The sequence below is a fragment of the Podarcis erhardii genome (assembly GCF_964252035.2).
Source record: "Podarcis erhardii genome assembly, chromosome: 1".
NCBI lineage: Eukaryota > Metazoa > Chordata > Lepidosauria > Squamata > Lacertidae > Podarcis > Podarcis erhardii.
In genome coordinates this window covers 39308240-39452418 of record NC_138497.1, presented here as the reverse complement: position 1 = coordinate 39452418, position 144179 = coordinate 39308240, and the positions used below count along the sequence as shown (strand labels likewise).

General features: G+C 42.3%; 3 protein-coding genes and 5 long non-coding RNA genes across 10 annotated transcripts; 6 read left to right on the top strand and 2 right to left on the bottom strand.

The window, feature by feature from the left end:
* The first annotated feature begins 4265 nt into the window (after positions 1-4265).
* On the top strand, positions 4266-14657 carry LOC309345277. 2 transcript variants are annotated; one of them, XR_014158149.1, is made up of 5 exons: positions 4266-4461; positions 4758-4917; positions 7008-7088; positions 11197-11279; positions 13292-14657. It is a non-coding gene; the product is annotated as an uncharacterized lncRNA (long non-coding RNA). The 2 variants fall into 2 exon arrangements; XR_014158150.1 differs by having other exon boundaries at positions 11197-11283.
* Positions 14658-23932: 9275 nt separating this feature from the next.
* On the top strand, positions 23933-27228 carry ZNF770 (zinc finger protein 770; the record flags this gene model as incomplete). Its single annotated transcript, XM_081877222.1, is given in 7 exon segments — positions 23933-24013; positions 25013-25165; positions 25169-25313; positions 26869-26948; positions 26952-26967; positions 26970-27104; positions 27107-27228. Coding segments are annotated over 7 exon segments (732 nt in total).
* Positions 27229-33665: 6437 nt separating this feature from the next.
* AQR (aquarius intron-binding spliceosomal factor) lies at positions 33666-90702 on the top strand. Its single transcript, XM_081858504.1, has 35 exons — positions 33666-33845; positions 36527-36583; positions 37083-37123; positions 38239-38274; positions 40663-40783; positions 42270-42410; positions 43523-43591; positions 43897-43997; positions 44463-44539; positions 46246-46310; positions 47937-48053; positions 49242-49355; positions 50310-50413; positions 51362-51464; positions 55367-55487; positions 55975-56116; positions 56493-56671; positions 58155-58322; positions 59260-59429; positions 65957-66198; positions 67078-67218; positions 68030-68099; positions 69554-69664; positions 73757-73866; positions 75458-75593; positions 76484-76693; positions 77911-78048; positions 78945-79016; positions 79559-79746; positions 81346-81517; positions 81998-82168; positions 83647-83732; positions 84435-84609; positions 85282-85395; positions 90235-90702. Exons 1-35 carry the CDS (start codon positions 33735-33737, stop codon positions 90499-90501), a joined length of 4440 nt encoding a protein of 1479 aa, XP_081714630.1. The 5' UTR covers positions 33666-33734; the 3' UTR covers positions 90502-90702.
* Positions 60016-106978, bottom strand: LOC309345700. Its single transcript, XR_014158350.1, has 2 exons — positions 106754-106978; positions 60016-60245 (listed from the first exon to the last, which is right to left on the bottom strand). It is a non-coding gene; the product is annotated as an uncharacterized lncRNA (long non-coding RNA).
* A 1373-nt stretch (positions 106979-108351) lies between these two features.
* On the top strand, positions 108352-113480 carry LOC309344808. The gene is made up of 3 exons (XR_014157886.1): positions 108352-108707; positions 109705-109772; positions 112743-113480. It is a non-coding gene; the product is annotated as an uncharacterized lncRNA (long non-coding RNA).
* LOC309344850 lies at positions 108990-116479 on the bottom strand. The gene is made up of 2 exons (XR_014157907.1): positions 116372-116479; positions 108990-109297 (listed from the first exon to the last, which is right to left on the bottom strand). It is a non-coding gene; the product is annotated as an uncharacterized lncRNA (long non-coding RNA).
* A 15-nt stretch (positions 116480-116494) lies between these two features.
* Positions 116495-125354, top strand: LOC309344812. 2 transcript variants are annotated; one of them, XR_014157888.1, is made up of 4 exons: positions 116495-116653; positions 118256-118398; positions 122382-122899; positions 123971-123985. It is a non-coding gene; the product is annotated as an uncharacterized lncRNA (long non-coding RNA). The 2 variants fall into 2 exon arrangements; XR_014157887.1 differs by lacking the exons at positions 122382-122899; positions 123971-123985 and adding an exon at positions 124989-125354 and having other exon boundaries at positions 116498-116653.
* A 6837-nt stretch (positions 125355-132191) lies between these two features.
* On the top strand, positions 132192-142359 carry ACTC1 (actin alpha cardiac muscle 1). The gene is made up of 7 exons (XM_081864608.1): positions 132192-132330; positions 133583-133731; positions 135778-136102; positions 137442-137603; positions 138333-138524; positions 141661-141842; positions 142015-142359. The coding sequence occupies exons 2-7, from the start codon at positions 133603-133605 to the stop codon at positions 142156-142158; spliced, it is 1134 nt and encodes a 377-aa protein (XP_081720734.1). The 5' UTR covers positions 132192-132330; positions 133583-133602; the 3' UTR covers positions 142159-142359.
* The last annotated feature ends 1820 nt before the right edge of the window (positions 142360-144179 follow it).

The window sequence follows — 144179 nt, the reverse complement described above, 5'->3', positions numbered from 1 at the left end:
GTTAAGAACAGTTTCAGGTTAAGAACAGACCTCTGGAATGAATTAAGTACTTAACCTGAGGTACCACTGTATAGCGGATAGGATTCTACAGGATGTGTTGCTAGTGTGTGAAAACAGTCAAGATCCAAGGATCCCCAGGCACTCACCTCCAGGTGATGGAGACGTCAAGCGCCATCCTGGCACCCAGGCATCTTCACTTGGTCACAAGTGGTCAATAGCCAGGTGAAAAATGTGCCTGGTGGATTTCGAACGTAGCCCTCCAAACGATGTTGGACTCCCATCAGCCCTAGCCAGCATGACCAATGGGAAAGGAGAATAAAATTGTCATCCCAAAACATCTGAAGGGCCAGTGTTTCACTGCTCCTGCTATACACACTTGGAAGTAAATCCTGTTGCAGGCATAGAATTGTGCTGTACATGAAACAACCTAGAATTACCTTTTGTGGGGGGGGGGGGAGAGAAAGCGACATAAAGAATTTTATTTGTATGTATAATGGATAAGTTGGAACTTTCCGGGTGGGGCCCCTTAAAATTAGCTCTTAATATGCATTGGGTTGAGATTGGAATTCCCTTTTACAATGGGGTATCTTGGCAAATGGCAGCCAGGATCCACAATAAGGCAGAAATTGAATTACCACATATGGTGTTCAAGCTAGGGTTGCCATACGCCCCATTAAGCAGGGTCTGGCCAGACATCACTGAAATGTCCAGGAAAATTGGTCGTCTAGATTTTGGTGATTTTCATTAAAAATAGCTCAAAAACTCATTTTTGTTGGTGAAATCAACAACTTTGGACAAAAAAAAAGCTCAACAATCATAATTCAAGCTTCTGAATCAACCCTAAGAGTAGGCAATCTTGTAGTCTAAAAACTGAAGGGAGGTCAGTTTGAGATAGGCTTGCCATACGTTAGGAAAATTCCTGACAGGTTTTTGGGTGTAAAAATGACGATGTGATGGAAAAAGAGTGAAAACAGCTCAAAAAGCTTAAAATCTTTTTTTTTTTTTTAAAGTTGAACGATTTTGCAGTCTTCCTAAAAAAAAAGCTCAATAACTTTGTGGGTGTCAGGAATGTTACTTTTTGAAATATATCAACCCTAGTTTGAGAGAGCAAGGCTCGCACAGACCTTGGGGCAAGAGACAGGAGAAGGAAGCACGGGAAATATAGCTGAATAAAGCCATACACACATGAGGCAAAGTAGCTTATTCCCTGTGGTGTTCTGGTAAAACATGGATGGAGGTGGCGAAATAAGCTCCCACTTAGTGGGCCATTCAACCACATTTCATTTTGACTGTTTCAAGTATGTAACAATATGTGCTAATACACATACACAGGACCTCCATATGTATATATGGAAAAAATACATGCATTCAGAATTTGAAGAACCATAAAGTTTAATGCACTGTGAACAGTGCTAAGGCACATTGGCTCCAATTCAGCTCCGATCTTCTGTAAGAACCGGGTGGGGAAATGCATATCCTGTTTTTCATCTAAATGTGTATATTCAGACTGTTCAGTAGGGGCTGCGTCTGCATTGTGGTTCAGATGTGAAACTGTGACTTTTGAAACCTGCTTCCAATACAGCTCTCCCTTTGCCTTACCACTCTTCTTGCAAGTTTGCTGGTTGTTAGGATGTACCCAAATGAGCCTTGGGGATTTAGAGGACAGTTCTTACAATTTCCTTTTCCTTTTGGCCAAGGGTGGTGGTAAGGATACATTCCAAATCATCACCAAAATCTGGAGTCACAATGGCACCATTCTTCTTCGTAAAATCTGATTGCATCCCTTTTTAACTGGAAACAATGAATCTGCAACATCACCCCTAGAGTGTATTCTGAACGCTTATGCTGCAGCAATTCTGTTGAAATTTGGGTCTGGCTGATGGGAGATGGTCTGGGAATCCTGTGTACAATCCACTGAGCTTGATGGAGAAAGGACCGGGCATAAATATAAATAAATAAAACCCCCATGAGTCCAACTTACCCAATATAAACACAAGAGATGGAATTCAGCTAAATATTACTCAGAGTAGACCCACTGAAATTAATGAACATGGCTAAGTTACATTGATATCCTATGTTTCCTAGAAGAAGCTCTGGGTGATGAACACCTGTGAGGCAAGTTAGGCTAGAAGTCAGTGCTGGCCCAAGGTCACCCAGTGAGATTCATGGCCGAGTGGGGATCTCAACCCTGATCTCCCAGGCCCTACTCCAACACTCTAACCCAGGGGTCCTCAAACTTTTTAAACTGGGGGCCAGTTCACTGTCCCTCAGACACTGCTGGGGGCTGGACTATATTTTGGAAAAAATATGAACGAATTCCTATGCAACCTGGCGCGGCGTTTCATTGGCAGAGCCGCCGCCGCTTGAGGTGCTTGTTCCCATTCAGCGCCTCAGTCAGTCCCCACGTCCTGAGGTAAACCCAGCGCAGCGTTTCAGCCGGATTTATGAGCCTGGCGGGCCGGATGTGGCCTGCAGATCATAGTTTGAGGACCCCTGCTCTAACCATTACGCTACACTGGGCCTCAAACTCTTTGAAATAGTTGGCCTTTATCTAGGTGTCAGAATTAGGAGCAAATAGGAGTTCTGCTCATGGAGAAGGAGTGCTACACAACTTGACATGTCTGACTAGGCAGTACTTCATAATGGAAATTTGACTGAGCTGCCACACTTGATAGCAGAAAGGAATGAAATTCCTCCCCCCCCCCATTCCCCCCCCCCCCATGGATTCTTATTTCTCTCTCAGGAGAAAAATCACAAGCCCCGCTCTGAAGACACATCAAGAATGGAAAAGATCAATCATAGAAACTGATCCTCACGGTGTATTCTTTTTACTCAAATAGAGCTACTGAAATTTCCATCGGTTCCTGTGCTTCGTATGCCTCATAATCTTGGCTTTATTTCCAAATCCTGGGTGTTCTGGTCGCTTTCTGAAGCATTCACTGGGCAATGCTGCCTCCAAGTGTTCAAGATGAAGAAGGCCACATTTAACAGTTGCTCAGAAAACTTTGCCACATGTCAGCATGCCGATTCGGAATGATTAAAATGCTTGTTTCTGGTGCCCGTGTTATTAAAAGTGCACTTTGTTTTTGCCCTAACAATGTACCACTCGTGTGACCTAGAATAAACCCATTTATGATCAGAAAATTTGGATTTTGTGAGGTAATGCAATTCATATTCTATGTACTTAATATACTCAGAAAAACAAGAGTTATAAACAACATTTACTGTCACAGGCACAACAGAGGAAGACCACCATCTACAACCCAATTATTTTAAAGAATTTCCTTCAATTTTAAGCCACTAGCTCTAGACCAACTGGATTTGGATTGCATTCTGAAAAAGGAACTAAGTCAGGGCTGGCTAACCTATGAACTTTCAGCTGTTGTTGAACTACAGCTTCCACCATCCCTAACAACTAACCATGATGCCTGGGGCTGATGCAGTTTGGAGACAAGCAAGATCTGAAGGGCCACCAGTTCCCCATTCCTCATCTAGGTCATTCTCTCATTGTTTTCAGTTGTTTCCTTCATCCTGTAGCTTCCTTCTATGAAGTTACATCAACTGCATTAGCTTATTCAACATGAGGTCAGATAGTTAGGTATACTGCCTGTGGTGCTAACTGCATCACTTGGAAGTCTCTCAGTTTTCTGGCTTTTTGTTTCTGTTTTGTTTTTGTTTAAAGGTAGCAGATGCAGGGGCCTGTGACAGCAATACATCGACACCATGTGCTTTTTCTTACCTGGCATAATCTCAAGAAAATGTATGATTTTGCACTGGGAACAATGGAAGGGCAGGTAGGGGTTAAACATTGTCTTTTCATACCCAGTGAAAATGCTCCTTCCTGGCACTTACCTACCTACTTACTTACTTACTTACTTACTTACTTACTTATTTTATTTGCTTGTTAAATGTGCAGCCCATCTTTCTGCCAAATGGTGCCATAAATAAATAAATAAATAACCAACCAGCTAACCAATGGGCTATCACATGATATGTGATTTGGCTCTACCTTGCATGCTCTCTTTCAAATAAAACAAAAGAAGAGTTTGGTTTTGCTTTTACAAACCCAACAACAGTTTCTTCCTTGGTAAGTCTTAGAACTGAAACACCCTGCAGAAGTTCTAATCGCTTTTCTTTGCATCTTTGATTTAGTTAGTTTTAGCAAGACTCAGAACAGCAGGAAAGGCTTATACATAAAATATAAAGAAATAAGTGCATGCTATACTGAATCTTTCAAAAAAGGAATTCCTAGTAGATTGCTTGGGCGTGGAATGGGAAGTTACCACAATGCTTTATATGGATAAGAACACATAATTCTTTGACAGCAATGTTTTGCAAGTTCTCTAAACACTGCTCTGATCTTACTGTTGATGGCGAGAGCGCACACACCAAACTGCAGTTATGAGAAGTGATGAAGGTGGAAGGAAACTTGGGGCTTAACTTCCATTGTGTGTGATTCTGGTAATTAAATTTAAGGAGAGAACAAATGAGAAAAACACAGACCAACTATTTGAAATCTTATCTGAAAGTAATTAAACTGGATGTGCAAAAAGGGTAGAAATACTTCTACTTGCAATGTTTCTAATGGTCTGAATCGTCATTCAGGCACTGTGTAATATTGTCTAGTAAGAGAACATTTCTGTCGGCCAGAACAGTCTGCTACTGATCTTAAGGTGATCAAGGAATTTCAATAGGAGGTTCAGAAGTGGAACTGCTGGAACCAAGAGGTTTCATTCTTTTCATTTTGGCCTGAATAGAGACAATCGGACTCAATGGGACTCACAGGCGGGCATAAAATTTGAAGTTCCCCTGGATTGCATTTGTGTTTGAAATGATGAAAAACGGCCACAGGACCACCTCTTTCGGATGTGAAAATGGCCAAGTGGTATTCAGTGACGTATTCAATAGCCAAGAATGGTAAGAATCATCTGGAGGAAAAGTGTGTGTGTGTGTGTGTGTGTGTGTGTGTGTAAACTCTTATGGAAAAGTAGAGAGAGGTGAGTAAGAAACTTGTGAACAAGGAAAACTCATTTTTGCACTTTCTGTTCAGAAACCACTGGAGAAATGCTGTTTGTGATCCAGGTTACTGAGGGGTAGCTTGTAAACAAGAGCTTCCCTGTCAGCTCACTCAAGGACAGAAAAGGGAAACCAGGCAGAGAAACAACCTGCCTTCTGGAACAATGAGAGGCATGGTTTGGCAGCCCCAGGGGCTCTGATAAGATGTGCTTCCTTCTAAATATTTTAATGAGCTAAGCAGCGGGCATTCCCCGTTGAACACTCTCTTCATGGCTGTTGCTAAGCAAAACCAGTGTAAACATTGTTTGTTTTTTTAAATTCTTCTAAATCTTAAAGGTACTCAGGTAGCTTTTCAGAAACCACCCCAAGCAGGTGTGCAGCTGAGGTGAAGCCATTTTTCAGCAAACACAAGGCCACCTCTTCACCCTGCGTCCTTTCTCATCTTCCATCCATGAGGATTTTAAAAACCAACATGGAGACATCACTATCCAGTCTGCTCCCTTCAGGGCAATCCTACATTTTTCAAACAAGTCCACCCTGTTTAGGGCCTGATCCACACACATTCAGCAAAACCCTGTGGTAAAATACTTCTGAGAGACCATCATTTCCGACTGCAGGCAGAAGCTCCAGGTCTGAATGTTTCCTCATAGGAATGGAACTCCATGCACACCGTAAAGGAGCACAGCAGGAAGAGGGCTAAACTGGAATCTTACTCCCCATAATCTTTGTTTTCTACATGCAAGGAAGGTGTCGTTAGTTACTTACTTACCACATTACTATCCTGCCTTTTCTCCATTTGTAGAAATGTTTTTATTGTTTCTAAGTTTCGTGGAAATTTTATTGTATTTTATTTCATACTGGGTAGAATGCTATGCCTTGCTCTTCCAGTTATTGCGTCTGAGCATTGCAGCTTGCCAGATGGAACAATGCTCCCCCCTCTCCAACCCCCATGTTCTGGAGCTTCTGCAAACGCCCTCCGCAAGCCCATTTTGCACAGTGCGAGGGGCACATGTTGGAGGAGAGAGGGGTAAAGCCTCATTGTGCAAGGAGACGTCCTCATTCAAGCCTTCCACTGATGGGGCTGGTTAAATGAGTCCCAGCACTTGTTTTTCAGGCTGGGAAGCAGTTTAAACCTTTGTAAAATAAATAAAACATTGACAGCAAATATTGGTCTCTCCTCCTCTTGTCTCTCCCCCCCCCCCATTTTATCCTCATAAAACAACCCTGCAAGGTATGTTGGGCTGAGAGAGCGACTGGCCCAAGGGCACCCAATAACTGTCATGGCCACCTGGAGCTTTGAACCTGGGATTTCCTGGCCCTAGCCTAACACCCTCACCCTACACAACTCTGGCTCTTTAACATGCAGAAGGCATTTCACAACGCAGTGCCTCAGCAATCCGAACTGGGTTCAACGCTTTCGTCACAGACATAAATGTGGGGAGGATGAGCTAAAAGAATACTTCTGATGTGTGATGATGTGGGTTTCAGGACACATGGTTAATAGGTTATGAAGTTCTTCCCCCACCCGCCACCCCAGTCCAGTCCCCATTTTTTCTTCAGCCACTTTCTCTCTGCTGGATTCCCACAGCATTTGGAGTGCAGTTAATCGCTTGCACAGGAAAGGGGCTTTCATAAATCACAGAGGCAAGCAGTCAAGGATTTTTCATGCATTCCTTTCCTATGTAAATGATCTGTAACTTTCTTGTGAATCAGGCCCATCGATTCTCACTGGCACACACGCTGCCCTTCCCCTCCTCCCCACCAACCTCCCTGCACGACTCCCCCCCCCTCTCCCCCCCACCCCACTTGCCGGATTCTCAGAATTGCAATCTAAATGGCCCTGAAACATTTGAAGACGATTAAAGTTTAGCTTTGCATATCAGTGACCTACCAGCAATTCCCACTAAAGCTCTGATGTATATACTGCATTTGATCTACAGCTAGATGATTCAGAAAGAAGTGATTCCAGAAGTGCTTTCTTCCCCCCACAGAGTACTGGAAAAATGCCCTCTGGAGACACAGCATAATAGCAGCTATTTCCTATGAGCATCCTACAGGCCAGGGACACTCCAGTAAGTTGCCAGCCATTTGGCTTCCTTCCTGTTTTGCACAACACATAAATCACCAGGACTGATTTCTTCTGTCTTATTAGCAAGATTTAAGAAGCTTAATAAAATACATTTGGCAGGTTATACCATTGCTCCTCTTATATGCAGCCACTATACATTTTTTTGTTCTTTAAGAAGAAACATAACCCCTATTTCCTGTGGCAGAAAGCAAAGGTTTATAACAGGATCTTTTTTTGCAAGTAATAATAATGTTATTTCCTTTGCTTAAAAAAAAAAATGGGAAGCAATACTGAAGGCAACGGAAACCAGCTTAAAATCTGTGGTGTCTCTATGGGAGCCAAATCAGGGCAGGGGAAGGGAAGCTGTGTGTTTCGTGGGGGTTCTCCGTGCTTGGACATGGTCAATCCTATCAGTGAAATGCTTGTGGTTGAAATAGCATGTGCATGTTGAATCCTTCATAAGAACATGGGAAGGACTTGCTGCACCAAGCTAGCACACCCTCCAATGAAAAATCCTATTATCATTATCATTATTATCATTATCATTATTATAATTAGAATTATATTTAGACCCCACCCTTCTGACAGGGTTGCCCCAGCCACTCTGGGCAGTTTCCAACATATATGAAAACATAATAAAACCATTCCAGAAGACCATTCGACTTCCGAAACATTCAACAACTGAGGCGCAATGGGCAGTTGGCACATTCTATTGAGAAAAATGGAGAAACATGCCTCGGAAGCTGTTTTGACTTCCGAGGTGCGTTCAAAAACGTAAGCACTCACTTCTGGGTTTTTGATGTTCAGGTTCCTAATTGTTCAGCTCCCAAGACGCTAGAAAACCGAGGTTCCACTGTAAAGGGCTGTCTTCAGATGGCTCGGGGGGTAGATAACTCAATAATAATAATAATAATAATAATAATAATAATAATAATATAATATTTATACCCTGCCCATCTGGCTGGGTTTCCCCAGCTACTCTCCAACGTTTTTGTGATGAAAATAGTGAAAATAGGGACATCCTGAGGAAAACTGGGACATTCTGGGATCAAATCAGAAACCGGGACATCTTCTATAAATCCAGGACTATCCCTGGAAAATAGGGACACTTGGAGGGTCTGAGCTAATGAGTCATCAAATTCAGCATGCTGTTATCACAGAAGTCAACCAGGTGCCTATGGAAAGCCCAAAAGCAGACCCAGAGCTCAGCAGCACTCTTCTGCCCTGCAGGTTCCCACAACTGGTATTCAAAAACATACTGCCTCTGACCAGACAGAGACTTTGGTATTTCAGATTTCAGTGGTGCCCTGTGGAAAGCCAACATTCAGTGCCTCCTCACCTGTTGCCTTCCATTCTGCTGAATTCACTATGTCATTGTTCTGACGTCCTGCCGCACCCCCTAGGTTAGGTGCCCGGTGTGGCAGAACTGGCTGTGCTGCCTTAAATCCACCTCTGCCTGGGCAGAAAAGGCAGAACATAACCTTCAGGGTTAGTCTTTTCCTCCACAAATTGGCCTGTTCCTCTTTTAAAGCCATCCACATTGGTGGCCATCAGAGCACCTTGTGGGAGCAAATTCCACAATGCACTCTATGACGAATTACTTTCCTTTGTCTTTCCTGAATCTGCCAACATTCAGCTTCATTGGAGACTAATATTATGAGAACGGGAGAAAAACTTTTCCCTATCCACTTTCTTCATGCCATGCATGGTCTACTATGTCACCTTTTCTCTAAATTGAAAAGCACCCAGGGTGGTATTAAACTAAAATTTAACTCAGATGAGACAAGGAGCGAATGGGATATCACCCTTTCTTAGATTTGGAACACCTTTTTTTTCAATATTTGGGTGAAATCTTGTTTCTTTTTCCACTGTGGAGAAAATTTATTATTGTTATTATTTAATTGCTTTAAAAACATTTCTAGGCAGGTTTTCATTTTAAAAAACCCCAAAGCAGTTTGCTACTGTGGATGAATACAATCATGGGGAAAATATATAAATACTATAAAGCAATAATGGTAAGACATATCAGCACAATAAAGCATCCACAAGACAGAAGGCAGTTTAAAATGGTCAGGGGACCACCAGGGGTCAAGAGGTATCTTTTTAATGAACGACAAACACACAGCAGTGCCACAGCAGTACCCACCTCTGTTTTGCCACGAGGTGGAATACTGCAAGTCATGGATCCTCTGAAGATCGTAGTGATCTGACAGGTCTACATTTTTTACCTATTTTAGTCTCCAAGAGAGATTCATGTGACCAAATATGGGTGCTCAAGTGGATGAAACTGGTTTATACTATTTAAAATTTACTTTGGGACTGTCCGATGAAAGAACCGCAAGGCCCAGTCCTGTTTTGGCTGGAATTGTTCATCTTTCCTAACCAGTCATTTATAATGATAAATGGTGAGTGGTGAACGAATCGCATTATATTCATTCCAAAGATAAAACCTCAGTGCAAATTAATTCTGCATTACTCAGCAATGTGTCCATTTGAAAACAGATGTAGGTAGTCCCAGCAATGGGAAGGTGAATCCAGACCTGCCCAGTTACCTTGTGGGTATGTTGTTGTTGTTGGCATCCATTTGTCTTGATAGACAATGGAGTATGCCTCTGGGGATGCAGTCAAACTGCTGCACTAGCAGCACCAAAATGATTTCCTTGGGGTGCAAGCCTGAGCCGTGTGTATGGATATGTGACATAATACAAAATGGCTGCAGCATATAAAGGAGCAAAAAAGAGACAAGACCACAAAATCAAACAAAAAGACAGGCAGACAGGAATACCCTCCACCCACCCATCGGGGGGGGGGGGCACCTAAATCAGCCACTGCCATACTCACTCACAGAGAGGAACTCCTAAGTGAGAACGATTTGAGTGATAGTTTTTCTGCTTTTTGTTGATTAGTGTTCCTAACATAGATCCAATGTGCTTGATTTGCATTTTGTGATTTTCCCTCCCCCTTGTTTTATATCATTTAAATCATTTCTTGTACTTTCATAATATTTATAGTTTGTTTTGTATTAGGAAGTGAATGTTGTCATGAGCCGTTTCGAGCTCAGCTGGGTTGCTGGGAAACTGACACACCAAATCAAACCTTTCCCCCATAGGCCTGTTTATGAGTAGGTGGTGTTCAATACAGGAGAGGCCAAGCCAGCGCGAAAGGGAACTGGGCAAGAAAAGAAAACAGTCTCTTGTGCACTGTGGATTTATGAGGGAACAGTGACCTTTTGTGGACACCCTAGAAAGTCCTGATGGGCACAGTGGCAACTGCAGGTGCTGCCATAGGCAACCCCTGCAAGTATCTTGATCCTTGACACCCTGAGCGGTTCCTCAGCCTTTCAGGTAAGGCAGAACTTTAAGCCATGAGGCAGGGGTAGAAGGACTGAGGCATGACTATCAGTGCTTATCATACCTTACATAGTCTGTCAAAGTGCCCATCAGAGGAAGGAAGCAAACAGGTGAGGGATGCAGAATAGTTGCTTATCAGTGCTTGTATTTCTTATAATTCTCAGCTTCGAAGCTTCACCTTGTACTCTTGCGAGTTCCTCCCCACCCCACCCCACCCAACCATCCCTGTTGGAGGAGGTATCAACATACAGTTGTCATTGGTCCTTTGGATTTTATTGCTTTGGACATTTTCCAATGCACAAGTTGCCGAAGCTTTCATGTCAGTCATGATTAACCATTCTCTCCCCCCCCTTTTTTTTTCTTTTTTGCTTTCTTGCATGCTGGTAGGTGTAGACAAGGCTCTGCCTGTCAGGATACTGCTGTGTATGATAGGTGAAGAGCCGCGGTAGCCTGACAAACAGAATTATCACAAAGTCATTTTCCACTCCTGAAGACTGGATTCCTCCTATCTCCTCAGGAGATGGAAGACGCTTTGTGATCTTGGGATCAGTTGCTTGATTAAAATGACAGAGCTGGTGCGAGCAGGTGGCATTCTCACCTTATATAAAGAACTTCATATGCCCCTCAGTTATGGGACTCAGCAGCAGTGAGTGTATTAACCTGGAGCTGCTCCATTTCATATGCTAGTATTTAGAAGAAGAAATTCTCCAGTGTAGTTTATCAATCAAGATAAAATGCTTTTGTCTCTTTATAACTCCATAGGGCATCATTGATACTGAAGACTCAGAAGGCTTGTCCACAACAAAGCAAAATGTGGATTCTCACCAGCCTGTCTCTTCATTACTGTATGTATGTATTCCACAGTATGTATTCCCTATCCCGGTGTTGTCCCATACATTTCTCCCTTCTAATGAGGAGCTTTTCAAACCTAGGGAATTTGCTGCCAAGGAGTGTGGTGGAGTCTCCTTCTTTGGAGGTCTTTAAGCAGAGGCTTGACAACCATATGTCAGGAGTGCTCTGATGGTGTTTCCTGCTTGGCAGGGGGTTAGACTCGATGGCCCTTGTGGTCTCTTCCAACTCTATGATTCTATGATTCTATGATTCTATAAAGTCTGAATAAGAAAAAAAACCCACACATTTAAAGTGAGAATGGAAAGATTCAGGTCAACACTGAGATGGGGTACGTATTATTCCAGTGTGGGCAATCCTGGGAGTTTATCCAGCAAAGTCTTGCAGAACTCCAGTGGCAGCCAGTGATAGGACAGCTCAAAATAATAATAATAATAATAATAATAATAATAATAATAATAATAATAATAATAATAATTACTATTATTATTATTATTATTATTATTATTATTATTACTACTACTACTACTCCGCCGATCTGGCTGGTTTCCCCAGCCAATCTGGGCGGCTCCCAACTGAATATTAAAAATATAATCAAACATTAAAAACTTCCCTAAACAGAGCTGCCTTCAGATGTCTTCTAAAAGTCAGATAGTTGCTTATTTCCCTGACATCTGATGGGAGGGCGTTCCACAGGGCAGGCGCCACAACCGAGAAGGCCCTCTGCTTGGTTCCCTGTCACCTCACTTCTTGCAGTGAGGGAACCGCCAGAAGGCCCTCGGATGCTCCTTCAGGTATACTGGGCCAAGGCCATTTAGGGCTTTAAAGGTCAGCACCAACACTTTGAATTGTGCTCAGAAGCATACTGGGAGCCAATGTAGGTATTTCAGGACCGGTGTTATATGGTCTCGGCATCCGTTCCCAGTGGATTCCTTCATTGACACTGAAGACTGAGGGTTCTAACTTGCATCCAACAAAGGCAATGGAACCTTCTGTCTGGAGGGTTTGGAACCTCCCAGAGTAGATTTAGGGGGAAGGGCACAGGAGAAAGAGAGGGAAGGAAACTTCCATTGCACAAACACAAGTCATTCTAGGATCACAACAACTTTGTTGGATGCAACCTATATGATCGTTGTTGTTCATTACAGAAGAAAGAGGAGAAGTAGGAAAAAAAGACAAATGGGGTCCTTTTTGGAAGAGCCGCTCAACGAAAGTTCTTGCAGGCTACACACACACACAGTATTCTTTTTACACCCTGCAGTCTGTCTGCACTGGTTAATATTGCCAAGGGATACCTTGCCTGACAGAATATAATTTAGGATCTATTAAATATGATTACTTGGCCTTGAAAATGATAGATATTGAACAGAATTAGAAGATCACTTTACAAAAGAAAGGTTCCTCTTGCAATCTTTCCTACGGGCATAAAATAAAGCTTGGGGAAAATCCCAACAGAATTGTGGCACTTATGGGTTACATTTATGAATACAGGGATTGATCTTCATATTTAAAAAAAACTGAGAGGGGGAACTCACAAAAAAATAAGTAGGATGATATAGCAAATACCTGGACAGCTCTGAGATGCTTGAGACTTGAGTTGCATGTTTGCCATGTTTCACTTGCTTTAATTACAATGGGGATGGAGGAAAGTGCAATTAATTTAAAAGTGAACCTTCACATTCTGCAATGGGAAATTAATCCCTAATGGCATTCGCAAGTTTTCTCTGTTTTCTATTATATTAGATTCTGAGGTTGATTGCACCTCTGTGAGCCATTTGCCTCTTTCCCAGGTGCCCTAATGGTTGCTGCTTCTATCTATTATGGTCCTTGATTAGTACATAAATGATTTCATCTGGGCAGCCCAGGTGGCATTCACACACCGCTTGCATAGGTTTTCTGCCATGTGCCCTTTGTGGGGAAGGGCCCATGCCAGCTTTGCCTTGGAGAGCATGGCTCTCAGCCTCCGCTTACACTGAATAAACACCCAAAAATCTTCTTTAATCCATAGGTTGTTTTGGGAGGAAGATTCACTTTCTCATTGGCTGGCTTCAGTGACTACGTGACTAAGAACAGGACGCAGTACTTTGCACATTGAAACCTATACAGACATTCTGATTGCAAGTGAAATCTAGACATGTGCAGGCAGCGTGTGGATGGGCTTATTAGGCTCTGTCCACCCCTCCAACCCTGCTCATGAAGGCCAAAAGCCTGATGTGGGGAATTTATTCCAGAGCTTGGAAAGGTCCTTTTTAAAAACATCTGTCCATCGTGTCCAAAAAGGAACTAATTATAGTTCATGTTCGTACAGTTGTACCTAGGCTCCTGAACGCCTTGGAAGTCAAATGTTCCAGCTCCCAAACGATCGAAAACCGGAAGTGAGTGTTCTGGTTGTTGAGCATTCTTTTGCAAGCCGAACATCCAGCGGGGCTTCCACAGCTTCCGATTGGCTGCAGGAGCTTCCTGCAGCCAATCAAAAGCCTCACTTTGGAAGCTGAACATTTCGGAAGTCAAACGGACTTCTGGAACGGATTCTGTTTGACTTCCGAGGTACGACAGTAGTTTGGTTCATGTTCGGATCATAGTTCAGTTCAAGTTCATCCAAATGGTCTTTGGCCAAAAAGTAAAAATCCAGCATTCAGAATACTATTAGCTGCTGTGCTGAAGTATGAAATACATACCTAAGAAAACTAAGAAAACATTAATATACACATACAATTCAATGTGAATTGCTGGAATTGTTTCCCTCAGCAATCATGATTTTTAAACTTAAAGGCCCAAAGAGTCTGAAGAGAGTGAGCAAGAGAGAGAAAGGTGTACAACACGGACATTGACGATGGATAAGAAATCGGTGAAAATTTTACCACAAACAATTCACATTCAGCCTGCCTAACAATTGTGATAACTACTTTCAGATGTAGTTCAGAGACCCTTGAACTAATTCAGTGACCTTCTAAATGTGGAAGCTCCACACACAGTTGACGACCCTTCACAGTGATTACAGGAGCCTCCTGCTTCGTCTCTTTTGCCCTCCATTATTTGGAGGGTGAGGACAACAGGGGCAACACCTAGTCCGATTGCCCCCACTCTACACTCTTGAATACTTCTGCAACTTTGTGTATGTGGGACCAAGACACCTCAGGGACTGTCTTCTCGCATATGAAACTTTCTACTCACTTAGATCAGGGGTCAGCAAAGCTTTTGGGTCCCAGAGGCAACATGGATTGGGCATTGCTGGAGCTGGACATATCTATTTTTTTTTGCTACTGGTGTGGATAGTTTATTTTAACACTATTTGGCTTTTGTTGCTGGATTTTGATGACATTGAAGAAAACTCCCTCTGTGCGTGTGTTTTTAAATGCAAGCGTCCAAGCTATCTTATGAGAAAACATTTCAGATAAGTAAGTATTAACACAATCTTTGTCACTCTGTTGTAAAGTTTAAGGGGATCAATTTTACTTGCATTAAAAACTGTATTTTAGTATCTATATTCCTATTGGTGGAGTTTCTATATTTCCCAGCAGTCTCCAGAAACTGTTGTTTGGATGAGATGCGGCACTACTGGATTTTCCTATCCTCCATCCTTGAAGCCTAGGTCAGTTAGGTAAGCTGCATACCTCTGAGCTGATTGTCAATTTCAGGAAGGTGTGCAGAGCAGAACTGGGCTCCCTACCTGTCTCCCAAAGCCAAGAATTAGCTAGAAGGGGTGAGGGGAGGAATTAGATTCCACACCTGCCTTATTGAAGCTGATGCTCAGCTGGAAAACATGTTCTGTTTCATAGCGAGTCTTTGAGTATGGGAAAGCCAGCAGGAATCCAGGTTGGTGGTATAATTATGCTCCCCACTGGTTTCCCTGAAAATTTCAGTACCACTCAGCTGAGCATCACTTCAAAGAGGGCTGCAGAAATCCAGATTTTGGTGAGAGCAACACATCCCTCTTTCTCCCCAAGCTACCTACCTGCCTTTGGTCTTAACTAAGCTGGAGGCATTATTTCAGTACAGAAGCAGACTTTTCACAAAGACAGCATCTTGTCACAGGGACCAACACTCCAATGGTCTTTTCCTTTGAATGAATCTTGCTTTGGAAAAGCTGATCTGAATATGGAGGAGTGGGGAGAAGTTATAGTGAAGACAAAGTGTCTTTTATGATTACAGTCACATTCCCAGTGCAAATCTGTCATGGGAATCTCCCATGCAGCCGTTGTTTCAGACAGCCTTCCTCTGATATACAAATATATATACTCAAACATAAGAAGCTTTATGGTAATGCAGACAGTGTCTAGCCAAGTTGGCAGCTTTGTAGGATATTTCTAACAGAAAAGACAAGACCATGCCATTTAAAAATTAGGTACCGTAAACGATACAGATCCTCAGTTTATGTAACCGCTGATAGAAAGCTCAGAGAGACTGATGAATGCTGCAACAGAAACATGTAAAATAGCCTATGTCACAAAGCTCACTAAAATATTTTTATATGCTAATGGTTTGTATGAGCAGTACAAAAGGGCATTCTGTCCATGCAAGAACCCTTTGCACAAGCAACACTAGATTGAGCGATATAACCACTACTAGAGAAATGGGCCTGTTGAGCGGGCCTCTCCATGTTTTGGCATGCCCAGCAAGAGGGACACTAGAGAAACAAAGGGATATCAGTGCCGTGTGCTCCAGTGAAGTCAATGATTTCCCTCCCATGCATTCTCTGGATAAGAAACCCTGTTTTAGCCTATACATCAGATTTTTATTGCTGACCTCAAACAGGACCTTCCTCAACAACAGCACCTAACCTGAAGTGAAATATCAACAGCCATGCAGCCAAGCACATGCGCAAGTGTTCTATCAGATTGATATACAGTGGTACCTTGGGTTAAGTACTTAATTCGTTCTGGAGGTCTGTTCTTAACCTGAAACTGTTCTTAACCTGAAGCACCACTTTAGCTAATGGGGCCTCCTGCTGCCGCCGCGCCGCCAGAGCACGATTTCTGTTCTCATCCTGAAGCAAAGTTCTTAACCTGAAGCACTATTTCTGGTTAGCGGAGTCTGTAACCTGAAGTGTATGTAACCTGAGGTACCACTGTACCTGAAGGCTGAGCATCTGCAGGACGAACCTGCATCTGTGCCAAAATGGGGTTTCTTCAATATTTGATAGATTTTGAGTGCTCTCATATCAAATACAATCACACAAGTGGAATGGGACGGTGTATGGTAATTTAAGTACAGCATCTCCTTAAAAAAAATACTTCCTTAGACAATGACCTTCAGTACCAAGACTGAGTTTTACACGAGTGACATAAACCTCTTTCAGTAGGAGCTTGTAATGGAAATGCCGGCGTAACCTTAGCACTTTAGGTATGAAGGGAGTAATTGAATTTTGTAACAATGTAACTCCCCCATTAAGTCATTAAGTGGATTGCTTCAGTCTGTCTGACACATTTGGTAAGTACTCCACGAGTGGTTAAGAATGTCGTGAAAATAAAATCTTTTTTCCCCTGTGATTAGCAGGTTTTATATTGTTTGCCAAGCTGCATAAAATTATTAAAGTTTCCTTCAATGTTGTGTCACTTTCTACATGCTTATCTAAACATGAAGCTAAATTTCTCTTATAAAATTTGATGGCCACTTACCAAACTTTGAAAGTTGTCCTAATTAAGAATCCTAAACATTTATTTTTTAGGTGGGGGGAGGTAACAAAGTAAAATCCAGCCCTTTGCTCTTATGATTTGCTACCACGAAGGACCACATATATTTTGCTGTTGCCTATAAAACCTCAATTGTGTCAGTATGAGGCTCTTTCTTCTCACCCCATAAATTTGGGGTCAGGGACCTGTCAAGGGTTGGATGCCAGCCATAGGTAGGGTCACATCCAGTATGGGGCAGGACAGCCCTTCTTTCACCCTTTATCTGCTCCCCTTTTTCCTCCCTCCTCCCCTCTTCTCCTAGGAGAGGGTCAGATCACCACTGAATTTCCCAGATGCTTGCCTGACCTGAGCACTGTTGGAGACAGAATGCTAGGCTAAATAAACTTTGGACCAATCCAAGAAGGCGGCTTTTATTTTTAGGTTCAAGTCATCTGTGCATATCTAATCCTTCCTTTGAAATTTAGTGAGGCAGCCCAAGCACCCAAAGTTGTTTGGACTGAAAGATGACATCACAAAACACCCCAAATTTCACAGCGGCACAGCACCCAGGACCCTTCATTGCAGATCCAGAGCCCTCTTGAATAGGAGAGTTTCTCCTTTTTACATACTACTTGAACAACCATGGGAAATGATTAAAGTACTGAAGCGAAGCAAATGAAAACATAGACTTATGCAGATTTCATGCAAATGATACACTTCAGTTAACAGAATGATGAAACCCCTCCTGGCAAGTCAACTCAGGTATTGTGGTTATTGGGTATAGATCATAAAAAACAGTCCCTTATGTATTAAACACTGACAAATTGGTCTCATTATGAAGTAGGACTGGAACTGATGGCATGGACTAATTAAATTGCTAGAGCTAAAAAGTATTATGAGGAAAGAAAGGTAAAAATACCTTATTTGATTCTCTAGTGTCAAATGTTGCCCCAGGAATATTTTATATGGAATGTTCTTCAGCTGCTTATATTCTTTGCATTTTTCTGCCAAACTAATTTTGGAGCCATAAGCCCAGTTAACAGAGTGATAACGATCAGTGCACACTTACATAAGTCATACATACAATAATTTTTATGATTGACTGGATTCCTATCCTGCCCTTCATCAGGAATTATCTCATGAAGTGTTGCAACAATTAAAAAAAAAACCCAGACCAACAAAATACAATATATAATTAAAATTATCCAGCATAATAAGGTAAAAGGTAAGGCAACGAACACCTGACTATGCGGTTGCGGCGCTCATCTCACTTTCAGGCTGAGGGAGCCGGCGTTTGTCCACAGACAGCTTTCTGGGTCATGTGGCCAGCATGACTCAACCACTTCTGGTGCAATGGAACACCGTGACGGAAACCAGAGCGCACAGAAACACTGTTTACCTTCCCGCCACAGTGGTACTTATTTATCTGCTTGCACTGGCGTGCTTTCGAACTACTAGGTTGGCAGGAGCTGGGACCGAGCAATGGGAGCTCACTCCATCATGGAGATTCAAACCGCTGACCTTCTGATTGGCAAGCCCAAGAGGCTCAGTGGTTCAGACCACAGCCCCATTTGCATCCCTGATCCAGCATAATACAATCAATCCATTCAACTGTCCCACCCTAGATGCCTATGACTAGGAGGCACCTTAGAAGGCAGTGATAACCACCAACTTGAGTGGCTTCAAAGAAGGATTAGACAGATTCATGGAGGATAAGTTTATCAGCGGCTGCTCACCATGATAGCTATGATTGGCCTCCATGGTTGGAGGTAGTAGACATCGAAATACCAGTTGCTGGGAACCACAGGAGGGGAGAGTGCCATTGTACTGTGTGCCGTTGCACTCAGAGCCTCGTGTGAGCTTCCCATGCGCATCCATTTGGCCACCCCAATATACAGTGGTACCTCTGGTTACGAACTTAATTCGTTCCGGAGGTCCCATGCGCATCCATTTGGCCACCCCAATATACAGTGGTACCTCTGGTTACAAACGTAATTCGTTCCTGAGGTACTACTTCCAGTTTAGCGGAGTTGTAACCCGAGGTGTTTGTAACCCGAGGTGTTCGTAACCCGAGGTACCACTGTACTTAGTTGTTGTCAGTGGCGTAGCGTGGGAGGTGCAGGGGGGGGCCAGCCGCACCGGGCGCAACATTTGGGGGGGGGGCGCTCGCACTCGCAGCTCTCTGCCCCTACCTGGCTCACTCACTCTCTCTCACTGTAGTGCTGGCTGTGCGAATCCGATCCGAGCTGCCGGGTCGCCGTCCACTGTGGAGGGGGAGGGTGCCAGGCGTGCGTTGTGGTGCAGAGCGGAGAGAGAGCGAGGGAGGGACTATCTGGGGAAGGGACAGTGCAGCGGCCGCCCAGCGCAGCGCTGAGCGCGGGAGAGAACCACACCCGACCAGCCCAGGCAGCAGCAAGAAGAAGCTGGCAGCGGCGGCAGGTTAGGGGTTAGGGGGCGCAAATTACTTGCCTTGCCCCAGGTGCTGACAACCCACGCTACGCCGCTGGTTGTTGTTATACTTCCCCCCCAAAATAAGCAATACGAGATGCTGATGTGTTATGCTAGACAAATGACTGCTGAAATAGGGGCGTGTTGTTCTGTGCTGAGTAACACAGAACTGTTCATCAGGCAGAATCGAAGCAGAGAATTCTTCAACAAGCAAAAAGTGTGTCCAGGCACCAGGCAGGAATATAAGGTATTCTCTCTTGGGACAAAGGGCTACCATTGCATCCCTTCCAGCTCAATGATTCCGGGGCCACATAGTACTCTCTATTTGTTTTAAGCAGAAAACAATGGATGTAGGAGAAGAGCGCTAGAGAAACTTTTCACATTTACTGCCAATGGGAGATTAATTAATACACTCATTACACTTGAAAGCCTGGATGTACCTGGGAACACTGAGATACCCACAGTGCCATCAGTGGTAATTTAAAAATCAATTTCTCTTCTGTAGTAATTAAATGTGTCCATTTAAACAGATATAATTGATAGTGCCTGCAACTAATTTCAAAGCAGGAACCCTTCAGGGATTCTAGCGATTAACGGATATGGCTTCTGCTTTTCCCTTCAAGAACGGAACAGACATGGCAACTAAATTGTTGATTGTGGACTGTTAGTTGAACTGTCTGTGACAGATGCCACACATTAAAATGCATCAGGTACTATAGACCTCCTTCTGGAAATAGACTTCCATTAGAGCCAAATGCAACAGACTAAACAGGCTACCCAGTGCTCCTATCCATCACAGGCAACGTGCTCCTCTTTCAGGCAGTATTTACTGCCTTTCCTCCAAGGATCTCAAAGCAGTGCTCCTGGCATTCCTAGCCTCCATTTGATCCTAGTGAGTGGGCCATGACTGAGTGGGGATTTGAACCTTGGTCTCTTCTGTCTCGCCGAAGAATTGATGCTTTTGAATTATGGTGCTGGGGGAGACTCTTGAGAGTCAGAAGAAGACCTATCCATTCTTAAGGAAATCAGCCCTGAGTGCTCACTGGAAGGACAGATCGTGAAGCTGAGGCTCCAATACTTTGGCCACCTCATGAGAAGAGAAGACTCCCTGGAAAAGACCCTGATGCTGGGAAAGATGGAGGGCACAAGGAGAAGGGGACGACAGAGGACGAGATGGTTGGACAGTGTTCTCGAAGCTACAAACATGAGTCTGACCAAACTGCGGGAGGCAGTGGAAGACAGGGGTGCCTGGTGTGCTCTGGTCCATGGGGTCACGAAGAGTCGGACACGACTAAACGACTAAACAACAACAACTCCTCTGTCTCAGTACAGCCGTGTAACCAGGGTGTGGGGAACCTCCAGCCTGTGGGCTAAATCTGGCCCATGCAGGCTGTCCGCCCAGAAACCTGCCCAACCTGGTGCCAGATCTCATCTCAAGCAGCTGTGATTCCTGCATTGCAGAGGGTTGGGCTAGATGACCCTCGGGTCCCTTCCAACTCTACAATTCTATGACTTTATGATCCCTTTGTGGGATTTTAGCTTATGCAGTGAATAAATTATTGACTCTGTCTCTGTTTATTTCAAACACCTTTCCTTCAGAGTGCTCAGGGCGACTAATGACCAAAATAAAACCATAAATTAACAATTAAAAAGTAAGCCTGGTTTGGCACAGCACAGCACAACAAAGACAAGGGATGAGTAAAGCAGTCTTGATCTCCTCTTTGGGAGCCTGCACGCTCATGCTAAGCCATGATTTGGCTTTGTGTGACATGTGAACTGAGTCAGCATCATCAATATATAATAGTGTAGAGATGTCAACCTGGCGTTGCTAGCAAACAACTGGCAAAAAAACTTAAGCATCTTCCTGAACAGTATTTGTATTTACCCAACAACTAGTTTTATAGTCTCAGATTTGCTATATTTGCTCCATACGTTCTCCTACTGACATCTGTTATCTCATAGGGCAGGGGTCGGCAAGGTTTACCTCGCCTGGGCCGGTTCACTCCAGTGGAGATCCCTCCGTGGGCTGGATCGTGTGCGTGTGTGAGCGCGTGCGGCCGCAATTTTCGGTGTCTCCGTCTGCACAGACACAATTTCCAGCATCTGCGTCTGTGCAGATGCAATTTCCAGCATCTGAGCATGCGCAGACACGATTTATGGCACTGCGGAAGCGAGTCCCCACACCGCACCGGTTTAGCACAGCGAATGGGGACTCGCCGAGTGGGCGGCTCAGTTTGGGGGCGACTTGTGGGCAACCCCTGTGGGCCGCTTGTGGCCCATGGGCCTTAGGTTGCCTACCCCTGTCGTAGGGGCTTGAATTCATCCCCTAAACCTTGTTGAAAGATGTCATCACAATGCATAGGTGTGGTTTGTGCAAGAAGTTGGCATGATCACCATCTTTTGATCTAGCTGCCTCCATACTGCATGAAATAAATCACTGCATCTTGTAGCATGGCCAAAACTATTTAGGTTCCCTGTGCCACTCCACTGCTCCCATCAAACTCCCCATCACAGGCTTATATCATTTGATCAGAGTGCTTAAATTTTCCCATGGTAAGCCGCATGGTAATTCATCAGTTCACTATTTGGATAGGGATTCTAGCTCTCATTGATTTTCCTCCCTCTAAATCCCTGTGCTTCTGGCAGCGGAATAAGTAAAAAAGAAAAAGCCAAACAAAAAACACTCCCTATATTTAGTGCTCATAAATATTTTTTGGCTGTGTTTCTTGCTAATTTAAATTCTTCTGCAAATAAATTTGGGGTGGCAGTGTTGTCGCTTGATGTATGTTCTGCTACCTTGCACTAGCCGTTATTTAGGATATCTGCAAACAAGAGGATCTGACTTGATTTCCAGCACTGTCAAACTAAAGAATGGTGGATACGCACAGGCAATAAATTCTATGCTTTCCGAACACCTGCTAAGGACAGTCCTCGGGAGATGTGACTTCTGAATTTTTTTGAAGATGATTATCATATGCTTAGGCCTGTAAATTATGCCTGCAGGATTTCCTGTCCTTTTCTTACTGTGAATTTTCACACACTAGCTGCAAACAACACACCTGTGCCCTCTTAACAAAGGGCAGAGAATAACTGGGAGTACAGTTGCTGTGTTTTCAGCTATTTCTTTGTTGCAAGATATTTGAGCAAGCTCTCAAATGGATAACCTTATTTCATGGGAATCAAACTATGCGTTGCTTCTGATTGATTAATCCTTTGCTGCTGGACAAGATGCTACTCCTCTTAATACTTCCTCTTGCAGATGGTTGGCATCAATAAAGGCTAAGTGATACTGCACAGGTGAGACATAAGCTATGGGTCAGACCCTGCAGTCCTTCTGTAGGAGAATCTTCACTGGATCAGCAAGGGATCTGCTTTTTAAGTAAGAGATTTATGTTCAAGCCACAGTGTAATAAATAACAGTTGAAAGAGCTAACAGGGTTTCATAATCCACTCGTTAGAGTATATCTATTCTATATTTCACAGCGATTTCAAAAAGGCATCAAAAGTGCACTTGTGTTGAGCTGTCACACATCTTAAGATTGTATTTTCCCCTCCCCCCAAAAGTGCTCCTCTTATTTATTCCTTTAAAAGACATTTCAATCATATGTTTTCAGGCACTGCAAATTATTTCACTGTCCCAACTAGCGGGGTGGGAGGCTTAGTTTGGTCAGAACTGAATATATGCTTCCAGAGTTAATGCTAAATTCATTACTTCTGGTAAATGAGCCACCATAGCGGATAGAGGGCTGTGAAAATTTGTGTCCTGGGCTCTTTAGATTCATCTACCCATGTACTATCTGAAACCCAAGATTGGTTGCCAGATTGTTGTTGTTATTATTATTATTAATAATAATAATAATAATAATAATAATAATAATAATACCCAGCCACTCTGGGCGACTCCAAACAGAATATTAAGAACACAATAAAACATCAAACAATAGAAACTTCCCTAAACAGGGTTGCCTTCAATGTCTTCTAAAAGTCAGATAGTTGTTTATTTCCTTGACATCTGATGGGAGGGCGTTCCACAGGGCGGGTGCCACTACCGAGAAGGCCCTCTGCCTGGTTCCCTGTAGCTTCACTTCTTGCAGTGTGGGAACTGCCAGAAGGCCCTCAGAGCTGGACCTCATCTGAGCGATGGGGGTGAAGATGCTCCTTCAGGTATACTAGGCCGAGGCCGTTTAGGGCTTTAAAGGTCAGCACCAACACTTTGAATTGTGCTCAGAAATGTAGTGGGAGCCAATGTAGGTCTTTCAGGACCGGTGTTATATGGCCTCAGCGGCCACTCCCAGTCACCAGTCTAGCTGCCACATTCTGGATTAATTGTAGTTCTGGATTAGATGTTCCTGGAGTACAACTTCCACAATCCCTGACCATTGTCCCCAGGCTGATGGGAGTCCGAGAACACCTGCATTAAGCTGCCTTTGAAAGCCGCTATGGTAGACAAGTCCTACCAGCGCCATCTGCCTTGGGAGCAAGCCACACTGAAACAGGGAAGGGAGGACATGCACCAAGCTCCACAAGACTGAGCCTTGCAGTAGGAAGTGCTGAGGTGCATGGGCAGGCTTGTACTGCACAAGCGCACAATGAAGCAGTGCCCTGGAAGAGACCAGGTTCTGCTTCCCGTAGGGCCTGGGGCCTTTGGTGCAGAAGGAAAGACTATTCAAGTAAGCATGTGACTGGTGCTTCCTTCTCTTTCTAGGAGTGGAGTGTAGAAGCTTTATGTGTTTCCTTGCTTTTCTGCATGCGCACTGCTGCATGCGCATCTAGAAATGGGCACTTGGATATGCAGGTTTCACAACGGGAAGAGAGCTGAAGGAGCAATTTGTTCCCTTTTCCAGTTTTGGGGACCAGCGGGTTAAAAAAACCACATATTTGGTAGCAGGTGCATCTGCTAAGGTGCATGAAACAATTTTGCTGTTGTTATTGTTGTTGTTGTTATTTCTTGGACTTGTTAGCAGCTTGTTGCTTAAGTAGGTCTCCCAGTGACTTACTTTTAAAAATATAAATATAAATGCTTTATACTATAAAGGAAAAAGTCATACGAAACATCAGTTAACATTGTTATAATTCAAAGCACCCACAACACTGGTAAAAAGGTAAAGGGACCCCTGACCGTTAGGTCCAGTCGTGGATGACCCTGGGGTTGCAGTGCTCATCTCGCTCTATAGGCCAAGGGAGCCGGCATTTGTCCGCAGACAGCTTCCGGGTCATGTGGCCAGCATGACTAAGCCACTTCTGGCGAACCAGAGCAGCGCACGGAAACACCTTTTACCTTCCCACCGGAGCGTTACCTATTTATCTACTTGCACTTTGTGCTTTCGAACTGCTAGGTTGGCAGGAGCAGGGACTGAGCAACGGGAGCTCACCCCGTCACGGGGTAGCATCTCACAAAACCACAGGTCATTTTATTCATGGGTCCTGCCATAAGCTGTCTTATTTCTGCTCATGTTACAGCAAACATCAGGGAGAGGGCAGAAAAAGGCATTGTTTTTTCTGTCTTTCCACCCCTGTTGCAGACTAACATGTCACAATTTTAAAGAAAACAAAGCATATATTTAAAACATTTTCTTTGCACTGTTTAGAGAGACCCAGTGGAGCGTTGGTGGTTCCAGCTGAAAGGCTTTATTTTTGCCAAAGATTTTGACAAAATATGAATCATATAGCTTGATGTACAAAATGCTAAAATTTCACCAGGGTGTAAAAACCAGCCAAATATCTGGGGGGAGGCCATATATATATGTGACATCTGCTACAAACAGTTTGAACCGTTATCCAAACTATCTAGGTGTTATCTTATAGACACTGGCCTGAAGCCATAGGAATGTCATGCTAGCTGCAAAACTTACAGGCAGTTTGTCCATCTGGAGAGACATTGGCTCACCCATAAGGCCCCTTTCAAGTGTAACATTTGTCACAAAAACTTCAAACCTTTAATTGCACTCCAAAGACATCAACAGCTTCAGAGTGAGAACATCTAGGGTGAGGGTGAGCAAGCTGAAAGATCAAAGAGTGCCAGGCAAAAGAGACAAAAGAGACTTGGGTCATGGGATGTTCCCTTTGCCCAAAACATTTTACAGAGAAAGAGAAGGGTGTGCAGCATCTGCGCACCAGATCTGATTATCTGCATGATGCCAGAAGGGGGATGAGCATGCATATGTGTGAGACTCTCAGCGAGATATTTCGTGCGCCATCTAAGCTGAATAGACATCCACACTATTGCACATCCACACTGCCCAAAAGCCATTTAAGTATGTGTTAAATCTTTTTGCCAGTTGACACACCAGAAAATATCATGAGGTGAAACCCAATGAAGAGAATACTTCTGAATGTTCTCTTTGTCATCAGGGTTTTAAACCCCAGAACAAACTTCTGGAGCACAAACAGTTTCATGCTCCGAACATTACTCTGGATACTGCACTAGAGAGAGAGAGTCTTAGGAGCCAAATGCTACAGACAGCATTGCAAAGTGCACAGAAATCTATTGAAACTGTTACTGCATATGACATCCATTAGGGAGATCAGCTGGGTCGTCATCACTGCATTTATGTTGTAGCAGTGCTCTGAGTGCGAACAGTGTTCTGAAACAGGACAGATGTGCAGTTTGCACAAATGTGAAGGAAGTATTGTTGTTGTTGTTTAGTCGTTTAGTCGTATCCAACTCTTCGTGACCCCATGGACCAGAGCACACCAGGCTCTCCTGTCTTCCACTGCCTCCCGCAGTTTAGTCAAATTCATGCTGGTAGCTTTGAGAACACTGTCCAACCATCTCGTCCTCTGTCGTCCCCTTCTCCTTGTGCCCTCCATCTTTCCCAGCATCAGGGTCTTTTCCAGGGAGTCTTCTCTTCTCATGAGGTGGCCAAAGTATTGGAGCCTCAGCTTCACGATCTGTCCTTCCAGTGAGCACTCAGGGCTGATTTCCTTAAGAATGGATAGGTTTGATCTTCTTGCAGTCCATGGAACTCTCAAGAGTCTCCTCCAGCACCATAATTCAAAAGCATCAATTCTTCGGCAATCAGCCTTCTTTATGGTCCAGCTCTCACTGTATATACCAATACGGTATATCCTGCTTATGCCAGTGCAGGCAGGCACATGACCACCCTCCCACAGATTGACTGGAAGTTATCATAGGATGGCTGTTCCTTGTGGGTGCATCAATTCTTCAGTGATCAGCCTTCTTTATGGTCCAGCTCTCACTTCACTACTGGGAAAACCATAGCTTTGACTATAAGAACTCACAAGTATCAACAGCAGGTGAGTCGCTTTACCACCGCAAAGCCCATATTTTTTAAAAAACAGACTTTGAGGAAACTCAAACATGGTGGAGAAAATGTCTCTGAGTTTCCTTTTTCATACAAGAAAAAAATGGGAAAATGCAGCACTTTAGAAATCACAATTTGGCTCCATCAAGCAAGCAGAGTTCTGGACCCAGGAAGCTTGGACATTTGCAAGAACAATCCAAAGGAAAAGATGTTTGCTCTGGCATTATCCTAGCAAGAGCCTGAAGAAACCCATTATTTAGAAATTAACCAGAAAGGTATGCTGCGAAAGTCCGCCATGGATGATCCTATGCATTATAAAGATGACTCACTTTATGGCTCATGAGATGATAGTTTCTTTGATAACCAGAAGCACTTCAATGCACTCTTTTAGCATTCAGTAAAAATATACATAATAGACATAAAGTATGCCAATGCGACAGATGTGGAAAAACCTTTCCTCCCTCTTCCAAGCTTCAAAGACATTATCTCACACAGGATAGAAGCCCTTTGGCTGTACTCGTTACAGAAAGGCATTTAGACAGTTGGCCCATTTTAAAAGACATCAGCTCACCCATACTGAAAAGAGCCTAGGTAGAAGCTGTGCAAATTTGAAAATTTGAATTTGCTTGCCTGGGAGATTGAATTTGAATCTTCAGCTTATTTTCAGACATCCTCCTTGGTCCTCTAAGTTTTGAGAGTCACAGTCAAACCATGTAACTGAAATCAAATTGGAGATAGAACTTTGTGGATGGACTCTGATAGCAAAGATAACTTAATTCTATTTGCATAATAAAGGGTTGGAAAGGAAGCAAAGTGCTAGTGATGATTTCTCCACCAGTGAAGTCCAAGATAAACCAGCGAAGCAGAAAAGTTAAAAAGGCTTTAATACCATTTAAGACATTTAAAGCACCCTTTAAACTTGAAATACGCCATTAAAGTCTCCCAAGCAGAATCATTTTGAATGTTGTTTCTGACAAAATATTCAGGCAAGTCTCTTACTTGAGAAGGCATCACTTTATCAAGAAGAAGAAGAAGAAGAAGAAGAAGAAGAAGAAGAAGAAGAAGAAGAAGAAGATAATTCAGGTATGTCAAAGAGTCAAACAATTCTTGGAAATGTAATTGTACAAAATTAGTTGCTTATACAATTGTGCATTCTTCAATGATTGATGTAGATGTGGAATGAACCATATGCCAGAAGAGGAGAAGAAGCTGAATTGGCTTGATGGTTAGAGAAAGGTCAAGCTGTTCCATGGCTAGTGACTGGTACATTGGTAGGGACAAATAGATTCCTGGGCTAATTAGCAGCAGTGCTAATTCTGCATCAGGATCCTATAGAGAACAACTGGATCCCAATGATGTTTCTGCTAGCTTGCACAATTTAGGTTTTCTCTGCATTCAAACTGAAGAAGGGCCTTCAAATCCTCAACCTCTGATGTAACATCATATTCTAAAGTTGGGTTCCTGGCTACCAGGAGAACATCTGTCATTAACTCCCATTGATGAAACATCAACCTATCATTCTGGCTTATTAGCGAACCATCAATTTACAAATTATGGTCTTCCAGCATTTGTAGTGATATGTTTCCTGCCTATCAATCAAATTATTATTCCTTTACAAATTAGTGGCAACCTTCCTACTGTTAACATCAAGAGATCATTTCCATCTTGAGTTTAACAAATCTCTCAAAAGCATACCCCCAATTTACTTCTATGAGCCAGAGATGAGTATGTTTTTATGGGTGTCAGAAAAATACCTAGGTAATCCTGTTGAAAGTGCACTTTCATGTATTAGTATTTTCTCCCAGTGTTTTCAAGCGCCTCTGCATCACATATCTGCCTAATCTTGGTTTATTAATGAAGGTTTATATTTTTTAAAAACCCTCAAAAATCACATTTTCTTTACTGGAGTTAAATATTTTACTGCTGAATGAAGCTTCTATATTTCCTTTTGTAATGAACGTTCTTTTATTGAGCAGTTTTTTAATTTTGTGTGTGTTTAGTTTCACTTTGAAAACTAAATCCAAGCCTTCTCTGATACCAGCCCAATCATGTTGAAAGATTGTGGTGCAGATACACTAGTGCATCTATCCTGACCTCCATGTTACCACTGGGTATGAGTCTTCCCAAGCTCTTCCAATAGGCTTTCAAGCTTAGCCGAACCATCCTAGTGGTGCAGATACACTAGTGCATCTATCCTGACCTCCATGTTACCACTGGGTATGAGTCTTCCCAAGCTCTTCCAATAGGCTTTCAAGCTTAGCCGAACCATCCTAGTCCTAAATTTCACCTCAAGTCTTCTTTGTTTATGCAGCTGCCATAACTGTTCTTCCACCAACTGTAGCCTACCTTTGGACTAGTGTGCTTGTAACTGTTCTGTGTCAATCTGTTGACCACTTGCAACATGCTGGCAGACTAACCTAATCTGAGCTGGACATTTTAAATTCAAAATACAGCCCTCAGCCTATTAATCAGGCTTCCTCAAACTCGGCCCTCCAGATGTTTTGAGATTACAATTCCCATCATCCCTGACCACTGGTTCTGCTAGCTGGGGATCATGGGAGCTGTTGGCCAAAAACATCTGGAGGGCTGTGTTTGAGGAAGCCTGCTATTAATGGATGGCTCCCTCTAGGGATGGGAACCTGGAGCCCTCAAGATGTTGCTTGGACTATGATCCCATCATCCCTGGGGGGTTGGTGGCTGATGGGAATTGGGAGGCCGACAATGTTTCCCCAGTCCTGAGGTAAAGAAAGGAGCAGGTGAACGGCATCTAGAACTTTGCCTTTTTATTCCCACAACGTGGTAGCAGTCTTGCTCCTCTTGGTATCGTATTATGGGGAGAATTCTCACATGCCAGATAGAGTGCTGGCTTGGTTAGGGGTGGGGTGTTGGCTTCCCTTCTATGAATATAGTTTGGACATTGGACACATGTGCTGGGAGCCCTTTGGATGGTGTCAAGAAAAATGGTGGGGGAACCACCTTTGACACTCAGCCCACCATATAAGCATGGGCTCAAATGAGGTAACTGGTTCGCCTGAGAATATGGCCTGCAGAGTCCTACTTAGTCCAAGATAAATTGTCCACAAAGTTTACTGTGCATTTTACTTACAGACATAGATGGTAGAACATTTTTCAGAAGTTGTCCTGAATAAATATTTATACACAAACCAGAACAGCACAGAAGGCTCCTTTTAAAGTTCTGAATATTTCAGAAAGCATCTGTTACTAAACTGAGGCATCATGTACAGCCAATCATTACTGTTTAATGAGATAAACAAAGAAAGGAACTTCTGCTATGTAAAAAAAGAAAAAGAAAGAAATACACACCATTACATTCGACAAATCCAATTCATCTGAGGCGGCTGAATCCAAGAAATAGAGCCAACTAGCATAATAGTTTGCTAATGAAAACAAAACACACACATCCAGTCTTTACAATCAAGAAAAAGATCTGGTGATGTTCTGGTTAGATAGACAACTTCCGCATACCTGGTCTAATTTACCTAAGGCCCTTTTGGCTTGCAGTGGGAACTTTCAGTTGAGCATTTCCAGCGCCATAAATGGGAAAATATACTCAAGCTGGATTGGAAAGACTTGAATTACTAACTTGGTAATGGCCTTCAATCCTTTAACACAAACGTATGCAGAGTTGTGGGTGCACTCGTGCATTTCCAACTCACTGTTGGAGCATGACTACTGGCTGGTTTGATGCAACAATAAACAGAATATTTCCCATGGTTCTTGGCAGGACTAGATCCTGGCAGCTGTCTGCAAAATTGGGATCAGGGTGGCTATGAAATTCTTATTGCCACCAATTTCCCGCTGGAAAATGAAGGAAAGGGAACCATAAAAGGTCGGTCTGGATAACCCGAGCATCTTTAAACTCTTTCTGATCAGAATGGAAGTTACAGAACAGCCTGTAGAGCACATGCTCTAAATGCAAAAGATCCCAGGTTGGGTCCCAGGCATCTTTGGTTAAACAAGGACCAGGGACCTTCAGATTGTGCTGGCCTCCAACTCCAAGCCAGCATTGGCCAGTGGTCTGAGGCAATGCAGGGGGCGAGGTTGTCCATTGATGGGTACTTCCAGACTGTGGCAATTTTCAGGTGGAATTCAATCACATGGCATCAAATTCAACTTGCACAGTTATAGCTGATTGGGAGGCATTGTGCAACAAACCCATTTCCCCAAAGGATAGGACTTTTTGCAATAAGGCAAGTGATGGAGGAAATGCACTGGGGTTACACTTGCTGTGGTGCAATGCCATCAGCCCTTCCTGCAAACAGATCAGAGTGAACGCTCAATAAGCAGCTTGTCTGGAAGCATCCAGCCTCTGGAGGGCCACAAGTCTGCTATCTCCAAAAAAGGATCGGACTAGCAGGTGACGAGGAGGACCTCTGCCTGACCAAGCCGAGCCAGTAGCAGGGGGCCAAATAAGGTCATTTCCTATGTTCCCATCACATTCAACGCAAGCAGAGGAAGTGTTACCAATGCTGTAGAAGTTTGTGGAGTCAAGGAATGTCCCAGCCTGATAAGAGAATACTAGCATACGGTTAAGAAGAAGAAGAGTTTGGATTTGATATCCCAACTTTCACTCCCTTTAAGGAGTCTCAAAGCGGCTAACATTCTCCTTTCCCTTCCTCCCCCACAACAAACACTCTGTGAGGTGAGTAGGGCTGAGAGACTTCAAAGAAGTGTGACTGCCTGGGGACACAGGTGGCGCTGTGGTCTAAACCACAGAGCCTAGGGCTTGCCGATCAGAAGGTCGGTGGTTCAAATCCCTGCGACGGGGTGAGCTCCCGTTGTTCAGTCCCTGCTCCTGCCAACCTAGCAGTTTGAAAGCACGTCAAAGTGCAAGTAGATAAATAGGTACTCTGGCAGGAAGGTAAATGGTGTTTCCGTGCGCTGATCTGGTTTGCCAGAAGCGGCTTAGTCATGCTGGCCACATGACCCGGAAGCTGTATGCCGGCTCCCTAGGCCAATAAAGCGAGATGAGCGCCGCAACCCCAGAGTCATCCGTGACTGGACCTAACGGTCAGGGGCCCCTTTAAGTGCTGCCTGAAGGTGTCATGCTCGGTAACAATTATGCAAAGATAATACTGTATTCCAGTTGGGCTCTTTTTGTATATGTTTAATTACATTTTAAATAAATAAATAAATAAATAAATAAATAAATAAATAAATGGAACGTTATATCCCACACAATCCAGTTCCAGGGATAGCAGACATATATGGCCTGGTCCCAAAGATATCCTGCAAGCATTGCCGCAGGTTCATATGATGGGGGGGGGGGGATTTCATTACAATATACAAACACTGACAAATGCTGTGCTGCATGTAAAGTAGGAAATTATATACAGTAATGACTGAATAAAGCATGGGTAGGCAAACTAAGGCCCGGGGGCCGGATCTGGCCCAATTGCCTTCTCAATCCAGCCGGAATCTCTGTGTTTTTACATGAGTAGAATGTGTCCTTTTATTTCAAATGCATCTCTGGGTTATTTGTGGGGCCTGCCTGGTGTTTTTACATGAGTAAAATGTGTGCTTTTATTTAAAACGCATCTCTGGGTTATTTGTGGGGCATAGGAATTTGTTCATCCCCCCCCAAAAAAAATGTAGTCCTGCCCCCCAGAAGGTCCGAGGGAGAGTGGACTGGCCCCCCGCTGAAAAAGTTTGCTGACCCCTGGTAAAGCAACAAAATAAAATCCGTACTAATATTGCTGTTACATCCAACGTCCAGCAGAGGGGAGCAGCGAGCACTCCTGTTTAAACCATTTAGGCTGAAGCCATTGCACGCTGTGGCTCAAAGCTCCTATTGTGATGATCTCTACATTTTTGGGGGATGAGGCTGGTAGAGCAAGGTAAGGGCATTGGGAGCTGCCGCACAATACCACACCGTACACACGTTATCAAGATGCGCTTAAGTCACGCAGATGAAGCGAGCTACCTTACAGCTCTTACCAGCCTACTGTTTACATAAAGCAGCACAGAAATCAAATCATAATACGTATCAAGCGAGCTTTCCCATAGCTAAGTGTCATGCGTATAATTATTGAGATTTTCTGCCTATATTCTTGTGTGTGTCGTGCTGAGTTCAGGGAGAGAACAAGCACAAGCTTAGTTTATTGCTGCGTGACTTAAACTAAGGGAAAAGCTCCACTCAGAGGCGAGGACTGGGAGAGAATTATAGGAGCCCAAGCAGGTCTTAAACCACTAACTTAAAACCATGATCATACCAACAGTGTATAACGTGTGAATGTGCACACTTTGGTCACTTCTTGCACCGGAGGAAGTGGGCTGCAGTCCAGGAAAGCCATCCTAACAAAGCTGCAATCCTAACCCCGCTTCCCTGGGAGTAAGCCCCACTGAATTCACTGGGACTTACTTCTGAGTAGAGAGGGTATGGATTGCGCTGTAACTCTTGTCATAGCAGAAACTTTCACCCTAACTTCACGGTAAACGTGAGTTATTGTCAGGTAACCGCGTGCGCAGGATCGCTGCTGTCATTAAATTAAATTAAATCAGGTTTGCTTGCAGATCAGGGTTACACTCTTCGTTGAAAACAAGCGGTTTTTGACGCGGCCACTTCTCCTCTGAAAGCGGAAATCAAGACACAAAACAAAAGCTCCCGCCCCTCTGTTTGCAGCAAAAATAAAAAATAATTTAGATAAATCCCCTCCCTTCTCAACTATTCGGTTGCACGCGGACACCTGGCGCTTTCAACCTTTCCAAGTGTATAATGCAGATCCTAAACAATCAGGGCAGTGCTGCGCCTGCCCACTCAGAAGTAAACCCGGTTGAGTGTATGGGACTTCCTCCTTGCTAAGTCTGCATGGAATGGAACCCTCAAGGAGTCACTCGAGGCAGTGGACGTCATGCTATAATTTCTATCTCTATGTCCCAGCTTCTCAAGGCGAGCGGAAAGGGAAGAGGCGAACGGAATCTGTAAAGGAAGCGGAAGTAGCGTGTGCGGCGGCAGCCGCAGCGGCTTCAGTCCGGGCGGGCGAAACCATACTACGGGGGGAGGGGGGAGAGAACGGGCAATACCAAGCGTGGTTCTCAAGAGAGAGAGGGCGGGGAGGCTGGCCTCGTGGAAGAGGCGTGGAAGGGGCTGCTGCGCGGAAGCAACATGGCAGCGGCGCCGGCGATCTCCTCGGCGGGAGCTCAGCAGGAGCCGCCTGCGCCCAAGAAGATCGTGGCTCCCACCGTGTCGCAGATCAACGCCGAGTTCGTGACGCAGGTGAGCATACCCGAAGGGAGCAAAGGGATCCGGAAGATGCTGGGCTCAGGTGGAGAGAGATCTGGGGCACGTCCCCCTTTGAAGGGGCACGTGAGGGAAGCCCCAACCCCCACTAGGGAGGATCCCTTTATCTATTGATTGCATTTGTCTCCCACCTTCAATTCCCCCCCTCCAAGGAGGTTCTTCCCTCGCCTCTCATTTAAAAACCCCCAAAACAACCCTGCGAGGAACAACGCCCAGGAAAGTATTTGAACCCTGGTCTCCCAGGTTTTCGGTCTGTCACTAACCACTAGGCCACCGTTATGATTATAGAGGCACTGTGGCTCTGGGTAATCAGTGGCTAGGGGTGCTGTCCTTTGGTTTGTTTTTGCTTCATGAAGTTGGTTGATTGCAAGAAGAAAACACCTCAAAAGCCGTTTACGAAAAGATAAAACCAGGAAAAGTTGACGGTGCGTTGAAATATACAAGAAGTTAAAACATTAAAGTAGGTTAGAATTTGCACCGGCATTTCTAAACATCTGGGTTGTTGTGGTTGTTGTTATATTTCATTATACCCGGCTTTCCCCCCTGACAGGGACTCAGGGAGGCTTACAGATAAAAATAAGAACAATGAGAAACCATTAAAAGCAGTTAAACACTGGTCGAATTAAAACTATGTCCTGCTTGTGGATTTTCCATAGGCACCTACCCGGTTGACCACAAGGAGAACAGGATGTTGGGTTATATCGGCCTTTTTGATCTGATCCAGCAGCACCCCTTTTATGCTCTCGTAGGAATAGTGCTGCTGAATCAGACTGACATTTCATATTCTAATCCAGCACCTGTTTTCTGCAGAAGCTGGATAGAAGCCTCTGGGAAAGCTTTGGTAAAATATGGAATCAATAGTATAGTTAGACTAGGTGCACTGCCCCTGAACATGGAGGTTTTGTTGATGATCACACTAAGGCAGGATGCCTCAACCATGTTTCCTGCAAAACATCATGCGTCCAAAAGACTTTATGTCTTCAGTGTCAAAAGTATTGTATTTGTGGGTGTCTTGGCCATTAAGCACATATGACTTGTTTCTCCCAACACTGAACTTTGTATTTAATAATAAAGCAAAGCAATTGTTCTAAATACCCACGGACATTGGGACACGGGTGGCGCTGTGGGTAAAACCTCAGCGCCTAGGACTTGCCGATCGCATGGTTGGCGGTTTGAATCCCCGCAGCAGGGTGAGCTCCCATCGTTCGGTCCCAGCTCCTGCCCACCTAGCAGTTCAAAAGCACAATTAAGTGCAGGTAGATAAATAGGTACCGCTTTCTAGCGGGAAGGTAAACGGCGTTCCGTGTGCTGCTCTGGTGCCGGTTCGCTGGAGCAGCTTCGTCACGCTGGCCACGTGACCCAGAAGTGTCTCCGGACAGCACTGGCTCCGGCCTCTAGAGTGAGATGAGCGCACAACCCTAGAGTCTGTCAAGACTGGCCCGTACGGGCAGGGTACCTTTACCTTTTACCCACAGACAACAATTAACACATTGAGGAAAGGTCATTATTATGATTTGTTGATTGCGGTTGCATATAGTTGCAGTAAGTCTTTTGACAGGCACCATCATTTTGCTGACTGATAAAATGAATGGCTGGACCACACACAGAGGATATACCGTATTTTTCGCTCTATAAGACGCACCAGACCACAAGACGCACCTAGTTTTTGGAGGAGGAAAACAAGAAAAAAAATATTCTGAATCTCAGAAGCCAGAACAGCAAGAGGGATCGCTGTGCAGTGAAAGCAGCAATCCCTCTTGCTGTTCTGGCTTCTGGGATGGCTGCGCAGCCTGCATTCGCTCCATAAGACGCACACACATTTCCCCTTACTTTTTAGGAGGGAAAAAGTGAGTCTTATAGAGCAAAAAATACGGTACTCACTGTACTAACTGGGGAGGGATTAGGACTGTGCCCCCAAAGCAGACCATTGTACTAGTAAGATATTTTGCCTTAAAAATCAGGGCTCAAAATAAGAATCTCTGCCAGTCCTTTTTCATTATTTAAAAAAATAGCTTTCAACAAACTGGTGTGCATGCCACTCACCCAGAGGAAACAGCTTGCTTACTGCAATCTGGCTCTATAATGAGTAGCTAGCTCAGCCTTTACCCACCTGGTGCCTTTGACATTGAACTGCAATGTCCATCAGCCCCAGCTAGCACTGGCCAAAACATCTAGAGGGCAAAGACTGAGCAGTGTTTGAATATTCAAGTTATTAAACTATTATAAACGTTTGGAAACCAAAGTCAAAACGAAATAAAATTCCTTCCAGTAGCACCTTAAAGACCAACTAAGTTAGTTCTTGGTATGAGCTTTTGTGTGCATGCACACTTCTTCAGATACGGTAACCAAAGCGCAGCTTCTGATTGGCTGCAGAAAGCAGCCAAGCAGAAGCCCCGTCAGACATTTGGCTTCCATATATAGTTCACAAACCGGAACAGTCACTTCCAGGTTTGCGCCGTTCGGGAGCCAAAATGTTCGAGAACTAAGCTGTTTGAAAACCAAGGTACGACTGTATAAAACCTTGCATCCTTACCCTTTTTGAACACAGAGGGAAAGTATGGAAATATTCTCATGTTATCATATAGAATGGAGGTTTGGTTATAGTAGGCTAGGACTTCTGATTGTATATTTTAATGAAATGACCTTTTATCTTACAGTTGGCAAACAAGTACTGGGCACCACATGTCAAGAAAAGGCTACCTTTTGAGTCAAAGGTAAATGCTTAAAACATTGTTAGTTCTATTTTAAATTGGTAGTGCAATAAATCCTAGAAACTCGTATTTAAAGTAAAAAAAAATTACTTTGGATTACAGAACAGGAAGAATGTTGATTTGATTTCAGCACTTTGTTTAAAACTGTACAAATAAGCCACCCTGACAGCAGCTTTTACATTTTATTCTATATTTGCTGCTTATGTAATGGAATATTTTGTCAAACCTCCAAAGGTTCCTTGAAGTTTCTTTTAAAAACCAGTTTGATTTCAGTACATAGATTATTATTTCTTCCCTGCACAATCTTCTTAATACTTCTGATTTCATTTGTTGAAAACATGAAGCATTATTGTAGTTTAAAAACTGTGCTACTGTGTTGATGGTGTTAAAGAATTCATCTCTGAAAATGCATGTTACTGGAAAGAGGAGATAAAGGAGAGCAAGAATTGTGCTGCATATCTTTTTCTTTTTTCAAAAAACCCTCTTTCTTCCTTTGTTGTAGGTTATTGAAGATGTGTATGGAAAAGAAATTGTTAGGTCCAAGTATGTATACTGCATTTTCTCTGTTATCCATTATCTGTATCATAATAGACACATTTTTGACTTTTCAAACAATGAAGTCTCCATAAAATAAGTGTCTGAATTCTGTGTATGTATATGCTTTTCTTGCATAAATTGTCTTGCAAGGATAATTTTTTATTATTCCTTAGAAGAAATACAGGCCACAGACCAGTGCATCTCACCACTGATTATGGGCACCTGTCTAGAATTTTTATTTAATTATAAGATTTATAGTCTTTTTCTGTCTTTATGAGTACAGTGGTACCTCTACTTGCGTTCACCTCTGGTTACGTATCCTTCAGGATACATACATGGCAAACCTGGAAGTATTTTTCCGGGTTTCACCGTGCCCATATGCCCAGAGGTGGTCCCTCCAGTTGCAGAAACCTTGGGCTCCGACCAGCGCTCCGGAATGACTCCCATCCGCAACCAGAGGTACCACTGTAAAACTTGTTCAAGGTGGCTTATACAATAAGAGAGAAAAATACAATTTAAAACTATAATATAAGACTTGCAACCTTCATATATCCCAATGCCATCTGGACTGAATGAAAAAGAGAAATGCAGCTGGGAGTTGTTAGTGTTCTGATGACATCTCTGATGGCAGTTTCATGTTAACAGTGAAAGCTGGTGCCCATCACAGCTGGTAGGGGAGAAGGGAAGGAGGCCACCAGCCATAGACAATGATATTCAGAACCAACTAATTCAGGTTTTGTCCCCATCCTTCTCCCTGTAACACTGAGACTAAGGAGAAGAAGGTTGATAGCCAATGCCACCCGCTGAACTATTTGTAAATGGGGACAGACAGGTGGGAGCTGGTTGAGGCAGACTGATATTGATGGTCCATTAATTCTAATAGACCAGCCTCTGCTGGATGTTACATAGCATGGGAGACATCAGAGAACCCAGCAGTGCTTTATATCACAAGTGATGTGGAGCAATCAAAAGTCCATCATCAGCACCATATGGAATCTGCCATGCAGGTTAGTTTATAGCCTCCAAAGCACAGTACCCCTTGAGTTCAAATATACAACATAAGGTAAACTAATTTAGGCAAGAGTTGAAATGTTAATTTTCCCCCCTGCCTGTGATTTCAGATTTGCGATTAGAAAAATCATGCTTCTGGAATTTAGGTAAGTGTTTTTGGAGAAAGAAATGCACTTTAAAATGATAATCTGACCCGTGTGGGGTAGTGTCTTACTGGTTCAAAAATCTCCTTTGCCATAAATTTACTAATTGGCTATTAGCAATCCACTATATCCCAGCTTAATCTCCACACCCTCCATCTGCAAGATGGAGATGATAAGTTTGTTTGTTTGTTTGATACATATATAGCCCACCTTTTCTCCAGAAAACTCAAGGCATTGTCATAACGACCCTGTAAGGTAGGACAGACCGAGAGACAGTGACTGGTCCAAGATCACCCCTGAGCTTCATGGTTGCGTGGGGATTTGAACATGGCTCCCTAGTCCAACACTAACCACTGTGCAATGCTGGCTCTATCTCTGAACATATCTTACAGGGTTGTTATAAGGATTGCTGACATAATTTGTATGAAATGCTTCAAACATTCTAATTTCTGTATAAATAATATTTCTATTTACCATTACTAAGGCAAGGATGAAGTACCGTAGCTGTTTGGAAAGATAATGTAGTTCATTCCTTCACTTGGCCATATCCCGGTGTGTCATAAGCTGTATAGTTGAAACTACAGGAAATACAATGTTATGCCAGCTAAAGTATAGGTTTTGTTTAACTCTTCCAAACATTTAGAGAAAACAAAGCTTCCTCCTGCTTCGTTTTTTTGCTGTAAGCAGTGATGACACTCTGGGTGTTTTATGTAACTGTTGAAACCTTTATTTTTGCACTGAGCGTGTAATGCATAAACTTTTAATGGGTTGTGATCCTTGCCCAATTAGATTGAAAAACCTCTGAGTCTTTGCTGGAAGAATGGAGATGGGCTGGGTAAATAGGTCTTTGGATGGAACACAAATAAATTTTCATAATGGGGCTTGGAGGAGCCTCTACATGGGCTAGATGTAGAAAGGGTTTGTTGTTTTGGTTAGGGCAGTGGTTCCCAAACTTACCCCTCTCCCATGGACTACTAGAAAATTGTTGATGGTGCTGGTGGACCACTTAAATATTTTTCTGCTGGTAGTGGCAAGCGTAATGCAGAGGGATAGAGGCAGTGGTATTGTTATTGCTTCTTCTGTTTATTATATTGTAATACAATGTATTACAACTTGCATTCCAAAGAATTCAAATTGTAATACAATAAGATACAATATAGGAAATTTTAAAACCCCAATATGAATAACATTAAAAAATCAGTATGAATATTTAAGGGGGACATGCTGCAGACCAGCTGAATGACACTTGAAGATCACTGGTGGTCCACAGACCACAGTTTAGGAAACCCTGGGCTAGGGAGAAGCAAGTTATAAGGTGCTGTAGGGAGGAGGAGTGCATGGAAGTTATTTGTGGCCACTCTAGGTTGAATATCCTCAACTCCCAAATAGGGCATCCCAGTTCTGGGCACCACAGTTCAAGAAGGACACTGACAAACTGGAACGTGTCCAGAGGAGGGCAACCAAAATGGTCAAAGGCCTGGAAACGATGCCTTATGAGGAATGGCTAAGGGAGCTGGGCATGTTTAGCCTGGAGAAGAGGAGGTTAAGGGGTGATATGATAGCCATGTTCAAATATATAAAAGGATGTCACATAGAGGAGGGAGAATGGTTGTTTTCTGCTGCTCCAGAGAAGCGTACACAGAGCAATGGTTCCAAGCTACAAGAAAGAAGATTCCACCTAAACATTAGGAAGAACTTCCTGACAGTAAGAGCTGTTCGACAGTGGAATTTACTGCCAAGGAGTGTGGTGGAGTCTCCTTCTTTGGAGGTCTTTAAGCAGAGGCTTAACAACCATATGTCAGGAGTGCTCTGATGGTGTTTCCTGCTTGGCAGGGGGTTGGACTCGATGGCCCTTGTGGTCTCTTCCAATTCTATGATTCTAGGTTTTTGATTTTGCTTATGCTTGTGAAACCAAGTTGTCCTGCTTTTTAGCGCATTCGCAAGTGTCCATGCTGTCGATTCATTTTTTTCCACAATTCATGTGATGGCTTTTATTTCAAGAGACAGGAGACATTTGCCTTTGAGTACTAAAGCAAGTGTCTGCTGAAGTGCGTGTCACAAGTAGGAGGGATGCTTATTCTTATTCTCCTTACAAAATCAGCATGAATTAGTGTTCAGACTAATGTAGTGCTTGTGCCAAGTACATGTAAAACTTCTTTAATGAACAGAGTGTTCCAGAAGGCTAATTCATGTGCTGTCCTCACTCAGATTGATTTAAATGGCCCTGGTAACTTTTATTGCAGTGACCTGTGTTGGAGGCGACATTGGAAGCTACGTACAAATCATATAGATAACTTTTTTAGTTTTTAAAAAAGATCATTATGTTTCTTGCCCCCCGATGAATGACATATTAGATGGGTGGTAACTCTCTTGTCTTTTCACTTTTCACAGCCAGTACCTTGAAAATTACTTGTGGATGAATTATTCTCCCGAGGTGTCCAGCAAGGCTTATTTGATGTCAATCTGTTGTATGGTGAATGAAAAGTTCAGGGAGAACGTTCCCGCATGGGAGGTAATAGACTTCAATTATAGCCTGCAGTAACTTTGAGCCACAATTTGCAACTTTCACATTGCCCACTTAAAGTGTCATCGCATGTCAGAAAGCGCAATACCGGCTGTCACTGTGCCTCGTCTGAAGTCGTCTGCCGCAGCCTTTTAAAACAACAGCAGGCTCCTGTTAGAGAATAGCAAGGGACAGTTGAAAGGTTTCACAGTGGAAGCAGGAGAAATGTGAAAAGAATTGTTTCAGTGATTGGAGGTGTTTTCTCTGCGTTGTGACTTGACAAAGTCTGGCACTTAATGGTGAAGTTTTTTGTGCTGTCAAAAGATAATGGAAAGAGAAATGTTCGTTTCTGTAGGACAGCTTTATTGGAAACTGGAGAACAAGTTTGGGGACATTTTACATTATCAATCGTTTCCAGTCTCCATGGCTCCATCTTCCAGGAATGCTAAGAGACATCCTTACATTAAGAGGCATGCCTGTGGTAATACAATGAAGCGTTCTTTGGGCAGGGGGTGAAAGCATAGTGACCTTGGTGGAGGCAGAGGAAGGAAGCAGCAATACTGCTGTGATTTTAGGAATGGGGTCTTGGTTTCCATTTGGACCCAAAGGAGATGAAGTTGGACAATACACATTTTTGTTATGTAAGTAGCAGCCTTGAGAGTTCCAGAGGAGAAGTAATAAGTTTTAACTAATTATTTCCCTGTCATATTCCTGATTTTTTAAAATTAAAAAAATGCCTCTCTGAAGCTGCATTTCAAATAAAGCTTCTGTCAGCACATCTTGTTTGGGTCGCAGCTTATTTATTTAGTATAAAAGGCCTTCAATTTTCTGTACATGGTCTATTTCTATTTCTACTTTTACTTTTTGAGTTTTCACTGATAACCCGATTTCTATCATGTTGCAGGACACAGGTCTGTTGTGAATGAATCACTTCTGTTATTTGCTAGTTTGCCCCCTTTGTACATTCAGAAAAAAGATGTTGTGCTTACCCTTCAGCTGGGTATAGAAGTGTGGGTATTGTATTTGGGTACTGCCCAACTATTTCTCCTCAAGAAGATAGAAGTGATTGATCTGACTCCTGATTCTGTCCCTTAACACTCTTCAGAAATGTAGTCACTTCATGATATCCAGTGTAAGAGGAAACCCATTAACAGACCTAAATAATTTTAGTCCATTGATTTCAGGAGATCTACTCTGCGTATAACTGATATTGAATATCACTCATTGTCTTTTGCATTGTTCAGAGATACAGCTGTTCTGTTGGTGTTCATCACCAAATTGCTTACTGTGAAGCACAAATGCTACAATGCTACGATTCCTACTACATAGCTAGTTCCAGCAGTAAACCTACGAGCAAATGGCCAGTCTGTGCTTGCCAACAGCTTACAGTTGTCATGTCCAGTGAGTGCATTCCCCCACTATGCATCCACTCAGCACAGAAATATGAAAAAGATGCTCCATGTGACCTCACTGCTGACTTTTATGTTCCCCTTAGACATTCAAAAAGAAGCCAGAGCACTTTCCGTTCTTTTTCAAACGTGTGCTGGATGCTTCCTTGGCTGAGAGTGACAACGAGTTCTCTCTGCAGGAGCAGACCATACTTCTGCTCTTCCTTGACCACTGCTTCAACAGTCTGGTAAGCTTTATTCTTCAGAGATTTGTCGTTGTTGTCATTTATGGTGCGTTTGGCAAATACGGCAGAAGTGCCCATAGTCCTGGCTACTCAGAGCAGCCTCCTCTTGTTAGCATGCTGTGCCTCTCCACATTCAGTTGTCACAGTTTTCTTCTGAAGGAGCCCTCTTAAGTGGCATTTATTACGCTAGGATTCCAAAGATCCATTTAGAGCCATTCCCAATGCCTGCTCCTCAACTAGAGATTGTATTTCTCTTGAGGAGAAATCAGAGCCTATGTTTGAGCAGGTTCTGCAGGTGTTCCAAGACCTCTTTAACTGGGCAAATATGCTGTACCAAAGCCCTAGGATTTAGTAAGTGGGACTGGCATGAAAGTGTTGTATTGCAGAGTAACTTTTGATCAGTGTTCCTGCTAGTCTTGTCCTCTTTCAGGCTACTCCAGCCTCCCTCTTCCCCATCTTCCCCACAGATGTTTTCTTTCTCAGTAGCCACATTGGGCTACATAGCTGATAGAATTCTGCATCTTTGTTTGCTCTTAGTATATATAATACTTCAAATGGACAGTTAAGTCTTCCTTTTGGTTAGCATTTGGATTTATAGAGGTGATAGCCAGCCTGGGCCTCTCCAGAGTAGGGGGGTTATGACTCGGAAGCCACTCCATGCACGGAAAATTCTATAGACCCAGATGATAAGCCCTTCACATCAGATCTGCAAAAAAATTGACCCACCAAACGAAGTGCATTAGCGGGGATTTTTCTTCTTTTTCCTGCTTTTGGAGAACTGTCAAGCCATGATTCGTGGCTCACAGGCCGTGTTTGGCTTAATGGAATACTAGTGATATTGGCCGGCTGTAGATTATTTATTCCCCTTTCCTCATGGAATAGCGCTTTCCTGACTTACCACTGCACCCTTCCAAAAGCCATTCTGGAGGGTTTGGGGGTCCTCCCAGTAGAGCATGGGAGGTGGCATGTTGAGGCTGTAGTGGGAAGGGAATTGCCAAAAGTTGGGGACACCCCTTCCTCCTTGTGCAACTAGAAGTGCCTTCCATTTGTGCAACTGTCGTTTTGAATCCAAGCCTCATAAACATACTAATAGCCTGTTCTGTTTCTTGCAACAGGAAGTAGATTTGATCAGAGGGCAAGTCCAGCAGCTTATCTCCCTGCCCATGTGGATGGGACTGCAGCCTGTAAGTGTTTCATAAAGAATGCAGGGAACCTTTGAAGCATCATGTGGACATGGAGGTTCACTGGACCAATTCTGCTGCATTCTAATGAACCTTTGCATGACAGCTTCTGCTGTCAGAGATTTATTGCTATTTTAATCAGTGGTTTTGGAGACTTTTAAAATCTTCTGCCTTTACAATGGGCAGGCATAAGTTCTTGTTCAGTTTGGGGTTTTGAAATTACCTTTGGGGCACCCAAATTAGATGGATGGATATACTAGAGATCTAGCTCATCATACTATTAAGAATTCATCGTCTCACCCTTTTAGGCTCGCCTGGCACTCGAATTGAAAAAGACACCAAAGCTTAGAAAATTTTGGAATTTGATCAAGAAGAATGATGAGAAAATGGATGAAAATACTCGGGCACAGTAAGTTTAATAGTATTGCTTTTAAAAAATCATGTGTGGGGATTGTAATTTGCTGTCTGTGAAGAAAAGCTGTTTTGGCAAAGGCCCATCTGTACTTCATGCTGCTTGGGGAAAACAGGAGTTGGGCTGACTAAGACCCCACATCTGCTTGCCATCTGGGTGTAGTGGATAGTGGATGTGATACAGTGCAGCTGTACCACAATATGTTCCTGCATATTATACTGGCATATTTGGTTTATTCATCCAGTACAGACACATTAAATAGACTGACCAGGAACCTTCCCCAAGTAAGCCAGGTTGAAAGACATGCAGTAAGACAACTGCTTATGTGAGAACATAAGATAAGCCTTGCTGGGTCAGAACAGAAGCTTATCTAGTCCAACGTTCTGCTTCCCGCCATGGTCAACCAGATCCATCTGGGAAGTTCATAAGCAGGATGTGGAATCATGTCTTGTTGTTTTTTAGGGCATTTCAAGAAAGAAGATTCCTTTCGCAACTGATCCAGAAATTCATCTCTGTATTAAAATCAATACCCATTTCAGGTACGTAGAGCAAATTGTAAGTGTATGGGCTTATGCAGGAGACCCTCTTCTCTTTTACCTTGCCCTTTGCCCAAAGTTAGGCATCCCAGATGAAAATGTGATTTGTCCTGTTTCAGCCTATTGCAGCTTATAGTATCTTGGAGGGAGGGCATGCAAGTACATTCCTGCCTCAAGCGCTCGCTCCAGAATGGGAGCAAAATCACCATACTATTAAATGCACAGGAGTTCTATTCTGTAGAACACATTATTTGAAAAATTATTCTCGTTACACGACTTTGTTTCTCTGATGCAAAACAAAGGGCGATTTCTCTGAACCCTTTTATGGGGAGTTTTTGTTCTTGTTTCACTGTGTAAAATTTGCTAGACTGACGTAGTGACTTTACTTTTGAAGTGATTCAGTTGAAACGCAGTCAAACAGATTTGCTAAATATCAAAAGGGAACTGTCTTTTTTAAAACTAGCTTCAGTTCTTCAAATTAATAGGTCACTTGTAAATTCTCAGAAAACTACTTTCAGATTCAGCGTCGCATTGTAAGTTTGAAGTAATGGCAAGTCTTATTCATGCATAACTTAAGAGTCTGTGCTTGCCCAACTGCAAATTAGCTCTCTACTTTAAACATACTTGGCTTCGCATTAAATATTATTTGGTGATTATTTTTTAATATCCACCAGGATTTCTCTCCCTGCTGAAAGACCCAACACCTCAAGGATATGTCTCCACTGAGGGTTTATTTTTAGAATAGACAAACTTGGCTTGAATATTTTCTGCTTATACAGGGAATAATAATTCTTCTTTTTTGTGGCCGCTGCTACCTCCTAAGCTTTTGAGTTGGAAGTAAGGTAGGAGAATGCCAGGGACCTCTTTGGCTGAGGAGCCCTAAGAAACCTCTTCACTGCCTGCCCAGCCTTTCAGCTTCACAGCGTGAAAATCATGTGGGAAAAGTGTTGGAAGCTGTCGCCTGAAGGTGGTTTGTGCACCTTCAGATACCTGCTCCCAACCTTGCATACTCTCACCCTGTCTGACCTTCCCTTTAGGAAATACCAGGTCAGTTGGAACATTGGGTACCATTGCCTTAAGGTGCTCTGTTCAGGTCAGGCTCCCCATTTGTGGAATGCTCTCTCCAGGGAGGTTTGCCTGGCACCATTATATACCAAGACCTTCCATACTTGGGTCTCAAGCAGTTCTTGTACTACAGTTCCCATCATCCCTGACCACTGGTCCTGCTACCTAGGCATGGTGGTAGTTGTAATCCAGAAACAGCTGGAGACACCTTTAGGCACCAGGCGAAAACATTCCTCTTCAGCCAGGCCTTTGGCTGACCAACACCCTATAGCCTTTTAAACGTGTTTGTGGGAGGGGTGGTTTTTGCTTTCTTCTGTTTTTATTATGTATTTTGTGGTTTTATCTTTTATTTTTATGCTGTGAACCGTCCTGAGATCTGTGGATGACGAGCGGTATACAAATTCAATGAAAGAAGTAGAATAAAAAATAGTTGTTGCAGTCCCTGATGTGCCAGAAGAAGGGGGAAAAGGCATTTTCCTTGCCAAACTGGACTGCAGTTGTGGCACAAAAATAGAAATTGTTTGGCCATCTCTGCCTAGAACCAAGGGTCTTGAAATAACTCTTAAGCATCAGCAAAATTTGATTTGGATGCATTATACATCAGTTCCAGGATTACCTTTTTAATTACCTGTATTTACTTCTAGGTCCTCTCTCTATGGATAAAGTGCATTACTGTGAAAGATTCATTGAACTCATGATAGATCTAGAGGTATGCCAAATACGGGATAAATATAGTGATCTACTGTAGCATCTAAGCCTCTTGAATAACTAAAATATGTGCTGTGTTAGTCCTAGTGTTGAAGCAGCTGACTGAAGTATGTTTAACTGGCACATAGAGCATACACTGAATCAAATCTTACACTGAATCAGATCATTGGTCTGTATAGCTCAGGTTTGTCTACACGCTGACTGGAAGCAGCCTTCCTATGGTATCTATATTGTGAGAAGGTCCTAGCAAGGCTTTCAAAATCGTTGTTATTATTTTTTAAAATGCCTAGCAGCATTCTTCTGGATTTCCTGAAAATTTCCGTTTTGAATAGCGAACTAGTTCATGCATCGGTAACTGACAGGAATCATATCACATATGACTGCCTTTGTTTTATTTTAAGATGTGTAAAATTATTTCAGCAGGAGAGACTCTGTAAAAAAGTGTGGCTGTGTCACCCACTCTGGATGCAGTTAGCTACGAAGCTCCACGGCTTTAATCTTCAATAGAAATGTGATATGTTCTCATATTTGTTTGCTCTGCTAAAAACTCAATGTTTCCAAGGAGGGACATGGCTGGTATCATTGAACCTATCCACTCTGAACAGGATTCTGGCCCCAGAGAGAGGGTATGCAAGATATTCAGCTGGGATGCTGCTGGATCGTAGCCAAAATGCCAAGCATCAGAACATTTCATGTAGGTTCATTCTGCGCTAAGGGCATTACAGGAGAGTTAAAGGAGTTCAGATAGTTTCTGAAGCCAGTTGTGCTGATTGGAACTGGCAAACCAGAAATCGTCTATAAAAAGCCATCACATTTGTTCTCCTGTAGCTTGTCCCATTTGAACAGAGTGTCTTTACCTATACTTAAGATCCCTTTTCTTCCCCCAGGGCGTTTCAGGGTTTTGTATTCAGTTACATCTATATTGTGATTGAGGCTAAACTGCCAGAGCATTTCAGCGATTAGCATGACTTTGGTGGAAGTGAGCCATGTGCTTCCACCAGTTCATTTTTTATTGTCAATAAATATGCCCCCCCCCCCTTAATCAGTTCAGGCTTCTCATTGCCATTAACTGTGCTCTGTCTGTAAAACCTTTTGACAGTTATGGCCATATAAGGTGTTTTGCATTTCTTATTTCATGTATTTCTGTAGCATGGAGCTGTAATGATCGAAATAGCTGTATTGCAGTAGTCTATTGACCCCCAGTTTCTGCTGCGGTTTTTGACATCTGACAAGGAGATCTTTTAGGAGGATTTTTAAAGAAAAGAAACCATTTTTGTAATATTTTATTAATGAATAATTTAGAAATTGTTGTTTAAATGAGAAGGAAAGGGCTTAATTCTTCACATGGCTGCTCAGGAGTAAATCCCATTGAATTCAATGGGACTTCTCTGTTTTTGGTTTTGTGTTGTTTCTGATCTTTGTTTAAATTAGCCCATTGGGCAAGCCCTGTGAGCATTGCACAGATACTACCATCAAAATGGATATTGCAAGGACCTCATGACACCTAATCACTACCACTACCACCTTTTTTTTTGAAAGCACTGAATTCTAACCAGTTTTCTAGTTACTAACAGCCTCCCAAATGCTGACATATATGTGATTGTTTATTTTATTATTATTATTATAGGCCCTACTTCCAACACGACGCTGGTTTAACACGATACTTGATGATTCCCACCTCGTTGTGCATTGTTACTTATCCAGCCTAGCCAAAAGGGGCAAGGAGGGTCATCTTTTCTGCCAGGTACGACTCGCTTTGATTTTGCAGAGCACTTCTTTCAGCACTTCAAAATCCTCGCTAGCCAAGGCAACACAACATTATTACCAAAAAAAATACAGCATCACAACTGGAAAGTGATGGTTGGCAACCACTGCTTGCTGTTGGCCCCTGTTGTGTTGCTTAATGAGAAGCATGTAATACAGGAAGGCAGCATAGTGCAACTACAATGGCTAAACATTGCTGACTTTGGGGGGGGGGGACACTAGATGGAGAACAACTATGGCTGAAGCAATTTTGTTAAACCTGCTTATATTTGGGTTTTTTATGCTAAAGCCAATTTTAAAAGTATGGATGAGCTTTAGGGAGCTGCACCTAGACTAGGGGCAATTGGCACAGCTCTCAATATTGCCTGCAAGGCCATCTTCCTCAAACCATGGCCACCTGCCCACACCTGAGATCATAAGGAGCAGGTAGAGATGCAGCTGGATCAACTGTGCAACCGAGTTCCCCCACCGCCCATCAGCTGCGTCACTGAGTTCCTCTTGGGGAGTTTGATTGTGCAGCTGATCCCTGCACAAAGCAGCTTTGCCAGCTCTATGAGCGTTGGGCCGGCAAAGCCCCTCATGCTATGCTTTCAGTGCCTTACAACCAGCCTCCTTTTGAACACTTGGGAAGCTCAGTGCAGGGGACTTTGGTAGGGGCAACAGGCAACCCACCTGTCCATCTTCTGGCACTTTAATGTTGTCAGGTCAGGGTTGCCCCGCAGGGGTGGGGACAGATAACAATCTGGCCTGATGGGCCTCATCTAACACACACAGAAGTGTAATGTCAGAATACATTTAAACAAATGTTTACTGTATGTATGACTAATGTTGGATGTCGGCTCACTGTCGTGAGGTGTGTGCATATTCTGGATGTGATAATACATCCTTTACTTCCCCTTTGGTAGTGGGAGAGTAATAATGGAAGGGTGAGAGAAAACATGAGAAGCAAGGTTTCAGCTTCTCCTCACTATGTTCTCTTACAGCTGGCTTGTAATGGACTGAAAAATGAAATTGCCTTCTCTGAGCAATGAAATGATACAACTTGTTTTGTTTGTTTTGCATTTTGGAAATAAAATGAAATATCCCTCGACTATATAGTATTGGGCCCCATGTGGTGGCTGAAGACCCTGCTTTTCTGTATATCTAATTTGTCATCATTTTGTTTCAGCTTTTAGACATGCTCAAATTCTACACTGGTTTTGAAATTAATGACCAGACTGGAAATGCATTGACAGAGAATGAGATGACTACTATTCACTATGACAGAATTACTTCCCTCCAGGTATTTAACGGCCTCCGGTGTAACTGAAGGCTTTGACATAGGTTTAAGATTGCTTGTCAGACAAGGGGTGATGACAGATTTAAAATAAACCCACCTCATTTGTAGGCCTGGTTTCATGGGTGGATATGTCTGTTCTTAATATAAATAAAGTACTGTTGGTAAATAAGTGATCATTCAGGAAACTTTGATGTTTGGGGGCATGTCCTTGGTTTAGTAAGTGGATAGTACTGAAAGTCAGCTGCCAAAGCCCTGTGCAGATAGCCAATCCGTCCAGGCAGGGGGGAATTTGAATCATGCTGGCATTCCCCAACTCCCACAGTGTGGTGTGCTGTCCCTCTCCTGATGTTTGCATTAAGCTTCATGTTAACATAGCAGGCAGTCCATACATACATACAGATACAGTAGCATTTGAAATGTTTGGCCCCTCTCCCTTGTAATCATTGCAGCTTCTGTTAGAATTAAAATAGCTGCCGTGTCTTTTTTGTTCCGACTGTTTTCTTATCAACCACCCTATCCTAACCGGTATTCAGAAAAAAATGGACATCATTGATTTGCATCCAACAAAGTTGCCCCATATATTGGGATATCCTTTCCACTTCCTGCATGCCTCTTCCCCAAGTCTGTTCTGGGGATTCCCCCAGCCCTCTAAAGCAGATTTGGGGGTCACACACAAAAAGTAGAGGGGAGGGGGACGAAGTCTTATTGTGCAGGTGGAATTCCTTGTGCTAATGGGACAGCTTTGTTGGTTACAGCCAACATGGAAGTGTGACACAGTTCTCATGTGTGAGAATGTCCTCCCCCACAAATAAATCAGGTTGTTCTTGCTGTGAGCTAGCCTTACACTATTTGTGGGGGTTTGTACTTGGCCTGTTAAATTGCAGGGTGTTGCATAAGTCACGTTGCCAAGTAAAGACAGCATTTGATTTCTCATCCTGGTTCTTTGTTGGATTCTAGAGAGCCGCTTTTGCACATTTCCCAGAACTCTACAATTTTGCCCTCTCAAATGTATCTGCTGTAGACACACGTAACTCCCTCATAAAACTTTTTGGACCTCTAAGGTAAGTTATATTTTAATTTATTTTATTCTCATCATTTGCTTCTTCTGGGTGTGAATGATTTGGTGCAGGGAGTAGGAAATCCCACAAGTTCACAGTGAGTTGCTGATTGTTTGAGCAACAGTTAGTATTGGAAGCCCCCTTTAATAACAACAACAACAACAACAACAACAACAACAACAACAACAACAACAACAACAACACACCACAGCTTGGTTATTCTAGTAAATGTTTTGCCTAAATAAACCCTGAAATGTTTGCCTAAATAGAAATAGTGGCCACCTGTAGTAACCAAGCAGTAGATAAATTTAAAACTATGATTCAGAGAATCATGAGTGATCTCTTGTTTACTTTATCCAAATAATAACTCCCCAACAGAGTTTTAAGAGGGGTGAAGGGAGGGAGAGCAAAGGCAGCTTCTGAAAGGCAATGTCTCTTGTTGTTTAGTTGTTTAGTCGTGTCTGACTCTTCGTGACCCCATGGACCAGAGCACGCCAGGCCCTCCTGTCTTCCACTGCCTCCCGCAGTTTGATCAAACTCATGTTTGTAGCTTCGAGAATACTGTCCAACCATCTTGTCCTCTGTCGTCCCCTTCTCCTTGTCTCTTAGTATATGTGTAAAGGCTATCTGGTTTACAGCCTTAACTCCACTGTTTGGGGGTTTCATATGTCAAAAGAAGTTGCTGAATTTGTCTGATTGTAGGTTTTTTTAATTAAAAAAATATGAATAATGAGCTCTGTCAAGAATCCTTTCAGTGTTAGGTTCCTTGCATAAGAGCAAAGAGTGTTAGCTAAAATGCAGAATGGCCCAGATCAAAATCTTGGTCAGTAGGCCACACAAATAGTTATTGTACTTTTTTGGGGGGAGGACACTGACAGAAATTCAAAGCAAACAGCTCCATTTATTAAGCTCAAGCGCTATGTGACTTTTGCTTTATTCTTTATTCTTCAGTCCAGAAACACTCCACCAGGTGGCATCCTATCTCTGCTTGTTGCCAGCCCTACCTGAAGAGGAAAATACAAGCTATGACAAAGAGTTTCTGCTCGAGCTGCTGGTAAACAGCCTTATGTCTGTCTTTGCTGGGTCAAGCTGTTTTCCTTCTGTACAATGATATCTATGATGTTGAATATGATTCTTTATCACCATGATTCTTTATCAAGGCATTAGATGGCAGGCCGGGGTCCCCCCCCCCTTCTGTCCTTGGGTTACCTCAAATTCTGCACCAGAGACTCAACCATAGTCTGGGTCGGGCTGCAAATCCCTGGGGTGTGCTCCAAACCCTATGCACTGTGTTTTCACATCCTGCCAATAGCACATAGAATTGTCAAGAGTACATGAATTCATAGTTTCAATAAGTTATATATTAGGATCTGAAAGGAGAAAGGGGACAACTTCTTTTTATCACAGTAGATTTCAAATGTGACTAAAAAGAATTAGCTGAATTAGGGTTGGGTATAGGCAGTGTTTTTTTAGGGGTATGTATATGCATACCCCTAAACATTTTGTGAATCTAAGTTTGGCCTCATTGAGGGGCAGTATTTCAATATGAGTAGGAAAATGAGAGTACCCCTAAACATTTTTTTAGAAAAAAAAGCACTGGGTATAAGCATGCATAGGCCTCCTAGGTTAAGATTTATGCCTAACTTTGCTGTTCCTTTAACTGACTCTGTTCCTTTGATTCCCCCCCCCCCCAGCTTTACCCCTCAAAAATCTCCCATTTAGCAAGGATTTTTTTCTGACATTATTAAAGGAGTTATAACTTCATGGTCAAGAGTTGGGCACTGTTGGAGTGAATGGGGCTTTAGCTGACACATTAAAGCAGTGTTTCTCAAACTTGGGTCTCTCGCTGTTTTTTGTACTACAATTCCCTTCATCCCTGACTACTGGCCCTGCTCGCTAGCTGGGGATGATGGGAGTTGTAGTCCAAAAACAGCTGGAGACCCAAGTTTGGGAAACACTGCATGAAAGATTTATATTTGCGGCATAGCATGGATATTTTAGCCATTTAATAAATTCTTCCTTCTAACTGAATGGTCATTAAGACCTTTTTAGTATGAAGGGTATTAATTATTATATGATCTTACCCAAGCATCTTAAATATCAGTCTTGTGAGTTTTTAAAAATGCACTTGCTTGGGAAAAATTGTTCAGTGAAGTTGTGCTGATCACAGTTCTTAATTTGTCAACATTATTCCAGCAGTGCTTGTGTATTTTCAAGTCTTTACATACTGTTTTAGTTGCCCACTCAGATAGCGCTACTGAACTTTAATTTGTAATTACATTTATTTATTCATGTGTCTCTCAAGAGACTCACAAACAGATGGAGGCAACATCCTAACATGTCTGGTTTGAACTTTGCATTTTGTGTCACAACGAGGTCACGCTGCTAACTATTGTGTGATGCCATGAAGATTTACTTGTGTTGGGTGGTGGTTCAAGCTCTATGCAATGTTGCTAATGCGTCGCTGGACGTGTGCCATGTGCTCTGAGGCTCTGTTCAAAACTGTATTCAAAGCTGTGTAGTCTTTCAGCCGACCAGTGGACTGCTGGGGAAGAAATACATTTTAAAATTGTTATTCAGGACTCCCTTCCACCATGTTTGTGCAGGTGGATATTAGATTTTCTATCAAACTGTTCCCAAAGGGTCAGGTTGGGTTCCCACGTCTCTGCGAATCTCATCACGAATACGGGAACGCCGCAGGGGTGTGTGTTGAGCCCGCTTTTATATACGCTCTATACAGCTGACTGTGCCCCCAAATACCCCAGTAATAAGATCATTAAGTTCGCAGATGATACAACGGTGGTTGGTTTAATCACGGCTGAAGAGGGGGAGGCGGCCTATAGGAAGGAAGTTGAGCAGTTGGGGGAGTGGTGCAGGAAAAACAACTTACTCCTTAACTTAAAGAAAACAAAAGAGATCATTGTGGACTTTAGGAAATGTAAATTGAATATTCAGCCACTTATTATTGAGCTGAAGTGCGTGGAACAGGTCTCAGTGTTTCGATTTCTGGGAATGGAGTTGAGAAACGACCTAACCTGGGGAGAGAACAGCAAAGACCTGGTGAAGAGAGCACAGCAGAGGTTATATTTTTTGAGAATCCTCCGGAAAAACAATCTCTCAAAGGACCTGTTGATGGCATTTTACCATTGCACTGTGGAGAGTGTACTAACTTATGGTCTGTGTGTATGGTTTGGGAGCTGCACGGCCAGGGAAAAAACAATGCTATCCAGGGTTGTAAAGACTGCAGAGAGAATAATTGGGTGCACTCTTCCCACCTTAGATCAAATCTATGCTGCTAGGTGCCATAAGAAAGCGGCAGAGATAGCACAGGATATTACACACCCCGGAAATGATCTCCTTCAGCTTCTGCCTTCTGGAAGAAGGTATAGGGTTATAAAGGCCAGGACTAGCCACCTGAGAAACAGTTTCTTTGCAAATGCAATTCTGGTTCTAAATGCAGCATAAGGGGTTTCTACAGTATAGTGTATTTTAAAATAGGGTTTTAGAGTTTTTAGGGGTTTTTTGAAGTTTTTATGTAGTTTTATGTAGTTTTTATGTAGTTTTGTGGTAGTTTTATGTAGTTTTTATGTAGTTTTATGTAGTTTTGCAATTTCATTGTCCTGCATGGGACAATGACAATAAAGATATATCTATCTATATCTATCTATCTTCCTCTTCCCCTCCTCCAAATATGTAATAGGCTTTTTTTAATTCTGTGAATGTCCCAAATACATCACAACTTTTTAGACTTACATAACTGGGTGCTGGCAGTCATGTATAGCAATGTATCTGGGGGTTTTTATATTCCACAAGTTTTGGGACTTAGGTTGTGGAATGTGTGTGTAGCCTGCTGCAAATGTTGCATTGCCCAACTGCCCAACCATAGTTAGACAACTGAGAATGCGTTGTAGACATCCGTGCTGCTCACGCAGTCTCCTATCACATAGACATCTCCCTCCTTTCAGTTTCAAATCTCCCTAAACTGGGTTGTGTGTGTCTTGCCATTTTCAATAACCATGGTTAGCAAACAACCTAATGCGCATATAATGCTAACCATTGTTGGATCCGAAATTAAGAGAGAAGAGGGAATGCCTGTATCAAGGTAAAACAATTCATGAACCTATAGCTGAGAGGGGGAACTTTGTCCCTCCAGATGGTGCTGAACTACAGCTTGTATGAGCCCCACAAGCATGGCCAATGTCCAGGAATGATGGGAGTTGTAGTTCAGCAATATCTGGAGGACCAAAGGTTCCTCACCCGCCAACAGGGTGTTTTTTTATGCGTGTGGTGATCGGGCACAATTTTTCATTTTGTTGCGTGTCCTGGCAAAAATGGAAAACTAAACAATACAACAAATAGGAGTGGCTTCAACAAACTTATAAAAATATATTCAGAGCTAGATATTGGCAACGTGGCCACATAATACTAAAACATGATTTGGTGCTGTATGGATGAAGCTGAGCAAACCCAAGCAAAGTGACGGGCTGATATGCTGTCCCCTTGTGCAATGTGGAGGAGAGCGTCACTGGGGTTCCTAGTTTAAAACAAACTGGTTAGTTTAGCAAGCCAGCTTCATAATCCATGGTTTGAAGTTACAGAGTATGTTTTAAACCATGATCACTAGTTTGACTGTAAAGCTCAGCCAAGATCCTTTAAAAGTGAGACTAAACTCTGATGAAGAGTGTATTCCTGGTTGCATCAGAGGAGGAGACGGGACAGGATTGCGCAAGCCCGATGCTCATTTAGGATTGTCCACATTTGTTCTTGTTTGGCTTATCATGTCATGTGAACCAAACTTGCATGTTCAGCGTAAAATAAAAAGGTTAACTTTCTCTTTGCAATTTACCTCTTAAACCAGTTGGTGAAAAATAGTCTTTTCAGTCTTCTTGAGTATCCTTCTATAAATATTTGTAATTTTGTTTAAGGCACAAGACAAGATGTTTTTGTCTTTTTTAGGTGTCCCGGCATGAATGTCGCATTTCTCAAATTCAACAGCTCAATCAAATGCCTCTGTATCCCACGGAGAAGATTATTTGGGATGAAAATATAGTCCCAACTGAGTACTATTCTGGTGAAGGTATGTTTTCTGGAAAATGCTTAAATTTTAAATGTTTCTGGTCTGCCACTGTGCCTAAGCATGGATTGGTGCAGTTGACATGATTGGAGTAGTTATGATGATGTACTATAAAACCTCCCATAGGGGGCTGCACTCTGTCTTTATACAAATCCAGGATTGTGCTAAAGAAAATTCTCCAGTGGTAGCTGCACAGTGATGGACTAGTGCAAATATTGTATAGAGAGATGGCTTCCCCAAGTTCCCATACTGATGCGGAAGAACAGCATGGGGCTTAACCAACCAGCTCCTATTAGCTATATAATTTTTGATTGGGGCTGGCGGTCTGAAAAGGAAAGCTTGTGTAGAGTAGGCTCCCCTCTACACAAGTGCCCTTTAATGAAGTGTGGCCCTGCTCCATGTGATTGCAATTGCATTAAGCTAATGGCTGAACAAGTCTGATGTGACAGACAAACAAACCATTCCTCCTCTCTCCTTTATCTTTCCTTAGGCTGCCTCGCCCTCCCAAAATTGAATCTACAGTTTCTTACTCTCCATGACTACCTCCTGAGAAATTTCAACCTCTTCCGCCTAGAGTCTACTTATGAAATCAGGCAGGACATTGAGGATAGTGTCAGTAGGATGAAACCATGGTAATGGATGTAACTATAACCTTGAAGTTGTTGGATCAAGAAAAACTTTCCTCTGTGTATGATTTCTCTACTCCTTCCCTACCCTGGTTTTTCTGGGGCCATTAGAAAGGTGTTGGCATTCCCTAGGGTGAGTTATAATCTCAAACAGGGACAGATTATTTGCTAACAGCGAACAATTTCCCTTGGGCTGAATTTCCTGGATAAATTGCAGGAAGAGATGCCGTACCTTGGGTTGGTTATTCCCAGCTGTAGGATTGGCGGTCCCTTGGGCCCTTCCAGTGGTATAATTTTGTATATATTTGAAACGATGTCATTAGCTTTGGTGTGTGTTAGAGATCTGAATGCAAAAGTCTCTTGTTTTGATCTTGCTCTTCAGGCAGTCTGAATATGGAGGCGTTGTCTTTGGTGGGTGGGCTCGAATGGCGCAGCCCATTGTCTCTTTCACGGTCATAGAGGTGACAAAGCCCAACATTGGAGAAAACTGGCCCATGAGAGTCCGAGCGGATGTCACAATTAACTTGAATGTTAGAGACAACATCAAAGATGAATGGGAAGGTATGTATATGTGTGTAGCTACAGCAGTGTGACGTCGCATCCCCGGTTATTTGGGGTGAATGTTACGTGTTTGTATGCTTGTTGCGTTTAAAACGTATCTTTTCCCTATTAAGTCCTGCTGCTTAAAGAAAGAACACTACTGCTCTCAGTAACACATAGTTTGGGATCATCAGTTCTTCCTAGTTCCATATTTTTGAAAGGGGGAAGAAAGCATTCTTTTATTGGTCTAGCCGTTCTATGACAGGAGTGATTAAAAGTTGGTATGGGGATAGCTAATTCCTCTGAGAGATTTTTGGGTGTGAGCCCTATATTGTGACTCATAAACCTATGACCCCTTTGTGAGACTGATCTGGAACTGTTGTAACAATATGCAATATTCATTCTGTGTCACCATCCACCCGTTTTCCTATATCTACAAAATGCCAGTCATTTAAAATGGGAATATTACTTAGAGCTGCAGTTCTGTAAATCAGTGGGCATCAGTAAATAGTCTGATCCTGCTAAGTCTACTTGAGTAGTAGATATGAAAGGTGAGAAAGATTCTGACTTAATTGAAATGAACATTTCTCTGATGGGGTTTCTGTGTGTTGTCAGGACTTGCATGCCACTACAGTCTTCTCTGTGTTCCCTAGTGTATTGTCTCAAGGCAGTGCTTTGCTGCTTGGGGGATTATACTTGGATTGACCTTTTTGGCAAGATGCATTGGAACAACTATTCATGCTCTGGGGGGACACTGATGGCTAGTTTGGAAATTCAGCAACAGACGTGTTTAAAATATGATGGGATTGTGTAATCCTTTTGGTTGCATGTCGTGATTCAAAATGCAGAGCCTACACTAAAATGCACTAAAGTATTGTGAATTTTTATATTTTTAAAACATTTGTTTGGATTGGGATCCTGGCTTCAAGCCTCAGATAAGCTTCTCTTCCTACGTTCCTAGTGGAGATCTTTGTCTTGGAAAAGGTCTACAAATATATATGAATAAGATAATCACATATTAATGATAGCACGGGGGACAGAGATAAAGCTGCTACTGGCTTAACTATATGCATGTCCTTCAAAAACTATTTCTGTACAATCTCCCTTTTGCTTTTCGCTGACCTAAATTGTTCATTTATTCAAGACATTTATATACCACCTAATTATTTGCATTTCTAACCTGTGTACATAAAAGCAATACAGAGAAAATGACACAATAAAACAGTAAAAATGTATCCTAAAACCAAACACTGCCTTAAAAGGCCTGCTGAAACAAGACAGTTTTGATCCTATCTCTGAACTTCAGCAAGGAGGGTGGCTGTCTAATCTTAATTGGTAGGGGGTTCCCCCGGCTTGGACCCACTACACTGAATACACAGCTCCTAATTGTTACAAGCTCTGGATCTGAGCCATGTGGGCGACCAACTTTATGAAGCTACAGCATAAAATAACCACTACACCTGCAAATGATCAGAAGGCATTGACGTTCCCCCCCCCCATTTAGGTCTGCGCAAGCACGATGTTTGCTTTTTAATTACTGTCCGACCCACACAGCCTTATGGTACGAAGTTTGACAGAAGGCAGCCATTCGTTGAGCAGACAGGCCTGGTATATGTGAGAGGATGCGAAATCCAGGGAATGCTGGATGATAAGGGGCGCGTCATTGAAGAAGGTATGTCGATAATATCTGAAAGACCGTCTCCTTCCCTGCAGACCCTCCTGACTATTAAGATCAGCAGAGGAGGCCCTCTTGGTAGTTCCAGCTGCCTCAGAAGTTTGGGAGGAGGGCATTTGCTGTGGCATATAATTTATCGAGCACCCTCCCCACAGAGGTGCACTTGCCTTCTTCACTATAAAGCTTTTGATGAGTGCTGAAGACACACCTCTCTGCCCCTGGCAAAGATGTCTGAGATATCTGTTTGCAGAGCCCAGCCTATTCTTGTGATTTGTGATCGGATTTAACTGCTTTAAATTTTGAATTTTAAATCATTGTAACTGTGACCAGCTGGTTAAATGATGGGTAATAGATAAAGAACAACTGAATATATTTAGTTGAAATATGAAGGTGACATCTACATTGCACTTAACGGTAGGCATAATTTCCCCGCTAACAGCATGTGTGTGATTGTGGCTCTAAGATGGTGAATGTTTCCCTCCCTGTAGCAGCCTGGCTAGGATGGGCAAGCTTTAGAAACCCTGAATATGCCAGTTCTTGCCAGGCTGTAGCAGTGCTTATTCTAGAGATGGTAGGAACAGAGCTGGTTGACCTGATCCATTCAGTGACACTGGCTGGTATGTAGAGCTGACCTAAATAGTCCCAATGCCAGGCACCTGTTCTTGGCAATGGCGGGGGGGAAAGTGTCAGTGCAATCACGAGTCACCACCAGAAAACAGTGGCTTTATTGGTGGATCACCAGATGTGAGCCAGGAAGGGACAGTCTGGTTAGGCAGGGGCAAGGAGAGGAGAAAGGGGCAAGGAAAGTTGGAATCAGTTGGAGAGGATTGGCCGTGGTGTGAACAGATTACTCAAAAGTGGTGTTGTTGTTGTTTTGCAAGGCATTTTCTGTTTAGTTTATCTTCCAACAACTTTGAACTTTCAATGCAAACAGGACCAGAACCGAAACCAAGACTTAAAGGTGATTCCAGAACGTTTAGGGTGTTCTTGGATCCCAATCAGTATCAACAGGACATGACCAATACCATCCAAAGTGGAAGAGAAGATGTCTATGAGACATTTAACATAATTATGAGGAGAAAGCCAAAAGAAAACAACTTTAAAGTAAGTCACGGTTCAATTTTCTGTTTAAAAATAAATGTTGAAAGCAGAGTATTTTTTGGAACTTGTGTCAATGTGGGCCATATGTCCATTAAAAAAAGTGTGGTCCTCCTTGCCCTCCTTCTCCCACTGTTTAAATGTTTGTCTTAAATCTTAAACCCATTCATGGTGAAACTTCATGTACCTAAAGAGCTAAATTTCCAAATGAATCTATTGGATCTTGGACTCACCAAGTTTCAGATAGAATCCACAGCGTAGGTCACCTTATTATCAAAGCAACATTAAATTTGGACAAAAGGTGGTTAGTGCGTCGGCTTTCAGAATTGCAAGCAATGTGGTTCTGCTTTATAAGCTATAATGTAGTAATGGCTAAATTAAGAATATGCCACCAGAGCATCTGCCTCTGCTGCTAGCAGTGTAGGAATCATGCTGGTATTGGGGGTTTTCCCCTTGAGTGAAACAGTTTAAATCTGTATCGGATGCTGAAAAGATTGCTCAGTGTTCTGCTGAAAACAAAAGTTTTGCCTTCAAAGTTTTTAAAAGGTTATTTGCAAGCAAAGGACAGTCAGACAACCAGATAATACAGAAATGATTTGGCAGTGTCTCTTTAATTTCACATTTTTCTCATGTTAAAAGTTAAACCAATTGATGAGGCTCAGCCTGCTTCTTGGGATTGCTCTATCCCGGAGGATAGGTTATCCCTATCTGCTCTATGCCTCCTTGCTCACATAACAGAAAATAAGGTAAGTCATTCTCACTAATGACAAATGTTGGTAGTGTGTCAAGCAGATAGCAGACAGCTTGATTTCTCTGCTGAGCCTGTAGGGAGAAAGATGCAAAAATCTTATGTAGTCTCCTAAATTAAGCAAACATGACAGCTGTAGAAGCACAAACATAAAGCGATAGCTAAATATGACAGTCGGCACTTCGCCATGGTAGGTCTGCCCTCTTGCCTTTTATTGCTTGTGGCCACTACATCAAAGAAATATTAGTATTTTGGAGTTTGTTTCCCTTTATACTAGTCATCTGTTGAATAAATACATTTTTCAAAGATGGAATGTTGCCATTTTTAACCAATCACCTCAAATAACCTTGTGTGCCATAAATACAGCTGCTGCTTCATCGATTGGCAAGATCAGGTATTATGCAAATCCATGCAAAACTCCACTCTTCCTGTCTGATCATGAGGTGATGTCCATCTGCTACGGCACTTAAAAGAGTTTTATTAGCTGAACAGATAACCTGTTTTACTGTTGGAGTTGCCAATTGTCCTGAATTGGTGAAACGAAGATTAATGCCTAGTGCTTTTTAAAAAATGGACTGGACTTTCTAGAAAGAAGGAGTCCTTTGCAATTATTGGTGCAATTTTTAGAATCCTGGTTGCTTTGGCTTACCTGTAATCTCCTTTTGTGCTGAGTACCTTTACATGTACTCGGCCAATATTAATTAGTTTATAATTGGCAGCACAGTTGCATTTAGTCCCGGAAAAGATAAGGTGATATATTTGGATCTGTACATGTAAGAGCCTGGAAGCTTTCAAATTTCACCGAGGTCTTTATGAGATAAAGGGCGTCTAAGTCTGAAACGATTTGGAGATCAAGGTTACTGGGAAGGACTTCTGTCCTAAACTCTGGAGAGCTGCTGTCTGCTAGTATACAATACTGAGTTAGATGGACAAGTGACCTGATGTGGTGTAAGATAGCTTCCTATGTTTCTAATGCCCAGGAGAATTTTTGTGTCTTACTACTTGCAAGGCTGTCATCCAGAGTTGAGCATTTCCCAATGGCCCAGGACTTTAGGAGCAGCCCATCACTGATCCAAAATGTTGGCTGGAGCCCAGACAGATGTGGCTGATGCTAGCAGCTGCCATTTTTTATTTCCCCACAATACCTTGTTGGCATTCCTTAGGAGTGATATGGCCTCGGGGCTCCAGAAGTATTGTGAGGAAATGGCAGGCGCCAGCAGTAATGTTGGCTGGCTAGACTGACTGCTTTTCTTTTTGCTGTTTTTGCTGCTACCCTTGGCTGCCACTGTCACTGCTGTAGCAAAGGTGAAAACATCAACAAAGCCCTGCCAGGGCACACATACTAGTCACATTCACGGTAAGAGGAGAGATGCCCACCCTGAAGGTGCCAAGTGCCCTGACAAACCTGGCACCAGTCTTGACTTCAGGATCAAGCTTAACAGTATGTTGATCAGCAAGAGATCAGGTGGACATTATTTTTTATGTCCTGCTCTTCGCTTACACATTAGAACTAGTAAATATCCTCACTGCAGAGGATTAAGTAAAGGAGCCATCCTTCAGATGCGAGGCCACATATTTTGTTTTAAGAGAAATTTCACAACTTAATCCAGTTAGGAAGGGAGACAGGGAACTAAGCTGTTTTTAAGTATGAAGATCCCAAACTATTGTTAATTAGATAGAACAGTGCCATTCTGTACATATTGAAAGAGACATTTCCAGAATATTATAGGGTAAAAAATAATTCATAGGAGGCCACAAATTTTGACTCTGCTTACTAGATGGCTACAGTCTGCAGTTGGGTGGAAGAGACCTTTTTGTTGAGTTTTGGAGCATGCAGAAGCAGTTTGCATTGCTTTTGCCTGCTTCAGAGCTCTGCATGGTATAAGAAGACCCCTTCCTCAAAGAGGCTTCTCACGTCATGCTGAGCAGGAACTGTCACCAGGGAAGGAGGGATGCTAGCTGCTGTCAAGCAGGTAAATGGATTTTTTAAAGAGTATGTACACACAGTTTTATTTTTTTAAATTTTTTTATTTGATTTTTCAACTTAAAATTTAACAGAGATATATCAAACATAGATCATAAAAACAAGATTCCAAGGAATGTCCTGGACTTCCATCCTCCCCTATGTGGGTCCTATTATTAATCAGTTTCTCCCACATCTTTTATGATAATCCAAACCCTTTACTTCTTCCATTATGTCCAGAATCAACCTTAAACTACAAGTGCTATTCCAGTCCTGCTAACGATCTTAACTGTTTACAGTGGTCTTTAAGATAAGTTCTAAATCAGGCTTCCTCGGATGTTTTGAGACTACAATTCCCAGCATCCCTGACCACTGGTCCCGCTTGCTAGGGATCATGGGAGTTGTAGGCCAAAAAAATATCTGGAGGGCCGAGGTTGAGGAAGCCTGTTATAAATTTTCCCCATTCCTTATTAAAATTTTGGTCTGCCTCATTTCTGACTCTTCCAGTCATTTTAGCCATTTCAGCATACTCCATTAACTTCTGTGCAGCCGTCTACACACATTTTTAAAAGAGTATTCGTTATTTGTCTAGTATTTGATAACATGGTAATAATACTGCAGGCCACGTTTGTATATATTGTTCCACATGGAGCACTGAATGGCCTTGGGGCTGCTTTGACTGACCTGGTGTCTCCACCAATAAAGGCACTGTTTTCTGGTGGTGACTCGTGATTGCACTGACACTTTCCCCCCCTGCCATTGCATTCATGTATGTCTTTGCTAGGAAGCAGCTGCTGTATTTTATGAACATCCTGCTCAGACATTACTTCCTTTGCACAGCTGTGCCCTAAAGCTGCTCTTTCTGGAATGGCTTCTCCGTGAATCAGATCCGGGTGAAAGTGACAAAGTAGTCTGTTTTGATTAGGATTTGAATTTCGCAACAACAACAACAATTGAAAACTACCGTATTTGTCGCCCCATAGGACGCACCGCCCTATAGGACGCACCTAGTTTTTTTTGGGGGGGGGGGAAATAAAGAAAAAAAATTATTTCCCCCCCAGGCACGGGGCTGGTGCAGGGGAAGCCCGAGCTTCCCCCGACCCCAGCCCCCAGAAGAGCCTGCTATCCGCAAGCCTAGGGAGCCGCGCCGGTCTCCCCAGGATTCCGGACAGCTGTGTGAAGCCCGGGTGTGCTGAGGCTTCCTAATGCAGGCAGCTCTGCGCAACCCTCCGGAGCCCGGCGCGGCTTGGCGCCGGGCTCCGGAGGGTCGCACAGAGCTGCACGGAGCCCGGGAGGGCAGGCAGCTCTGCGCAACCCTCCGGAGGCCAGCGCGGCTTGGCGCCGGGCTCCGGAGGGTCGCACAGAGCTGCACGGAGCCCGGGAGGGCAGGCAGCTCTGCATGATGCTCCGGAGGCCGACGTGGCCTGGCGCTGGGCTCCGGAGGGATGCGTAGAGCTGCACGGAGCCCGGGAGGGCAGGCAGCTTTGCGCGACCCTCCGGAGGCCGACGCGGCTTCGCGCCGGGCTCTGGAGGGTTGCGCAGAGCTTCCTGAAGCCTGGAGAGCGAGAGCCTCTCGCTCCCCAGGCTTCAGCGAAAGCCTGTATTCGCCCCATAGGACGCACCCACATTTCCCCTTCATTTTTGGAGGGGAAAAAGTGCGTCCTATAGGGCGAAAAATACGGTAATTTTAAAAATTCTACAAAATAATAGTTTTCAATTGTTGTTGTTGTTGTTTAGTCGTTTAGTCGTGTCCGACTCTTCGTGACTCCACGGACCAGAGCACGCCAGGCACTTCTGTCTTCCACTGCCTCCCGCAGTTTGGTCATCCTCATGTTTGTAGCTTCGAGAACACTGTCCAACCATCTCGTCCTCTGTCGTCCCCTTCTTCTTGTGCCCTCCATCTTTCCCAACATCAGAGTCTTTGCCACATTCCAATAATAACCTCATTATAACAATGCAAATTTATAATACAATTATTAATACCAATCATTCAAATACCAATTAATATAATTTAATTAAAATGGCCCCCTGTGTGCTAGATTTGGTGGCTTTTTGGTTTTCTTTATTTCTGCATTCCAAAATCTTACTAGTTTCAGTTACATCCCAGTCATCATAATAATCCCTTATACAACAACTGCAATATTAATAACTTATTTGTGTTGACACATTAAGTGATTTATAAAACATAAAATGAGGGACTCAAACTTTATCATTGTTCTTTCCTGTATGTAGCAATTATTCTGGCTGTGATGTTTCTTCCTGTCATTGTAAGATGTTATGTCTTTCTCCTGATTGTTGCTGTTATCTATTATGCCTTGGGCAGAGCTGATATCCCATTGTTGTTCCAGAAGCTTCACCATCATTCCATCCCATGCTTTGTTGTTTTGCACCAAGAACTTTTAACAATAAGCAAAAGTCGCTCTGTCCCAGTAAATAAACTGTTGTCACCATTTCCCCCCCTCAGCCTGGAAGGAAGTGCGGTCTGTCAAACTACAGATGACTCAATAAGAAACCTTTATCAGTTCCTTGGCAGAACACAGACTCCTTTCATCCTTCCAGCTGGATATATATGGCCAATTATCCTTCCAATTAAATTAAATTCCAAGTCCTTTAGCGTTATTCAATTCACTTCATAGATAATAAAGGATGGGAAAGAACCAGCTCTTGAGTTTCCCTTCCTTTTTCTCTTCTTTACACACAGAGTTCTGTTTGATGTTATAATCCATATTTTTAATTCAGTTTCCTCCATCCTCACTTGTACAAGTATAATTTTAACTAACATTCAGGAGAGGGTTGCCAAATCATAAATATAGAGAGGAAACCAAACTGTAGGCTTCACTGCCCCCCACCGTCTTTTGCACTGAACGAAGTCTTCTCTCAAATTCAAACCTTAACAACCTTGCAGTTGGTTCTGTTCCGCAATTTGTGATCTCAGCTCTTCTAGCACGCTCCTGTACTTTAGTCCAATTAAGCTCTAATTAACAGGAGAACCTCTGCTTCTTAATGGCAGCGTAGGATGCTAAAGTGAGGTTAACCAAACAGCTTCCAGTCTCCTCATGGAGCCACTGGAGGACAAGGGGGCATGGCCAAACATAAGGCTCTCCTAGGCTCATTCTCATAACAATAAACCATAGTTTATTATTATGTCTGACTCTTTGATTGAGGAGGGGCAGAACTGGTTTAATAGAACTTTTATGTGTATTAACCTTGAAGTTAAATTGGGGCTTGATCGGTAACAGCACTTAAGCTTGTTAGATAAGCATTCCTTTAAAAGTCCCCTCCTGCGCCTTATTCCCCACACCTTGTGTTTTCTCACTGTTTTTTACATTGTAACCTGGCCATTAATGCCCTGAAGAATTCAGCTACCAGTACTGCGCAGGATGAAGAAGATAGAATATAATCTATTTTGTCCATCTCAGTTACAGAATATTCACTCTGAAGTGAATAGCATGTTTGTTGTGATTCCATGTTTATAGCAACGTCGCTTTTCTGGCTAATGTTCCTGCAGATGATATAAAGATCACCATCGTAATTTTATTTTATTTTTTGTCAACTGCACTGAATTTGCTCATTCTAATGGGATAGTTTGGTAGTTAGAGGCTGTCCATAAATACTTCTTGTCTTGCTGAACTAGCTCTTTGTGGGCTGACGTCAGCTGAAAATCTAGTTACTGATTCAGTCTGACCAAACACCTGTCATTGGAAGAAAACTTATTTTCTCCGAAACACACAGAAAGGCTGAAATAGCTCGTGAAGTTGAGTGCAAATCTGTTTGAAACCAGAGTACAAAACTGGCATTAAATCATGTCCTGTTTTATTTTAGGCTGTTCTGGAGACTATAAGGAATTTGATGAACACCGACTGTGTGGTTCCTGATTGGTTACATGACATTATCCTCGGTTATGGAGACCCAAGTAGTGCTCACTATTCAAAAATGCCAAATCAGATCACCTCCCTGGATTTTAATGATACTTTCCTCTCCATTGATCACTTAAGAGCCAGCTTTCCTGGATACAGCATTAAAGTTACAGTTGAAGACCCTGCAATGCAGATTCCTCCATTCAGGTGAATTAAGAAACACCAGCTCTCAAATACTGCTCATGTTCATTCCAAGTCAGGCCTGCTCCCATCTGATTCTCATTTTCTTATGCATGGGCATGCCTGTCATAGAAAAGCATGTTAATGGTGGACAGCTTACGTTTCTGTGGAATTTGCATGTGTTGCACTTTGGGGGAACCACACAGAATTTTCCAGAAGGGCTCTTTTACACTGCTAATTCATAAGGTGCCATCTTCTGTTTGACTGATTTCCTGACTTTGGTAGCTTTACAACAGCGTTGCCAAAACTTGGGTCTCTCGCTATTTTTGTACTACAGTTCCCATCATCCCTGACCACTGATCCTGCTCGCTAGGGATGATGTGAGTTTTAGTCCAAAAACAGCTGGAGACCCAAGTTTGGGAAACGCTGTAAAGCAGTGTTTCTTCCATCTTCCATCTCTTCCCTCATGATTTTAAGAATGCTGTTTAACAGTAATTTCCTTCTTTGCGATTTTTAATGTATGTAGTCTCTGTGCTTCTTTTTTTTTTGCCTTTGTCTCATGGCTCTAGAAATCTACTTTATTGATATCTTGATGCCTGTCCTGCCATTACCTGCAGCAAATGCTGTCCTGTATATCAAATGGTCTCCTTATCTAGTCTCTCTCCTAAAAAACAACAACTCTTAAATTAAGAAAAGGAAAGCACACACACCATACTGTGTTCTCATGGGTTTCAGTCATCTCAGATTTAATCTTCCCTGCCTCATGCTGTCATCTTCATTTTGTTATAAAGGTCAAGGTTTGAGGGTACCGGGGCTAGCTAGTCTGTGGCGGAAAATAGTTCATTGGAAGAACAGTCTCATGTAAGAAATAACATGAAGCTGAAGAACAATGATTTCCCTCAATAGGATAACATTTCCAGTCAGAAGTGAAGCAGGAAAGAAACGGAAAGAGTGTGATGAAGAAAAAGCTGATGGCTCAAAAACATTGATTGTTGAGCCCCATGTCATCCCCAACAGAGGACCTTACCCATATAATCAACCCAAACGGTAATATCCGTGTACATCTTTCTAAAGGGATCGGTGTTGAGGGCATTTCTGTTACAAAATGTCTGTCAGTGAAACAATTTGTTAAAACATGAAATTATGTTTATAGGTCTGGATTTGCTTTCTCTATAAGTCGTTCTTTCCATATGTTTCAGATGTCATTATTTAGTTTATAAATATATATATATATTCAAATGAGAAGAATCATTTTCTTGAGGTAATTGTCAAGTGGGTTATCTTAATTTACTGCTTACAGAGTATTAAAGTGATCTTCAGATGTGCAAATCATATTTATACAGCTAAGTCAGTTTTGTTGGTAAAGCGTATGTTCTTATCATTGTTGAGTGAGCAGCTCCTCAACATATTGTTGGTGTATTTTTGTTTTGTATGGAGTCATGCATGTTAAAATGACATTTAGCAGTAAGTATCTAGTCCTTTCAAGCTCAGTGATAAAATATGACTTCTGACATTGATCAAATTAGCTGTTTTGGTCAATGGCTTTGCAATATCTAAATTACACGTGATGAACCGTCACTTAATAGTTTCAGAACAGTCATGTAATGACTTGGAGTACTGTAGTGTTATCTCAACCCTAAAGGCAGAAATTGATTTCTCTTGATATTTGTGAATTCCTTCATCTACCCAAATAATGTAAAAAGCATGTTTTCTTTAAGCAAGTTCAGGTCTCCTTGACTGCAAAGAAAAATAACATGAAGGAAAATATTCATGAAGACTATATTGAATAAATTCATATAACTTCAGTTTATTGTCTCATGCTCTGGATTAACTGAATTTACTTTAATTCAATTTTCAGCAATACAATTCAATTTACCCATACACAGATTGAAGCTATACGTGCAGGAATGCAACCTGGATTGACAATGGTAATGATGCATATTATTACATGTTTCCTCTTTTATTAACAAATTATGTTTTTTAATATTGTCTAATCTCTGAAGTACATGCAATTCTTATTTCTTCTGCCCACTGTATAAAATTAAATGGTGCAAAAAGCGTGGTGTGCTCCTTAACATTGAGTAGATTTGTATTTTTCACTATACACTTAAAGTGGGGAAGAAGAGGGGGGAAATGTATTTTTTCTCATAAAAAATAAAGCTTTACCAGCTGACCAAAACATTTCCTTTGACTGGAAATTTTTGTTCCATGTGGCGGAGCCAATATGAGTTTCAGTAATCAGAGTAATAGCTTTATTAGATCAAAAGCATTTTTAATGGCTTTTATGGGAGCAAATTCCTCCCTTTGGTTTTTCTATGGGGTTTCCCCTTTTTGGAGATTCAGGTAGTAGTAGTAGTAGTAGTAGTAGTAATAATAATAATAATAATAATAATAATAATAATAATATTTATACCCCGCCCATCAGTCTGGGTTTCCCCAGCCACTCTGGGCGGCTTCCAACAAAATATTAAAATACAATAGTCTGTTAAACATTAAAAGCTTCTCTAAACAGGGCCGCCTTCAGATGTCTTCTAAAAGTCTGGTAGTTGTTTTTCTCTTTAACATCTGGTGGGAGAGCATTCCACAGGGCGGGTGCCACTACCAAGAAGGCCCTCTGCCTGGTTCCTTGTAACTTGGCTTCTTGCAGTGAGGGAACCGCCAGAAGGCCCTTGGAGCTGGACCTCAGTGTCCAGGCAGAACAATGGGGGTGGAGATGCTCCTTCAGATATACTGGACCGAGGCTGTTTAGGGCTTTAAAGGTCAGCACCAACACTTTGAATTGTGCTCGGAAACGTACTGGGAGCCAGGTTCACAATAGAACCGTTAAATCAGATGTTGGGGACCTCCAGCCTACTGACCAAATTTGTCCTGGGAGGCTGTTTTCCCTAAGCCACACCCTGTCATATTATGCCAGCTTTGGGGCAAGTAAAGACAAATGTAGAATTGGCAGTTTTAAAAGTATACTCCTGATTGTTTTTGGCTATTGGGTACACTAAGGAGTTCTGCCAATGCCTGCTGAAAGCAGGGCTTGCATGGCCCAGCCAACTGTCCAGGTGGCCCATTGGAGACGCTCAGGATCCAGCCAGTGGCCTGTTTGCCACCCCTGCATTAAACTCTTTAAATGTGTCTTCAACATGATAATGTATACAGCCCATGCCTAGATGGCCAGGATCTACTTAATTATCATTCAGGTCCTTGGGATTCCCTTGCCAATTATTTCTTCTCATCTTCACATGCATTCACATGTATGTTTGTATTTACTCCCATTTACCTATGGGTAGTGGTGTTGTTTTTTAAAAAAACACTTACAGCTCTGTTCTTGCCTAATATATACTTTCTCAGAAGTTTGTCCCTCAATGAGAAATTCCTTTTCTTTTTGTAGGTGGTGGGGCCTCCTGGTACAGGCAAAACTGACGTGGCAGTGCAGATAATCTCTAATCTCTATCACAACTTCCCTGAACAGAGGACCCTGATCGTTACACATTCCAATCAGGTAAATGAACGTTGTGCCCTGTTATTCCTATGACTGTTCCTCACTTCAGTTTCAGAACATGTAATGCAGCTTGCAGGCATTCAGAGAAAGAAAGAGTTTTATCTATCAAAAAAAAAAAAAAGGAAAAGGTAAAGGACCCCTGGACGGTTAAGTCCAGTCAAAGGCGACTATGGGGTTGCAGTGGTCATCTCCATTTTCTTTTTTTCTTTTTTAAAAAAATAATATTTATTACTTTTAAAACTTACAATAAAGAAAAAGAAGAAAGAAGACAAAAGAGAGGAAAAAAAAGAACAAAAAAGAGAAAAAAACAATACAATACAATATATAAACTATACAAAACACAACCTTAACACATTAAACTAAACACAATAAACTAAACAAAACAATACAAAAACAATTTAAAAGCATACATCATACCTTTTCCATATTCTATCTTTCATTCCCTTGTTTCATCGACCTCCTCTCACCTCCCTTTTTGTATTCCATTTCTATTAGTTGTCTCAGCAATTCCTTTCCCTCTTTCTCTATTTTCTGTCATATAAATGTCTTAACATATTTTTAATCTTATTTTCCATTAAAACTAGTATACTTATTTAAGCTTAACTCCTTAAAACATTTCCACTAAGGCCATAAAATTTCATTCCAACATTTTTCTATCACTCATTAATTTTACAATATTTCTATATATAAACTTTAAATTTTCCAATCTTCTTCCACCAACTCCTCTCCCCGGTCTCGGACTCTGCCAGTCACTTCCGTCAACTCCATACAGTCCATCAACCTGGAGATCTTATGTCCGAGGCTCTTAACTCTTTTCCACGTCCCTTCTGCAGGTCTTCTTCATATTCTTTGATGCTAAAGAGCAGATCTCGGGGAAACTCCGACCTAACAATACTTTTATTCCTTCTCGACAGGTCAGCCAAATTTCCATAGTTAAAGCTAAGATCCATAAAGTATTTCAGGGCATGTTTCAAGATTCCTCCAAATCCAAAGGCCCCCAGAACTCCAATCTCCTCCTGACCCAAGTCCATGTCCCAAAAGTCAGTTAATCCCTGCATGGAGGGATCTTTCCAACTTTCCTTTTCCTGTCCAGGCCGGGCTCCGATCCTCAAAATCTGACTTTTTCTAGTTTCAATCATAAAAGGCCTCAACTTATAGTCCTCAATTTGCCTCTGTAAGGCTGAGGCTCCCACTTGTATTACTTTAGGTTCGACAACAACAACTTTCTCCTTCTCCTTTTCCACAATTTGTCCTGCTAAAGTAAATTCCTGTACCAAATCCTGAATAATTTCTGTTTTGGTGCTCACTTTTTGTCCCAAATTAATCACTTTTTGTCCCAAGTTATCAATTTTAGTAGTCAAAACATCCGTCTTCTTGTGAAGTTGTTCCAACGAGTAGTTTATCTTACATAATGCAGTCGTTAAGGCTTCTCCTGTCGACATTCTTAAATAGTCCAAGGTCAATCCCTGATTCTCACAGTTCTTATCATGCAGCTGGAGATTTCCCAGCTCCACTCTTGTAACAGTTTCAAAAACTCCCTCTAGACGGAAACAGTCTCCACTTGTATCAATCCTTTCAAGCACAGTTCAAAAAGTAAAGTTAGTTTCAATTTTCAGTTACTTTTCCTCCTTTTTAAACGCAAAAAGAGGACAATGGAAACAATATATTTCTCTTATTTAACTAACTGTCAACATACGTTCTCTTCACTGTCAATGAACTCTCCAAAAATGTCAATCTACTGGCAGCCCGTTTCCAGGTTCAGAGCAGTGGTAATTTAATTTTTATCACTCTCTCCTGCAGGCTACACAATCCAAAATTTCCCCCCTCTTCTCCTGCTTCCAAGGGGGACTTAATGATTTCAATCGATGGAAGTTTAATCCTTTACATAAGGCTTTCCAAGACCTTAGCTTGCAGCTTCTTTGCTTCAATCTATTTACAAAAGGGGAAGGCGGACTTCCTGTTTGAAACCTTCCCGTTTCGGTACCAAATTAAGACGTTTGTAAATCCAATTTTCCGTCAAATTGTCCACAGGAAAAAGTCAGCGCTCTCCGGCAACAGCAATGCAGCTTCACTCCGTGAAAAAAGCAATCAATTCGAAGCACCGCGCCACTCACCCCACGTCGCTCCGGATGCCCAAAACTGGGTTTCCCCACGAGCAGGGGAGGCACAAAGGGTGCCAGCCGAATCCCATGTTCACAAGCTTCTCCCACCTGTGATTTTAGTGGGTCTCCGCCTTCACCGTGGCGGTCAGACCCTGATTTCCATGGAGCAAATTCCTCCCGATCGGAGGAACTCCGCCATTGCCGGAGGCACCAACCCGGAAGTCCGGTGCTCATCTCCCTTTTCAGGCCGAGGGGCCCCCAAGTTGTCCTGGTCATGTGCCCAGCATGACTAAACCACTTCTGGCCCAACAGAACACTGTGACAGAAACCAGAGCGCACAGAAACACCATTTGCCTTCCCGAGGCAGTGGTACCTATTTATCTACTTGCACTGGTGTGCTTTCGAACTGCTAGGTTGGCAGGAGCTGGGACAAAGCAACGGGAGCTCGCCCCATCACAGGGATCCGAACCAGCAACCTTCTGATCGGCAAGCCCAAGAGGCTCAGTGGTTTAGACCTCAGCACCATCCGCGTCCCTGCATTTACCTTTTTATCTGGCTATCCTTATGTGCCACTGTGGAATGGGAGGCTTTAGGCTCTGGTGAAGCTGAGCGAAGTCTCAGCAAGCACCATGTGGTACTGCATTTTAGGCTCAAGATTTTAGCCTTAAGACAGCATCTCCATGCCACAGAGAGATGCTGCCATCATGTTTTATGGTGTCTTCACATGTATTCTGCATCATTGACACACCAGGGGCCCAGTTTGCATATACAGTGGTACCTCAGGTTACATATGCTTCAGGTTACATACGCTTCAGGTCACAGACTCCGCTAACCCAGAAATAGTGCTTCAGGTTAAGAACTTTGCTTCAGGATGAGAACAGAAATCGTGCTCTGGCAGCGCAGTAGCAGCGGGAGGCCCCATTAGCTAAAGTGGTGCTTCAGGTTAAGAACAGTTTCAGGTTAAGTACAGACCTCCGGAACGAATTAAGTACTTAACCTGAGGTACCACTGTATCACTTAGCCATAGTTTGCTTTTTTAAACAAACAAAAAACCAAAAAAGAAAACAAACAAAACATGAGTCAACCACAAGTTGTCCCACTCCTGTGGTTAGGTGGTCAAAACAAACTGTGATAAAGAAAGTGTCCTGTTTTTACATTTAATCATTAAAACAAACCAAGGTTTGTAAGCCAACAACAAACCATGGCTTCAGCTCAGCTCATGGTTTGTTGGCAGTAAATGAACCATAGTTAAGCCACTTAGCAGGGTTTTGGCATTATGTGTGAACCCTGCTAAGTGGCTTAACTATCGTTTTATATGATACATAATAATTAATAAATCACAGATAAAATAAATTGCTAAATTATGTATCTGAGTAGGCTTGCTGAAATAAATAAATAAAACAGCAAGTGTCAAAAAACAATATTGTGAGGGCACTGGCCTAATGTCAATAGGCATTGGACTAGATAGGAACATTGCTCTTTTCTAGAAGGGTTTTTATCAGCAAGTTTAAATCTTATACAGTCATACCTCCGGTTGTGAATGTGATCCGTGCGGGAGGCACTTTCGCAACCCGCAGCGTTCGTAACCTGAAGTGGCGCATCTGATGCACGCACGTGATGCGATTCAGCACTTCTGCACATGCACGTGACATCATTTTGTGTTTCTACGCATGCGCGAGCGCCAAAACCCAGAAGTAACCCGTTCCGGTACTTCCGGGTTTGGCACAGTCCATAACCCGCAGCGTTCGTAACCCGAGGTAAGACTTTACATAGGTGTATGTTTGGCCCAGGTTGGATTGAAAGAGGAGTTGGGTCCTTTGGAATCAAAAGGCAAGCTTTCCCTATGGTTCCCAGTGCAAATAGCCTCTTCATATTTGTTTCGTTTCAATTTCTACCAAAATAGGAATGGTTTTTCTAACATCCAGGGTTTCCCCGTAATAGCATCTGGATTCCTAAAATCTACTTTCCTGTTGCTCTTGTCAATCTCCAGGCCTTGAACCAGCTGTTTGAGAAAATCATGGCTCTTGACATTGATGAGCGCCACCTCCTGCGCCTTGGTCATGGGGAGGAAGCACTGGAGACAGAGAAAGATTTCAGCAGGTGAGCTGATAGCTCATAAGAAGCAGAACCGTGTAAAATGTATGCACATAAGGAAGAAGGGTAGGGAAGACCTGATAATTGTTTGTTTTTATGGGGGTGGTTTTCTGTTGGGTGCCTTGATTTCTCTGAACAGCTGAAGGGTACTTTATTTCTGAGTCCTGCAACTTGTCCAAAAGCTCCAGGAGTAATGGAAGCAGAGTGACTCCTGTAGACTGTTTCCATCGAATATATAAGGGAAGTTGCTGTGAATAATTGTAAAAAAACCAAATACAAAACCATTTCACAAAAGGGATTTAATCCCCGCCCCCTCCTTACAATAATAGAACCCAGGGTCATTCAGTGAAGCTGAGTGGTGGGAGATTGAAATGAAAGAAGAACCGTTTTCACACCATGCTTAGTTAAACTACAGAATTTGCTACCCCAAGAATGAGTGATGGTAATTGACTTGCATAGCTTTAAAAGATTAGAAAAATTTATGTTGGAATTTCAGTGACTACCAGTCACAATAGCTATATTGCCTCCAGCATCAGAGGCAGTGTGCTTCTATAATACCAGTTGTTGGTGATCACAACAAGCAGGAGTATGCTGTTGTACTCAAGTAGCTGGGGTAGCTCTGTTGGAAGAGCACGAGACTCTTAATCTCCAAGTCGTGAGTCTGAGCCCCATGTTAGGCAGAAAGATTCCTGCATTGCAGGGGGTTGGATTAGATGACCCTCATTGTTTAGTCGTTTAGTCGTCTCCGACTTTTCGTGACCCCATGGACCAGAGCACGCCAGGCACTCCTGCCTTCCACTGCCTCCTGCAGTTTGGTCAAACTCATGTTCATAGCTTCAAGAACACTGTCCAACCATCTTGTCCTCTGTCGTCCCCTTCTCCTTGTGCCCTCCATCTTTCCCAACATCAGGGTCTTTTCCAGGGAGTCTTCTCTTCTCATGAGGTGGCCAAAGTATTGGAGCCTCAGCTTCACAATCTGTCCTTCCAGTGAGCACTCAGGGCTGATTTCCTTAAGAATGGATAGGTTTGATCTTCTTGCAGTCCATGGGACTCTCAAGAGTCTCCTCCAGCACCATAATTCAAAAGCATCAATTCTTCGGCGATCAGCCTTCTTTATGGTCCAGCTCTCACTTCCATACATCACTACTGGGAAAACCATAGCTTTAACTATACGGACCTTTGTCGGCAAGGTGGTGTCTCTGCTTTTTAAGATGACCCTCATGGTACCTTCCAATCCTACAGTTCTGTGATTCATGTCCCATTGTGGGCTTCCCATTGGCATCTGGTTGGCCACTATGAGAACAGGATGCTGACTTGATGGGCCTTTGGCTCTTCTTGTGTTCTTAAACTGCAATGCAATGCAGCTTTGCAAACAATGAAGGAACTCCCTTGTTCAGAAGTGACTTGCTATTCACTTTGGAAGGTGGTTGTTTGGGAAACAAAAGTTCAAATCTTCCTCAGGTGCTTAATACTAATCACATGATACTTTGTGTGTTTGTGTCCATGCAGCTTTTTCACAGTCCAGAAATAAATTGGTAGTCAGCAAAACTGATTCAACCATGTACCTCATTCTTCACTGTATTAATCTGATTTGCAGGTATGGAAGAGTAAACTATGTTCTAGCACGGAGACTGGAGCTTCTGCGGGAAGTTGGCCGATTACAGGAGAGTTTGGGGGTCCCTGGTGATGTTTCCTATACTTGTGAAACAGCTGGCCACTTCTTCTTATATCAAGTAAGAAATTAAATAAAGATCAGGCGTGAACATAGCATTCTAAGGAACTTAGATGGGAAATTGGGATAAAGTTCTCAGAACTTGGACTGAAGAACCCGTTGTTTCACTCTCAAATGCAAATGGCAACTGAAGCTATAATTATGCTGTTACTTCTTTTTGTGCCTATTGTTTCCACCCTGTGTGCGATGAGTCATAATTAGAAAGGCCAATGTTCTTGCTTTGTGTGACTTTTGGCAAGGAGTCTGAACTGGCGTACCCTCTCTGCCTTGATTATATATTATATAAGCAGTAACCCACCTTGAATGTTGAGAGATGCATTCTAAAAGAAAAGAAAAGACTTTTTATTTGCAGGGGATCTCGGTGAGATGTTTCATATTTCCTAATGAAAAAAGTTATTTCAGTGTATTTGTAGATATGTTACAATATCTACAATATGGACTTACAATATGGACTTACAATGGTAATTTAAAATGTTGACCTTGTGTTCATAGACTAGGGTCCAGGGATGCACAAGTGGAAGGTACTTTCACATGCCCATAGTGGGTTTGCTGATTTCTGTCTTCCAGCTACATCTCCTTGGATGTCTTGAGTCCCATGCTAGAGAGGGGATACTTTAGAGCAGGCATGGCCAAACTTGGCCCTCCAAATGTTTTGGGACTACAGTTCCCATCATCCCTGACCACTGGTCCTGTTAGCTAGGGATGATGGGAGTTGTAGTCCCAAAACATCTGGAGGGCCAAGTTTGGCCATGCCTGCTTTAGAGGTTCCAGTAGAGTATGGAGAAAAAGGCCTAGTGCTCTCGCAGTGTTCTGTGCAAAACGCTTCGGATTCTGGCCGTAGTAAATACAAGATTGCAAAATAGCAATGTTAATGTGATCACTTTTTTCCAGGTAATGTCTCGTTGGGAAGAGTATATGAGCAAAGTGAAAGTTAAAGGCAGCAAACCTTCAGATGTTGCTGATATCTGCAGCTTCTTTCCTTTCCATCAGTATTTTGCAAATGCCCCTCAGCCAATTTTTAAAGGCAGATCTTACAATGAAGATATGGAAATCGCCGAAGGATGTTTTAGACATATTAAAAAGATATTCACTCAGCTCGAGGTAAGGTTTATAAGAAGTTAACTGTGGCATTTCTTTTTCTGTTATAGAGAGGGAAAGAAAGTTCTGATAATGAAATGAGTAACACTTCACATACTATACACACTATGTATACTGAATTTTCATAAGGTCCTGTAAATTGAAACTTGTCAAACAGTAAATAATGTAAACTTGGAAACTTTCTTGGGGTTGCAATTCTTTGAAGAGAAACGGTTGTACAAAAGATACAGCTGCATTTGTGTGTGTTAAATTCTATTACTATAAAGTATCCTATCAGGAGTGTTTTAACACCTGAAATGATATTATTTATTTTTAAAAATGTAAGTCATTGGAGATATAGCAGTATCAAAGTAGATATTTTTTTTACTTTGATGAGATTGTCCTAAAAAATAAAGAATATTTGAAGAATGGGGTTGAACAAAGGGAAGATAGAGCCTAAAACAGTAATCTTGGAAATACTAAAAACCATATGCAAAAATAGAATCAACAATTGGTGGGGTGCTTGCTTCTAAAAGCAAGTATCTTTTTTTATTAAATGATTATGCTATTCAGTAAAATGAATGAAATTAGAAACATATATACAAAGTAGGCAGAGTTTAATAAGAGGCTATAACTTTTCTAAGATCCTTTTGTAAGATGTGGGTTAGAAAACCTATATCAAGCAATATTTAAATCCATTTATGATGAAATGTTACTTTGTCTTATGTTATTATTTTCATAAGCATTCAAAAAAGCCTGTCCTGGTGGTATTGTGAATATGATGCTTGTTTTTAATGTATCTCAAAATTAATAGTAAAACCTGGGGGGGGGGGGAGAGAGAAAATAGATCTGCTCGTCCTTGTGCTTAGAGGTGTTTTTCTGTTGATCAGGAATCAATTGATCATTGTTGATTAGGGATTCTCCTAATTTTCCCAACTGTGCCAATTTTGAAATTCTGCACAAAGACAAATATACAGGAAGACAGATTGGTTGTCTATGCCCATCTGTGGAACCCTGCGATTGATTTTAAAGTAGGGAAGAACTTTATGCCCAAACATCTGTCTCTGACATTCAAATGAATGGGAAAATATGTGTGTGTGAGTTCCATCTGCGCTTCAGAGCACCTACAGACCCCTGGATTTTGCAACTGTTTTGTTTGGTGGCAAGTCACACAGTTTTATTGTAAGCGTGAGTATTCTGCATTGTTTCACAGAAGTGTGGCTCTCGTCTATTTTCTGTAGGAATTCCGAGCGTTTGAACTGCTCCGCAGTGGACTGGACAGATCCAAATACCTGCTTGTGAAGGAAGCAAAGATCATTGCCATGACCTGCACGCATGCTGCTTTGAAACGCCATGACTTGGTTGAGTTGGGTTTCAAGGTAATGCCACTGTGGACAAAATGCTAAGGCTTCCCTGTATTAATTGTGTGTCATCTGCTGCTGTTAGAGGGTTATTAAGGCAACAGGTAGGAGAAGGAATGCGTTGCAAATTGGCAAAAAGGATGGATGCTGGATTCAATTGGCCACAGCTTTATTTAGTTACTTAGCTATGTCATACACATAGGAGCATTGTGACAGAATATCAGTACTATTCTACCTGATATGGACTGTGGAACTGGTTTGCCTGTCCAGCCTCTTTTGTCCCTTGGGTACCATGGCTCAAGCCTCAGCCATGAAGCTCTGTACTACACCATATGGATAGGTAAAGAGCTGGTCATAGACCCAGAAGCCACCCAGATCTCCCGGATGTCTCACACCTTCACCATCCTGGAGGGAAACTTACCAGAGCAGCCCAACTCTGGAATGTTCTCTTGTGCCAAGATACCTTCTAATAGTCTCCAATCTATGAGCCTGTTCCTCTTCCCTGCCTACTTACTTTCAGGATCTGTTAGCAGGTACCACAAACACTGTGAAGTCTAATTGCAGGCATACCAAGCCAAGAACATACGTGTCAAAGATATAGAAAACTCATTCAAATGTTGGTTGCATTCAGCATCCTGTTAGGTTTGAGCTTGGTGTAGCTTCACTATATCCTGACTAGACATGTTCATATCTTTCAGGTAGCTCTGTTTATGCAAGCAAAAAAATGAGAAACCACTACTCAGAAAGTCAAATTATACAAGTTTTACTATGAGCAAAATACATTATGCACATACTATATTATTTAATAAATTACCAGGTGCTGTGTGCACACCAGTAAGCAAATGGCTTCCGAAATGAACTAATCATTCCCACATTAAAACAAAAACTTAACATATTTCTCTTTAACCTCCTAGTATGACAACATCTTAATGGAAGAGGCTGCTCAGATACTGGAGATTGAAACTTTTATACCACTCCTCTTACAGGTAAGAACACTAGCAGCAACTTCAGTTTATGACCATTATTTCAATGTAATTATTTTACTCTTTGTCCTTAAGATTGTATTGGTTAATAACATTAATTTTTTTACCATGCGTGAAAAAAGAAACATTCCAGTTGACACTTTTGTTATGAATGTTGGAAAGCCTTACGAATAAGGAACAATATCAGGAACCTAACAATGTAGCTGGGCTTATCTGGATTTAAAATAAGATTTATTTTCAAGAATTTGCCTTATGTAGGAATGATTTGCACAGGGAAGAAGACCACATTACTTGCTTCTTAGCACACAGTGGCCATAGAAGAAAAGACTGCAAGTGACAGTGTTGTAGTACAGAAGAATCTATTCTTCCTAACAGGTGGTTTTTTTTGCACCTCTTCATTTATGAATACAGAATAAAGATGAAGCTATACATTTTTCTAGCTTTCAAAGTAATGTTCACCACAGTACAGTAAATGTAGAGCTCAAAAATAGTGGTCACTAATAGTTCCAGCATTTCAACCCTGGCATCTTGCTTGTTTTCGATAGAATCCCCAGGATGGATTCAGTCGACTGAAGCGGTGGATTATGATTGGGGACCATCATCAGTTGCCACCAGTCATTAAAAACATGGCTTTTCAAAAATATTCGAACATGGAGCAGTCTCTTTTTACGCGTTTTGTCCGTGTGGGAGTGCCAACTGTTGACTTGGACGCTCAAGGAAGAGCAAGAGCAAGGTAAGGCAACAGGAAAATAAAAATTATAGGAGGTCTTGTATGAAGGAAAACTATCCATACAGATATTGAAGCCTGTCTTGAAGGCTATGTATGCCTAATGATTACTATAACTAGTTTTTCGTAGCGGTGGACTTTTCTCTCTTGTCAGTTTCATAACAGAAGCCACTCCACCTTTTACAGTGTTCAAATTGTAATGCTAAGGTTATTGAATGAACTGAAGAAGGCAAATAAGCCATTTCAAATCATGCATTACTTCTCTAGGCTATAATGATGGAGGAGGAGCATGCTGTGAATTGTGCTCAGTGACTCACTCAGGTGATACGCAGTGGTATCAGCAAATACAACCTGAAGTGAACATTGTTTGTAGGTGAATAATGACTATCAGTTCTGTTCTTTAAAGCCCCCTTGAAACATTGAAAGTAATTTTGTATCAGTATCCAGTGCACTTAACCCATTATTGCAAAGATTTATGCTTGTGCAATGGAGCATTCTATCCTCACCCTGAAACCTTCTGGTTTGGAGGGTCGTGTGAACCCCCCCGAACAGATTTGGAGGGGCATGGGGGAGGATAGAGTGAAAGTTCTGTTGAGCAAGCATAAATCCTTGCACTCACACAGCGGCCAGATTTTGACCGTTGGGCAGGGTCACCCACCTATCTGTCGGGATTCAAGCCTATATCAGTAGTAACTGGCACTCTCCCAGGCACCCGGCTTGATCTCCTGTTGACCTCCCTGTCTGCATTCCCCAGCAAGATCCAGGCAAGGTCACGATAGGCGATTCTTCTCAGCGTGAGAAGAACACACACCCTCTTTGTTGGCCCCCTCCCCCCCCCCGGCAGGGGAAAGAGATAGACAGAAACATATTTACATGCCTTTATTTCTGTCTTTGCAGCGTTACAAAAAACATGACTGCTCTCTTCAAGCTCCAGCAGTCGAGTGAGAAACACTTCCTGTACTTCCTGTACAAGAGCAAAAGGAAGAGCTCATATTACACTCTGAGCTAATTCCAGTGCTTCGCACTGTGAATTGACTGTCCCTCTGTTTCCCACGGAACAGTCCCAACATTCCATCATGTGATGTTTTCAAGCTAGCAGCTCGCAGCTGCATTGCTTCTATATCGTAACACTATCAATCCCATGGTGTCACAAATGAAATTGAGGGATTTGGTGCTTTGAAGTCTCAAAGTCAGGACTTCAAAGCACAAACAGGCAGCAAGATGCTGCTTAAAGGAAGGTTCCCTCCTTTGTTTCAGCTGTTTCACTGCAAACCCCTTTAAGTGCTTTGAAATCTGTGTTGCATCTTATTCTACTTATTGGTACAATTCCAAGTGTTGGCGATTACCTGTAGCAATTTAAATATTTCAGACCTTACAGGAGTCTGGTTGTTCTAAATGTGTTCTCCTTTTATTGTGATTCTCATTTTGCAGAATTGTTCTCTTTCCTTGCTCCTCACTGTGGTCCAACAAACATGTTTTGTAATAATGTATTTGCTTTTCATGCATGAAATTGATTTTAAAAGCGACATGGAGAAATAGTAAAGGAATATATTCACTCATGTTGACAATTGACAATAATTGTCTTCAACTCTATTTCCCATAAAGCTTATGCAATCTCTACAACTGGCGTTACAAGAACCTGGGTAACTTGCCACATGTGCAGCTCTTGCCAGAATTCAGAACAGCAAATGCTGGTTTCCTGTATGACTTCCAGCTCATAAATGTAGAAGATTTCCATGGCGTAGGAGAATCTGAACCCAATCCTTACTTTTATCAGGTAAGGGGGAAACAATTCATAATAGTTTTGGTACTCACATCAGGGTGTGTATTTACTATGAAAACAGAATGCAAGTTTTAGTTTTGTAATATTAAGTTAAATTGCCAGCACTGGGCAATAGAAATCTTCCCTCCATCACTACCACCCCAGCGTACAGAAAAAATATATCTTATGGGTTGCGGGTGATGGAGACCAGTTGCAGTTCGTGCCACTTGGCTGGAAGTGGGAATGTTCCATTCTGAGAGGTATATGTAAATATGTGTGCATATACATCTGTATACTACCATAGTGTCTTAAAAAATTGTCGCTATACAGATGCCAATAGCATTTAAATTTCCTTTTTTCACTCTCAGGAAGTCATATCAAGGAAATGTCTTTAATAGGCAGGAGTCATGTTCTCCCAAGTGGTGGTTTTGCTCTATCCTAGCTGCATGAATATTATCTGACCAAGTGCATAAAACAAGTTCCTCTCCTTTGCAGAATCTTGGTGAGGCAGAATATGTTGTTGCACTGTTCATGTACATGTGCCTGCTAGGATACCCTGCAGAGAAGATAAGTATCTTGACAACCTATAATGGCCAGAAACACCTCATTCGGGATATTATTAATCAGCGTTGTGGGAATAACCCAATGATTGGAAGACCAAACAAGGTAACATTCCAGATACTATTCACTTGCATCTTCCTTCCTTCCTTCCTTCCTTCCTTCCTTCCTTCCTTTCATATATTTATAAACCAACCTACTAGTAGGATTTTTAGTTTGTTCACTGGTTGAGCTGATTGCCGCCCTTGGATTGGATGCCACTATGTCATTTGTTGTTTTTCCTGTCTAATGTTGAGCCTAAAAAGCAAATTAGGCACAGAGATTCTAGCTGGTGAATTGCAGGAGATAATATAGCAAATTATAATTAGATATCAGATTTATATGCAAATGGATTTTTGAGTCATTAGTTCACAAAAGGCATAGCTTTGTATCTTGAAGGAGAATATTTTAATTATTCAAGACTTCTTCAAAAGCAAAAATAAGCCCGGAAATAGAGCACAAGATGTTATAATGGCTAATTATATTGCATAGGCTTTTGCCAAGGCTTGCCCCATAGTGGTATTTATAAGCAACATCAATTAAGATTAGGAAAACTGTAACCATTAGTAGCTACATTTCAGGAATCACATTACTATGCAAGAACATGATATACGGCGCCTCTTAAATTTTGCACAGATGTTTTTTGATGAAAACATTAAATTTTAAATAAGCAAAGTATGCATTTTCTTTGTATTCCGAAAACAGTGTAGTTAAGGCACACATCTCTGGTTTTAGTGCATATTTCATCATTTTTATTGCATAAATGGCCTTTGGTGCATATATTCCAGGAATAAAACAGTACCAGGTACTGCATATGTCACCAACTAAAAGCTCCAGTTTTGCAGGCGTAGTTTTGGAAACATTGGATCTAACAATAGTGACGGTGTTGTCAGGCAACCCTTTGATCCCCAGGAAGGCCATTGAGAGACTGTAGGATACTGTGGACCTCCCTCTGCACATGCTTTCCGGTAATATGTTGTGGTTCGAGAATCCACAGGGACCACAGCCTCCTTGATTCCCAGACATGCACATTTGTTTATTCATAAATCTTTTACATCCCATTTCCTCATTAGTATGTGGATTTTTAAAATAATAAACTAGATTTGTATTGAAGTACATACTTAAATATGTATTTTGTCCCAGTGTACACATTTCTTGAGGAATCTATCCTAAAATAGACATTGTGGAAAAATTCAGAAAAGTGAGAAATCCAAAGGATAGTTACATTCTAATTTGTATCTTAGTCTGGGAGGTATAAGTCAGGTCAGTTTGCTTAAAAATGCAGATGAACAAAATTTTCCTCCATCCCTAACTCAGAAGCTGTGTTTGTGCATGCATAGTCATCTGGATTTCTCCGATTATGTCTAGGAGTTTCCATTACAAAGACGGGTGTTTTCCCTGTTGCCCCGTTCCTGTTTGCAATGGAGTAAATTTCCACCATCTTTTCAGAAAGAAGCCTTTCAGCTTAGCACCAAAAGGCCAGCTTGCTTTCACTAGCCTATGCCAGTGAGATGCCAGTGAATTAACACTCTCCATGTTTCTGCTAGGTGACAACTGTGGACCGCTTTCAAGGTCAGCAAAATGATTATATCATCCTTTCACTTGTGCGAACTAAAGCGGTTGGCCACTTGAGGTAAGTAATAACGTATCTTTGCAAAGGGCAGAGTCCAAGCAGTGTCGTGTAGTAGTCATAAAGATGGCTCGGGCAGAGCTCAGTAGAGCCTTGCTTATCTCTCACCCATTCATTACTCAGAATGTATTTTCCCGCATGTAGAATCCTCCAAACTGCACCCGCTACATTTGTGAGTTTCGTTAATAAGCACACCGTCTTGTGATAAATTTAATTGGGTATCATTGGTGCTAAACCTCAACTGGAATTAACTCTTGCAAGGATGACTGATCAACCTACGCTTTAGTGAGATGTGGATTACGATAATCCCCATAACGGTAAATTATAATTCCTGTGGTATTTGAATATGCATACGGATCCACAAATAATAATTGGAGTTGTTGATATTGTATCTAAAAGGTGAGGTCATTGTGATCAATGGCATCTCCAGAGCTTCGTAGGAGAAAGTGTGCAGTGGTGGGGAGGCAGACCATTAAGTACCTTTAACAGTTGAAGAGGAAATAAAATGTTTTGCAGATTTTCCTATGTCAGATCAAACTGCAACCTAATGGTGCTTAAAATATTATCCCCATGACCTCAGGAGTAGAGCACAAGTCATGCATGCAGGAGATCCTAGCTTTAATTCTCAGCATTCAGGTAGTTCTGCAAAGTTTATAGCAATTGTAGTTTATTCTAACGTGTCAATTTCATTCTTATTTCTTGAAGGGATGTTCGGCGTTTGGTGGTTGCTATGTCAAGAGCAAGACTTGGGCTTTATATTTTTGCCCGAGTATCGCTATTCCAGAACTGTTTTGAGCTGACTCCAGCTTTCAGCCAGCTCACTGCTCGCCCTCTTCAGCTGCATATAATCCCTACGGAGTATTTTCCAGCAGCCCGGCAGGTATGGAGAGCTGTCTTGAATTACATAAATACAGTCCGATTGAAACAGTGGGTTGTATCCAAGCAGACTTGCACTCACACCACAAGACTTCCCCTTCTGCTCCTACCATGCGCCCACAAAATCCTTTGGAGCAATTTTTGAGCATGCACCGGTGGCGGGAGGGAGAGGAGAAAAAGATGAATTTTCATTGCAGAAGTGGAAGTCTGGTTGTCTGAACAGCACAGGGGGTTGCATGCTACCAAAGGAGTATAGCTCAGTGGTAGAGCATGTGCTTTGCATGCAGACCACATTTCATTGTTCAGCATTCTTCATCTTTTTTCATCATTTGAATGTGTTTGAATACCTGTTCTTAACTTCTTCAGGAGTTTAAATAGTTTGTTTTATATTTTTGTGAACTGCTTAGAGGTTTTCTTACAGTTACGTGGTATATATATTTTTATTAAGTAAAGTGGGGCTAGGAATGCCTGTTGCCTAAACTCATAGGGATCAGTGTAAACAATCCTGAGCTAGATGGACCAGTGGTCTCCCTCAGTGTAAGGGAGCTTCGCCTTTTCCTTCCTAAGGCATAACTTTTATTGGTTGGATTTTGAATATTTTATCTTACTACAAAAGTGCTCTTATGTTCATTTTTTTGCTTTAAATATCTCAATAGTACTTTTTCCCCTCCTCTAGAATGGAGAACACCCATCTCACCAAGTCCATGTTATAAAGAATATGCCTCAGATGGCCAACTTTGTGTACAACATGTATATGCACATGATACAGAATACACGCCAGCACAGACAGGTAAATATTACTGAAAGTTGAGAAAACGTACTTTTTAAAATTGGGAATGCTTTGAGTGAAAGCACTCTTAATTAATCTTTGATAACAAGTAAGTTAGTAAATGTCTGACCTCTTCCTTTGAACTTGCAAAAGCAGTGTTTCTGAAATCTGTCATACGATTGGTTTCATACCTTTAGCATTAATTTGAGTCTTCATGAAGCATAACAATTTCAAACCTATTTTTATAAAACAGAATGATAAGGCCTTACCATTACCTTGATGTCCTCGTGTTTAGCAAAACGAAAAGAGCATTCATTTGGAAGTCTGGCTGATTATGTTGATATAAATCTGGATAGTTTTTTGAGGTGGGGGGTGGTCTTAAAATATTCTCTTGGAAGAAAAATAAACCACTTGATGCCATTGATCATCCTGTGACATGAAAAACACCTTTTGCATATTGGTTCTACTGTTCTGCTAGAACAGGCTTGTTGATATGAACAGGAGTTGCACTGGCTACATTCTCTGAAAAACAGTCTGCATGCTCAGTTTATGTTCGAACACTTACAGGCTATAGTGCAATGACTGGATAACCTTGTAAGTCCATAACTCATGCAGACTTGCAGCAAATGCTCTGGTATGTATTCTCTGTAGCACTACTGAGATGTTATTTTTACCATCACATTAGTCCATACTTACCAAAAGAATCGAATAACCATTATCATGCATGGATACCAGCTGCATCGCAGAAGGAGTCTCATTTTGTATCCGGCAGCATGAAATATATATTTTTCCAGGGACAAAGGAATCCCTTATTTGAGAGATTCAGCTTTCCTTAATCCCTATAATTAGTCTCCCCAAAATAGCATTTTGGCCACATATTAAGAGATCCAGATATAGTAATTTCAAAGTTTGAGTGTCGTTCTTGAAATCTCTCCTCTCCATGACATGGCTGTCAGAAACATGAGTTAATAGCAGATGCAATTTCAGTTTAATAGTGTGCGGAAATGCTAGTGTGAAAGAGCTCATTGGAACAACGAAATGGAATAGTGGAAGAGATGTGGAGGAAGGTGGGTGGGGTTCTCTGCTATCTTTCCAGAGTTGGAAATGGATATTTTTACAGTGGTACCCCGCAAGACGAACCCTCGGAAGATGAAAAACTTGCTAGACGAAGGAGTTTTTCATTTTCGTAGCCGCTTCGCAAGACGCATTTCCCTATGGGCTTGCTTTGCAAAACGAAGCTTGCCCCGCAAGCTCCGGGGATAGCGGGGAAGCTCAGCGCGTCTTCCCCGCTGTCCCCGGACCCCTTTTGAACCAAGGGGTGGCAACGGGGAGAAGCGATTCTCCCCGCTGCCCCCTCCCTTGCTTTAAAACAGGTCCGAAGACAGAGGGGAAGGCGCGTGCGCCTTCCCCTCTGTCCCCGGAGATTGCGGGGCAGGCAACGGGGAGAAGCAATCTTCTCCCCGCCGCCCCTTGCTTTAAACAGGTCCGGGGACAGAGGGGAAGGCGCGCGGCGCTTTCCCTCTGTCTCCGGACGGTCTCCATAGGAACGCATTGATTGATTTTCAATGCATTCCTATGGGAAACCGTGCTTCGCAAGACGAAAAACTCGCAAGAAGAAAAAACTTGTGGAACGAATTAATTTCGTCTTGCGAGGCACCACTGTATTTAAAAAAGTTCCATTGTTATTTCAGAAATATGTGCAACACCATATACCAAAATCCATACAAACAACAATAACAGTGTTTTAATAATCAAGACACTATACTTCTGTTGATACAGCCTAGAACAGTGTTTCCCAACCGGTGTTCCGCGGCACACTAGTGTGCCGCGGGACGTCGGCTGGTGTGCCGTGGGAGGGAGTCGGGCGGCGAGAGGCGGGGCGGCGGCGGCGACACACGCGGGGCGGGGAGCGAGCTCCCTCCCACATCCCATCGCCCCGTGCTCCGCGCTGGTGTCCGCAAGCCTTGCGCACCCGGGGGATCTCCCCCCGGGAGCGCAAGGCTTGCGGGCAGCAGCCTGCAGCGCGGATCACGGGGCGCCCTTCGGAGGACGCCCCGTGCTCCACGCAGGTGTCCGCAAGCCTTGCGCACCCGGGGGATCTCCCCCCGGGAGCGCAAGGCTTGCGGGCAGCAGCCTGCAGCGCGGAGCACGGGGCGCCCTCCAGAGGACGCCCCGTGCTCCGCACTGGTGTCGGCCAGCCTTGCGCACCCAGGGGATCTCCCCCCGGGAGCGCAAGGCTTGTGGGCAGCAGCCTGCAGCGCGGAGCACGGGGCGCCCTTCGGAGGACGCCCCGTGCTCCACGCAGGTGTCCGCAAGCCTTGCGCACCCGGGGGATCTCTCCCCGGGAGCGCAAGGCTTGCGGGCGTCAGCTGGCAGCGCGGAGCACGGGGCGCCCTTCGGAGGACGCCCCGTGCTCCACGCAGGTGTCCGCAAGCCTTGCGCACCCGGGGGATCTCCCCCCGGGAGCGCAAGGCTTGCGGGCGTCAGCTGGCAGCGCGGAGCACGGGGCGCCCTTCGGAGGCCACCCCGTGCTCCGCGCTGGTGTTGGCAAGTCTTGCGCACCGGGGGATCTCCCCCCGGGAGCTCAAGGCTTGCGGGCAGCAGCCTGCAGCGCGGAGCACGGGGCGCCCTCCAGAGGACGCCCCGTGCTCCGCGCTGGTGTTGGCCAGCCTTGCGCACCCGGGGGATCTCCCCCCGGGAGCGCAAGGCTTGCGGGCAGCAGCCTGCAGCGCGGAGCACGGGGCGCCCTCCAGAGGACGCCCCGTGCTCCGCGCTGGTGTTGGCCAGCCTTGCGCACCCGGGGGATCTCCCCCCGGGAGCGCAAGGCTTGCGGGCGGCAGCTGGCAGCGCGGAGCACGGGGCACCCTTCGGAGGACGCCCCGTGCTCCGCGCTCGTGTTGCCAAGCCTTGCGCACCCGGGGGGCGCATGGGGCGCCCTGAAACAGAGGGTTCCCCATGCTGCGGACTGTAGCCTGCCGCCGGACGCGCGGGGCGCCCTGAAGCAGAGCGCCCCTCGCGCCAGGCAGACATGGGCCAGCCCCACAAGCTCGGGGGACAGCGGGGAGGCGCAGCACCGCCATCCCACTGTTCCCCGACCTGGTTTTTTGGGGGGGAAATAAAGGAAAAAATTTTTTCCTTTATTTCCCCCCTCAAAAAAGTAGGTGCGTCCTATGGGACGGAGCGTCCTATGGGACAAAAAATACGGTACTTACTATTTCATAATAAAGTAATTATAAAATACTTTCTTTGTGTTTATTTGATTCCTATTAAAGAGAGTTACTTTATATATAGTCAATATAGGCACAGAGTTAATTTTTTAAACATTTTCTAATGGTGGTGTGCCTCGAGATTTTTTTCATGAAACAAGTGTGCCTTTGCCCAAAAAAGGTTGGGAAACACTGGCCTAGAATAACATTCACTTGTTTTTTTTCTGCTGCATCACACTATTGACATGTGATCTACTAAGACCCCTGGATCCTGTGCAGCTGGTTCTTCCTGCCTAAGTGTAGAACAGGGGTCAGCAAACTTTTTCAGTAGGGGGCCGGTCCACTGTCCCTCAGACCTTGTGGGGGACCGGACTATATTTTTTTGGGGGGGGGAATGAATGAATTCCTATGCCCCACAAATAACTCAGAGATGCATTTTAAATAAAAGCACACATTCTACTCATGTAAAAACACCAGGCAGGCCTCACAAATAACCCAGAGATGCATTTTAAATACAGGACACATTCTACTCATGTAAAAACACGCTGATTCCTGGACTGTCCGTGGGCTGGATTGAGAAGGCGATTGGTCCTGATCCGGCCCCTGGGCCTTAGTTTGCCTACCCATGGTGTAAAACCTTACATTTGTCCCTATTGAAATTCATTTTGTTAGGTTTGACCCAGTTCTCAAATCTGTTAAACTAATATTGAATCCCGGTTCTGTCTACTGCGGCATTAGCTACCCATCCCAGTTTGGCGTCATCTGAAAATCCGATGACTTCTTCATCAAAGTCATTTATTAAAATGCTGAACAGCAATAGGCCCAGGACAGAACCCTGCAGCACCCCACTTGTCACTTCTTCCTAGTATGATGAGAAACCATTAGTGAATACTCTTTTGGTTTGGTCAGTCAACCAGCTACAAATCCATCTAACAGTTTCTTTTCCAGCCCACATTTTACCAGCTTCTCTGCAAGAATATCATGGGGGACTTTGTCAAAAGCCTTAAGGAAATCAAGAAACACTATGTCCACCGCATTCCCCTGATCCACCAAGCTTGTAACTCAATCAAAAAAGAAATGAGACTTGGTTTTTTAGAAACCCATGCTGAGTCTTTGTAATCACAGCATCCTTCCTTTCTAAGTGCTCACAAACCAACCATTTCATTATCTATTCTAGGACCAGTCAGTAGTTACCTAGGTGTTCTCCCTCCACCCTTTTTTTTTAAAAGATGGGGACAACATTTTCCTACCTCCAGACTGCAGGGACATCACCTGTTCTCCAATAATTCTTAAATATTCTTTTAATAATCAGATTGCTTTATAAGACTTCTGTGAATCACCTCATTTGTAGCTAGCCTTTTTAAAATTGCATCTCTCACTTGTAGAATCTCACGTCAAATAATATTTTATTACATATCTTATAACCAATGACAGTACGCTATTAAGTAGATTAATTGTAATTACAGTCAGCAAGCACTACACATGGAATTCCTGAGCAACAACACCTGCATTCACATGCTAGTACATTATTGAATTGTATTGAAGTCTTCTGATTTAGGATGCCTAGGTTGTCCTGAATGGCATTCAAATATGGGTCTGTTAATAAAACAAAAAGCAGGCATTTTCATAATGAATTGTTTAATTTTCTTACTAGCAAAACTTGCTGCCTCCTCCAACACTTGTTGAAGAAATCGAAACACTTCAATCTCAGGAAAGTGAAGAAGTTCAGAGCAAAGATCTTGAAATGGAAACAGAAACTGAAGTCAAACCCACACCAATGGAAACTGCAGAAGAGAAAGTTTTCAATGAGAAACAAAAGGTAGCAGAGGAAATTGAGGAGGAGCATCGGAAAATGCCTGAGCATCCTGGGAGAGACAGTGATAGTGAAGACAGTGAAACTGAAGATGGCACAGAGAAATGAACTTTTCTTTTTCAAGCGGACACACAGAGATGACTAATCATATGTATATCCATGAAACATGTTAGTCGGTAAAACAAGCAACTGTTAACCAAGAGTAAATATTAATGATACTTTTAAGTATCATTTATGACTAACATATCATTAGCAAAGGAGTTTTTTTTACTTGTATTGTGTATTTAGTAAAGTGGGGTTTTTTATCAATCCTTTGTGTAACTCCCCTTTTTTTGATACTATAAAGTTCAATTTGGAGAGATTTACAGTCAAGTATTTTCTTTAATCAAATACAATGTAGATAGCTGGGGTGAGCATAGACCACAATATTTGGTCCTTATCCTGATTTGAAGCTTTGGAAAAGAACACCAGAGATTGTACAACTTAGCTCAGGGTTGCCCCATTTTTCTGCTAGTAATGGAGTCTTTTATTTGGAAAAGCTTGCGGTCATGTCCTGTACAGTATTTGCATCCGTACACCCCAGATGCACCCCAGGTACACCCCAGGTGGTACACCCCAGGAAGTTTTATCACATGATCTGTTTATAATCGAAGACATATTAATTGTTTCTTTAGCTTGAGGGAGGGATGATGTTATAAGAACATAAACCCTGCTTGGTAAGGCTCTTGGCCCATCTAGTCCAGGATCTTGCCAGCCATAAGCTCATAGTTATATGCTTTATTGACTCAGAGCTATTTAACAAAACAAACACTATTTGCAGTTTTTTATTGGATTTTTCTAGATAGCTGGTGATAGTTCTGCTACATCAAAAGAAAACTAAAGGGAAAAAAAATCCAGAATCTAATATTACATTTGCCTTATGAGGTTCATGACTCTATTGACAACATGGTGTCTTGCAACGCTTTGGTTTGTAGCTAGTGGGAGTAACGGTAGAATAAATTTGAAAAAAAGCAAATATGCCTTTGATTTTGATTTCACAGGCAAAATGTTAAATAGATCAGTAAAATTCTACCAGAGTAGGTGTTCTAGAATCATTTTCAATTGAGCACCCTTCTTTAAATTTCCAAATTTACAACTGAGAGAAATCATCTTGGCAGATCACTTTACATCTATAAATCCCCTGGACAAGCAGTATGTTTCAAAGTTAACTATCACCCAAATTTCACGTTCTTTGCTGCCAACGTTGTATATTTGCTTGTAAAGTTGCCAATAGGATTGCTTTACAAAAAGATATAGATCATTAAAATAGCATTCAATCTTCAAACTATATTAGATATATTCCATTAGCCTTGCCTCTGGTGGTGCAGTTTATCCGCATACAAAAATAAGCATAATATTTTTCCCCTCACAACATTAGATATAGGATAGAGATATCTTCAGCTAATAAGAATCAATTTGTTCTCAGTCTTCCTTGCATTGTAAATTGCACAGAATCTACAGTTGCTAATTTAGACACTTATTCATTTACATTCTTGAATTGCCTTGCCAGAAGAAAATAAAATTGCTTTGGAAATATGTGGTTCCATAAGTTCCACCATGCACAAAAATAAACTGCAGCTTTTTAACCTGTCACTGAGAGAGACCTAATGGTGCACAGCTTAGAGACACTGTGATACAGTTTCATAAACTAACATTCATATGTTTAATCAGGGATGAATGGTACAAGGCCTTCAGGCAACATGTGACCAGCTCAGCTAAGGATCGTCTGCTTTCTAACCTATTTTCTAAAAATATTCTAGTATCTAACAACTTATTTCTGCTGTGTTTTTTTTTTTTTTTTAATAAATCCCAACACTGGCAGGAACAGCTGCTGGTAGTTTGTATGTATTTAATGAAGCAACTTGAGATATTTTTGCTCATACTTTAACCTGGTGCCGGGATAAGAGTCTCAATAGCAAGAGTACATGGCCCAAATGAATGCAATAAGCAACTGGTGATATTTTGCAGATTCCTTTGGCAAGTGGTACCTCTTAAAGTGTGGGAGCCAGCTCTTGGACGTGTTTTGGGGACACTGAGCTGTGTGAAGGTGCCTGCACTGGCATTTGTCAAGCTGGTAAAGTGGGCATAACTTGTGAGGGATATGGGAAAAGTGCCCAAAGACACCGCTTGGAAACAGGAAATTTTATTAAGTGTTTTATAGGTACATCATCTGCTATATAGAATATCCAAAGATGGATCCTAAAATTGAAAACTGGCCCGGTCATCGATGTTCTATCAACCATGGTATTCAGATTATGGGGAACTATGCACCATCCAGGTGGGAAACTGATAATAAAAGTCTTGGCACGTCAATCTTTACTGGAGATAAATGTGACAGGGCCCATTTATCAGCTATAAATTCCTGAATTACCAAGCAGCCGCGTTGGAGCAGTCCTGTTATGCGTCGCAAGGCGCTTCAGCATCCTGCTGCTTAAATTTGACATCTCTGTTGTCAGGAGAGCTATTTTTAGATTGATAGTCTGGGGACATGGAATGTTTACTAATTACTGTACTGGGAAAGGAATGGACTGTGAGGAGGGAGTGCTCCTTTTTAGCATTTCTAAGAGTGATCTGGTGGCAGGGCAAACTCTTGTTTAAAAGGGACTTTCTTAAAAGTGAAGCGTTAACAGCAAAAGATATCCTAACTGAAGTTGCCTTGTTGGCATGAGAGGTTAAGAAATTTTAAATAAAGTAAATATACCCAAGGACTGGTGCTCTACATTGGTGATATTTTCTTTTTTGACAAGTTTCCATTGTGAACAAAGAAGAGAGCCAAAGAGAGTGCACAATCCTATTCGGAATAAGGGAATTTCCCTTAAAAAAGGGGGAACGTTGACAGCTATGCAGTGTGCAGATGGCCACATCCTTGCTTCTTGGTGGATAAGAAGCAAATGTACTTTTCACCTCAGAGGTGTCCCTTTTACTGCTGCTTTACTTTCTTCTATGTAAGTGAATGGCTGCTGTTTAAGAATGAAATGCTACCCTGAGGCTGTGCCTCATGGAGGTGATGCACCCTGCTGGATCCCTTGAAAAGCTTCCTTTAAACATGCACACTGCTCAGCACAATGCTAGATGTTCTCCTAGTCCACAATAGTGCTGACCTATGTAATTGGCTTTTTGAGCTCCCTTTACTCCAGTTCTAAACATGCTTGGGTATTGCGGGTTGTATTTAACTAGCTCCTACTCAGAAGAGACCTGCTGAAATTAATGAACCTAAGTTAGTCGTGTTCATTAACTTTAATGGGCCTACTCTGAGTAGGCCTAATGTTGACTATCATGCTATATATTTTACTTACCTATTTTAATAATAACAATATGTCAACAGCAGCCTCCATTATCCCAGCCAGCATGGGCAATGGTCAAGGATTCTGAAAGTTGTAGTCCAACATGTGGGGGACCCAAGGCTGGGGAAAAATAACTTCTCCACTGTCCCATTGCAAGATAGAACGTCAATGGAGTGTGTTCTTTTCACATATATGGCATATATAATACCAGTGGAGAGTGCCCTGTGCTGTCTGGGAATTTTTGGACACCAATAAAGTATTGTGATTTTTAAATGGATGGTGTAATTTTTGAGTTTGGACTTGTCACTCCAAAACCCAGGTGAAGTCACACCAAAGTCACACCAATCCACCATCTTGATTCAAACGGGCACCTGGCTTCCAAATGGCGACAAAGTCAGCCACCCCGACCTCAGGAACCCTCATGCTGAGTTTGACAATGATATCTGGAGAGGTGACCAAACCTATGCCCCAAAATGGGCAAAGTCACACCAAAATGATTTTTTTTAGACTGCCATCTTGATACAAAATGGTGGATAGTGTCCAAACATTGATGAAGGCTGCTGCCCCAACCTCAGGATCCCTCATGCTGAGTTTGGCAATGCTATCTTGAGTGGGGTCCAAACACACAGAAGGCAGACAAACCATTTTCTAAAATATAAAGTAGATAGATGGGCATGCATCCTTATGTGCACCACATATTAGCACCGGAGAGGTATTCTTAATGGGTATTTCTAGAGTGTCACAAGCAGTTTTTATCTGGGAATGTAATTAGCAGGTAGGCATTAGCATGACTAATAACTGAATTTGCATGGGGGGAAAATCTGTTAAGTGCTATGCATGCATGGGATGGTTGGTAATTGTTTTGCCTGTTAGCCATGTTTTGCCAAAATTAATTCCTGTCAATATGATGTATGTCTTTAATTCCCCCCATAGTTTTCCTCATTCTAATGGCAGAAAGCTTAACTGAATTCCACACAATTCCACACAATTCCACACAACCTTCAGCTAGAGCAGCAGCCTTCGTCTTTTGGTCCTGTTGCAGCCTGTGTAACTTACAGATGGCTGAAAATCAAGGGATTGTAAAAATGGTTTAATGACTGTTCACTCTCCCGTGACCCTTTAAAGAGAAGTCAAATTGTCACAGTGGGAGAACTTGCCCTTTTAACTGCTGCCATGTTGCATTATAACCTGAAAAAGTGCAGCCAGGTTGACAATAATCTCTGCTGTTGCTATCTTTTTCTTATTTTTGTGGGACTCCTAACTATAATATTCATCCTTGATAACTACTCACTGAACTATATTCATTCAGTTATAGATACTAATGGACCTAAACAGATTAATTTGGGGGAGATTCTGGTCTTCCCTGTTGTATCTCCACCTTACTTTTTAATATTTTTAGTAATGCGTATACTATGCCTTCATCTCGTCTCAATTATAAATGCAGGTCAAATTTCATTGGTGAGCCATTTGTCCTAAATTACTCCCTACTCATACAACATTCACCCACTGGCATCCTGTCAGCCTAAACTATGCAATAAAAGGAGGCGTTGACAACAGCTGCTCCTTCTGACTCATCTCTCTCCCAGCCTTACTATAAAGAATGTTACTATAATTTTTTAGATGAAGCGAGTAAGTTTGCTGATGTAGGCTTATTAGTAAGAAAACCCGAGGAACAGTGGGTGGCTTCCTAGGGGCATGCAAATGTGCTTATCTCCCCACCCCCATTGCGTATGCCTACATGTTTTAAAGAAGGTGGCATTTTTGCTGGAGTTGATGCTGAAGCCTCTTGCACGCACAGTTTGGAATATATTCACTTGTTACCTTAACACCTGTATGTTGTTCCAATGGCGCAACAGGCTATTTATTGGGGGACAGAGGATGAGGTTGGCATGACATCAGGCCCAGCCAGCATGCTTTTAGATGACCCATTGAACCCATTCACTTCTAGGAGAATGAGAAATTCAATTCCGTTCTCCCTTCAAATAGCTAACCAGTGACACCTTCAAGATCCACCCCCTGTTCCTTTGCATTTTTGTTATTGCCTCCCTCATGCCTCCTCTTTGGTACAATTGGCTTCCTGCCTGTTTTCTTTCAGGTTGTTCCTAAAAAACAGTTATTGCAGTTTGCTTTTAATTAGGAGTTAATGGTTCTGTTAATGTATGTTGTTTTTAATGGCTGTGAGTTAGGGTTTTGTATTTTATAATGGGATTGCTGGCTTGAGATCAAATGGTTATACATATCTTTCTATATCTTTCTATTTTAGTACCTTAAAATGACATTATTTCATATTTTTACACCACTTTGGATTTTTTTGTGCTTTGAAAGGTGGCTAAGAAGTTTCCAAAAGTAAATAAATCACATATTACCAAATTACACATTTAACATAACTTGTAGTCCACTAATATACCAGTTTTTAAGCATTTTGTGAATACAGAACTATAGTAAAGTCTTATTGAGAAGTAAAGCAGCAAATCTTCATTTAATCCATCACTTAGAATCTGATAAGGCATATAGCTTCTTTTAAGAGTTTAAAGGTAAAGGTAAAGGTACCCCTGACCGTTAGGTCCAGTCACAGATGACTCTGGTTGCGCGCTCATCTCGCTCTATAGGCCAAGGGAGCATCTATTGAATTTCCTTTTCCTACATGTATTTTATTTATTTGTGTATTTATTCAATTTCTGGTATTTCTTACCCACCCTTCACTCTCAGGTACCAGTATTGGTTAGATAAACTAAAATACAACCACAAAATAATGAATCATCAAAAACCCAAAAAATAATGACAAAAGCATAACACAGATACAGCTAATAATACATTTACCAGGGGGACAACTACAACATTCTTGCTTCACTTCCAAAGGCCAGGGTCAACAGGTGCAACTTAAGTAGCTAATGGAAGATGTAAAGTGTTGTGATTGGTGCACCTCTATGGGGATGTAATTGCACAGTTTTGGAGCCACAGAAGAGATGACCCTGTCAAAAGCCACCATTCCCCGGACCTCTGAAGGTGATGGCGCTAACAGTAAGGCATCATCTGCAGATCTCAGTACATGAACTGGTGCATATGGAAAGCAGCAACACTCCTCCAGATATTAGAGGCAGTTAGGGCTTTATAGACTAACAATTTGGGTAGAAACTTCAAAATAAGTGCAGTAAGAGTACTTGCAGTCATATTGTAGCAAGGGGTCAAACCCTATAAAAACTCCTAAGTCTTTGGCCAACGAGTCCAGCCAATATTTTATTACTTAGGAAGCAATAGGTTACAGTCGGATTGTTCCGCAAGAACTGTAATCCCCCAGCTAGGGGTCTAGGGGGGTTATTTATAAGTTTCTACACAAAGCCCTTTAATTTCATCCAATCATATGTATAGAAGTATTTCACATTACCCCATCCTAATTGTTGGATACATTTCAGGTTAGTATGCCTGCGCAATAAGCACCGGCTATTTCTGCTGACTAGGCTTTCATTCCCACTGTGTCTGTTATGGCCTTCATATAGGAATACATTGTTACGCAGAGCTATTGTACTTTGTAAACCTGTGTGTTTAGCTGTGTGTGTTCTGTGATAAAAATGTTAGCTGCTTCTCTTCCCATGGGAAAGGCCTTTTGCATTCTCAGCAGTTTCAAAGCTTTAGCATTAACAGTTTCATAGCTTTTTCTCAAAGCGATATAGCATTTTCTTAAAGCGATATACTATCAATTTTTGTGGCCCTTGGGGTCCTCCCTCCACATCAGACATTATCCTAGCTTCCATATTCTGCACCTCTAAATAGCCTAATCCAGGGGTTAACAAAGCATGGGGTAAGTGTCCAAGACAGTTCTGAACAGGAGGCAACACAGTGGTGAACCAGTCATAGCTGGAAAGTAGGCACTCTACTAAGGCCACATGGGGTCTTTCCAGTTAAGTGCAGCCCCATACAGAACAGGCTGCCTCATCACATAGCAGACTGAGGAACTTGAAACACACAGCCAGTCCATTTCTAGCCCCAGGCACAGGTCTATCACCTCATCTTCCTCCTAATTCAGATAGTATGGGGTGACAGATAGTATATGCCTCCACAAGAAGCACAGAAGATGTAGACAAGCCACCCACATTTAAAACAGGACACTATCATTGCCATGTCAACATATTACCGTTAAAGTACTATAAAATTTAGAATTTGGAACCCCTTTGATATTCAAATGGATTGTGATGTGCTCACTAGAATAAGGAGCACCTGGGAATTCTAGTGGGTGTGATAATCTGGGGAAACCCAGCCAGATGGGTGGGGTACAAATAATAAATAATAATTAATAATCATCATCATCATCATCATTGTATTTTGCTTTGCACTCTGTTTATGTTCTGGAGCTGCTTTACACAAACTCACCCTCCCAGTTTAGATTTAGGAGACATTATTTCATCCAGGAGTGAAACAGAGTCAGGCACTTCATATGTTCAAAGTCTTGGTCTTTGCCATTCCCAATATGCACCTGACATAGGATATGTAATGAGTGGCGGACCTGAGTCTGTAAATTTCTGAGATTGAATTTGGTGGAAGCATCTCATAAAAAACCGGTGTGGTAAAAGAGTTAATTAGAAGAAATGGATTCTTAATTTGGGGTCCCTACTGAGACACAAATTGAGGATATATGAACACACTGCCAGATGTGAGAGTACAAATTGCCTCTCAGAAATATTCTATTCTATTCTCTATGTCAGTGTTTGTAAAGAGCAAAAAAAAGAAGTAAAGGGTTCTGACCTTCCTTTGTCTCCTCAGCCTGGTCCTCAGACCCTTGTCAGCATAAAAGAGTCCAGAAGAATATCCTTGCAGAGTTTTATTCTTAAAAGTCTTTGTGCAAAACACGACTGAATACACACCAGCCTCAGCACAAACTAACATTTTTCACTTATATATACAACTTGGTGCAGACCCCTGAGTCATGCTGACCCAGCTTTATTCGCATTAAAGAAACAGCGGCCATTTTAGCCGTGACACCCCTTCTGTTTCTTAAATGTGGAAAACCCCAACAGAAACAATACATACATACATTATATACATAAACCCAGTTTTGTCATTAATTCATTATGGCATGTTGCTGGCAAAGGCTTGGTAAACAAATCAGCAATATTATCTTGTGACTGACAATACTCCAGTTTCATTACCCCATTCTGTACACAATCTCTAACATTCGCATGATGGATAGCAATATGTTTGGATGCGGATTTCATTATTTCTGAGCCCGCTAATGCAATGCACGATTGGCTATCTTCATACACTTGGATAGGCAAATCTACTTTACAATCTAGATCTTTTAGTATCTGTATAAACCACATGATTTCATTGCATGCTAGTGACAGGCTCCCATATTCTGCCTCACAGGATGAGGTTGCAACAAATCCTTGTTTCTTTGACCTCCACCCAATTATGGAATTGGCAAACATCATAACCATTCCACTTGTAGATTTTCTAGTAGCTACACAGCTTCCCCAGTCTGCATCAACAAATACTTCTAGTTTTTCGTCTTTTGTACTAGATATCTTTAAACATACATTTAATGTCCCCTTTAGATATCTGATAAGCCTTTTCAAAGGACACCAATCGGCAGTACTGGATTTAGAACAACTGGCTCAGAACATTTGTAGCACATGCAATGTCTGGCCTTGACCACTGGCTTAAGTACAACAGTGATCCTATTTTTGAGTGATACAACTCAGGCTGATCAAATTCATCATCACACACTGTCTTTGGGAAATCTGGTGTCATGGGAGTCTGAACTGGCTTACAGTTTTCCATGCCAAACTGCTCTATCAAATGAAGAATTTTCTCTTTCTGGCTCAATAGGAAGCTTCCATCAGCTTCCTGCCTTACTTCTACTCCCAAGTAATTGCTTACAGGCCCTAAGGCTTTAAGCTTAAACCTTTTTCCCAGTTGACTTGTGAGCTTCTGGATCTCATCTGTGGAACTCCCTGCTACAAGCAAATCATCAACAAAGACTAAGAGCATTAGATATTTGTTGCCTGTCCCCTTGGTGTACAGGCATGGATCAGCCACACTCCTTTTTAAACCAATTTTTACAAGGGCTTAATTTAAGCACTGGTTCCAACACCTTCCACTTTGTTTGAGACCATAAACAGCTTTTTTCAAACGCCAGACTGCACCATTCTCCTCTTCAAACCCAGGGGGTTGTCTCATTAACACTTCATGGTCTAAATTTGCATACAGATATGCAGCATCAACATCAAAATGGTGCACTGCTAGTTGTCTTACAGCAGCAATGGAAAGCATTAAATGAAAAGTTTCACTCTTTACAGTGGGAGAAAACATTTCATCATAACTCTCCCCTTTAATCTGAGTGAACCCTCTGGCTACTAATCTGGCTCGAAAACGTGGTTCTCCAGATGGAAGGGTTTTTCTCTTGTAAACCCACTTGCATGACACCACTCTGCCACCAGGTGGTGGCATTATGACCTCAAACACTTTGTTACGTTTAAAAGAGTCCATTTCTTCTTTCATAGCTTGTTCCCACAAAGCACGTTCCCCAGGAGGTAAGTGTAAGACTTCATTATAACTTTGTGGTTCCACACAACTCACATTGCATACTCTCACTCCTCCTAGGGTCAAACGTTGAGGAGGTACACCCTTGTTTGAACGCTGGGAGCGCCTAGGCACAACAACTACTTCTTCCCCCCTTATCTCTGGCTCTTCTTCCTCTTCCTCTAGAGAAGTATTATCTATTGCCACATCTTTTGGGAAAATCTGTGCCTCCTCCTCATCCTGCTCCTGTGTTGCCAATGGCTGAGAAGAAGCCTCTTCTCTTACTTGCAGGGACAGTAGGCAGTCTGTGTTGGCATGGATCACAGTCCATCTGTCCTGGTCAGCAAAGTCTGCGCTTCGTGACAGAACCACACTTCCTGGGCGTAAATTGAAACGCCGCCATAGGACTGATATCCCACAAACTGCAGTTTCTGCGCTCTAGCGCCCCCTTTCTGGCGCTGAGCTTTGGGGATATTTACATGTGCTCAAGCACCCCAGTTATGGAGCATTGTCCACTCTGGTTCTTTCCCAAACAACACACGATAGGGAATATCTTTTATAGAGCTTGACCAGGTTCTATTAATGAAAAAGTTCGCTGTCAGAAAAGCCTCGCCCCACAGCCTATGGTTGTGACCCAATCCTGCATCCACTAGCAGGCAGTCCTTTACTGACTGTATTACAGCCCCACATCTTTCACACAGACCATTTTCAGCAGGGCTATAAGGGTTAATCAACCGGTGAGTGATCCCCTTACGTCGCAACCATGCCCCAAATTGTTTGTTCAGAAATTCTCCGCCCCGATCTGTTTGCAACTGCACAACAGGGCGAGCGAAGAGCTTTTCAGCTTGGGCAACCCATTCTCTGAATGTGGGGAAACACTCAGATTTCTGCTTTAACAAAAACAACCAACTGAAACGTGATTTATCATCTATTACCAGAAAAGCATATCTGGCACCCCCTTCAGTCTTCTGTGGAAAAGGGCCTATCATGTCACAATGGACAAGTTCTAAAACCTCTTTAGATACTCTGTCACTTTTAGAAGCCATAGGCTTCCTCTTAGATTTGGCCATTTTACATACATTGCAATCTAGGAAACAGTTACAGCTATTTACTTTTAGGTTCTTGCACACCTTTTGCATCTCTGAAAGCACACGGAAATTGGCGTGACCCAGTTTTCTGTGCAGTTCATGTACACACCGCTTATGAACTGGCAAATTATCCTGAACCACCTGGACTGCTTTAACAGGCTTGTCCTGCATTACATATAACCCATTTTGCATCTTTGCATGGCCACATACCTGAGTTCCATTCTTTATCAGGCAACCATCCTGCATGAACTTAACACTATACCCTGCATTAATCAAACAGCTTACAGACAGCAAACAATAGTCCAAACTGCTGACAAACAGAGTCTCTGGTAGAGTAGTGTTCAAGCACTGCAGGAAACATGTTCCCTGGCCATCAAACTTGCTTCTACGACCACCAGCAAGATAGATTGAGTCTTTTCCATCAGCTGGCTTCTCCAGGGTCTTAAAGTCCTCCCGACTGTTGCAGATAGTCCTGCTACTCCCAGAGTCCAGCAACCATGTTCCTTGAGGTATTTTCCTCTCCTCTCGAGAAAATGCAGACACAAACTGAGCAGAACGCGTGTTCTTCTTCCCTGAAGAGAACCCCTTCTGCTTACGTTTCTGCGTCAATTGTTGTCTGTGCTCCACGTCATCTCCTGGAAGTCTTGCCCTGCATTGACATTGGAGATGCCCAGGTTGGTTGCATCTATAGCACCTCCTCACCACCATGGCCAAGTCCAAACCTTGGCGTTGCTCCATTGGCAGATTCTGCTGCTGGCCCCCTCGACTGTAACTCCTCCGCTCTTGGAGTTCAGCCTGTCTATCTGACCTTCTTTCTGCTTCTTCAGTCAATCTTCCAACAACATACTCAAGGGTCAGATCTCGGGGACGCATACTCTCCATGCTGTTAATCACAGGCAACCAGCTTTCAGGCAAACTTGAAAGGATAATGTAGGTTTGGTCAGTCTCTTTTTAAAAAAAGAATAATTTTTTATTAACCGACCAATCACATCAAATCAAACCAAATTACATAAATTCCAAATTACACAGCCGAATTTTAAATTTTTGTTGGTGGTACCCATATTTCAAGTTCTGAAGGGATCCAATCAACTTCTTGCTTCTTACTGCTGTTTTAATGTCCACAAATCTAACCTTATGATGTTCACAGTACTATCCAGTCCTTTCTTATTATTTTTCCACATCTCTTGTTGTTATTTTCATATATTTTTCCTTTCTCTTTGTGACCTCTGATAGTCTCCGCAAGCTGGTTAGAACAGTTTGTAATCCTGCGTGGATATATATTTTTTTATCCAGTAGCCATATCCAGACATTTTCCATATAACATCACTTCCATACATCAAAACAGTCTTAGCGTCATTAATCTTGACCAATCTGCCACCTTTCTCGAAACCTCTGAGGAGATTCACTAGGAATGCAGTCTGAAAACAAATCCGTTCTTCTTCCCGGCTATAAATCCTTTGGCAAGATGGCAACTCCGAATTAATTGCTGTGCCATTCCCAAAAGCACTTATTGCTTCTTGGTCTCCATAAAGCATACTTTTGGTTAAAGTTTATCTCCACACAGACCTTAATCATCCTGCTTGGGTCAGTTCAACTGACGGTTCTAATGAGGAGGGGTTCTTGTAAATCACATAGAACAAAAGTAAAAAAAGGTTTCCCCCCCATTCAGCCCCGTTGTCAACATACCCCATCTTTGGTGTATCTTCATCATAAAATATTCCTGTTTCTCCAGCCCATCGTCTTCTTTCGCAGAGGTCACTTAAATTAGCAGACTTCACTCCCCTTCTTCACTTGAAATATGTGCATTTGCTTCTTTTGTAATTAATTATTCCAAATTGCTGCAACTAGTGCGCGATCAGAGACAGCGTCCAGGAGAGCTGAGGTCCACACGGGGGCATTCTGCCTAGGGCCCTCACCCCCTTCTTTCGAATTAGGGGGTGATTTATGGGCACAGCAGGCAAGGGCAGTGTTCCCCATTTCCTTGGGGCAACAAGGGAGGCTGCCTACTCCCATAACAGCCTCTTAATTACCCCATGTGGGTCGGAGAGATGGTATTGTCGGCCATCTTCCAATGCGCCCCCTAGTGGCCCCCCAGGTTTGGTCAGTCTCATCATAATGCTTTTTTTATATAATAAATAATATTTATTGAAGTTTTGGAAAGGTTACAGAAATATAAAAGAGAAAAAGAAAAAAAGAGCAAAAAATACAAAGTACACACAAAAAGAAATAAAAATAGTATAAAAACAATTTTAAAAAACACACATCATCCTTTTCTTATCTTAACTTTCATTCACTTGTTTCCCTGACCTCCTCACACCTCCCTTTTTTGTATTCTAATTTAATTAGTAATTTCAGCAAATCCTTTCCATTTTCCCTTTTATCTTGATAATTCGTCTTAATATATTATAACTTTGCATTTTCCCCTAATAACATTCAATTTTCAATTAAATAATTTATCTTAAAAAAACCCTAACCTGTTAATTAAGTCAACAAATCCTTCCATCTTTCACTACTATATTCTGTCATTCAATTTGCCTTAATTTATTTTAACCTTATCTTACCATAAAATACCTTAAAGCTTAAGACTTAATACTTATTTGTACATAACTCCTTATATTATTTCTACTAAAGCCAAATAATTTCCTTCCAACGTTTTTCCTAATATTCATTAATTTTACACTAATTTCCAAAATAAAACTTTAAAAATTTTCTTCCAATCTTCATCCAGCGTCTCTTTTTCCTGGTCTCGGGTTATGTCAGTCCTTTATCCTTTTCTTCTGGTCCATCAACCTGGTAATCTTATGTCTGAGGCTCTTAAGTCTCTTCCATGTCCCTTCTGCAGATCTTCTTCTTGTTTATACTTGCACTTTACCTTATCTTTTGTTGATCTCTTTCTTAGTTTCTTTCCTTTCTCATTGAAGAGTAGATCTCGGGGATGTTCCAACTCGAAAATGTCTCCATCTCTCCTCAAAAAATCAGCCCATTCCTCATAGTTCCATTCCCCACAGTCAACAGCGTAGTCCAGAGGGTATTTAAAAACATGCTTCAAGGACCCTCCAAACTTAAGGGCCCCCACAACTCCAAATCCCCCCTGGCCCGCTCCAGGTTCAACCTTCAACAACAACGGCTTATGCTCCTGTGGGGCCTCAGGCTTCTCCATTTGTATTGCTTGAAGTTCAACAACAACTTCCTCCCCTGTCTTCTGCAATTGCACTTGCTCCATCAAATCAGGTTCTTGAGTTGGCTCCTGAGTAATTCCTGTATAAATATTCACTGTTTGTCCAAAATTTTTAACTGCAACAGTCATCAAATCCATCTTCTCATGCAACTGTTCTAACAGGGCGCTCGTCTTGCAAAGAGCAAGCACCAAAGTTTCTTCCAGACACATTTTTGTTCAAGGTCACAGTCTGTTCCCAGGATCCTAATCACCGCAGCTGGAAAAACCCCAGATCCACTCCAGCAACAATTTAACAAACTCCCTCTAGAGGAGGCAGTTTCTATTTGTATCCATCTTAAAAGCAAATCCAACAAAAGAAAGTTACTTTCACTTTTCGAATTTTTAGTTCCTTTTAAATGCAAAGGGCAACATTGAAAATTTGTATCTCTTCTTTAGCTGTCTGTCAAAAGATGTTTCTTTCACGTTCAATGAACTTCGCCAAAAGTCACTGTCTCTGATGCCCCGTTCCCAGGTTTGAGACGGTGGAAATTTATCTTTCTTTACTCTCTCTCCTGCAGGTATAAACAGTCAAATTTCCCCTCTTTACTCCTACTTCAAAGAGGGGTTTGGATGGTTAAAACAGGAGGAATTTTAGATCTTTATGAACAGCTTTTCCAGGCTTTAGCTTGCACAATTTTTACTTCGGATTATTTACAAAAACGGAAGGCGGACTTCCTGTTTAGAACCTTCCCGCTTGAGTACCAAATTAAAATGTTTCTTAGCCCAATTTTCCGTTCTACTCACGGGTACTTGTTTTAGAGTCCAATTGTCCACAGGAAAAAGTCAACGGCTGTGCGGCTTCACTCCGTAAAAATAGCAGTCGATTCAAGACACCGCGCCACTCAACCCGACGTCGCTTCGGACCCCCCAAAAAGGGGTCTCCTTGCATGTGGGGGGGGCGCTCCTGGTGTCAGGCGAATCCCACGTTCCCAGGCTTCCTCCGCCTGGGATTTTTAAGGGGTCTCCGCCTTCGCCGCGGTGGCAAGACCCGATTTTCGCGGAGCGGGTTCCTCTGGATCAGAGGAATTCTACCATTGCCGATGGCGCTAACCCGGAAGTCCTCCAGTCTCATCATAATGCTTACCTCTCTGCTGTAGTTGAAGAAACAGAGATTTCAGCATTTGAAGATGAGTTGCCAAACTCTCACCTTCCTTCATAACAGTCCTGAACAGCCTTCTGGTCAGAGAAATTATAGTTCCAGCAGTTTCTCTGACATGCATTGCCCTTAATAAATTCCAGCACTCAAACGCTGTGCTGGCATTTGCTACATGCAATAACTGAGAGTTGCTCAAACACAGCATAATTTGGGCACAAGCCCTTTCATCCAGCCGTTTTTTTCTCAGCAGAGTCCCGTCTCTAAACCTCAGTTTCAACACAGTCCCATAGTCCATCTCTCCTTAACAACTGCTGCATTTTAATTGACCAACTCAGCCAGTTGTTTTCTGAGAAGTTCAAAAGGGATGCCTCCCCCAATATTTACAACTTGGGAAGACTCTCTTTAGAGTCCAACTGGATGGTCCTGGCTGGCACTCACCGGCTTCTAGCTGCTGCCTCTGTTGACCCTCAGGTCCCACCTGGCTCTGCAACTTGTGTAGCCGCTCTGTGAGTCACCTACTGTGGTCCTCTAGCAGTTCAAACTGTTCCAGTAGCCAACGCTGAGTGCTTTCCTGATCCTCAGATCCTAGCCACTCCAGCGTCACTGCAGACAGTTACAGCTTGCGACTAACTGCTCCAATGCACAGCCACTGGCTTCATACACCACCAGGACTCACCAGCTCCCTGCTGAGATGCTGTCAGTTGTTCTGCACTCTGCACATGCTCAGAAACACTGGGCCCATAACCTGTCAGTGTTTGTAAAAAGCAAAAAAAAAAAGAAGGAAAGGGTTCTGACCTCCCTTTGTCTCCTCAGCCTGGTCCTCAGACCCTTGTCAGCATAAAAGAGTCCAGAAGAATATCCTTGCAGAGTTTTATTCTTAAAAGTCTTTGTGCAAAACACGACTGAATAACTATACACACCAGCACCAACCAACCAACCAACCCAAACAACAGCCTCAGCACAAACTAACATTTCTCACTTATATATACAACTTGGTGCAGACCGCTGAGTCATGCTGACCCAGCTTTATTCACATTAAAGAAACAGCTGCCATTTTAGCCATGACACTCTATTCATACCACAGTCCTTTTTAGGAGTGCTTTGGAAAATATTTCCACACCTTTCTCTTGCATGCCTTTATAAAGAATTTCTGGAGTCAAGACTTTGTCAATGACATTGCAGCAAAACCTTCCTGGAACTCAGCCATGCTGACAAACACAAGCTGCGTTCTAGGATCTTTAAAGAGAGAGCACTAGAATATCATTCTACAGTGCCTTTTCATTCCAGCTTCTCTGTGGTAGAATGAGAGCAGGTTTAAAACACTAAACTGGAATGTTATTGCCAAGGTGTGAGTGCATTTTCTGACTGAAATGTGCAGTTCTGCAACCTTCTTATGCTATTCTGTAATAGAAGGATAGTGAAGCTGCAAGTTTGAGCTTGCCCTGACTGCTGACAAATCTGTTGTCGGTATGGTTGGACTCTCTCTTGACTTTCTTCCCAGTGTAGGTGACCTCTGGCAGTTTAACAACTTCCTGGAAAGATACTGCAAATAAGCATAGAGTAAAGCAGTTTTTAACTTTCAGCTGCTGAGGGCTGTTCAAAGAGGGGGGACAGTGAATGTTAAACAGCAATTTTTCAAACAGAAAAAATGTTTTAGGTGGCAGAGTTCTCTCTCCCCTCTTGCAATAGAAGTATTATTTTAGATTTCACATTATTTTCCCCTCTCTGTTCTTTGATACTAATATCATCATCATTTGCAGCAGCAGCAGCATAGAAACACTAGGAATCGGAGAATGAAGTGGGTTTCCAAAAAATGAAACAAGGAATTCATACTGTGTTTCATAATGTATAACACCCCAATCCTGAATCTTCTTGGGAGGAAGCCAAATTTGTTTCAGTGGGGTTGCCTTCTATATTATTAGCACCATAGCCCAACAATGCAGTCCTATGCATAATTTCTCATAAGTATGTCCTATCATCAACAGTTCTTACTCAAGTAAGTGTGCAAAGGATTGCAGTCTGAATCAAATCACTGAGGGCCTAATTTGTACACAAGGGCCAGTGTGGTGTAGTGGTTAAGAGTGGCAGACTCGTAATCCGTTCCTCCACATGCAGCTGCTGGGTGACCTTGGGCTAGTCACACTTCTCTGAAGTCTCTCAGCCCCACTCACCTCACAGAGTGTTTGTTGGGGGGGAGGAAGGGAAAGGAGAATGTTAGCCGCTTTGAGACTCCTTAAAGGGAGTGAAAGGCGGGATATCAAATCCAAACTCCTCCACTCCTCCTCCACAATTGATATAAATGATGTGGCCTGTTCCTGCGTATATGTTTGGGAGCCTAAATTTCATTTCCCTTTCACTTTTGGAGAGGTATTATATATACTCTATGACACTGAGTGTGTGTAATTACAAAGCTATTTTTTGCAACCATTTCCCCTGAAAAAAACTGAGCAAAACGGAGGTGGGCGGGGAGAGAGAGTAGTTCTTAAAACTGCACTGTGTGGTCTGAACCAAAACTGAGGAGACTGCAGAGAGGAAGAGAGAATTAAAAAGCTAATTCTTGGTTCAAATTCTAGCCTTGTATCCAGGACCAGCCAAATGGTTAGGAATGTTTCCAAAACAAGGGTGTTTAGCAGAAGCCTAAGATAAGTGAATGGGACAGGGCCTGTGGCCTGCTTCAGTCTAGTCTGAGGGGAGGCCTCTTGTTTCTTCAGGGTAACGGCAGCAGCCTCTGGATTGACTCTAAATGACGGCCTGTGTTTGATTTAGCAACACTTTGAGCCTGTTACAAATACTAATGTCCTCCTGCACCGGCTTAATAAGCTTTACTGTGGAGGATAGGCAACCCAATCTCCATTGTCCCTGCAGCCCATCGTATTTATAGCCACAAACTTTTGAATTGGCAGAGCCAAGAGAAATGGCACCATTGTGACTCTGTGAGGGGTGAACGACAGGGCCCAGAATCCTTTGAGCGAAGGAGCGTCCTTCATAGCTGTAGCCTGTACACAGCCTGCCACGAGTTCTCTTTGAGGGCAGGAATTCTCTACAGAATCAGCTTCTTTGTGTGTTTGCCTGAAGTAAAAAATAATAATAAACAAATAAAGCAAAAGCTGTGTAACAGGCTCGTTACAAAAGCGCCTGACTTTAACACAAGCTTTGGACAGGTAAGGTGGAGGATGCCTTGACAGGTATGATTTGTGAGAGACGCCTCGGTTGCCGGGCAAGAGGAGAATTAAACGAAGGCCTGTCTTTGAGGTAAAGGGATTTGAAGAGAAGGGAGAAGGCGACACAAAATAATTGACTCAGGGAAGAGAGCTGTTTGCAAAAATATTATATAAACAAAAATATAAGCAATTAACCAGGATGGCACAGACTCTTTATTATTCAGTGTACTTGCTCTTTACATTGTTGAGCACAGGAGTCCAGTAGTACTTTATTTTCCTCTGGAACATCTCAATATCTCAGCGTACAGAGGCTCCTTCATGAGAGAAATAACGGGCCCTGCTTCTGTAACATCCACACAAATAGTGCAAGTATCGGGGAATTAAGTCTTTAAACAGAGGAGGGGAGGGAAGTATTCCTTTTCTTTGCTTTTGCTTCTTGTGAATATGATGGGGACTGAATTCGGGATTTGTCATGCGTTCAATTCAGCTGCAGCTACTAACTTCTAGAGCATGAAAATGACAAGGGAGAATGAGATGGATATGGGGTGTTACTGAGAAATAAGAGCAAGCTAACAAGACCCAAATGTGCTAAGAATGGAGAAAAGAGATGTGTATTTTTACATGAATACTGGAGACAAAGTCAAATAACTAAGAACAATGCTTTTTTTTGTGTGTGTGTGTATGTGTACCTAATTCTTACGTAGTTGCCAGCATTTTCCCAGACATTTCCATAACATTTCTTACAACTAGAAATGCTTGAAAACTACAGTGTATGACCTCATTTTGCTTAGCATAGCCTTGCTGGTCAAATCAGCTGACTTGCATGAGGAGAAAGAAACATATTTGTAAAATACTTCTGGTATTTTGCTTGTGGGTGTTGGCTTAGCTTGCTTGTTTACTTCTGTTTTAGTAACTGCTTGGAAAAATAAGGCCGATTTTCAAAAGCCATTATAATCAACAATTCCATACAACATAAAGGTAAGTTTGGGGTGATTATTATTATTTGCACTTAACAGCTAAGCAGAAAATTTTTTTTTTTATTACTGGACCATTTAACTTTATCTGCTGGTTATCTTTTTTCCTATTTTAATAAATAAATCACATTTTCCTTACTAAGTACATATTGCAATCATCACCAGCGGTGGTAGTAATTGTTTCTTTTTTGAGACAAGTGTCATCTGTGCTGAATCAGATATTCTCAGAGCAAAGAAGTGAGTTAGTAGTGGGATTCGTTAGGAAGAACAGAGACATTTAGATAATAAATAATAAAAAAGTTACTGATTGTTGCGCGCACTACAGTTTATGCCTTCTTGCAACAAATGTATTAAAAAAATTATGCTTGATTTTATCTGTTAGTGTATTTCATAGAAATCAGAAATCAGTCTGCCTATATATATATATATATATATATATACACACCTTCTGGCCTCTATTCCGCCCCCCCCCCCGACCTTTCATATCTCCATAGGAGACAACCAGGTTAACTTACTCAGACTTTCCTGAATGTATCTTTCATTGAAGTAAATACATTCTTTTGAATATATCCTTGGACTTCTGGCTTAGGTTCATGATGATAAAGCTGCCTAAAGATTTCATTCATGTATATTATTCTTTAAAATAATTGTATCTAAACCTGGCCTTTTCATCCAGATTGGAATCTTCAAGTTAATTAATAATCTTGACACCACATCCACATTCACTGAAGTCTCAAATGAGGTGTACAGTGCAACATCTGCTGTAACACCATGGAATCTGTTTCCATAGATTTGGCTTGATATGGATGAGGTGCTTGCAACAGTGTGGCCAACCATTTGTTTCCTCAACCCTTGACTCTCTTATTAAAGTTTGCCAAGGAGGTATGACCAGATGGATCAAGGGTGTGGTCAACACATCCTTGCAATAGGGTGTGGTCCTAGCCACCTTGAAAGTAGCAGTGATCCAACCACACCTGAAAATACAAGCACACCTGGACCTATCAGTTTGTGACAACTACCACAAAGTCACAAATACCCCTTTTAAGGAAGGTGATTGAGAAGGTTTCAGTGCAGCAATTGCAAGTGCTCTTGGATGAAACAGATTATCTTGACCTATTTGAGTTTGGGTTCAGGCCTAAATAAGCCTTGGTTGCCCTGATTAAAAAACAGTGTGGATTGTCAATTAACTTCCAGGCCTGATTCAAAGATAGCCAAACATTGGATATAATGTTCCATAGTTGCAAAAGTTAATGTTGTTCCTGGACTGAAGTAACACTTTTTGGATTCTGTTATTAGATATCTGAGCTGGCATCAAGAACAGTTTGTTAAATTGACTCCTTCTAAAAAAGTAACTCTAGGATTACTGTATTTTAATATATTGTTGGAAGCTGCCCAGAGTGGCTGGGGCAGCCCAGCCAGATGGGCGGGGTATAAATAAATTATTTTTGTTATTATTATTATTATTATTATTATTATTATTATTATTATTAGGAAAAGGTAGTTATATATAGGGACGCAGGTGGTGCTGTGGTCTAAACCACAGAGCCTAGGGCTTGCCGATCAGAAGGTCGGCGGTTCGAATCCCCGCGACAGGTTGAGCTCCCGTTGCTCGGTCCCTGCTCCTGCCAACCTAGCAGTTTGAAAGCACATCAAAGTGCAAGTAGATAAATAGGTACCACTCTGAAGGGAAGGTAAACGGCGTTTCAGTGCATTGCTCTGGTTCGCCAGAAGTGGCTTAGTCTTGCAGGCCACATTACCCAGAAGCTATCTGCGGACAAACGCTGGCTCCCTTGGCCAGTAAAATGAGATAATCGCCGCAACCCCAGAGTCGTCTGTGACTGGACCTAATGGTCAGGGGTCCCTTTACCTTTACCTTTATGGTTATATATGCTTGCTTTCGAAATGCTTTCATAATTATGGGTCTTCCTATGCAGTAATCATTTCTAAATGTGGTCTTATATACAATCACAGGTGTACTAAGAAAATATAAATTTATGCACCACAATACTGAAGTATCATGAGAGCAGGGTTGCCATATTTCCAGAGGTAAAAATCCGGAGAGCAATTGCCCACTCATCCCCCAGCCGTCTGCCAAGCCTGAGCAATCTGAGCCAGAGAGTGGGTTGCCTGTGCCAGAGCCCAAGACAGAGATAGAGCCTAGGTTGCCCACACCCAAGCCTGAGCCTGAACCCGAGTTGCCAGCACGCACAAAAATTAACCCCCCCCAAACAAGCACATTTGCTTTAAATTGTAAAAATCCCCCAGATTAGCATGTAGCTCCCCAAAAAGAGTACATGTTTGAGATTCCTAGACGTATGGCAACCCTGCATGATAGCAGACCCCAAAGGCATAACCAATGGAATAATAACACAGCTATCTATAGAAGCCCATTTTAAACCGGAAGCCCACCCACACTGCATTTGAAACTTGTAGGAATCAAGTTGTGTTGAGCTGTGGAGTGAAATGCTTTTATTTTCGTCCCTTGGAAAGAGCTTGTATATCACTTCTTAGACAAGTTGTATTATGCCTAGTATTATTCAAATGCAGTCTTGTATTTTGAAAATAAAAGTAAAAATAAATATGAGGAGCAGTCTTTGTTCTCCTTTAACCAGCTAATAAACAGCATAAAAGTGATTTTAGGTACTATTGTCTATTGGTGATGTATGCCCTCCTAATGTGAGTGTATACAAAAAAAATATCCCTATTTCATATAATATCCCAGCTTTATTAAAGTAGTTGACTGTCTACATGCCAATTTCCATTATGTCCATATACAAAAACTATATATTTACACTTTCAATTTTTATGTTTTGATAATTGGATTTTATTTGTAACACAATCCTTTATAGTTCCATGTATTTTTGTAGGGATGCTGAAATATTAAAGGAAATTTAATCTGTAATCTGACAGTCTAGTAAATAAAATGCCTTTGTATCAAAACTTACTGAATTAACTCAACTAATTGTGTTACTAGGGTGAAGATGGATTGTCTCTGTGTCACCTGGGGAATAATTTGGTTCGTCATACTGTACTTTATTGGATGGCCCATAAGCATATTCTTAGGAGGACTGTATGGATTTATAGTTCCTTTAACTACTTTGATAGGTCTAGATGATGTTGGTGAAGTTTTGTTGAAGGGGGTGAATGTGGGGAAAGTGTGTGCTACTAATGTACGCAGTGGAAAACCTCTCTGTTAACAACGAGACTACCATAATTACCAGCATGTATTGTTGTCCAGTGGCAATGAGGTTTTATATGAATATTTGGTTTTCATCAGTAAAGTATAAAGTTCCCAAATTGTACTTGAAACTGCAATTCCTATGTATATTGCATTTGTCTGTAATGCACTGCAACTGGAGAGATCTGAATCAGAACCTCAGATTCTCAAACTGTGAATGTTCAGAAACTTGGGTGCAAACAGCTTGTAAATGTCTAATCAAAAAGAGAGAGAGTTATGAGATTTGTATTTCTCTGGTTTTGTGTTTTTTGCTTTGTGCCACAAATTATCTAAGGTTTAAAATTGTGTCTCTCACTAAAGCGAATTTTGCATCTCTGTATACAGTTACTAATGTATAAATCAATCTGTATTAATTGTTTATTATACTTGGTTGTGAATATGCTTTAGAAGCCATTGTTTTTGTTTTGGTTCTCTATAATGTAATTATTTAGGTATCTTAACACCATAATACATAATAAAACTACCTGAACTTTCTGTTTGTGCACACTGTATTTTAAATTCATATTACTGTTGTTGCTGATAAATCCTACATTCTATTTATCTAGGAGGAACACATTTATACACAAGATAATCAGCTCAGAAGCCATTATCTATGTCAGATCATGGTTAATGTTATCAGATTGTCTCTTATATTTTCTGTGTCCCTTGCTAAGCTGCAGAGGAGAGTTTCTTCCTTATTTGTCACCCAGTCTGTTGACCTCTTAGAACAAACAATGGTTATTCTAGTTTATGCTCCTGCTAAAATAGGAATTGGGACATTTCATAACATATTGTATCTTATTTATAATATTTTGATAAAGCAAAATTGCAGTGCTCAAGATAGCACCCAACATAGTTTAAAAGCAATTATATAAATTCTTATATAAAAACTATAATCACAAAGGGGGTGGGATGAGGAATCTGTGGCTGTCCAGGTTTCACTGGACTCCAGCTCCCATTTTCCCTGATCATTGACGATGCTGGCTGGGGCTGATGGGAGTTGTATGTCAGGCACCAGCTGGAGGGCTCCCTATCACCAGAACAGCACAACAAAAAGAAGAACCTGAAACAATATAACAACCAAACCTCCACAAGATTCTCCAATCCATACGCCTTCACAAAAATGTGAGGCTTATGCAAATTTCTAAAGCTGGAGATAAACTTACATATACAATCTGTAGGAATTGTTCCTTAATATAACATATAATGCAATACAAAGAAAGCTCTGCTTCTTGTTGCAGAAGTTCTAATACTCCAAACTAATAACCAAACTAAGGGAACCTGAAGCAGAATTTTTGAAGTTGACCTCAGCAGATAGATGGGCCTATATGGGGAGAGGTGATATCTGATGTAGTCTTCAGGTGACAGTGGGGTTTAAAGTTCTCAACATCACTTTGAATATTGTCTGAAAATGTATGAGTAGCTAGCACAGTTGAGCAGCAGTGTGTTTTCATTTGCCTATGCTTGCCAAAAGCCAGGCTAGGGCTTTTTGGACATTGCTGCAGGTTTTGGACTGCAGCCTCCAGACTATCTTCAAGGAGAGCCTCACATGACAGAACACATAATTTGAAATTGTAAAGCATGGTTAACTTTTGCAAGCTTCTGATTGTCTAGGAAAAGGTATCACATATAAGCTGATAAACTATATTATTGGACCCTATCAAAGCCTGCTTATCCAACGGCAGTGTTCCAGGTTAAGCATCCTGATAGTACAACATGCTTACCATAGAGGTAGTTCTATTACATTTGACCTCCCATCAGGCATCACTTCAATCTGCATGTGCATTCCAATATTAATGCAGCTGTTCTCAAAACAATGTCATTAATTCTACCTCCATGCTAACGCTTTTTGCAGTGCTAACACAGGGGAACTGTATATAATAACTTTATACTTTATATGAAAGTGCAGTTTATAAATATTTAAATACTTAACAACTTTTCTCCTTTCTCTGTCCTGTCACTGAAAAGCACAATTAAAGCACTGTACAATTAAAGCACTATCATACCACTTTAAACTCATGACTTCCCCACAAAGAATCCTGGGAACTAGTTAATGGTGCTGAGAGTTTTTGGGATGCTCATATTCCTCTCACTGAGCTACAGTTCCCAGAGTTTCCTGGGAAGAGGGATTGACTGATAAACCACTATGGGGATTATAACTGAGTGAAGGAAATATGATTCTCCTCCTAAATCTTAACACCCTTAACAACCTACAGCTCCCAGGATTCTTTGTAGGGAGCCACTACTGTTGAAAGCAATATACTACTATTTTTAAAGTATAGTGTAGATACTGAAGTTGCAAGAGGAAGGCATAGTGCAACCATTCCAGCAGTGTTAACCCTCTTCTGATTGTTCTCAAAAAGAAACATCAAAAGGTTAGACAGATAATAGACTGCATGTAGCAGTATATTTCTTCTTTTGGACAATAGGCGTGATCTCTGAGTATTAGAAAAAACATTTACTCTGGGTGCAATTCACATTCCTTTGGAAATAAAAGCACGTATTCTCATTTTAATTGGTCTGATATTCATCAATAAACTTTAGGTACAAAAAAAAAAAGATTATTTGAAATGACAAATGCAACTTGGGGAAAAAACTTATTAAATAAATAAATGTGAAAGTATATCATTATAAACGAACCATTAGGGAAACAGAATTTCAGGACAGCTTAAAAGAGCATGAAGTCTTAATGTCTTAATGGACTATGTTAATCTAATTTACAGAAGTCAAATGACATACTGAAATTTCCACTACATATATTTATTTATTTATTGTTCAATTTATATCACACTTCCCCTCTGAATAACTCCAGGCTCTCTACATGGCTCTCCCGCTCCCCACTCTACCCTCACAGCAACTCTATGAGTAGGTTAAGCTGAGAGATGGGGACTGGCCCAAAGTCACCCATGACTGGAGGTTTGTCCAAGCGCCCCTGGAAAAGAGACACAGCCCACTCTAAAAAGTCAATGACATTGCAGAGTAAGGCACAGATAGGAAATCTTTGGCCCTCCAGATGTTGGACTACAACTCCAGTTATCCCCAGTCATTGGTTGTGCTGGCAGGGGCTGATGAGAGTTGAGTCCAACAACATCCAGTTTTCATGTGAATAAAATAACTCTCAAGACCGTGCTTAGATTATAGAGAAGACAGAGGGCTCCAGATATCCTTTCTTTTTGTACCAGCTTCCCTCAGCTACTGTGTTGATTTGGATAAAATTGGGGGGTGTTTGGGGAAGGAGAAAGAGCGGTTATAAGGCCTGCCCCTACCTTAACCCCCTCCAAATATTTGGCAACAGAAAGATGTTTAGGTAACATAATGCACACATACACACCACACCTCAGTTACACACATTACTCTCGGTTTTAGTCCCCATCTTACATAATTACCTATTCTGATCTGTCATGAGCAGGTGCCCTAGTAAGGCTGAACAGGAGAAGTGGAGTGGTAGTCTAGTCTTTTAGATTTCCCTAAGTGTGACATCATACTGGTTACTTAGAAACAATGATGCTTTGAGCAGCTTGTAAGCATTCTATGAGGGGATGCCTGGATTTTTTTTTGTAAAGTCCTTCTCTTCAAAAGCCTGCTGATGTCTTCAGATCACAGTGAACACCTGAAAACTAAATGAGCCATTTTAAAAGAGAATTGTGGGATATTTATATATATACGAGGTAAGCCATTTATTTATTTCGTGAGAAATGTACTTTGAGTTAAATGGGAGAGTAAAGAATAAGAACAAATAGTGGCAAAGTAGTTTGCAAGTCTGTTTTGCCCTTCATAATAGATATAGTAACCCTGTTTCCAGCAGCGACCTGGTGAGATTTAGTAACCTGGTAAACTGTAAAGACCAGCAAGCATGAATGTTATAGTTACTTAGGGAACCATGAGCTTGAAGGAACATGATAGTCCCAACATTTTATTTCAACATTAGCAAGGCAGAGAGGTAACGCAGAGAGATGTGAAGCCCTATAACAACAACTCTGCCATTTTGTGTGTGTATCCTTTCCCCCCATAAGGATCTAAATGGAAAAATGAAAAAGGCTGGGGGGTGGGGGACAGGGAACCCCCCAAAATTACTAAACTTGGGTTTTCATAGGGAATGAAACATCATTTAAAATCAATTGCAAACCACTGCCTAATTGGCTTGCCAACCCACATACCTCCATCATACCTGGCTCAGGTTTCAACTTCTTTGCCCTCATGATCCATCCCAAAATGCCTCCATTCAGAATTTTCAGTCTCCTGGATTTGGTAGATGTAAATGAACGGTAGAGTTATGTCATCCACATAGTTGACATTTTAACCCAAGGCTCCAGATGACTTCTTACAGCAGTTTCACAGGGATGCCAAAAGAAATCTGGTCAAAAAGATGTCAGGGGACAAAATAGAACCCTAAGTCATCCCAAAGGCCAAGTCCCCCGACCATTCAAAAAGGATCCAAGCAAAGTTAACTCCATGCCTCTTGAGTCCCATCTTGGCAAGACAGACCAGAAAGATTGCTTAGGAGTATAATCTGGGAGTTTTTCAAGTGCCTTAATCCTGCAGAAGGATGGCTTCCCCCTTACCTAAGGTCAGACTTGATGTGGCATTGTTCATGTGACCATCATGGTCCTGAACTGGAGTGACCCAGGCGCAGCCAGCTTTTATTCCGAGGCAGACAATAGTAAAGACTTCCTGACTCCGATCTGCCAGCCAGGTTCCACCCCATGATTAAGCAGTTCAAAATTCCAGGGTGGTTGGGTATCTTGCCAGCCCAAGCTGCTGGCTGTGAGAGGTCTGGCTGGCTTTCACCCCTTGGGGACAGTGGGGGGCCACAACCAGCCACCCCTGCCCACCCCCAAGCAGGGCAAGCAGTCATCTCCAAACCATTGCCAAAAGCAGCCTCTTGTACAAAACATTTCAATAGCCCAGATATAATGCCAGTTACAAGAATTCACTGGCTATCAAACTATGCAGTGTCAATTCTTTCCACTCCATAATTCACATTAACTAACCCCCCCCCCAAAGAAAACTATCAAGAAATAGTGTAGGTCACTTGGTCAAGAAGGATAGTGTCTATTTATCATGAAGCAATGCTAAGCAGGGAAAGGGGATAGAAAGGATGCAGATAACATGGTTGATGTGTTTGTATAAACCACAACTACATGAGCCCTCTCACAATATAATTTCATTTGCAGGAATGTTCTGACGGATAGCAATAGTATGTTTTTAAAGGTTCAACAGCTTATTTTCATCTGGAACTAACGCTGCTTTTAATTTGGTATCACTAACAGCATATTTGAAAGGAGCGTGCTTGATAAGCAATGTCTGCTTATGATGAAGGAGAAGAGGAAGGGGACCCATATGAGGACATTACCGAGCCAAAATCAGCTGCTGCTGAATCACTCCTGCCTAAGGAACCTGAAGCTGCTCCAAGGTATAGGCTCTTAGTTTTGGTACAGATTCTCCGCATTTCATGCATTCCATTTCATGTACAGAACGATGTATTAATGCTAAACTAACGATATATTTCAGGCAAGAAGGTAAGTACCATATTTAAAGCAATTTAAAGACAAATCAGAATGCCATGTCTTCAGGATTTACAGTGCCAATTTATGCATGTTTATTCAGGAGTAAGCTCTACTAATACCTCCTGGCAAAGAGAGCTATATATGGCAAATGTGCCTTAAACTGCAATTCTGTCCATATGTACCTGGGGTAAGTCCCATTGAACTCAGTGAGGTTTATTTCTGAGTAGACATATATCAGATTGCACTGATGGAAACCTAAGCAGCTGGAGAGGAAAATGAGTTTCTCATTTTTAGCTGACTTCCATGGGGGTTCAAAACATTTTGAGACTCTATAATTTGCAAGGTATATGGAATATAAATAAAAATTTTATCTTAGTACTTCTAGGCAAGTTACCGTATTTTTTGCTCTATAAGACTCATTTTTTTTCCTCCTAAAAAGTAAGGGGAAATGTGTGTGCGTCTTATGGAGCGAATGTAGGCTGCGCAGCTATCCCAGAAGCCAGAACAGCAAGAGGGATTGCTGCTTTCACTGCACAGCGATCCCTCTTGCTGTTCTGGCTTCTGAGATTCAGAATATTTTTTTTCTTGTTTTCCTCCTCCAAAAACTAGGTGCGTCTTATAGAGCGAAAAATACAGTACATGTTGCATGTTACCTGGATTACTAGAGGAAATGGCAGAACTTGTGTGTGGGTTTGCCACAGGCATCTGATAGGTCACTGTGAGGACAGGATGGGGCACTGGCTTGATCCAGCAGAGGTTTTTCTTACATTCTTAATTACCTTCATCATGCATAGAATTGGGCTATGACTCTCATTGCCTGGATCCCATTTCTGAAATATGTTTAAGCAAAGGGAGAAATAATGAGTAGTCTATATAAAGCTGTGCATGTCTACTAAGAAATGAGTCTCACTGTGTTCAGTTAGTCAACAGAGCATGAGACTCTTTATCTCAGGATTGTCGGTTCGATCTTCATGTTGGGCAAAAGATTCCTGCGATGCAAAGGGTTGGACTAGGTGACCCCTCGCAGTCCCTCTCCCAAATCTACAATTCTATGATTCTATGAAAATGTGCTATGAAAAGAGCAGCAGCAAAAAATATTCTAAATGATGTGTGTGTATGCTGAGCATGGTGTCCAAGATGTAAAAGGAACATAACTTGAAGAATGGTCAAGACGATAAAATACTAGTTAAAACTATTTGGTATCTTCCAGTATTTTGTGTGCCTTTCTTTGTTCGATGATAGAAAAGGTTATTTTGGCTTAATATTGATAAAATTCAAGGAAATGGCTTTAATAAACAAATAAATCCTGCACAGAATAGCTTGCTCATAATAGCAGCATTTCTTGTTGGATACAGGTATTTACCCTTGTATATTTGAATTTCATTCATGGGAAAGATATCGGAAGAGTGCTGCTATGTTCGAGTCTTTCTTACAGGTTTCCCATAGTCAACTGGTTGGACACTGTGAGAAGGGGATGCTGCAGAAAGGCAACTAGCCATAGTTGTCCCACAGAGAGAGATTCAGACTGAGTCTCAGGGTCACATCTGTCTCCCCCACTCTCCTTTTCAATCCCCTCACTGCCATGATCCAAGCATCATTTCGGAGGGCTCAGTACACAATTGTAATGTGGGTCCCCTCCTAGACACACACAATGACTCCATCCAATACATAGAATTTCGTTACTCTCAGGAAAGAAAAGTTTATATTTAAAAATTCTAAAATTACATCTTCTGCATATCTGAAAGTAAACCATGTCCTAAAAAAAGAAAGAAAACCTGGCTTGAAGAAGAGTTCAACAACCCTTAGCTAACTATTTTGTAACTTTTGGTTGGTCCAAAATAAATAAATAAATATCCTGTCAATGTTTCGCCAAGGATGATGGCAAAAGGTATATCTGCTTGGAAAACTTTGCTTGATTGATTTTTCTTTGTTATATGTTCCACAAGCAAATATCTTTTGTGATATTATTAAGTGTTTTTTAAAAGAAAATAATGTGTAGCTGTAATGAAAACATTTATAAATATATTTAAAACAGTTAGGCTTTTATTTTGTTTTGTTCTAATGAACCAGTATGAACACAAGCACAATCATGAAATATCTAAAAACAAAACAAAATAGCTGGTTTAGCCATTCTTGCCCCCCTTGCAGAATGATGGCAGGCTATAGCAACACTGGCTCTTATGGTCTTTTTGATGAGTGACCCTTATTGTTATGGCACTTTGTCCTGCCTTTCTGTCTGTGCACAAGGAACACTGTAGAGTGGCCTTCTGCCCTACTTTCCAGTCCTTTAGTGACTTCTTTCTGAAGGACTGTCATGTTCAAAGAACTATATCAAGGGAAAGCAGCAGAGACCTTGAACTTATATTCAACACACAGTCTTGCCCACTTGGGTAAGATGTACTCTTTTTCTGTTTAAATGATTGCAATTATTTAAGAATTTGCATCTGTAAATATATATCACCATATGCAATTTTGGTGCAAATAAGTGTCCTCTTTTTTGTGGAGGATGGGTGGGGTTAAAGTATCTAGTGGCCACCTTAGAATTCTTGAACTGGTAGGTCTTGAGAGATCATGTCACCTGGGGAAGCACACATTTCTGTCTCTCAAAAGACAAGGGCTGTTTAACTGCACAAACATACTTTCTCTAGGACAACAATTCACTGTTCAGAATGTTGCCTGCACTGCTTCTTAGCACTCCAGCAAATCCAGACAATGGGGACATAGAGGGAAATCAGTTCCTAGAAACATCTTCAAGCATAATAATCAATTTATCCCCCCCCCCACCTTAGTAATGATATTGCACCCTTAGCCAGACTCCTCTCCGCACCTTACCCTGCCCACATGGTAGGACCCTATTCACTTCAAGGAGCAGTAGACAAGTGAACATCGTTATCTGAATGTGGGGTCTTCCCTGATGTTGCTGGATTATGCCCTCCTTAAAATGGAAAAGGAACAATCTAGGCTCATCTTTTTTTATGGAGACAATCCATTGCACAGCCCCTTTATTGTCACGAGCCAAACTCTGAAGCTTGTCAGAGTCTCTGCCAGAACTGACCCTTATAAGTAGACATTCTGCAACCCTGAGCTACATTCAGCTTGGTGGCATTCCTAGATAATGTGTCCAGGGCATGGCCTTACAGAGGCTCTTTAAACTTTTTCTTGACCCTTGAGTTGCCAAATGGGACAGGTGCCCTGATCCGGAAGAAGATGGAGCCACCAAGAAACAGAGATGGGAAGGAGCTAGTGCGACAGCCGAGTGCAGCCCCTGGTTGCCTTGGCAATGCAGAACTGAACTTTACCTGAGGCAGCCCAGGAAGTATGATAAGAGTTGGGAAGACACCTCGGCCCAAACACAGTTTACCACTTGTGTCAAGTGAATGCTGCTAGTCCTCTTCCTAGCCCGTATATTTCACATATACCTGTGTGATGCAGTGGTTAGAGTATCAGAGAAGGTTTGCTGAGGCTGGGGCTTCACATTTCCACTCAGCTATGAAGATCACATGGCAATGATGACTACTTTGTCTCAGCCTAACTGTTCTCACAGGATTGTTCTGAGGGTAATATGGAAGGAAGGAAAAATCATAGGAAGAAATGTTGGATGGAAATATAATTAAAATAAAACATGGAGGGAGGGACAAGTCAGTTGGAATTCATGGAGGCAAAACACTGATGATCTATCAAGAAGTCGCTTTAAATCAGATTATTGCAGACTACAAAAGGAATCCTAGCTTTGAATCGTCTGAATCTGCTGGAAAAGCAGTTCATCTGCTTGATAATATGTTTGCGTATTCTTGGCTGGAAAATTTGTCCCCCCCCCATGTGAAATCACAGTAGAAATGTACTTTAAAATGCTTCAAACTGAAATCTTTTTGTTTCTTTATTGTGTCAGCACCCCACAGCCGCCAGCTGGTAGAATGGACTGCTGCTGCCTTCTGTGGAGTATCATCTGGTTGGTGGTGCTGGTGGCTTTTGCTTGGCCCTTGAGTGTGGCTATGGCAGCCCTTTATGGATTTGTATCACCCATGATTACCCTAATAGGACTTGATGATATCAGTGAGTCTCTGCTACAAGCAGTACATGTGGGACGAGAGTGTGCTCAGAACGTCAGAATGGGCAGGCCTATTGCTTGAAGAAAAGATCTCGCAGCATTAGGTGTCCCTTCCCTTTACCTGTATCTTATCACGAGTGCTGATCTGTAATTCATCTTTTTCAACCATCTATATTAAAAAGTTCTTATTTCACTATAAAATTGGTTTCATGATATTTTTACCTATCCGCCATTTTAGCCATCGCCACTAGATAAATGATCTAACCACTGCAACTTAAACTCTTGCAAAGACATCATCAGTTGAGATGGGCAATTTGCTTATTGATGCTTTAATTGATCAATACCAAAGTGTCAAGAATGTATAACTTGCTGTTGAAATGGAATACTCAGGATGAAACGGTGAAATCTGTTATGATTAAATGGGCACAAGACGTTGGACATAATATTATGATGGCTGACTGGGAACAGTTATGGACCACAGATATGAAATTCATGGCATGCAATGCCTTAAGAGAGAATATAATGAAAATGATATACAGGTGGTACATGACACCAGTCAAGCTTGCAAAAATCTATCATCTGCCCGATAATAAATGTTGGAAATGTAAAGAGACCGAAGGTACATTCTTTCACCTCTGGTGGACGTGCCCAAGGATTAAGACCTTCTGGGAGATGATCTATAATGAAATGAAAAAGGTATTTAAATATACCTTTCTGAAGAAACCAGAGGCCTTTCTCCTGGGCAAGGTCGGCCAATTGGTGCCAAAGAAGGACAGAACTTTCTTTATGTATGCTACAACAGCAGCAAGAATACTTATTGCAAAGTACTGGAAGACACAAGATTTACCCACCCGGGAAGAATGGCAGATGAAGGTGATGGACTACATGGAACTGGCGGAGATGACTGGCAGAATCCGAGACCAGGGAGAAGAGTCGGTGGAGGAAGATTGGAGGAAATTTAAAGACTATTTACAGAAACATTGTAAAATTAATAACTGTTAGAAGGATGTTGCAATAATATTATATGATTTTAGCAGGAATGATATAAAGGATTTGGGAATAACTGACTGTTAATTGGTGAAAGGAGGAAAAGTAAAGGTACATTATATTAAGACAATTTACAGGACAAAAATTTTAAAAGAGGGAAAGGATTTACTGAAACGGATAATTGACCTAGAATACAAAAAAGGGAGGTGTGAGGAGGTCAAGGAAATAAGCTAATGAAAGATTAGTAATGAGGAGATCTGATGTTTTTTTTTTGCGTTTTTGTTTTTGTTTAATGGGTTTTATTTTTCTGTTTTTTTATATTGTGATGTGTTGTTTTGTTTTTGTTTAATGTGGTATTTTTACTTTTTCTTTCTGTAACCTTTAATATCTTAATAAATATTATTTATTAAAAAAAAATTGATCAATACCAAAGTGGATTTTAGTGTGTGCATAAGAGGACATATTTTACAATACATTATAGTATTGTGTGGACTGTGCCAAAAGCAACAAGATTTGGCTCCACACTGGTAATAGATTTGGCTCCACACTGGTAAAAGGGGAGGGTTGATATCTTTTTGTAGAACCAGCTTCTGTTGGAGACATTGAGCATTTCCACATGGCAGATTCTGGTAGGTTTGGTGCTGCTTGTGGATGCAAGCTTTGTGCAGTGTCCATGTGACACTGTCATCATCAAAATGCCATCCTACATTATTTTCCCATTTAATCCAGATTTACCATTTCTGCAGAAAATCCAGGAAGTGAGAAACACAAGAAGAGAACCTGCCATTTTCATGCCAACTAGTGAAACATGTTTAAGTGGCAGGGGTGGGGAAGAAATTAGATTTAGTTTACATTTTAATACAGAGCTTCCTAATTTGTACTTCCTAAAGCAATAAGCAAACCAAAACACAATTACCCCTCGAAGTTTGCAGTTGTCTGAATTTGGGGGTGCAGTTCTTCAACCAAATAATGTCTATACAAATGTTATATTAGGGACAGTGTGTATAGAAATGCACATATTTTTGAAAGTGGCATTCAAAAATGCATTATATTTTGGGAAATTGGTCGCAAAAACATATATATCAGGAAAAATTGCACACAAAAATGTGCATAGCAGGAAGAATTTGAACTAAAATTGTGAAAAAAATTAATGAGGACTTTTAATGAAGAAAAATAATTTGCCAGCTGACATAGAAATGTGGAGAACTGAACTCAAAACTAGAAAAAGGAGACACTGAGATTGACACATTTGTCCATCCCTGGGAAATAGTAAACCCATATTAAATGGGAAGGAAATATGGGATGGCATTTTGATAGGGGTGGGTATTGTGTGGACCCTGAGAAAAACTTCATTGCTGGAGCATTTTAAGAAAAAAGAAAAAAAATGCTACATGATTTCAGTGTAGAAATGTATTTTAAAATGCTTCTGACTGAAATCTTTTTGTTTCTTTATTATGCCAGCCCAGCACCACCACCCACAACTCACTACTGCTGTCTTCTGTGGAGTATCATCTGGTTGGCTGTGTTGGTTTGTTTTGCTTGGCCCCTGAGTGTGGCTCTGGCAGCCCTTTATGGATTTGCATCACCAATGGTTACCCTGTTAGGATTTGATGATGCCACTGGATCTTTGCTGCAAGCAGTAAATTTGGGAAGAGAGTGTGCTCAGAACATCAGAACTGGCAAGCCCATCATTTGAAGAAAAGATCTCACAGCACTTTAGCATTCCATTCTTTCACAAGCATCTTTTATATGTATTTAGCACTAACAGTCCACCTGTATCTCTTCTTTTGACCATTCACATTAAAAAGTACTTAATTCATTATAAAAGTGGCGTTATGATATTTTTACCTGACCCATCCTTTTAGCTTTTGGCATGTAAATATACTAACCAGTATAACTTAAAAACTAGGACCCTACCCTGAAAGGTCTTCACAAGCACACATGCCGGCTGTGAAGTGGTTGTTTACTGGTTGTTGGTGTTGCAATTAGCCAATTCTATTGGGCTTGAGTCCCTTTTAGTAATTTAGAGACAAGGGTAAATGTTGGTCCAAATCCTGAAAATTCAATGTCCCTAAATTGTACAAGTCCCCAATTATGGGGACTGGAAAGCCCTATTTTGCCAATCCAACTCACACGATTACAAATGCATGATGCAAACACATTTCCTGATGCCTCTCAGGTGCATCATTCGTGCCCGATCAGTACACCTCTCCATGGCTTTTAAGGATAGCACCTGCAGTGGAGAGTTTGCTTTAAGCACAAAAGCTCATAGAATCATAGAATTGTAGAGCTGGAAGGGACCTCGACGCCCATGTAGTCCAACCCCCTGCAATGCAGGAGTCTTAACTAAGGCTCTTAGATCCCTGGAAGCTTGTAATCATGCGAGGGGAAATGCCTGAACTGGGCTAGAGATTATGCCAGTATCTAGAAGAATCTGTGCATTCCTATATTTTATAGGGGGACCATTTCAGCTAGAGAGACATCCCTGTGTTCCAGACCATGGGTCAAGCATTGGCAATCTGTTGCCCATCCAGGTGTTATTGGACTTCAACAGCCTTCAGCCCCAGCCAGTGTAGCCAATGGTCAGAGAAGAAGGGAGTTGTAGTCCAGCAACATCTGGAGGATCACAGATTCGCCATCCCTGCCATAACAACAAATCATCTTAAAATACACCATTTCCTCCTATTTGATCTTATTTATACATGAGAGTAGGTCCTTTTGAATCATGCTGTGAGTCTTTACTCTGCCCTCAGTCTTGAAATAATGTCCCAGATGGCAAGGATGAGAACTAGAGGCAGGAAAAATCCAAGCCAGATGTGGTGTCTCTTTGAAGTTTGTCTAACAAGAAATTTATTTAGATAGAAGTTGTGGGTGTCTTGCAGTAGTGCAGTGAACTCCTAACTCTTAGTCAAGGTAGCTGATCTGGAGAAGATGAGAGAGGTTTGTGGAGGGCACCTCTGGGAACCCTGCTCCCAAGAGGACAAGATGACATCTAATGTCTCATAGAAGGAGAGTGTCGCTCTAAAGAAGAGGGGAATAATCCCTTATAAGGGACAGTGAGTCTCATGCTGAGAATAGGCTTCTGAGGGTGGGTAGGTGGAGATTTAGGGGCTCCTGGAAGTGAGTGATTTGATCATTAGAAGAATCAATTTATTTACATCTATTCATTATTAATTTAATTTACACCCCTCCATTTTTCAGAAAGGAGCCCGGGGTGGCAAATAGCTTTATGTGAGATAGGGGGATGTAAACTGCATTGCTGACTTGCCTGCTTGATGTGAAGGTTCAAGATGCCATGCTCTATCAAGGTAGGCCAAGCAGTAGTCAACAGTCATGGTGCACATTAGAATGACAGGGCAGGGTAATTTAGATATACAGTCCTGGAAACAAAATTTAGGTGGCTAGGTAGGAAGTTGAAAGTCAGAATCCCCAAGATAGCTTTCTTAGAAATGCTATCTTTGCCAGGTGATTAACTGAACTAATGCAGAGCTATGGGGCCTCAACATGTAGGAGGTGTCAGGAAAAGGGGGGTGGATTTGTTAGGCACTGGAGAACTTTTGGACACGACATGTGGCTGCTTTATCCAATATGGACAATACAACACTCTCATACTGATATCCAAGTGGAAATGCCCCAAAGTGTCCCTTGTAGACAAAACCCCCTGACCTCATCATGTACTCTTGAATACAGACATGTCAAAGCAGTTGGTTTGAATATGTATGCCGTCAGCTTTTCCGCATTTCCCATGGAACAGAAGATTTGCTTCTGGTAGCACCTGAGGCCCTATGGCTCCATAAATAAAACAGCTGTCTTTGTGGATATCTGTCACTTCAGAACTCACAGGAAGAAGGGAAGCTGTACATTAGTTGTACACTTTAGTTACAAATGCCTAGCAGCTCTTTTGGGAGATGAATCCAGGCCATTCCAATCTCTAATCATTCACCTCCTTATGATCAGGTTAACTTCTTCTGTGCTGAATTGGCAAGAGCTGATCTGGTATTTTTGAAAACAAAGGGTGGAATTCAACGTAGCACTAAATGGGGTATGATCGAGGGGAACAATATCTGCTTGCATGACAGGACTTTCTCCTCCCCTTGCGTGCACCCTAAACATTTTCTGGGTTTTTCCCAACCCTCCAGAGCAAATTTAGGGGGGGGCCTGGGCGTGGTAAGGAGAGGAAAGGGGGGAAAGCCCTGTTGTGTGAGAGGAACTATGCAACAACATAGTTGAAAAACCTGACTCTTCCAGTGTCTTTTTGATCCCAACATTATATAACTCTCAAGTAATGTTTTTGTTTGTTTGTTTCCTGTTCACCAGCCACTGTAACATCACTTTAAGGCAGGAAGCAGTAGGATTTTGGCCATAGGAATGAGTTTTATTTGGATCCTTTGGGAAAGGCTGTAATGGGGCAGATGCCATTTTTTTATTTACACACATTAACTTACCATTCTACTCCACAGAGCTTTTATAATGAATGTTTCAATAAGTGGATACTTCCAAGGTTTTGAAGGTAATAAATGGATAGTTTTGATTTCTGCTGTCCTTTCAGTAAAGCAAATTAAGCGTGGACAGACTAAAACTCACTGATTTGTCAGATTCAAAGCTATACACTGTGATGGCTTTAGAAGTTCAAATTCACCATCTCCATCCATAACACACCCACAGAAATGCCTTTGTGTGCTGTGGAAAGGCTCCATTGCTTATATTCTCTTGGGGTGAGAGGAAGTTTGGTATCTATATATTTCTAGAGACTGAAAACATTTCTCCATACAATTCTGTTTTGAGGAGGAGCCAGTGTGCTTGGGTTTTTGTTACAACTTCTCTAATACTTTGCAAATTGTTATTAGCTCCAACACTGAGGATAGGCTGAGGAGAAAACCAAAGGAGGATTAGCATCCTGAGCTAAATTCCTCATTGACTATTTACACACTCAGTGTTTCATCTGTTATAAGGTCAAAAAACACCTAATTCCTCTATTTGGTTACAATACCCCAAAAACAATGTTGTTAAGTAAGATTGTATTTCAGAGAAAATAATCTGAAAAAGGTGCAAGTTTTGTAATTTCTTTTATGACAGCACATACCACAACATCTGGTGTGTTGTGTACATAAGATTTTTGTGTAGGAAATGCTGATAAAACAGCAAAATACAAGTGCATTGTGGCATACACCTTTAATTAGAAGTAGCTAGCAGAGTCCTCCTCTCCCCCTTCCTGATGCTTGCTTTCCAAATATCTCACATAGACATGCACATGTCTGGATAATTTAAAGTCTGAGTTCCCAAAGGACATTGTACTCTGCCATATAATGAAGTTCCTCTAGGATACACATTGACAATCTGGGCCATTGCATACCAAGCGAAGCCCACTCAACAACTGCCTCTCCGGTCTTTCTATTTTTAACTAAAGAACAACAAAATATCCTTAAATTGTTGGGATGAATCTTTGAGATTCCACCGCTGGAGCAAATTATGAATCTAGATGTTTCAACAACTGAGCAGGGAAGCAACTGCCACATTTCATTAATACCAGAGCTCGCTTTTTGGTTTGTTTGTTTGTTTGTTTGTGGTTCAAGCTGTTTCATCTTCCTTGTGTGCATTACTATGCAGTAACAATCAAACGTGCACAAAAAAGGACAAAAACTGGAAGGTTAAATGAACATGTGCTAATGCAATCCATCAGAAACATGCCCCCGCCACACACATCTTGCCTATTTGCCAAATTACAGGAGGCAAGCATTTTTCTTCCCATGTTTATCAAAGCTTAAAGACACTTCTAGTGCACTCTGTGTCAGAAACATATGCTGCTTTCTCTCTTAGTTAGGTACTTTTTCATGACAGTCTCAGTAATCAGTCTGCGCACCTGCTGTTACTGCATAAGAGCTGGCTATGAAAGAAAGAGGAAAAAGAAAGAAATTGATGAATTCCAAAACACAGTTTCTTTCTTTCCTTCTTTCTTTCTTTCTTTCTTTCTTTCTTTCTTTCTTTCTTTCTTTCTTTCTAAAAGAACCCCATGAAAGGTTATTTGATGTGGATGGTACTGTTGAAAATGTCCTGTGTAAATTTCTGAAATCTAGCAATACATTTTTAAAAATTTATTAGATGTATCTCCTGTTCTGTCCCCTGGGTTCAGAGCAGCTTACAGCAGTTTCTCCAAATGTGGACACTTCTGTCCCCAAGGGACTCACAGTCCAAATACATTATGAGACCTTCTCTCTGTGTGCATAATAAGCAGATGGATAAGAGGGGACTCTGGCCATGCTACTGGCACCACCTCTGACATCATATGCCACCCTGATGACCTTTTCACAGGTCTGGAAAAAATCACCTACGTCCACACCACTTTTCAGATCTTTCACTCTGTACATGAAGGTCAGAGGCAACGCCAAGGAGCGCATGACATTGTGGACCAAGCTGGTGAAACAGTTCTGTTCTTCCTTCCTCATGAATTCCTTGTACACATTGCGAAGTTATGATGAATGAGCTTGTTGCTTAGATTATGGACTTCTTAACTCCAAGAGCTGCTGCACATAAGACGGAATTTCCTGTATGGAACTCTGCTCTGGCATGACAAAACTTTCAATTAACCTTATCAATTCATGCCTTCATTTGTCCCCTTTGACAAACTACATGCAGCTTCCTGTATGGATGTGATCGCTGAATAGGAAATTGGTCTAGATAAGAAGCCAATGAAGCCTTTTACTCCATTAACCACCCGAATCATCATCCTCATCAACTTTATAACAAGGTAAAGCGATATGATGATCACTCCCCTATTACAGACCTGGATCTGAGACATCTTAGTTTGCACATAGCCAGCCTCTGGATCTGTGGCTGACCTAAAGTTTCAAGCAGGGGCTTTTCAACCCATGAACCATGCACTAAAAAGCCATGGCTCTACATCAGCTCTCAAATATGTACTTACCATTGGCTCTAATGGCCACTGCATGATGTCATAAAATCCCTTCACTGGGTGGGTCATTGCCACAATTCCAGGAATGCCCAGCACCATGAGGTGAAATGTCGCACTGACATGAAAATATTTAATAGCAATGGAACACAGATGGTCGTGGAAATAACTCACCTGCATTTCAGCCACTTGTGATTCATCACTTTTTATTTACTTTTTTATTCATAGAATTTCTATACCACCCTTCATCCAAGGATCACAGGACAGTTTACAATACAAAATCAAAATAAAATACTCAATTGCACTTATTTAACATTTTGTTAATGGGTCAAAATGTTTCAAATGTTCAGGATGTGAGGGCCATTCCTTATGTAGCTAGCAGGGCTGGGGGAACCCCCAAAGTTTGCAAATGTACAAATAAAAGTGCTTTTTGGGGGGGGAACCCAAAGGGAGAGGGAACCCTGACAACAGCCCAATGGGAACAAACCTTGCTCAGTGGCCATGTGGTCAGGGCTGTCTTACCCATAGGCTCTAGGGGTGTGGGGCACCTGGGCGCTGGTCTCTCAGGGGCACCAGGCCGAGAGTCCGAGGCCCAAGAGTTAAGTCCGGGGAAGAGCCCATCCGTCGGTTGGAGTGCCGCGGCATGCTCTTCTGCTGTGGGCAGCTCTGCGCCGCTAATTCAGGGGCAACTGAGCCAGCGAGACGCTGAGGTGGCCGGCCAACTCCATGCTCTTGCGCGCCTAGGACTGGGCAACCTGGGGGGGAGGCACTGGGCAGATCTTTGCACCCTGGCGCTGCATATGCTTAAGACAGCCCTGCATGGGGTACTGGTGGGCTGTTTGGGGGCTGGCTGGGGACAATGACCGAAAGTAGAGTGGGAATGGAAAGGAATGATCTCAGAGAAATGGAAATGCTGAAAACATTCAGCTGCAGAACCCACTTATTCATTCCTTATAGGTATGAATTCAATTTCTACCCCACCCTTCCTTACAAAGGAACGCAAGGCAGCAAAAACATAAATAATAAAACTTTTCCCAAAGCATTCTGAAAACAGTGCAAACAGTCCAATAGACAGTTTGAAACATTCTCTCGCCGGCTGATCACCCCAAGTGCAGAAATTGATTTTGGTGAAACCTACTTTCTGCTTAAGGAATGTTATAGATTAACAACCCCTTATGGGGTGGGGTTGTGCAGTGGGGACAAATATCGGGGTGTGGGGGGGGAGAGATGATGTGTGGTGTCGGAACCCACACAGAAGGCAATGGGGCCTGGGCTGGGGGAGGGGAAGCTCCTCGCATCTTGCTGAAGGAATCCATCCCTGCCCTTTGAAAGCTTCTCCCTCCCCTGTCTAGTTGCCGACACCCCCACCCTCTGCAGTGACACATGCCAGACACTGTGGCAGCGAGAGCTTAATTCATTGATCTTTCCACAGCTTTGAGATTCTTTAAGCACACCGAGATGGAGAAAGCCATTTCCATTCATTGAGGAGGCATATGTGTTTTAACTTGCCTCCAGAAGTGGGTTGGCATGAGTCTCTCCCCCCACGCCCACCCACCCACATACACACAGATTCGCCCCCTTCCCCTTCAAAAGGGTTCCCTATTTGGCCATCCCCCTTAGCAGCTGGACTACAAACCCCCTCGGCTTACCTTACATGGGCTGTGGGGCCCCGAGTGTTTCGCCCGGGCTGTGACTTTTGCCTTCCCTACTCCATTAATGGCCTCGCTGCTCCTCAATGGCGTGAAGGCGACCAAATAAGGACAAGGTGCCTGGCCGGTCCCTCAGGAGCCGGAGAGTGACACCGCCACTCCGCCGAGTATAAATGGGTGGCGCTCCCTGCGAGTCGGGACCCAGCCTGGTGCTCAGGACCCCCGCGCAGTTTTAAGTGTTGAGCTGGTGAGTAGCGCAGCTGACCAAGCCCGGCCGTCTAAGCCTGGATGCGGCAAGGCAGGAGCCGCGCTTGGCATCCTCAGGGCAGCCTCCCTGCCAAGCACCTCGGTTGCCTTCGACGGGACGTGTGTTTGCGCGACTGTGCGATCCAGAGAGGTTGGGTGGGCTACGAAGCATTGAATTGGATCCGCTGCGCAACCCTGCGCACAGATCTACCTTTGGAAACAAGTCACACTTTGTTCGATGGGGCTGTGCGCACTTGCAGCCTCGCGCTGCGATCCTAGCCCCGCTTTACCTGGGGGTAAGCCCCATTCAATAGGACTTACTTACGGTTAGGATCGCGCTGTTTCAGCCAATGAAGCGCCAGGCAAGAGCGGTTTAAATTTACTCTTCCCATCCGGATTGTGGATCGCCTTTGGGGTGCGCTGCGCGGCTTGCGCGCACGGAAGAGATGGCTAGAGAGTAACAGGTTTAAGCTCAACTACCCTCAAAGTTAACTGTGTTGGATTGAGCTATTTGGTCTCCCTCGGAAAATGGTTTTGTTTTGCTTGCAGCACGCTGCCCGAGACAGAACAAAGAAATGTGTTTGCTTTCTTAGCCGCCACATTAGCGCTATTTCTAACTTTACATTTCACCCTCCCCACTTTTACAGTTGCGGGGAGGGGAATCCCAAGAAATAACGACTTTTGAAAGTACTGACACACCCCCCCCAAAAAAAACCCTTACGGGGATTCCAAATTTGCGTTCAGTCAAAAATATGAGGGTCCCGAGTTTGGAGACAGGTCAATACAAGAAAATAGGAGAGCGCTGCGATCCACAAATTGCTTGAGGCGGGCGGTGTTGAATTCGAGAGAGGCTAACTCCCTAAAGCGATCCAAACACGACACCTGCTTAAGCAATGTGTAGACCGCGCCAACTACAGTCGTGTCTCCCGTGGCGCGAAGGCATTCTGACCTGTTGTAACTGGAGCCCCGCCGGATGAATTAGAGGAGCGCAGCCAAGGAATATCATGGGTGGCATGTGGGGAAGGGAGCCCGTTGCCTGGAGCCTGGAACCGGCCCGAGCGGGGAACTTTCGGTTGGCTGGAGTTTTGTTGTTGTTTGTTTTGTCTCTTCGTGCTTAGACGTGAAGGGTCTTTTGAGATCGGGAGGGGCGAAGTGACCCAGCCTCGGGGGCTCTCTGCTTAGCGCTGCCGCCGCTTTTGGTCTGCCCCCCGGCCCCGACGACGCGCCCTACTTGCCGATCTTGTGTCTTTCAGCTCCCTGATTCCTTCCCGAGATGTGTGACGACGAGGAGACCACCGCCCTAGTGTGCGACAATGGATCGGGCTTGGTCAAGGCAGGCTTCGCCGGAGACGATGCCCCTCGCGCCGTCTTCCCTTCCATCGTCGGCCGCCCCAGGCACCAGGTAAACTTTCCACCCCCGACGACACCCAAGAACAAGGAGAGACCAGTCTTTTCCTTTGACTAGCCCGGGGGACTGTCAAACTAATGCATACAAGTGCAGTGTACGCGAACACGCGTCCTTTTTCCCTTTCCCTTTAAAACCCGTCCTAGCTCCACTGTATACTCCGATCTTTCCCTCTCCAGATTTTCCTCTCCCTCAGCAATCCTCTCTTCTCTAACTTTCTCTTCTTCAGCCTGCTGCAGTGAATCTCCCCCTCCCCTTGCTGCAAACTTTTCTCTTCTTTATCTGTTTGGCTGATCAGTTTGTGTGCCTCCCACAAATCATAAACTTGTAGCATTGGGCATAAAGAGACACAACGCTCCTCAAACTCGTTTTCTACAGTACTTGGTCATTGACCGCAATAGATTGATTGAATTCATGTTCCAGTTTTTGACATTCCAATCCCCGCTCCGTCTTCATTTACTTGCTAGTAACACTTCAATTCCTTGCCCCCCCCCTTTTGCTTTGATCTTCTATTCCTCTTCCCCATTGGCGAGTTCCAACTTTTTAAACTGGAAGTGATTTGAAAACTAATATAAATCGGTCTTCCCCGTTCCTGCTGTGCATAACTAAACCTTCCCGCCTGGCACAATGCCACTTCCACAGTGCCGCATGTTGCAGGACCTACAATGTACAGTTGGCACCTTATATAAATGCTCATTAATAGTAACCTTCTCTCCCAGTAGTTTGCAGCTGCAAAGCAACTTTGCATGCCCTGCTTCTATAATCCTATTTTCCTCACTTGCATTCCAATCACCTTCCAAGGAATTTAGGTCAATGTCAATGGGGTTATTCCATATCTCACAACAGACTTGTGAGATGGACTACAATCAGAAATAGTGACTTTTTCCATATCACCCAGAGACTTGAACAATAATGTCCAAGTCCTCTTACTACTCCATGGCCCCTTAAACTTCCATTCTATTGCTTCTTTTGCTTTTAATCCTCTGCTCCATTTCTCTCCTTTTCTATCCTGTATTTACTTCTCACTTGTATCTTATTCCTTTGCTTACTTTCCTTTTTGCGTTACCTCCCAGGCTGTTACTTTCTCTTATTCACTTTCCGTTGAAAAATAGTTTTAAAGTTTTGTATGTTGATTGGCAACAAACTCATACCTATGATAAATACATGACTTTTGGGTCTCCTCAAATAAGTAGTAGCAGTGCCAATCCTTATTCCATACTCACCCAACGTTGTTGAACTACAGATCCCATCATCCCTGGCTACTGGCCATGCTGAATGGGGATGATGGGAGTTGTAGTCCATCATCCTCTGAAGGGCTACCCTTGATCTGCAAATTTTGTAAAAGTCTTAAAAAACCCACTTTCCCCATAACCATAGAAAGGTTAAATTTTAACTTGGCATGATTTCTGTAACATAACATTGGATGTATTTGCTAATAAATGTGATGTGTTGAACTATGTTGGCCCATTCAGGTTCATGGATGCAATGAAAAACAGGCATGACCCAGACCCAACTATCCGGTTCAAGTGAAAGAACTTGAAGCATGCCATCAGTATAACTTCAAAATGCTTTAACACTGTTCCTTAAATTTCTGAGGCTGCATTTGCCAAACAGCAGTACAGTAGTTTACTTCAACAGTAACCAACTATCAATTACTTTATCTTGGGAAGTACGTGGAAATATTGTACAGGAGTAATGTCCATGTTGTGCTGCCAGTGAGGAGACTAGAGAAGTTGTTGTTTTTTACTATGGCAGTTAGTCCTGGAACAAACTAGTAAACTACTACTAAATGACAGGTGATGCAAATGCACCCTAAATACATTTTACATATTAGCTTTCATTCACCCACATTTTATACCTGTTTCATAACCAAGTGAAAGAAGAAAATGACCTTTTAATAACATGAAATAAATGATGAATTGTTGACAACATCTTTCATCAAGTTTCCTCTGCTTGTCTCACACTGAAGTCAATCATTTTGTCCTTTATGCTACACTGTCTCACAATGCCTGGTATTGTTTTCTTGTCTCTCCTGCCCTCTAGGGTGTCATGGTTGGTATGGGCCAGAAAGACTCCTATGTGGGTGATGAAGCTCAGAGCAAGAGGGGTATCTTGACCTTGAAATATCCCATTGAACATGGCATTATCACTAACTGGGATGACATGGAAAAAATCTGGCACCATACTTTCTATAATGAGCTGCGTGTTGCCCCTGAAGAACATCCCACCCTGCTCACCGAGGCTCCTCTGAACCCCAAGGCCAACCGTGAAAAGATGACCCAAATCATGTTTGAGACCTTCAATGTGCCTGCCATGTATGTGGCCATCCAAGCTGTTCTATCCCTTTATGCTTCTGGACGTACTACAGGTAAAAAGCAACTGGTTGTTTGGCTTAGCAGTCTCTCTACACCTAAGTCAACCAAGTTCACTCCCTCCTTGTATTCTGCATTAAATTTGGATCAGGGATGGGGAACAAGCGACTCCACAGAAGTTGGAGCACAACTAGGATCAGCCCCAACCAACACCAGGCAGTAATCAGGGATGATGGGAGTTGTAACTGCAGCAACATCTGGAGTTGCCATAGCTTCCCCAACCCTGAGCTAGATTTTCAAAAAGCTGTAGTTCCTACAATAATGCTCAGTCTCTATTGCACATTAGAGCCCCCCAACTTTTTCTTCCTTTGCAGGCATGGTAATAGCCCACTGGTTTAGCGCTGTAAACATTATGGCATCAGTATATGTATTCCAAATCCTATAGGGCCTGGCGCCATCTTGGAGACCAACCAAGCTGGAGACCAAAGGGCCCAATAAACATATTTAGGAGCACCTGGGAAGTTCCTCCCTTCTTTTCCTGCAGTTGGCGCCTTCCCATTTTTTTTTTATGATTTCTCTAATTTATTTGAATGTCACCCCATAATATGAAATTATCTGTATGGCTCACAATATGCAAGTAAAAAATGCCAACTGAAATGCAAAATAAAACATAAAGCCATTGAAAAGGAAAACAACAACAAACAACATAAGTACAACAAAACTCCCAAAATTAAAAACAGATTTTAAGAAACAGAGACTCAGCCCCAGATTAAGTTATTTAAAAAGCCTGGCCTGGGTGAACAGAAAGGTCTTCAGCGGGTGCCAAAACAAACACAAAGAAGGGAAGATGATTCCATAAAGGGGTTACCACTTCAGAGAAGGCTCTCCTACCATATAGGCAGGCCAGTCATGTGATTCCTTCTCACCTGGTCATTGTCTAGCCAAGATGAAGGATGATGATCAGGTGCTATTGGCCCTTTATATGTTATAGCAGCTTTGTGGGATAAATTACACCATTTTGTGAATACAGCATGGGCACGCCATGCTGGGGGGAAAACAATCTGTAGTAAATACTCTCAGTATTAAAAAATAAATATCTTACCATAGTTGTAATGAAAGACAGTACCATTACTGGTAGAAAAGGTAAGCTGAAGATGAATTTCAGGAAGTCTTTGCCTTGGATATTATGGTCTGTGGAATGATGATGAGAACTATTTGAAATAAGAAAGCTCTCCCTCCTCAGTCATTTTTGTTATACCACTTGAGTCTTTATTTGCATACAAATTCTTCTGACCTGCTAAATTGCTTGTTGAAAGGCCCCATCACTCCTGAAAACATCACTATAGGTTTGTTTGCGTAGAGGCTTCTCTGATCTTGGCCATTACTATCTCACAGGTATTGTCCTTGATTCTGGGGATGGTGTTACGCACAATGTCCCAATCTATGAAGGTTATGCTCTCCCTCATGCCATCATGCGCCTGGATCTGGCAGGCAGGGATCTGACCGACTACCTCATGAAGATTCTAACAGAACGTGGTTATTCCTTTGTGACAACTGGTAAGCACAATTCAGGCTCACCTGGAAATGCGGATTGGGGGGGAGCAAAGGTTTGTTTTAATATATATTTCTGCCTGTCCATGAAGTTTTTGACTATATATTCACACAAGCACAGCAACAAAATGTTGAAGAAACTACATACATTGCCTACATTGTCACCACAATTAAAAGGTATTTCTGTGAACTAATTCCTCTTATTATAAAACCCTCCCCAAACATGTTGATTATAAAATGTGCACATTTAATGCAAAAATATTCTGCTTAACTTTCTTTTAAAACATGAGTTCTGCTACATTCTACACTAACACATACCACTTTTAGAAGACTTGAAAATAGCAACTCAGAAGAATTAAATTCAATGATAGCCGAAGTCACATAAAATGGATTTTTTAAAAAAATATTTTAATCCCCTGACTGGAGCTGTGCTTCTTGCCAGATTCCACATGGGCCACACCCACTACCATTTTCTCCTCTTACCCTGCAAGACTTTGCTTTTGTGCAAATCCTGCTTCTCCTACAATTCTTCAACCCGTCTAGTTTATTGAGTGATGCTGTAGGCACCTCCAGGATGTGACAGATCTCTATACTCCTGTTTGAGTGCAGGGAACGTCTCAGAGAAAGGGATGGTTTCTTTCCCCCATATATTTTCATTCGCCTTGGTTCCCACTTGCCTTTCCTTGGCCTTTATCTCCTCTTCTCTGCCATTAATTTCTGGTTTTGCCTTTACAGCTGAACGTGAGATTGTCCGGGACATTAAGGAGAAGTTGTGCTACGTTGCTCTGGACTTTGAGAATGAAATGGCTACTGCAGCCTCCTCCTCTTCTCTAGAGAAGAGCTACGAGTTGCCTGATGGCCAGGTCATCACAATTGGGAACGAGCGTTTCCGCTGCCCAGAAACTCTCTTCCAACCATCTTTCATTGGTAAGTGTCCTGAAGCATGCCACATGCAAACCTCATCTTTGTTACAGAATCCCTCACAAATTTCAGGATCATTACTACTGACAAGTGCCTGACGGAAGGAAGTGTGTGTGGCGATTGGGGGGTGGGGAAGGTAGTGGGATGGTTAGGCCAGATTCAATCATAGAACTAAAACTTCTGGTAACAAACTCCCCCCCCCCAACAAGATCAGTTAAGGAAGAAAGCATCTCACTGATTACATGGCATATCACACTTATAGAACAACTAGTGCACTCTCTACTGTGCTACCTCGGGTTACAAACACTTCGGGTTACAGACTCTGCTAACCCGGAAGTAGTACCTCAGGTTAAGAACTTTACCTCAGGATAAGAGCAGAAATTGCGCGGCGGCAGCGCGACGGCAGTGGGAGGTTAAAGTGGCACCTCAGGTTAAGAACGGTTTCAGGTTAAGAACTGACCTCCAGAACGAATTAAGTTTGTAATCAGAGGTACCACTGTATATAATATACAAGTTACATGCAACACATACTTTATAGCCGCAAAAAATAATAGGCACCTGCTCTTGACTATCCATAGACCTGCTCTTCTACATAAGAAATAAATGGTATCTTCCTTAAAAGGAGGATTTCTGTACCAAAAGGAATTATTGTGAAAATAAGTAGTATTGGGGTGGGGGGCGCCAAATTCTGACCTTACTCAGGGCACCATATTACCAAAGTCCACCCCTATTCCAAGGTACTCAATCAAGATGGCAGTATACATGGTTTTGCCCTTCTCCATTTTATCCTCAAAACAACCCTTTGTGGTAGTTTAGGCTGAGAGACAATGACTTGCCCAAGGGTCACCCAGTGAGCTTTCATGACTGAGTGTGGATTTGAACCCTGGTTTTCCAGGTCCTAGTTTGACAAAAACCACTTCACCACATTGGCTCCACCGTATAGTTATGTCTGTGTGGAATGGCATCCCATCCCCACTGTGAGCCTTGTTGATGACCAAGGACCAGTTTAGGGGGGCTTTATTGTGTTTAGCAGGTGTTAACAAAGTCTAAGGAGATGGACTGCTTTGTTTAGACAGTGTCTAGCAAACTGTGGCACTAAAGGAGTAAATGTAGAATTGGAACTGGCTATCAGCTGCTGCTGCTGCATTCCTTTTTTTTGGCACACGTTCTCACCACACAGCAAAAATCCTCATTTGTTGAGTTTGCTCTTTTGGGGGGGAGGAGGAGACATGTGTATCCTGAAGAATTACTGCATCTAGTCCAACAAACATGTGCGTCTGAGGCCTAATAACTTTATCCTCTTGGTTATTCTTCTCAGTTAATTAAATTATCCAGCCATGTGAGGCTTCTCTCCATCAGCAAAATGACTAATTACACTAGGGGTGTTGGGGAGGGTGAGGAGACATCCATTAGGAATATCTACATATCTGACTAGCTCCCTACTTTTATGTGCCAAATGTCTATTGCCATGGACTATTAGATGTGCCTGTGTTGCAGGCATGAATGTCAAAGGCACAACATCATTTACTTTAAAGACCAGAGTGGTTGTCCTGTGCCAATCACATTGCGATGTTCAAAAAAAGAATATAATCACAATAAATGCTCCTCAAATATATTTTTTTCTTGAATGCAATAAAGAGCAGGTCTTCTGGCCTTGCAGAAACTTGTATCCACGGCTAATTTATTGTTGACCCTTCCAGTGCCCAGCAGCAGCAGCAGCAGCAGCAACAATGATTTATTAAATATAGAATGGCACTCCAGATTATGCCAGATCCAGTATGTTAGTAACATCCAAGTGACGAGTTTCAAAGAAAGGAAAGTGATATGCTTGAGGAAAGACTGTGTGTTAGGAGCTTGGCATTGTGGTTTTGACTGACTGCATTTGTGAGTTTTATTTGAGCCATAGTTCTGAGGGTTTACGGTACTGTATATACCTTAGACAAAGGACATGATGCACCTCGTGTTGTAGAGGTTTTATCTCCTTGCACTTCAACAGAGTTTGTAGGGACAACTCCGCATAAGATCCATTGATCTACTAGAGCAGTGCCTGAGAACTGCACCCTGTAAATGCTCCAAAGATAACTTGAAGCTCCAGAAAGGCTAGGATAGATTCCTATTCCCTAAAACCAACCTTTGATTTGATTGAGATAGTAATCTCCCCTTGTTCTGCCAAATAAATCTGATGGATGCAGCAAGTGTTTATAGTGTAAGTTTTGTGTGTTTAAATGCAGCTGCCCGTCAGCTGCCGTTTTGTTAAGGATCAAGTTTCAGTTCACTTTAAGCAGCCACCTGTCAACTAATACATTGGAACGTAACCCATAAATTCTTACTTCTGATGTATTTTCTCCCCATGCTCACAGCTAAGCTCCTGCTCATACCTTCATCATCTGTCGCCTTCATAAACACAGGCTCTGCATTTCTCCACTTTCAAATGCAATTGCTAGCATAACCCACTGTGCCTTGAAGTTCTCACCATGTGGGCTATCAGTCTTACATTGCATCATGTCAAATCAAATTAGCCCAGTCATTAAAAAAAACTGTGCTGTGTATAAATTTATGAGGACATGTGCTGTGCATATCCATCTAACATGCTGACACAAAAATGGTTCATACAGCACTTTTTTTATGTTCATGCAAACAACCTTAACATTCCCTGGAACATTGCTTTAAAGCTTTGGTGTGCTAAAGTTGCCTCGAGAAATGTAAAAACGAATCAGTGCAACACAATAAACAACCATTTCTGTGAACACAGTGATTGTGTTTCCACAGTCCCTATATATAGCCAAATGTCACACAGTGACACCTGTGAAGTTCTGAACAAGCTAGATTTCTGTGGTATAACTGGCATTATGCCACATTCTGAACTATTATTATTATTATTATTATTATTATTATTATTATTATTATTATTATTTTATTAAGAACTATCCCACCTGCCTCCTTTCCTTTCATACCTTATTTATTAACCCAGATATTAGGGTTTTAAAAAAAACTTTACCCAATTTTATGGCAAATACTTGATGAGAAAATGGCTTTTTGCATTTTCAGTTCTCTTTTGTAGCTTTCTGCTTATGAACAGTATTTCATAAAATCTCCTCTACCTTCGTCATTCAACAACTACACATTTTCTTTTCTTTCCAAGGCATGGAATCTGCTGGTATTCATGAAACTACTTACAACAGCATCATGAAGTGTGACATTGACATACGTAAAGATCTGTATGCAAACAACGTACTGTCAGGTGGCACTACCATGTACCCTGGTATTGCAGATCGTATGCAGAAAGAAATTACCGCTTTGGCTCCCAGCACCATGAAAATCAAGGTGAGCACATCTTTCATGTTCCAAACTGAAAATCAGAGTAATTTCAACTTTACCCAAATCTGAAAATGTGTATGCATGTTGTGTGTCGATGTCTTATGGGACAGCAGAAACAATGATGCAAGCAGTTATATTGTCTGGAAACTGAGAACCTTGCTTCTTTCCCTCTCTTTAGATCATTGCCCCTCCTGAGAGGAAGTACTCTGTCTGGATAGGTGGTTCCATCTTAGCATCTCTTTCAACTTTCCAGCAGATGTGGATCAGCAAACAGGAGTATGATGAGGCTGGCCCATCAATTGTCCACCGCAAGTGCTTCTAAGCATCTCCCTGCCCTCCCCCTCCACTCATCTCCCACTCAGGATGACAACATGCTTCTTGAAGTCTTTTTTTCCCAGTAATCCTTCCTGAACTTGGTTCAGTTATTGTACAGTTTGTTTACACACACCCGTGCAATTTATTTGTGCTTCTTTGAATATTTATTGCTTTATAAATAAACATGATCTGGGACTTGCAACCTAAATATGCTCTTCAGGCTGTTTTCTTTTGTGTGGACATCCAAAAGCTGATTAGTAATATATATATATTTGTGGCACTTAGCGTTCAAGACATCATTGTCCTCCAGAGTGATCCTGTTTGGTGGAACAAGAAGCTCAGCTTCTTCCTATTAATTCAATCTGTCTATGTATTTTTGCTTTCCTTTTGAAACTTGAACAGATAAATATTTGATGCTAATATTTGAAAAGCAGTAGCCCGGGGTAAATAAAATATATAGGACAGGAGTGACAATCTGTTTTGCATTAAATCACTAGATTTGGAAAATTTTCTCCCCCAGTAAAGCTCAGCGTAATCTAAGCATTGAAAGCTTAAGCACTGCTCAGCAAACCCAATTCTGTTATGTTAATATGATCAGAGAGTTTTTTTATAATAAATTGGGTTGATTTCTTAATCCTTCAAATACCCATCAATTATTTTCTTTGGGCAAGACAGAGCAAAGGAAAACACTAATCTCTTCTGACAACTTGCCCTCCCCTACCTTCTCAAGCCTACGCCAAACCCTGAAAGAAACAACTGTAAAGCTTGGATGTGCTGAAGCAAACGTCTGGAGTAGTTACAATTTTAAACAAAATGTTATTGGTGCTTTTAAAGCCTAGTTCTTATTCCTGTCTGGCACCAGGCCAGGAAATTCTCCACCCCACTGTGGGTGCTATTAAAATAGCAAAAGTAGGTGGTGAAAGGCCTGGCTATTTCTTTATGCTTTTCAACAGTTTATCTACTGTTTTTAGAATCATAGAGTTGGAAGAGACCACAAGGGCCATCGAGTCCAACCCCCTGCCAAGCAGGAAACACCATCAGAGCACTCCTGACATATGGTTGTCAAGCCTCTGCTTAAAGACCTCCAAAGGAGGAGACTCCACCACACTCCTTGGCAGCAAATTCCACTGTCGAACAGCTCTTACTGTCAGGAAGTTCTTCCTAATGTTTAGGTGGAATCTTCTTTCTTGTAGTTTGGATCCATTGCTCCGTGTCCGCTTCTCTGGAGCAGCAGAAAACAACCTTTCTCCCTCCTCTATGTGACATCCTTTTATATATTTGAACATGGCTATCATATCACCCCTTAACCTCCTCTTCTCCAGGCTAAACATGCCCAGCTCCCTTAGCCGTTCCTCATAAGGCATCGTTTCCAGGCCTTTGACCATTATGGTTGCCCTCCTCTGGACACGTTCCAGTTTGTCAGTGTCCTTCTTGAACTGTGGTGCCCAGAACTGGACACAGTACTCCAGGTGAGGTCTGACCAGAGCAGAATACAGTGGCACTATTACTTCCCTTGATCTAGATGCTATACTCCTATTGATGCAGCCCAGAATTGCATTGGCTTTTTTAGCTGCCGCGTCACACTGTTGGCTCATGTTAAGTTTGTGGTCAACCAAGACTCCTAGATCCTTTTCACATGTACTGCTCTCAAGCCAGGTGTCACCCATCTTGTATTTGTGCCTCTCATTTTTTTTGCCCAAGTGCAATACTTTACATTTCTCCCTGTTAAAATTCATCTTGTTTCTTTTGGCCCAGTTCTCTAATCTGTCAAGGTCGTTTTGAAGTGTGATCCTGTCCTCTGGGGTGTTAGCCACCCCTCCCAGTTTGGTGTCATCTGCAAATTTGATCAGGATGCCCTTGAGTCCATCATCCAAGTCGTTGATAAAGATGTTGAATAAGACCGGGCCCAAGACAGAACCCTGTGGCACCCCACTAGTCACTCTTCTCCAGGATGAAGAGGAACCATTGATGAGCACCCTTTGGGTTCGGTCAGTCAGCCAGTTACAAATCCACTGAGTGGTAGCATAG

What these genes read in the sequence shown, in the direction of transcription:
- AQR (XM_081858504.1), top strand. Translation starts at nt 33,735, where the DNA reads ATGGCAGCGGCGCCGGCGATCTCCTCGGCGGGAGCTCAGCAGGAGCCG. An exon ending in AAACTTTTTGGACCTCTAAG is followed by an intron (nt 50,414 to 51,361) that starts GTAAGTTATATT and finishes TTTATTCTTCAG; the next exon opens with TCCAGAAACACTCCACCAGG. An exon ending in ATTTTCCAGCAGCCCGGCAG is followed by an intron (nt 84,610 to 85,281) that starts GTATGGAGAGCT and finishes CCCCTCCTCTAG; the next exon opens with AATGGAGAACACCCATCTCA.
- ACTC1 (XM_081864608.1), top strand. Translation starts at nt 133,603, where the DNA reads ATGTGTGACGACGAGGAGACCACCGCCCTAGTGTGCGACAATGGATCG. An exon ending in CTTCCAACCATCTTTCATTG is followed by an intron (nt 138,525 to 141,660) that starts GTAAGTGTCCTG and finishes TTTCTTTCCAAG; the next exon opens with GCATGGAATCTGCTGGTATT. An exon ending in CCAGCACCATGAAAATCAAG is followed by an intron (nt 141,843 to 142,014) that starts GTGAGCACATCT and finishes CCCTCTCTTTAG; the next exon opens with ATCATTGCCCCTCCTGAGAG.